General features: G+C 39.7%; 2 protein-coding genes and 1 pseudogene across 3 annotated transcripts; 2 read left to right on the top strand and 1 right to left on the bottom strand.

Moving 5' to 3' along the window:
* Positions 1-16,605: 16,605 nt before the first annotated feature.
* LOC147583370 (uncharacterized) lies at positions 16,606-46,428 on the bottom strand. 2 transcript variants are annotated; one of them, XM_086697062.1, is made up of 5 exons: positions 45,721-46,428; positions 42,388-42,475; positions 41,323-41,525; positions 20,393-20,427; positions 16,606-17,080 (listed from the first exon to the last, which is right to left on the bottom strand). In XM_086697062.1, the coding sequence occupies exon 1, from the start codon at positions 46,394-46,396 to the stop codon at positions 45,962-45,964; it is 435 nt and encodes a 144-aa protein (XP_086553188.1). In that variant the 5' UTR covers positions 46,397-46,428; the 3' UTR covers positions 16,606-17,080; positions 20,393-20,427; positions 41,323-41,525; positions 42,388-42,475; positions 45,721-45,961. The 2 variants fall into 2 exon arrangements, with proteins under 2 accessions (XP_086553188.1, XP_086553187.1); XM_086697061.1 differs by lacking the exons at positions 16,606-17,080; positions 20,393-20,427 and having other exon boundaries at positions 39,171-41,525.
* On the top strand, positions 42,022-42,666 carry LOC147583371 (CDGSH iron-sulfur domain-containing protein 1 pseudogene; annotated as a pseudogene).
* On the top strand, positions 46,222-104,901 carry LANCL2 (LanC like glutathione S-transferase 2). Its single transcript, XM_025922918.2, has 9 exons — positions 46,222-46,586; positions 72,146-72,263; positions 86,011-86,218; positions 87,270-87,417; positions 88,436-88,582; positions 92,102-92,284; positions 100,445-100,621; positions 100,900-100,972; positions 104,558-104,901. Exons 1-9 carry the CDS (start codon positions 46,383-46,385, stop codon positions 104,662-104,664), a joined length of 1,365 nt encoding a protein of 454 aa, XP_025778703.2. The 5' UTR covers positions 46,222-46,382; the 3' UTR covers positions 104,665-104,901.
* The last annotated feature ends 17,552 nt before the right edge of the window (positions 104,902-122,453 follow it).

Genomic DNA, 122,453 nt, shown 5'->3' with positions numbered 1-122,453 from the left:
GTCCAGAATAGATCACATACTGGGTCACAAATCAGGCCTCAACTACTACAAAAATATTGAGATCATACTATGCATATTTTAAGACCATAATGCTATGAAACAGGAAGTCAACCACAAGAAAAATTTGGAAAGACCACGAATACTTGGAGGTTAAAGAACCTTCTACTAAAGAATGAATGGGTTAACCAGGAATTTAAAAAAGGAATTAAAAATACATGGAAGCAAATGAATATGAGAACACGGTAGTCCACAACCTTTGGGATGCAGCAAAGGCAGTCCTAAGAAGGAAGGATATTGCAATATAGGACTATCTCAAGAAGCAATAAAAGTTTTAAATACACAATCTAACCTTACACCTAAAGGAGCTAGAAAAGGAACAGCCAATAAAACCTAAAGCCAGCAGTGGAAAGGAAATAACAAAGATTACAGCTGAAATAAATAACACAGAAATAAAAAAAAAAAAAAAGAGAAAAGATCAAGAAATTAAGAGGTGGTTTTTGAAGGAATTAATAAAATTGATAAATCCCTAGCCAGAGTTATCAAAAAGAAAAAAGAAAGGATGCAAATAAATAAAATCATAAATGGAAGAGAAGATATCACAACCAACACCACAGAAATACAAACATTTGTAAGAGAATATTATGAAAAATCATATACCAACAAACTGGGAAATCTGGAAGGAATGAATAAATGCCTAGAAACATACAAACTGCCAAACCGAAACAAGAAGGAATAGAAAATTTGAACAGACATATAACCAGTAAAGAAATTGAATCAGTCATCAAAAATCTCCCAACAAACAAGAGTCCTGGGCCAGATGGCTTCCCAGGGGAATTTTATCAGACATTTAAAGAAGAGTTAATCCCTATTCTTTTCAAATTGTTCCATAAAACAGAAATGGAAGGAAAACATCCAAGCTCCTTCTACAAGGCTAACATGATTTTAATTCCAAAACCAAAGACCCCATTAAAAAGGAGACTCACAGGCCAATATCCCTGATGAACATCAATGCAAAAATTCTCAACAAGATACTAGCAAATTGAACCCAACTATATATTGAAAGGATCATCCACCACAATCAAGTGGGACTTATTCCTGGGCTGCAAGGCTAGTTCAATATTCACAAATCAATCAACATGATACACCACATTAATAAAAGAAAGGATAAGAATCAAATGATCCTCTTAATAGATGCAGAAAAATCATCTGACAAAATACAGCGTCCATTCTTGATAAAAATTCTCAACAAAATAGGGGTGAATGGAACATAGCTCAACATCATAAAGGCCTATATGAAAGACCCACAGCTAATATCCTCAATGGGGAAAAATTGAGAACTTTTTCTCTACAGTCAGGAAACAGGCAAGAATGTCCACTCTCACCGTTACTACTTAGCATGGTACTGGAAGTCCTAGACTCAGCCATCAGGCAACGACAAAGAAAGAAAGGTATCCAAATCAGCAAGGAAGAAGTCAAACTTTCTCTATTTGCACATGACATGACACTGTATGTAGAAAATCTGAAAGACTCCACCAAAAAATTGCTAGAACTGATACATGAATTCAGCAAAACCACAAGATACAAAATCAACGTACAGGAATCTATTGCCTTTCTATACACCAATAATGAAGCAGCAGAAAAAGAAATCAAGGAATTGATCCATTTACAATTACACCAAAACCCATAAGATATCTAGGAATAAATCTAACCAAAGAAGTAAAAGATCTATACTCTGAAAACTATAGAAAGCTTACAAAGGAAATTGAAGAGGACACAAAGAAATGGAAAAACCAAAAAAACAAACAAACAAAAAGAAATGGAAAACATCTCATGCTCATGGAGTGGAAGAGCAAACGTTGTGAAAATGTCTACACTACTCAAAGCAATCTACACGTTAAATGCAATATCTATCAAAATACCACCAGCATTTTTCATAGAGCTAGAACAAACAACCCTAAAATTTGTATGGAACCACAGAAGACCCCAAATAGCCAAAACAATCCTGAAAAAGAAAACCAAAGCTGGAGGCATCACAATTCTGACTTCAAGCTATATTACAAAACTGTAGTCATCAAGACAGTATGGTACTGGGACAAAAACAGACACATAGATCAATGGAACAGAAGAGAAACCCAGAAATGGACACTCAACTGTATTGCCAACTAATCTTTGATAAACTAGAAAAGAATATCCAATGGGAAAAAACACAGTGTCTTTAACAAATGGTGTTGGGAAAGCTGGACAGTAACATGCAGAAAAATTAGGCTGGGCCACTCTTTTGCACCATACCCAAAAATAAATTCAAAATGAATGAAAAACCTAAATGTAGATACAGGAAGTCATCAAAATCCTAGAGAACACAGGCAGCAACCTCTTTGGCCAGAACAACTTCTTACTAGGCATGTTTCTAGAGGCAAGGGAAACAAAAGCAAACATGAACTATTAGGACTTCCTCAATATAAAAACCTCTGCACAGTGAAGGAAACAATCAACAATTTGATATTTGCAAATGATATATCTGATAAAAGGTTAGTATTCAAAATCTATAATGAACTTATCAAATTCAACATCCAAAAACCAAATAATCCAGTGAAGAAATGGGCAGAAGACATGAATAAATACTTTTCAAAGGAAGACATCTAGATGGTTAATAGACACATGAAAAGATGCTCAACATCACTTGTCATCAGGGAAATACGAATCAACCTGTCAGAATGGCTAAAATTAACAATACAAGAAACAATTGGTGTTGGCAAGGAGGCAGAGAAAAGGGAACCCTCTCACACTGTTGGTGGGAATGCCATGGGGCAGTCACTCTGGAAAACAGTATGGAGATTCCTCAAAAAGTTACAAATAGAACTACCCTATGATCCAGAAATTGCATTACTAGGTATTTACCCAAGGAATACAAAATCATAGGTTCAAAGGGTACATGTATCCCAATGTTATAGCAGCATTACTAACAATACCTTATAGAAAGAGCTCAAATGTCCATTGACTGATGAATGGATAAAGAAGATGTGGTATACACACACACACACACACACACACACACACACACACACACACACTGGAATATTACTTACTCATCAAGAAGAATGAAATTTTGGGGTGTGTCAGTTGTTTAAACACCCAACTCTTGATTTTAGCTCAGGTCACGATCTCATTGTTCATGGGTTCAAGCTCCTCCTCAGGCTCTGCCTGTCACTGAGGTGCCTGCTTGGGATTCTTTCTCTCCTCTCTCTCTATCTCACCATTCCCCCAACATAAATAAACAAACAAACAAAAAAGAATGAAATCTTGCCATTTGCAAGGACATGGATGGAAGTAGAAGGTATTATGCTAAGCTAAAGAAGTCAGTAAGAAAAAGACAAATACCCTATGACTTCACTCATATTTGGAATTTAACAAACCAACAGATGAACATAAGGGAAGGGGGGAAGAGCGAGAGAAACAAACCATAAGAGATTCTTTATGATAGAGAACAAACTGAGGGTTGATGGAAGGAATGGGTAGGGAATGGGCTAGATGGATGATGGGTACTAAGAAGGGCACTTGTTTTCATGAGCACTGGGTGGTATATGTAAGTGATGAATCACCGAATTCTGCTCATGAAACCAACATTGCACTGTATGTTAACTAACTAGAATTTAAATACAAATTTTGGGAGCAAAAGTCCATTGTTTAATTTGCACAATTGTGTGAATTTTTCAGTTCTTCTGTTGATTTCTATCTTGATATTGCTGTAATCAGAGCATACACTTTGTATAATACCTACTTTTTAAAAATATATTAAGGGGTGCCTGGGTGGCGCAGTCGGTTAAGCGTCAGACTTCAGCCAGGTCACGATCTCGCGGTCTGTTGAGTTCGAGCCCCGCGTCAGGCTCTGGGCTGATGGCTCAGAGCCTGGAGCCTGTTTCCGATTCTGTGTCTCCCTCTCTCTCTGCCCCTCCCCCGTTCATACTCTGTCTCTCTCTGTCCCAAAAATAATAAAAAAAAAAAAAAGTTGAAAAAAAAATAAATAGGGCGCCTGAGTGGCGCAGTCGGTTAAGCGTCCGACTTCAGCCAGGTCACGATCTCGCGGTCCGGGAGTTCGAGCGCCGCGTCAGGCTCTGGGCTGATGGCTCAGAGCCTGGAGCCTGTTTCCGATTCTGTGTCTCCCTCTCTCTCTGCCCCTCCCCCGTTCATGCTCTGTCTCTCTCTGTCCCAAAAATAAATAAAAAACGTTGAAAAAAAAAATTTAAAAAAAAATAAAAATAAAAAAAATAAATAAATAAATAAATAAAAATAAATAAATAAATAAAAATATATTAAGGCTTGGGGCACTTGGATATCTCAGTCAGTTGAGCTTCTGACTTTGGCCTAGGTCATGATCTCACAGTTCACGAGTTCAAGTCCCACATAAGGCTCTGTGCTGACAGCTCAGAGCCTGGACCCTGCTTCAGATTCTGTGTATTCCTCTCTCTCTGCCCCTCCCCAGCTCATTCTCTCTCTCTCAAAAATAAATAAAAACATTAATATATATGTATTAAGACTTCACTTGGGACCTGACATATGGTGGCTCCTGGAAAATATCCTATATGCCCTTGGGAAGAATGTTTATGCTATTGTTGTTGAGTCTGTGTTCTACTACAAACACTGGTTTATCGTGTTGTTCAAGTTCTCCATTTCCTCACTTATATCTCTATGGTTATTCTATTCATTATTGTAAGTAGAGTATTAAATCTTACACTATTATTGTAGAACTATTATTTTTTCCTTTTTATTCTGTCAGTTTTTGCTTCATATATTTTCATGGTCTGTCATTGAGCACATAACTGTTTATAATGGTTATATCCTCTTGCTGTATTAAACCTTTTATTAATATGTAATGCCTTTCTTTGTCTCATAAACTTCTAAAATTTAAATTCTATTTTGTCTGATATCAGCAGAACTACCCCTGCCTTCCTTTGGTTACTATTTATGTGGAATATTTCTTTTCATTCTTTCATTTTCAAACTGTTTATGCCTTTGGAGAAAAAGTAAATAAATCTCTTGTGGACAACTTGTAGTTGAATTGTGTTTCTACCCATTCTGTCACTGTCTTTTAATTAGAAAGTTTAGTCCATTTACATACAAAGAATTTCTGGTAGAGACGTACTTAATTTCTGTCATTTTGCTCATTGTTTTCTATGTGCCTTACAGCTTTTTTTGTCTCTCATTTCCTACCTTAGTATCTTCTTTTGTGTTCAGTTGATTTTTTTGTTGTGAAATGTTTAAATTTCTTTTTCACTTTCTTTTATGAATATTCTACAGCTATTTTCTTTGTGGTTACCATGGAAACTACATTTAATAGCCTAACATTACAGCACTGATTGAAATCATACCAGCTTAACTCCAAAAACAAAAAATCTGCTCCTTTACAGCTGTTTCCACTTATTTTGGTTGCTGATGTCACAAAATCATACCTTTATACCTTGTGTGCCCCAAAACATAAGCTAATAATTCTTTCAAATGCATCAGTCTCTTAAAGTATGTAGAAAACAAGATTAGTTGTTGTAAACAAATGTTACAGTAATGCTAGCTTTTATACTGTTTTTTTCTAATGTATGAGTCTCTTAAATCGTATAGAAAACAAAAAGTAAAGTTATAAACCGTTGTTACAATAATGTTAGCTTTATAATTGCCATGGCATTTACCTTTGTTGAGAGGTTTATTCCTCTATATGGCTTCAGGTTACTGTCTAGTGTGCTTTCATTTCACCTTGCAGGACTCCTTTGAGCACTTCCTGTAGGGCAGTTCTACTGGTGATGGACTCCTTCAGCTTCTGTTTATCTGGGAATGCCTTAATTTCTCCCTCACCTCTAAAGGATAGTTTTGTCAGATATAGGATTCGTGGTTAATATTTCTTCTCTTTTAGCGCTTTGAATATATTGGCCCACTGAGTTCTGGCCTCCGAAGTTTCTGATGAGAAATCTGCTTTTGATCTTTTTGAGGGACACTTGTATGTGATGACTCACTTTTCTCATGCTGTTTTCAAGATTTATCCCACAAAACTTTTAGACCTTATTTACCTTTTAAAAAATCTTTTTTAAATTATCTGTTCCTCAGTGTGAGAAGAGAGAGGATTCATTTTCAGAAATACCAAATAAAAGCTGTGCTGTCCCCTTAATAGTAGGTTTACAACCTACTGGAATATGTTTGAACCCTTCCCACAATGGAGTCCCAAACCCTTAGACACTTCACTTCCTGGTTCTTCTTCCTCGCTCTGTTTCATGGGCTTATTTTTGCAGACTTAGTTTCACAGGCTTAGTTTCATGGGCTTTGCAATAGGCATGCCCCATAGAATAAAGGGAGTGACTGAAAGTCTTGGTGTCACCTCAGGGAATGTATGTTTGCTCCATCCAGACTACTTTTTGCCTTATGTGGACTTAGGCGACATCTGGGTAAGGCTGTAACCTCGGTAGTACTTAGCCAATGAGGAACCAGGGGAGGAACTTGCATGCTAGGAGATAAATTGCCTGCTGTGACTGCCCTGGGCGTGCCTGTCCATCAGACACCTGCTCTTGAATGAACATCAATTAAAGCCTCTCTTCACTGTGCTCCAGTCTCCAAGTCCCTCCTTTGATTGGGTCAGTGGACTCATTTCTCACACTCAGACTAGATAATCTCCATTGTTTTATCTTCAAGTTTGCTGATCCTTTTTTCAAATGCTCAAATCTACCTTTGAATCCATGTAGTGAACTTTTCATTTCAGCTATTGTACTTCTCAGCTCCAGAATTCTTTTGTTTCCTTTAAAGCTTCCTAATCCTTGGGGCGCCTGGGTGGCGCAGTCGGTTAAGCGTCCGGCTTCAGCCAGGTCACGATCTCGCGGTCCGTGAGTTCGAGCCCCGCGTCAGGCTATGGGCTGATGGCTCAGAGCCTGGAGCCTGTTTCCGATTCTGTGTCTCCCTCTCTCTCTGCCCCTCCCCCGTTCATGCTCTGTCTCTCTCTGTCCCAAAAATAAATAAAAACGTTGAAAAAAAAATTAAAAAAATAAAATAAAATAAAGTTTCCTAATCCTTGGGGCGCCTGCGTGGCTCGGTCAGTTGCATGTCCAACGCTTGATTTCGGCTTGGGTCATGATCCCAGGGTTGTGGATTGAGCCTCAGCATGGAACCTGCTTAGGATTCTTTCTCTCTCTCCCTCTGCCCCTCCCTCACACAAGCTCCCTCTCTCTCTATCAAATAAAAAAAAATAATTAAAATTTTCCATTCCTTTATTGATATTTCCCATTTTTTCACACTGTTTTTTGTTTTTGTTTGTTTACTTTCCCCATTTTCTTTCTGTGAGCATGCTAAAGACAATTATTTTTATATCTTTGTCTAGTGTGTTCATCATTAGATATTTTTCAGGGACAATTTCTATGGATTTAGTTTTTCCTTTGAGTGGCCCATACATTCCTGTTTCTTCATATGTCTTGTGATATTTTTGTTGAACAATGGGTATTTTACTCTAACAACGTGGTAACTCTTAAAATCATATTCTTCCTATTCCCCTGGTTTGCTGTTTTTTGTTATCATTCATTGTTTTTGTTTATATATTTATTATAAGCTTTCTCTGTACCAACTATGGTCTTAAACATAAACTTAACATCTTCTCAGATCTTTTCTGAACTAATTAATTTTATCTACATTTCTTTTTGCCTTTGTTCTCCACATCATATCCCATTACATATCTGTTCTTAAGACAAATGATAGTCTTCAAGTAAGAGGACTTACAGAATCATTTGTCACACACAGTTCATCCTACTTTCACCTGGTAATTTGTGGTATCCACCTGTGTTTGCAAATTACTTTTATCCAAAGGAAAAATAACACTTCTCATATTTTTATGACAGGAGATAGGTTTTTAACTTGGAGCAGGTGCCCTCCCACAAAATCTTTCTTAATATTTAGGTTTCAAGGAGCTCCCAAGCCCTTGACAAAAACATCCCTGGGTTGTAAAACTGGCAAAAAGATTATTTAAATTTTGTTTACATATATCTTTAAGGGACAGAGAAAGAAATCACAAGTTTCCTAAAGTAAATGTTCTAAGGAAAGTGGAGGTAGGGGGAGTCTTCACTTCTTGCACAAAGAAAAATTCCTTTTTTTTTTTTTTTTTAAGATTTGTATTTATCCTTATGCCAGCATCCAAGTAGGCTCCCTCTGCCTCTGTTTTGGGGAGCCTATCACCACTCACTGCTTACATGTTTTGCTGCAAGGACTCAACTGACTCAGATATTCAGGGCTAAAGTTTATTATAGCAAAAGTCCCAGTGCAAGAAATCTAGAGGTCAGGCACAGGCTTCCCAATCCTCTCTTTGCTGCTTGACCAGCTGCAGACCACAGACACAGGACTCCTTTACTGCCCAGGCAACCTTACTTGAATTTTACAATCTGGAGTCCTTAACAGGAAGCTAGTCACATGGACACGTGCCTGCTACATGACCAACTGTGATAGAAACTGAGGGGCTCAGACCAGATACCAGAAGCTGTCAGGGAGGAAGATCTTCCTCTGCCCGTGGTCCTCCTAGCTGGACTTAGAATCAAATTGACAGGAGACAGACTAGCAGGAGAAAATCAAATTCAGTAGGTGTACCTACTGGGAATCCACACAGATATGAGATCCCAAACACAATGAGGCAACACAAAAGCTTATATGAGAGTAGAGGGGTAGATTTGAGGGTACAAAGGGGAGAACGTTCATTAGCAAGAAGGTGAAAGAAGATATTTGGAAAAACAAGGTTGCCCTATCATGCAGATGAATTCTTTAGGTAAAGGAGGGTCCCCATTAATGCTCTCCTCCTGTTACAGGATCTCCTTTCCAATGAGAATTTAGGCAGTTGTGAGGGAGGCAGAGAAATTTTCCTGCATCTGCTGGGTTTTCATTACTTTTAACTCAAAATCATCTTTTTGCCAAAGTGGTCCATCTTGGGGCAGCCTGCCCTGGGCCCCTACAGTGCACCCCATGAAACGTGGTGTTTATGTTACACACTGCTGACAGCTGGAACATTCTTCCCTCACTGCCTTCGGCATACAAGATGACATCACTAAGCAGTGATTGTTGTGACCATTCCAGAAGCTTGATTTTGGTCAAGGCCCATTATCAGGATTCAAGGTGTCCTCAGAGAGAAGAACTGAGTGCAGAAGACCTGCTGTGTCCCATCTCCTCACACTCTGACATACAGAAACCTCCAGAGGGAATTACTCCTCTAGCCTCTAGCAGAATTTCTTTGACTTATTTTGAAGTCATGTTTACCAGTATTTTATTTCTTCTTTCTGCTGAGTAGTGTTCTATTGTGTGTATAAACCACAACTTATTAACTCATTCTCCTGTTGATGGATATTTGGGTTGTTTCCAGTCTTGAGGTCATATGAATGCAGCTGCTATACACATTCTTGTGTTGGCACTGTAAGTCTGACTCCTAATTCCTGTTTAAGTGCTCTGGATAGCCATTCTTCAGCTTCCTGGTGTGAGAGGCAGTGGGACAACAGCAGCAGGAGGATGGGCTTCCTTATGGCATAGCCTTAGTGACAGTCTACGAAGTAACATCCTTCATAGTAGTAAGGACTCATATTTCCTGCCATCATTCCAGGAGGCCTTGAAACTGCTTCTTCCCAACAACCTTCCAAGTACCTAATTCCTGAATTAAATCTATGACTCATTAAAGTACTTGGAGTGATTTCTGTCTCCTGTTCCAAATCCTGAATGACACAAGCAGTAATTTCAAATTTGCCCTTCAATGGGCAAAATGTTCTGTTATTTAAATATTTCTAGTAATTAGCCCTGCTTCTTAGGACTGAAAGCTTCTGAGTCTGGTCTGAAAGCAGGAGGATGGTAGAAAGCACTGATAGTTTGCAAAACTGTGGGTGTGGATCTTTGCAGATTGTTTTGTATTTAGGAAATTATTATCTTCTCTAATATCAACAAAGTCTCTGAAAATTAATGTTTGTCCTCAGAAGATTATGTAACGTGTGTGTGTGTGTGTGTGTGTGTGTGTGTGTGTGTATTTAAGCAAATTGATGTGGGGATGTTGGGGTTCAGAGTGAACGGACAAGAAGGAATTTTTGAGAGGTCTTTGGTCCCAAAAGGTGTTTTTATTAAAGTACAGGGACAAGACCAGTGTACAGAAAGAGCTGCACGGGGGTTGTGACAGGTGACTGATTATATACTTTCAAGTTGGGAGGGGGTTAGGGATAGCATAAGTCTCTAAGGAATTTTGAAAGCAAAATTTCCAGGACCTCGAGAGGGCTAGCTCTTGTTAGGAAAGAGTCATTTACTACTGTCTAGTAAAACCTTAGTCATGAGACCCTTCAGATGTACATCAGTGGGCCATATGCTTGGAGGATGATTGCTAATATATATTTGGGGTGGGGAGATAAAGCAAGTTTCCAAAGGAATTTTTATATGTTAAAGAAGATTTACAGGATCTTGGAGTCTGGGATAATGTTAAGGTAAGATTGCCTTTTGCCCATAGTAAAGTATTAACATCGAGGTAGTTGAGTTCCTAGAAGAAGGTCACTCTACCTGTCTCAAGGAATTGTCAATAGGTTGTAAGTTGTAAGGAGATTTAGTATTTTTTTTCTTTTGCCTTTGTTCTCCACATCACACACCATTTTCTATTAGTTGACTGAGCATTGTTCTGCTGAAAGTTCCTCCCTTACAACTTGATATTGCTATAGTTTGATTAAATCAGATTTAGGAAACATACTGATGTGGTTATCACACTATAGGAATATACTTGTGGGTGAGGAAATAGATCCCAGGGTGACATTAATTCCTGGAGTAGATAACTTAGTCTGGATTCCCCCACATACATTAGATGCAGTTAGTTTATTTGGAAAGAGGATCTCAGGAAACAGAGCAGAAACAGGGAAGGGAGAAAAGTCAATAAAGGGTGTATTTTTGAGCTGTAATTACTGTAGGCAAGTGGGGCTCAACCCATCTGGCAGGCCTTTGAGAAACTAAGTAGTAGACATGTCTAAAAAAATGCCTCAGGATGACTGGGGCATGTGTCCATGGGTTTCCATCTTTCATGAGCTGAGGGCCACCCCCAGGGGCTTTAAACCTTTTGCTCTGGAGCATGGGCTGAGTGTCCTTCTAGGTCTTGGCAGAAAGCCTGTGAGACACTGCTGGTGGAAATCTGATGATCCCAAGACATCAGCAAATTGTAGAGTTAGGGATGGAGTTTCCCTAGAAGTGGAGATTCATGCTGAAGATGTTTTGGGGAAGGAAGCCAAGTCCTCAGGACAAGGAGCTAGGCTGGGAACTGGGAAGTATCCTAAGAGAATCTCTTATAAAAGTTTATCATATACTTTATTTTCCCAAGAAAAATGAGACTAATTGTATTTCCCAGTAGTGCTCAACATTTAAATATTCTCTAGATAGCATGAAACATCTACATAACAGTTATCTAAATTCATCTACTTGTTCATATTTTGTCACATTTTCATTAGCTGTATGTATTGTATCTATTTGTATGTGTTCAAAGTGTATGGTTTATATAACATAAATATATTAATAACAGAAATATATTTTGTATATAGTTTATATATAATTTTTATAATTTATATAATAAAATATATAGAGATATAAAACAGATGAATGACTTAAAAGTAAGCTATAGACATTATGTCATTTCACTCAGCATGCTTCTCTTAAGAATGACATTCTCCTACAAAACCGTTCTCATAGCTACAAAGATAATTCAAGAATATCATCTAAGAGAGAAACTATATTCAAATTACCCAATTGTCTCAAAAATGTCATTTAAAGCTTTTGTTTTCCTGGATCCAATTAAATTCACACATTGTAACTTATTAAATGTTAGTTTCTGGGGTGCCTGGGTGGCTCAGTAGGTCAAGCCTCCAACTCTTGATTTCAGCTCAGGTCATGATCTCAGATTTGTGAGTTCAAACGCCACGACATGTGGGGATTCTCTTGAGCTTAAGATTCTCTCTCTTTCCCTTTCCCTCTGTCCCTCCCCCACTCTTGCTCACTTTCTCTCTCAAAATAAATAATTTTTTTTTAAAAATGTTAGTTTCTTCTAGTCTAGAACTTTCCCCATGATTCTTCTTTTTTTTTTTTTTAAATGATAATTGACTGTTTTCAAAGAATTCAGGTCAGCTGTCAAGTAAATTTGTCTGACAGTTTCCTTATAAGGTTCAAGCTAAATACTTTGGAGAACAGTACTACCCAGAAGATATTATATATTTTTTATTACATCACATCATGAATTCCTCAAAGTTAGATTTTCCCACTATTGGTGGTATTAAATTGGATCATTTGGGTAAGGAACCAACCAATTCCTCAATTCTGAAATTACATTTTCCCTGTTATAATTAGTAATTAATTTATATATCTGTGGGATGATTTTTTGTGTATAATATCCTGTCCCCACAACATTTTTTCTTATAGTTTTATCATCTAGCTAATAATTATTGTTTAACTCAATTACCACTTTGCAGTGTTGCTTAAAATTCTATCATTCTTTTGCTGGTATTTGTTAATAAGAGTTTTCCCTCTTCTACTTTTTCTCCTTCTTTCTCTATTTGAATATTATGTGTATTCATGTAATATTGTATATTTGTTATAACTCATTATTGTCATTATTCTTTTTGACAAACTGACCAATTTTTGGACAGTGGGAGCCTCTTCCAGAGCATTTAAAAAAAATTTTAATGTTTATTTATTTTTGAGAGATAGAGACAGAGCCTGAGCAGAGAAGGGGCAGAGTGAGTGGAAGACACAGAATCCGAAGCAGGCTCCAGGCTCTGAGCCATCAGCACAGAGCCTGACGCAGGACTTGAACTCACAAAACGTGAGATCATGACCTGAGCCAAAGTAGGACGCTTAACCGACTGAGCCACCCAGGCGCCCTGACCAATTTTTTTTTTATTTATTAAAAAAAAAAATGTTTAACATTTATTTATTATTGAGAGACGGATAGAGACAGAGCATGAGCAGGGGAGGGGCGGAGAGATGGGGAGACACAGAATCCAAAGCAGGCTCCAGGCTCTGAGCTGTCAGCACAGCCCAAGGCGAGGCTCAAAACTCACAAACCGCGAGATCATGACCTGAGTCGAAGTTGGACGCTCAACCGACGGAGCCACCCAGGCACCCCCCCAACCATTTTTTTTAATTATTGTAAATGTTATTGAGAAATACAATAAAAACAGAAAAGTAAATCCTGTGTCCTTTTGGCCTGATCCATCCATCTTTGAAAATTTGCTTGATTTCTGATAAAACAAGATGATATCTAGGCTTCAGATCAGACTCCCTAGACCCACTGTCAGACATTTCTTCAAGGAGTCTTGCTTCCCTTTTGGGAGAAATGGGATTTAGGAACTAAGATCAGGGTCTTACATGTGCTCATTGCTTCTAGGCCATTTCATTGTATATACCTTAAAAAGGGAATATATAGTATTTTTAAATGGTGACATGGCATTAGAGAAAAAAATAAAATCAGAAAGAGAGGGGAAGGATAACAATTTTAAAAGAAAATAAAGGAATAGGGAATAGGGAATGAGAACAAATGGAAGAGTAGAGCATGAAGGTGAGCACAGTCTTCCCCATGGCCACCCTCCAGATGAGGCTGGAAAGAGGGCAGAGGTAGTCTTGAGTTTGGAGGAAACCAGCAGAATGGCAGGAAGTAGTGGGAGGAGCATGTTGCATGGAGAGGCCATGACAGCTGAGAGGACAACTCAGGAACAGACTCAGAACTAACCCTCTCTCCCAACCATACTGGAGAGAAGTGGGTACCTGTGCTGAAGGAGTGGGGTGAACAAGGTATGGCGTGAGAATCTGAAAGGATTACATAACCACGGCCATTTTGAAGAGGGATGATCATTTTGCATCACAGATACATTCATTTGTTCATCTAGAACATAGGCCAGTTGTTCACCAATATGCTACAACAAGGCAGACTTTTGGCATAGCTACTCACTTCACTGTTGAAAGTGTCTTAATCTTTGATCATTTCTTCAGGAAAATCTTTAGGAATAAAGTTATCTTAAGGGTTTTTTGATACATCTTGGGGCTTTGATTCTGTGAACAGGAATTGGTTATGGACTAAGTCACCCTGTTTCAAATTCTATTAAAGGACCTACACTTCTATTTTACTGAGAAATTCAAGGTATAAAGCAATGGTCTTCTGATAGATCATATAATTTTCTTTGATGAAAATCATATTTTTTTACATTTAATTCACACTAAAATGATTCTATACAATTGTTTTCTTGCCCATTTAAGTGCCAAGCTCATTAAGTTTGAGATTTTCTTCTATTTAAATGTGTATAATTTTCCTCTAAACATTGCTTTAGCTGCGTTTCACAAGTTTTTATATGTGGTATTTTCATTACCATTCAGGTCAAACTATCGTCTAATTTTCATTATGATTTTAGACCTACGAGATTTTGGAGTTATCTTTTTGTTATTAATTTATTGACTGTTTTTGACCACATTGTGGTCAGATAATGAAATCTGTTTTATTCCAATTGTTTGAAATCACACACACACGCGCGCGCACACACACACACACACACACACACACACACACACATAAACTTTATATATATATACTTTACACTAAGAGTGGAGGTATTGGAAGTCCAACATTGTGGGAAAGGATCAGGCTCTGGGCTTTCTTTTTTCCTTTCTATGATGTGACTGAAGTTGTATGGTGTGTGGATGAAAAACAAACCTCAAGTTCTCCAGGTTTGGCAAATACTCTTGCTACGTAAACAGGGTACAGTGATGCCTGTCCTTAATCTAGAAACTGGCCTGACAATGCCTACCTCTCCATCATGTCAAAAAAGTTTTTAAGGAGGGTAAACACAAATTTATACAGGAGTTTTCGTGGTTTTCAAGCAAATTGGTTCATGTGGGTATCTAGCTTATGATTTTACTAAAAATGGATGCCCTTGAAGCTGTGTTTTGCAGTGACCTTGAGGCTCTTAATTATATATAAATGAGCAGAGAAACCACGAGGTTCAGGGTTCAGTGGAGGACGAAGGAAAACTTGGTCGAGAAAGTAGTTTAAAGGAGTGGAAGGACTCTAAAATAAAGCCATTTTATGGAGAATGGCTCTGTTTGATGTAATGTTTACATTGGTTTTTATTTTAATGGTTCAATTGAGCCTTTCCTTGTACCAGCTGTAAACATTTTTCAGGGTACAAATATTGTATTACCTACTATTCTATGATGTACCAGATTCAATGTTTTTTACTTCTTTTCTCTGTGTTTGAGCAAAACCACAATCCAAATCATTTCTTGGAAAAAAATGTTTTGGGGAAAATAATTCAAGAGTTTTTAAATTTCTTAAAATTTCATTTCATCCACTGATTGTACTTCCAGGAATAGTTATGGTGAAATAATTCAATATATGAAGAGATACAAATAAAAGTATTTCCCAAGTGTTAGTAATAACATAGAGAAACTGAATATACATTAGAGTCCAAAAATAGGGGACTACCTAAAAAGTTAGGGTGTTTGGGGGCACCTGGTTAACTTAGTCACGTTAGCCTCTGAATTTATGGTTGGTGGGTCAAACCCTGCATCAGGATCCATGCTAACAGTGCAGAGCCTGCTTAGGATTCTCTCTCTCTCTCTCTCTCTCTCTCAATCTCTCTCTCTGCTCCTCCCTACTCTCTCTTTCTCAAAATAAATAAATAGACTTTAAAAAAATCAGGATATTTTCATTAGATGAAACATTACAAAACCACTAAGATTACATTTTGGCAAACTGCAGCATAGCTTGGGAAAATGCTAATGACAAAATGTTTATGGTAAAAGTCAGGATATATATCTATATGTAGCTATATATTTATTTGAAAAGTATATAAATATATTTATATATTTATATATTTATATGGCTCAGTCAGTAAAGCATCAGACTTTGGCTCAGGTCATGATCTCACACTTAATGAGTTCGAGGGTCATGATCTCACAGTTTGTGGGTTCGAGCCCTGCATGGGGCTCTGTGCTGACAGCTCGGAGCCTGGAGCCTGCTTCACATTCTGTGTCTCCCTCTTTCTCTGCCCCTTCCCCATGTGCGCGCGCGCGCTCTCTCTCTCTCTCTCAAAAGTAAACATTAAAAAAAAAGATAACAGCAGATAAATGATGGTGAAAGCTTTCACATAATTGCTAAACATTTGTTGATGGAACAAAAGATATATTTGATGAAACAGTTAAGCATTTAGGCCCCTGACATGTTTTTGGATGGATAATTAGAATATTACCAGAAAAGGGGAGGGATGAGAACATGTAAAAACTGAATTAGTAAAATATTAGACTAATCATCAAAAATATTGCAGTACTGAAATTCTTTTTTTTAATGTTTATTTTTGAGAGAGAGAGAGACAGCTCAAGTGCCCGCTCACAAGTGGGGGAGCGGCAGAGAAGGGGGACAGAGGATCTGAAATGGGCTCCATGCTGAGAGCAGCAAGTCTGATGTGGGGCTCAAAGTCACAAACCTTGAGATCATGACCTGAGTCAAGGTTGTACGCTCAACCAACTGAGCCACCCATGTGCCCCTGCAGTTCTGAAATTCTTGGGCAAAATTGTATATACTTTCTTACAGATTATTAAATAAATAAATGCAAAGTCTCAGTCTTTCATCCAAATTATAATTAATATCACCAGCAGAAATAATCGATACAAAATACTGGCAACAATATACTGCACACAGAAAAATGTTTGTTAGATATTTTATAAACCTGATAAAAGAATCATGTTAAAATCTAGAACTCTTGACTTGGTAGAATTAACAACAAAAAAATAAACTCTGAATTTCTAGATTTTTGTCATGAGAAATCAATTGCTTTAAAAGTGTAGTAAATAAATTTTCCATGATCAATTTTATTGAAAGTTTATTCCCAGACTAACTGAGAAGGATAGATAGTTTCATTTAATTTGTAGACCCTCAAATAGCAGGACTAGTCTTCCTGGAAAGTCAGCAGGAGATCAGAAAGGAGCAGTCATAGGATGAACGTGGGGAGAATGGAACGGGCGTCACTGTTGAGGTGGTCAAGAACCTATACGAGAACCCCATAGCACAGAATGAAGCAGAGGAAAGCCCCACCTGCAAGGAACCAAAAGACCTTGAACAAAGGGCAAATTGACAGTGACTAGTGTGATCTACAAAATGATGGGCTTTTCTTCAGTGATCTGGATCCTTTGTGCTATTCTTGTAGAAGAGACAACATCTGTGCTGGTTATATTCTGTTCTTCTCTGGCCGTAACCCCTTAATTCTACACCTTCTTCTATTCTGCTTTGTGCTTACCCTCTGGCTTTCTGAATGGTTTGGCCAATGAGAGGTGCTGACTAAAGTTCAGAAAGGGAGGAGAGAGAGAGGCCAAAGACACATTTTCTTTCTCCTTGCTTTGGCATGTTCCTGGCAGGGAATGCATCATTCTATGAATAGATTTTCTTCCAAAACTCTAGTTTTCATGCAGGCTCTCATAACACCATTCCCATTGCCACTTTGGATGTTGGCCTGATAGTTTCCCATTAGTATTAGTCTCTGGGTACCTCAGCACACGGTATGTGTCCCTTAATCCTGCTTAATCTCTATGTTTCCTCCATTCAAAAGTGTCTTCAAACATTCCAGCCAACTGTGAACTATTGCCATAAACTCCATATGCGTTCTATCTCAAAAGCATAAAACGATACCAAACCCAAGTGGACTAATCAGGACTGTTGGCACCACTACCATATTAGAAAGGAAGTCAAGGTCACTTGCTCAGGGCAGAGAACAAATTCTTCAAATCATAATCATTTTCTATATGCTTGGCTGTCATGTACCTGCCGTTTTTTGATTCAAAATTGAAGGAGGCTCTGGGTATCTGTGGGAACTGTAAATACAAGACAACTCGTTCTAAATTGCCACCCTCTTGTGCATTCTTTAGAAACCAGCACACACACCACCTCCCTTTTTCATCTAGAGGTAATAGAACTTCCCCATAACATAATGTGTTCTTCTCAACTGAAGAATAATGAAAATAATGTTCTCAAAAATAGGGCATTTTGAAAGGATTCTAGGAAGATGGTAGAATAGGAACCACCAGGAAATGCCTAGAATAGTCAAAAGTATAGAGACAGAAAGCAGAATTGTAGTTTCCAGCAGATAGGGAGGGGGGATGGAGAAAGGGAGGATTTATTGTTTAATGAGTTTCAGTTTTGTAAGATAAAGAGTTCTGGTGATGGGTGGTGGTGATTGATGGCTGCACATCGATATCAATGTACTTAATACCTCTGAACTGTACACTTAAGAATAGTTAAGATAGTAAACGTTGTTATATGTATTTTACAACCATAAAAGTTTGGGGAAAAAAGAAAAAGTGCCAGTTCAGTGACCACCTTTAGTCTTCTCAAAAGCTCAAGGAGGAAAACAGGGATGTGGCTGCCCAGAAACCTCACATTTCCAATCTTGTTTGCCAGTAGCAATGGCCAAGACCTGAAAAAAGGGGGGGGGGGGGGTCTCCACCAAATTTCCTTCCATCCAAATCTCATGCTACTGTATCACATTGGCATAATTCAATTCTTATCCAGAAGAGTTTGAAAAATGTAATTTTAGCTTTGCAATTATTTCAAATAGAAGGAAGATCCAACAGAGGTTGAGAAAATTAATCCAAGTATCTTCTGCAATGATTTTCTATATCTTAGGATAAATAACATTGTTAAGCAGCATGTTGAGTTGAGTGAATTCCAGCAAACCATAGAATTAGTGGATAATGATGGGGCATCATATACTTGATTAGAGAGAAGGAAGTTTTGGCATGAAAAAAGTCACTGGAAAAAATGGCAGAGCAGGAGGATCCTAAGTTCACCTCATGTTAGGGACACATCTAGATAATAGCCACATCAGTGCACCCAACCTGAAAAATGACCCAAAGACTAGCAGGCAATTATAGAAAGGAGGTCCCATCAAAAATGGCAAGAGTGGTGGAGATGTGATCTGGAATCAAACTGCCAATGAGACAAACCACAAACGGGAGTGACATCACAAGCACAAAGAAAGGGAGAAGCAGACCTCACACCAGACATCCCAGGCACAGGTGTTCTGCACTGGGAAGATGAATCCCCATAACATTAGGCTTTGAAAACCAGAGGGGTTTAACTTTGTGTGTTTTTATAACCAGCAGGGCTTATCTGCAAGTACTTTAAAAATCAGGAGGCTTGGCTCTGGAAGATGGGGACTTGGGTCCCCACCCTTTAAAGAGAAAGCATAACAACCCGCTGAGATACAGCATACACGCAGCAGTTTGAAAAGCGCGTGGAGTATACTTGAAGGAGATATATTTATTAATCTCAGAATAGGGGTTGGAGATACAAGGATCTTTAGGAGACTTCAAGAATAAAATATCTAGTGGGCACCACTTCCCTCCTCCTGTCCCCATCCTAGACAACAGGACACCTGTGGGGACCAGTGCAAACACTCTCCAGCTGTCTTGTTAACACATGTGGCCCAGTACTGCTTTGTCCTGTGGATCCACCCTATCCAACCAGCCCCACCAGCTCTGGAGTACCTCCAGAGCAGCTCCTTCCCTTCTCATCCCACAAGTAGTAATAGTAGGGACCAGCACCACTCCAAAGTGACTTCTTCTCTGGGGAGAGAGAAAGATAACTACACACACTAATTTGATTGCATCCCTTCAGGAAAACCTTACAACTGGCAGTACAGAGAGTGCCCTACTGATCAGTATGTCTGCAGCAGCAGACTGTAGGGGCAGGTATCTGATCTGACTGTCAGCCTTGCCCATCAACAAAAACCTCTCAGGGGTAGCACAGGGAGGGAACTCTGAAGTTCAGGGTCACTGCAGTCTGGGCAGATGGATTGGAGGCAATTATCTGGTTTGTGTGCAGACTTTAACCACCAACTAAAGCTTCTCAGGGGACCACACAGGGAGAGTGACCTCAGCAAAGGGACTGAGGACAGGAATCTGGTCTGACTGCTGAAAATGCTCAACTACAAGCCCATGATGGCTCCAGACTGGCCCCTTCACAGCATAGGAAGCAAAACTTTCCTACAACAGGCAAAATGGGTCATTGTAGCTGACTGAACTAAAAACAAATGAGGCCCAGCCACAACATTATGTAACCTACATAGGAGACACCCCTGAAATGTCTAGTTCTGGAGAACAGGGGACACTGTGCTACAGGGAACAAGCCTCTTCATAAAGTCGCTACTTTCAAGATTAGGAAACATAAGTGACTTTCTGAATACATAACAACAAACACAAAGAGTTGGACAAAATAAGGAGACAGAGGAGTAAGTCTCAAATGAAAGAAAAGGACAAGGCCCCAGCAAATGGGCTAAATGAAATGGAGAAAAGCAATATGCCTTATAGATCATAAATCTATCTGTGCCTTATAGTATAGATCCGTACTTACTGAACTTGAGAAAAAATGGAGAATCCCAGTGAGACCTTGAAAAGAGAGAGAGAAAATATTTTAAAAGAACCAATCAGAGATGAAGAACTCAACATCTGAAATTAAAAATACACTAGAAGGGTGGTGCCTGGGTGGTTCAGTCGGTTAAGTATCCGACCTCAGGTCAGGTCATGATCTCACAGTTTGTGAGTTCGAGCCCCGCATTGGGCTCTGTGCTGACAGCTCAGAGCCTGGAGCCTGCTTCCAATTCTGTGCCTCCCTCTTTCTCAGTCCCTCTCCCCCTCATGCTCTGTCTCTCTCTCTCAAAAGTAAAAATAAAATGTTAAAAAAAAACTTAAAAAAATATACTAGAAGGAATCATTAATAGACTAGAGAAGGCAAAAGAATGGATCAGAAAACTGGAAGACTGGGTAATGGGAAACAACCAAGACCTCCCCCCCCCCCCAAAAAAAAAAGAACAGCAAAAACAAAAAAAGAATAAAAATAATTGAGGATAGGTTAAGGAAACTCAGCAACATCATCAAGCATAATAACATTCACATCATAGGAATCCCAGAAGGAGAAGGAGGAGTAAAGGGAGAGAGAAAAATTATTTGAAGAAATAATAGCTGCAAACTTCCTTAATTTGGGCAAGAAAACAGACTTCTAGATCCAAGAGGCACAGAGAGTGTCCAACAAAATCAACCTAAGGAGGTCCACACCAACACACATAATAATTAAAATGGCAAAAGATAGTGATAAAAAGTAAAATTTTTAAGCAGCTAGAGAAAAGAAAACAGTTCCATACAAGGGAAAAAACCATAAAGCTATCTGCTGATATTTCAACAGAAACTTTGCAAGCCAGAGGGGAGTGGCATGACATATTCAAAGCTGAAAGACAAAAACCGGCAACCAAGAATACTCTATCCAGCAAAGTTATCATTAAGAATAGAAAGAGAGAAAAGCATTCCTAGGCAAACAAAAGTTAAAAGAGTTCATCTCTCCTAAACCAGCCTTACAAGGAAAGAAAAAAATTTCACAGGTAAATATGAATATAACAAAAGTAGTCGATTATTCACTTAAAACTAGTATGGAGGTTAAAGCACAGAAAGAGTAAAATCAATTTTATCTATAAATCAGCCAAGGGATTCACAAAATAAAAGGATTTAAAGTGTGACATTATATGCACACACACAAAAAAGGGATTAAGATTTAGTGCTTTTAGAATGGGTTCAAACTTATATGACCATCAATTTAATATAGACTGCTATGTGCATAAGATGTTATATACTAGCCTAATGGTAACTACAAATCAAAAACTTGTAACAGATATGCAATAAATACAGAGAAAGAAATTCAAGCATATTACTTAGGCAAGCCATAAAATCATAAAAGAAGTGAACAAGAGAAGAAAGAAACAAAGGCCTACAAAAGCACCATAGATAAAGTAACAAAATGTCAATAAGTACACACCAACAACAATTACTTCAAATGTAAGTAGACTAAATGGTCCATTCAAAAGACATAGAATGAATAAATGTATAAAAATAACAATGACAACAACAACATCCATCTACATGTTGCATACAGGAGACTCACTTCAGACATGCAGGTTAAAAGCAAAGGGATGGAGAAACATTTACTATGAAATGGAAGCAAAAAGAAAACTGGGATATCAATACTTAAATAGGACAAAATAGACTTTAAAACAAGACTGTAACAGAGACAAAGAAGGACATTACATAATCATAAAGGGAATAATTGAACAAGAAGATATAACAATTTAAATATTTATGCACCCAACATTGTAGGATCTAAATACATAAAGCAACTATTAACAGACATTAGGGAAGAAGCTGACAGTAATACAATAATAGTAGGGGACCTTAACAACCCACTTATATCAATGGCTAGATCATCCAAATAGAAAATCAACAAGGAAACCATGGCTTTGTATGACACATTGGACCAAATGAACCGAACACATATATTCAGAACACTCCATCCAAAAAGAGCAGAATATAAATTCTTTTTAAGTGTATGTGAAACATTATCAAAAACATATCATATTAGGCTGCAAAACAAGTCTCAATAAATGCAAAAGGATTGAAATCATGTCATGCATCTTTTATAACCACAATGGTATGAAACTAAAAATCAATCACAAGAAAAAATCTGGAAAGAACAAAAATCTGTGGAGGCCAAATAATATGCTACTAAACAATGAATGAGTCAACTAATAAATCAAAGAGGAAATTAAAAAATAGAGAGAGACAAATGAAAATTAAAACAACAACTCAAAATACTTGGGATGCAGCAAAACTATTCCGAGAAAAAAGATTATAGCAATATAGGCCTACTCAAGAAGCAGAAAAAGATCTTAAATAAACAACCTAAATTTACTGCTAAAGGAGCTAGAAAAAGAATAAACAAAGCCCAAAGCCAGTAGAAGGAAGAAAATAATATATAGTAGAAATAAATGAAACCAAAGACTAAAATAATAATAGAACAGATTGATGAAACCAGAAGCTGGTTTTTTGAAAAGATCAACAAAATGGATAAATGTTTAGTTAAACTCATCAAAAAAGAAGAGAGATGACTTAAATAAAATCAGAAACGAAGGAGGAGATATAACAACTTACACCACAGAAATACAAAGGATAATGAGAATATTATAAAAAATTGTATGCCCAAAAGTTGGACAACCAAGAAGAAATGGATAAATTCCTATAAACATATCACCTTCCAAGAATGAGTCAGAGGGCTTCCTGAGTGGTTCAGTTGGTTAAACTTCTGACTTTGGCTCAGTTCATGATCTTACAGCTCATTAATTCAAGCCCTGCATTGGGTTCTGTGCTGACACCTTGGAGCCCAATTTGGATTCTGTGTCCCCCTCTCTCTCTGCCCCTCCCTGCTTGCACTCTGTCTCTCTCTGTCCCTCAAAAATAAATATTTAAAAAATAAACAACAAAAAACAGAAAACAAAAAACAAAAAAAAATGAGTCAGAAATAAATAGAAAACTTGAAGAGACTGATTATTAGCAATGATACTGAGTGAGTAATCAAACTTCTAAAAAACAGAGATCCAGGGAAAAATGGCTTCATGGGTAAATTTTATGAAACATTTAAAGATGAGTTACAACCCATTATCTTCAAACAATTCCAGAAAATAGAAGAGGGAAGAAAACTTCCAAATTTATTCTACCAGGTCAGCATCATCTTGATGTCAAAACCAAATAAAGACACTCCAAAAAGAAAACTACAGGCCAATGTATTTTATGAACATAGATGCAAAAATCCTCAACAAAATATCAGCAAACAGAATCTACCAATATATTAAAAAATTATTCACCACAACCAAGCGAGATTTATTCCAGGGATGCAAAGGTGGTTCAATATTCACAACTCAATCAACATGATGCATTGCATCAATAAGAGAAAGGATAAAAACCATATGATCATCTCAATAGATGCATAAAAAGCAATGGACAAAGCACAACATCCATTTGCAATAAAAAATTCTCAACAAAGTAGGTTTATAGGGAATATACCTTAACATAATAAAAGCCATATATGAAAAACCAACAGTGAGCATCATATTCAGGTGGTGAAAAGCTGAGAACTTTTCTCATAAGATCAAGAACAAGAAAATGATGTCCACTCTCACCATTTTTATTCAACATAGTACTAGAAGTCCTAGCCAAAGTAATCAGACATGAAAAAGAAATCAGAAACAAGAAAACGATGTCCACTCTCACCATTTTTATTCAACATAGTACTAGAAGTCCTAGCCAAAGTAATCAGACATGAAAAAGAATAGAAAACCTTAAAGACTACCAAAAAATTAATAGAACTGATAAATTCTGTAAAGTTCCAGGATGCAAAATCAATATACAGAAATCTGTTGCATTTTCTATACATTGATAATGAAGTAGCAGAGAGAGAAATTAAGAAAGCAACCCCATTTATAATTGCACCCAAATAATAAAATATCCAGGAATAACATTAACCAAAGACCTATAGCCTAAAAATGGTAAAACATTAACAAAAGAAATTGTTGCACTATTAGTGGGAAAAAATTGAAGATGACGAACACAAATGGAAAGATATTTCATGTTCATGAATTAGAAGAACCAAGCAATTTACAAATTTAATGCAATCCTTATCCAAATACCAACAACAATTTTTACAGACCTAGAACAAATAATACTAAAATTTATATGAAGCCATGAAATACCGTGAATAGCAAAAGAAATCTTGAGAAATAAGAAAAAAGCTAGAGGTATCACTATTCCAGATTTCACGATATAGTACAAAGCTGAAGTGATCAAAGAAGGGTTGCACTGGCACTAAAATAGACACATAGATTAGTGGAACAGAACTGAAAGTCCAGAAATAAAACCAGGATAATATGGTCAGTTAGTCCATGCCAAAGGAGGCAAGAATGTGCAATGAGAAGAAGGCAGTCTCTTTAACAAAAGGTGTTGGGAAAACTGGACAGCTACATGTGAAAGAATGAAATTGGACCATTTGCTTACACCATACTCAAAAATAAACTCAAAATAAAGACCTAAATGTGAAACCTGAAACCATAAAATTCCTAGAATAAAACATAGGCAGTAATTCCTTTGACATCAGCTGTAGCAACATTTTCCTGGATACATCTCCTGAGGCAAGGTAATCAAAAGCAAAAATAAACAATTGGAACTCCATCTAATTAAAAAGTGTTTGCACAGTGCACAGTGCACGAAAAAGTAGTACACTGAGTGGGAGATGATATTTGTAGATGATAGACAAATGAGGGATTAATATCCAAAATATATAAAGAACTCATGCAATGCACACATACACATAATGATGATGATGATAATAATAATAATAATAATAACACTTTAAAATGGGAAGAGGACTTAAATAGACATTTTTCAAAGAGATATAAATGGCCAGCAAACACATGAAAAGATGCTTAGAATCACTAACCATCAGGAATATAAAAAGTAAATTTACAATCAGATATCATCTTATACCTGTCAGAATGGCTAATATCAAAAATACAAGAAATAAAAAAGATTGGTGAGGATGTGGAGATAAAGAAAACTTCACGTACTATTAGTGGGAATATGAATAGGTATAGTGACTGCAGAAAACAATATGGAGGTTCTTAAAATATTAAAGGTAGAATTACCATATGATCCAGTAATTCCACAACTGGGTATTTACCCAAAGAAAATGAAAACACTAATACAAAAAGATAAATGCATCACTATGTTTATTATAGCATGATTTACAATAACCAAAATATTGAAGCAACTCAAGTGCTCAATGATAGAGGAATAAACAAAGAAGATATGGTGTATATATAGTATGGATGTTACCCAGTAATAAAAAAGAATGAAATCTTGCCATTTGCAACAACATGGATGGACCTAGAAGGTATAAAGCTAAGTGAAATAAGTCAGCCACAGAAAGACAAATAGATAATGATTTCACTCAGGTGTGAAATTTAAGAGACAAAATAAATGAACAAAAACTAAAAAAAAAAAAAAGACAAACAAAAGACCACACTCTTAAATATAGAGAACAAACTGGTGGTTGCCAGAAAGGAGATAGGAAGGAGGATAGGGGAAATAGATAAAGCAGATTAAGGGTACACTTATCTTGAGGAGCACTGAGAAATGTATAGAATTGTTGAATCATTATATTGTATACATGAAACTAATACAAAGTTCTATGTTAATTATACTCGAATAAAAAAAGAAATGCAGATGGTACATAAGCATATGAAAAGATGCTCCACATTATATGTCATTCAGGAAATGCAAATTAAAACAACCAGTTACAATTACACACCCCCTGGTGGGAATGTAAAATGTGCAGCTACTTTGGGCAATTTCTTAAAAAACTAAATATACTCTTACCATATGATTCAGCAGTCACATTGCTTGGCATTTACCCAAAGAACTTGAAAACTATCTCCACACAAAACCTGCACGCAGATGTTTATAGCAGCTTTTTTCATAATGGTCAAACTTTGGAATCTAATCTACTTCAGTAGATTAATGGTTAAATAAACTGTGGTCCATCTAGACAATGAAATATTAGTAGTAAAGAAAAATTAGCTATCAAGCCATGAAAAGTCATGGAGGCATCTTAAATGTATATTGCTAAATAAAAAAGCCAATCTGAAAAGGTTACATACTGTATGATTCCAACTCTATAACATTCTGAAAAAGGCATGACCATGGAGACACTAACTAAATCAGTGGTTGCCAGGGTTCGGAAGGAGAGAGCAGAAGAGAGATGAAGACATGGCATAAAGAGGATTTTAGGGCAGTGCAACTATTATTCTGTATGATACCTTATGATGAATACACGTTATTACACTTTTTCAAAAACCATAGAATGTGCAACACCAAGAGTAATCCTAAAGTAAATTATGGATTTTGGTTAATAATAATGTACAACATTGGTTCATCAACTGCAACAAATGTACCACATTAGTGTGAGATGCTAGAAATACGGGAAATTGTAGGGCTGATGAGTTAAGGGATTATACAAGTATCCTGGGTACTTTTCATTTAATTTTTTCTGCAACCTAAAACTGCTAAAAATCCATTAATCAAAAAAAAAAATAAAGGTTTTATCTTCTTAGTGTAAGAATATAGATGAAGGCAGACAAAACCAGGGTTTTAAATTTTTTTTTTAATTTTCATTTGTAGTTGACATATAATATTAAATTTAGTTTCAGGTGTACAACACAGTGATTCAAAAGTTACATACATTACAAAATGTTCACCACAATAAGTGTATCACAATATGATTTACTATATTCCCTATGCTATACTTATCCCAGTGACTTATTTATTTTATAACTGAAAGGTTGTATCTTTTAACCCCCTTCACTCATTTTGTCCACCATCCCCAACCCACTCCACTTTGGCAACCATCAGTTTTTTCTCTATGAGTCTATTTCTCCTTTTTTGTTGTTGTTGTTTGTTTCTTTCTTTTATTTTCTAGATTCCAAGTATAGATTAAATCATATGGTAATTCATCTTTTTCTGTCTGGTTTATTTCACATAGCAAAATACTTTCCAGGTCCATCCATATTTTAAATGACAAGATTTCCTGCTTCTTATGGTTTAGTAATGTTACGTTATGTATATATACACATCTTTTTTTCCCCTTTGAGTATAGTTGGCACACAATATTACATTAGTTTAAGGTATACAACATAGTGATTTAACAACTTTATACGTTATGATATGCTTACTACAAGTGTAGCTACCATGTGTCACCATACAACACTATTACAGTATCATTGACTTTATTCCCTATGCTGTGCCTTTTATTCCCATGACTTAATTATTCCATAACTGGAAGCCTGGATCTCCTACTTCTCTTCACCTATTTTGCCCATCCCTCTCATCCCTCTTTTTCTCTCACAACCGCCACTTTTTTCCCTGTATTTACAGGTCTGATTCTGATTTTTGTTTATTTATTTATTCATTTTGTTTTTCTTAATTCCACATATAAGTGAAATCATATGGCATTTGTTATTCTTAGTCTGACTTATTTCATTTAGCAGAATATCCTCTAGGTCCATCCATGTTGTCGCAAATGGCATGACCTCATCCTTTTACATGGCTGACTAATATTGCAGTGTGTGTGTGTGTATGCGTGTGTGTGTGTGTGTGTGTACCATATCTTCTTTATCCATTCATCTATCAATGGACATTGGGGTTGCTTCCATATTTTGGCTATAGAAAATAATGCTGCAATGAACATAGGGGTGCATATATCTTTTTGAGTTAGTGTTTTCATTTTCTTTGGGTAAAAACCCAGAAGTAGAATTACAAGAACATATGGTATTTCTAGTTTTAATTTTTTGAGGAACCTCCCTACTATTTGCTATAGTGGCTGTACCAACTTATATTCCCACCAATAGTGAATAAGAGTTTCCTTTTCTCTACACCCTTACCAATAAATGCCATATATGACAAAAAGTCACAGCTAACATCATCATCAATGGTGAAAAATTGAGAGCTTTTCCTCTAAGATCAGGAATAAGACAAGGATGTCCACTCTCACTACTTTTGTTCAACATAGTACTGGAAGTCCTAGCCATAGCAAACAGACAAGAAAAAGAAATAAAGAGAATCCAAGTTAGTAAGGAAGAAGTAAAAGTCACTATTTGCAGATGACATACTATATATAGAAAACCCTAAAGTCTCCACCAAAAAAACTATTATATTTAATAGATGAATTCAGTAAAGTTGCAGGATACAAAATCAATATACAGAAATCTGTTGCATTTCTATACACTAATAACAAAAAAGCAGAAAGAGAAATAAAGAAAACAATCCTATTTACAATAGCATCAAAGAGAATATAATGCTTATGAATAATTTTTTTGTTATTTATTTCTAACTTATTTAAATTCAAGTTAGTAAACATACAGTGAAGTATTTGTTTCAGGAGTAGAACCCAGTGATTCATCACTTACATATAACACCCAATGCTCATCCCAAAAAGTTCCCTTCTTAATGCCCATCACCCCTTCCACCTCCCTTCCAGAAACCCTCAGTTTGTTCTATTTAAGAGTCTCTTATGGTTTGCCTCCCTCTCTGTTTTATCTTATTTTTCCTTTCCTTCCCATATGTTCATCTGTTTTGTTTCTTAAATTCCACATGAGTGAAATCATATGATATTTTTCTTTCTCTGACTGATTTATTTCATTTAGCATAAATACACTCTAGTTCCATCCACGTATTCTTTTTGATTGCCAAGTACACACACACACACACACACACACACACACACACACACACACACCACATCTTCTTTATCCATTCATCAGTTGATGGACATTTGGGCGTAGGAATGGTTTCAACCAAAGGGGTAAAGACTTGCACTCTGAGAACTAAGGCATTGTTAAAAGAAACTAAACATCCAAAGAAAAGGAATGGTATACAATGCTTACGGATTGGAAGAACCAATATTGTAACATGTCTATACTGCCCAAAGCATTCTACATACTCAGTGAAATCCCTATCATGTTACCAACAGCATTTTTCATAGAACTAGAACAAATAATCCTAAAATTTATATGAAACTACAAAAGATCCCAAAGAGCCAAAACAATCCTAACAAAAAAGAACAAAGCTGGAAGTATCACATTCCCAGATTTCAAGATATACTACAATGGTATAACAATCAAAACATCATGGTACCTGCACAAAAACAAACACAGAGATTAGTAGAACAGAACTGATAGCCCAGATATAAACCCATGCATATATGGTCAGTTAATTTATGATAAAGGAGGCAAAAGTATACAATGAGGTAAAACATTCTTCAATAAATGATACTGGGAAAACTAGACAGCTACCTGCAAAAAAACAAAAACTGGACCACTTTCTTAACACTATACACAAAAATAAACTTAAAATGGAAGAAAGACCTAAATATCAAACCTGAATCCATAAAATTCTTAGAAGAAAGCATAGGCAATAATTATTTTAATGAATTTATTTATTTTGAGAGAGAGAGAAAGAGAAAGCATGAGGAGGGGAGGAGCAGAGAGAGAGAGAGGGAGAGAGAGAACCCTAAACAGGCTCCACACTCTCAGCATGGAGCCCAATGCAGGGTTTGAACTCACGAACTGTGAGATCATGACCTGAGCTGAAACCAAGAGGGAGACGCTCAACTAACTGAGCCACCTAGGTGCCCGGCAATAATTTCTTTGACATCAGCTGTAGCAACATTTTCCAAGATACATTTCCTGAGATGAGGTAAGCAAAACAAAAATAAACAATTGGAACTACATCTAATTAAAAAGTGTTTGTACAGTGTAGAAAACCACCAAGAAGACGAAAAGGCAGTATACTGAGTGGGAGAAGATATTTGTAGATGATATATACGATAAAGGGTTAATATCTAAAATATATAAAGAATTCATATGACCCACATCAAAAAATACCCAAATAACATGATTTAAAAATGAACAGAGGACCTGAATAGACATTTTCCCAAAGACAACATACAGATGGCCCGGGGACACATGAAAAGATACTCAACATCTCCAATCATTAAGGAAATGCAACTTTAAAACTACAATGAAATATCACTTTGTAACAGTCATAAAGGCTAGAATCAAAAATACTACAATGAAAGTTTATTACTCTCAGTTACAAGTAAACTTCCAAGGATCAAGGAATATAAATGTAGCTTGTTTATCCAGTTACAACTATAGTTGGGGTCCAAGCAGACAAAAATATACGAGTTTATAAAAGTACAGGTTACCAAGGATTGGAGCCAATCTTCTAAGTATCCTTAGATCCTTCAGGAGGAAAAAATATTGCCTGAATTCTTTGCTTGGCTCTAGTTTTTGAGCTTGGCTCTAGTTTTTGAGCTTGGCTCTAGTTTCATATCTGCAAAGATTGGTAGAGTGGACCTTGGTATAACAAACCAAGTGGGACTTTTCTATTTGTCCCAGAATTAATGACTAAGGTTTAATGCCAAGGATAGGAAGATGCTGAGTATACCCACCACAGTCCAGCTCAGATATTGAACCCTGCCCCCAGGACTGAAAAAGGAGACTGTCTCTCAACTGCATCTCTCCACCAGCCTCACCCGAAGGAGTAGCCTCAGGAAGAGTTGGGGTGGATTGGTTAGTGAGTTACCTGAGTTCCAGCATTAATGGTGAGAGAACTTCTCCTTTCTCCTTCTACAGAAAAGAAGAAAGTGCTTCTCTTGCCAATCTATTCCCGTCCAAAGCCAAGAGAGGAGAGAAGTATTAGAAGAATCATTTATGGGAATTATAATCACCTGAAAAAATATTGGTCTCTCTCTCCCTGGTTGATGCTTTCTTTGGTATGAAGTTTGCCAAAGTAATCCAGGCCAACAAGGTGAGAAGGGCCCACTGTGGAATGCGCCTGAGAACAGGACAAAGTTACTTCTCCATCTATCCTGGATCTCTGAAGATCTTGGAGACAAAAAGGGAAGCTAAGGCATTCCATTGGATGCCAGAGGACAGCAGGAGCCCTAGAGTCACCCAGGCAAAGGGTCAAATAGGGCAAGTGCCACCCTGAACAGATGTTGTAGACCTGGACTTGTTGGTGTGACTATCAGAAGAACAGCAGCCCCCCTTTGAAGGAATACTCTGTGATAAAGGGTAGTCCTGAGTGAAGTTGAAGGCTGGCCCCTCCCAAGTAAAGTACACATCCCATTTATATAGAGAACAGCATAGCAGAGAAGCCACCAGAGTCAGATTGAAACAATCCAAAGCAGGGTAGGTCCAAAGGGAAGGGGCAGGTTAAGGTACAGATGCGGCCACACAGCCCCCCCCCCCCCCCCGAGCCCTTGAGCCACAGTCCCTGAGGAGATGACAGGGAAGGCTCATATCAGGTACAACTGGATCAGATTTCATTTAGGTGGGTTTTTTTTCTTAATAAATTTTTGTTTGAATGAAACACACATATAGAAAGTGCATAAGTGATAAGATTACAGCTTCATGAATCATCACAAGGTGTATACACCCCTACATATAAAAGGACTGAACATTTCCCAGACCCCAGAAACCCACTCCTGCTCCTCCCAGTTACTGTTCCCTCCACAAAGGCATTCTCCATCCTGACTTCTAACATCACAGATGAGTACTGACTACTTTCTAACTTTATGTAAGTGGAATCATAAGTATGTTGTCTTTCCTTCAGAATTACATTTTTGAGATTCATCCATGTTGGTGTGTGTAGAGAAGCTCATTTATTTCTCTTGCTTTATAGTATTTCATTTTATAGTGTATTCCTTTCCTCTGCTGCTGTAACGAATTACCAGAAAAAAGTGGCTTAAAATGCCAGAAATTTATTCTCTTATAGTTCTGGAGGCTAGGAATCCAAAGTCAATATCACTGAGCCTTAACCAAGGTGTCAGCAGAGATGCATTTCTTTCTGAGACTGAGGGAGTATCCATTCTTTGCCTCTCCCAACATTTGGTGGCTATAAGCATTTGTAGGCTTATGACCACATCACTCTGTCTCTGCTTCCTGGGTCACTCTGCATTCTCCTTTACGGTGTATATTAAATTTCTTTCTGTTTACCTCTTATAAGGTACTAGTCGCATTTACAACCTCCCTGAATAGTCTCCCCATCTCACGAGCTTCAGCTTAATCACAAGGTAACATTTACGGTTCCAGGGATTAAAACCTAATATCTTTGGGAGGCCATTTTTCAGCTGTATCACATACAACTATACCACAATTTATCCATTCTAAAATTGATGGCTATTTTGGTTGTTTTCAGTTTGGAGCTTTACAAATAATGCTAATAGGAACGCTCCTATATATGTCTTTCAGTTCGTGCCGGCATTTGTGTGGGCTAAGCCTACTAGTGGAATGGTGGATCATAGGATGCGTGCAAATTCAACTCTAGCTGTTACTGCCAAACAGTTTTCCAATGAAATACAACCCATGTTGCATGAGAGTTCCTTGTTACTTCACATTCTTGCCTACACTTAGTATGGAAATTCTTTTTAATTTTACCTTTCTGCTAGGTGTGCGATGGAATCTCATTGTGCAACTTTAATTTGCATTTGTGATGTTGAGCACTTGTCTATTAATTAGTCACTTCAATATCCTTTTTTTGTGAAGTGTCACTTTGGGATGCTTGAATATCTGGTCTACTGTATTGTCTTTTTCAAAAAGTAAAATTTCTTTATATATTCTAGATATAAGTTATTTGTCAGTTTAATGTACTACGAATATCTTCTCCTAGCCTATGGCTTAACCTTACACTCTTAGTGATGTCTTATAAGTTTTCATCACAAGGAAAAAAATTTGTAATATGTATAGTAACAGATGATAACTAGACTTCTTGTAATGATCATTTCACAATATATATAAATATTGAATCATTATGTTGTACACCAGAAACTAATATAATGTTGTATGTCAATTATACCTCAAAAAAATAAAAATCATATCATCAAAATTTAAAGCCTGGGAATAAATCCAATGAAATATATGTAAGATCTCTATACAGAAAGACATAGAGTAGTATTAAGAGAAAATTTAAAAGATCTAAATAAGCATATAGATGTATGTGAGGGATTTGAGACTCAGAATTATAAAAATGTCAGAATTCCAGAAGTTATTTTTTTTAATTGACAAGCAGATTCTGAAAGGTGTATGAAATTGCAAATCACCTAGAATACCAAGACAATCTTGAAGAAGAACCAAGTGGTAGAACTTTCCTACCTGACTTTAAGACTTAATACAAAGTAACAATAGTTAAAATAGTATTGGGAAAAGGATAGACAAATAGACCAAAGGAAACAAGAGAGACCAAGAACAGATTCACATATGCATGCATACTTGACTTCTGACAAAGTTGGCAGGATAGAATAATGAGTAAAGGCAATAATGCTGGGTCAGTTGGATATCCAATGGGGAAAAACTTAAAAATTGTCCCTACTGATGCTATACACATAAATAATTCCAGATGGGTTATATATATGAATATTAAAGGTTTAAGAAAAAGCTGCCAGATGATAACATGAAAATAGCCTCATGGCCTTGAGTTGGCAACAGTTTCTTAAACAGAGCCCAAACAGCAACATAATAGGACTACATTAACATCTGGATTGCTTTAACGTCTGAAGGTGATCAAAGAGTTTGAAAAAATAGGCTACCTAGTAATATATTAATAATACCAATAATTGCTATTTATTGAGCATTTACTGTGTATACAGTAAGCAGCCTACCAGGCTTCAAAAGCCTTATCTCATTTAACCCTTACTATTATTATCATTATTAATAGTAATTATTAATAATATGAGAACACTAAGGCACAGAAGGTTTAAGTATCTTGCTCAAAGTTATCTTCACTGCTAGTAAGGAACAGAGTTTCAGTGAGACTCTGGAGCCTACACGCTTAATGATTCACCTGGTGCCTATTTAAGTTATTGGATTTATATGTTGTAGGCATTTAACTGACATACTGATGCTGAACCTGAAGAGGACGTGTAGGATGCAAATATGTCAGGAGCCCCCAGATCCATCTGGATACATCTCAGTGTTACATACTAAAAGACGCTGAAAGATAACAAAAACATTATAAGCGTATGAGCTGAAGATTCTATAGATAAATATCTCAGAAATCAGGTCAAGATCATACTAGTAGGTTCAATTTTCCTGTCTTCCTAATCATGTTTCCACAAAGGTACATGTGGATTGTTATGTTGATGGGAAAATATTTTTAAGACTTAATGGAAACTAGTTTTTAGACTTAAATAAACCCTTGTCAGAATGTACAACTTTCAGCCAGCCTTGGGGCTTTGCACTGCCTGCTTTCATTATATCACCAGGTTATCATGTCACTATCCACGAATAAAATATCTGAAGGATCTGTGAACCCAAGAAAGCCATAGGTAGCCATGTATTGGTAGTGGTAACGACAAACTTTACATTAATGAGATCCATGATAGCCAATCTACAATTTTCCTTTTTCATTAATCTGGCTGTGGTGTATTGGGCTATCTATCTTTGTTAACCGGGTACTAGGAGATGGATGAATCCCACATTTGATGGGACACAGTATAGATGGAACCAATCTTAGTTAATACTCAATCGTTTTTAAGAACTGAAACCTCCTGATATGAATTCTGGGTATACACTGTTTACTAAAAATAATAATAAAAAAAAGAGCATAGGGAGACTTTCTACTCAAGCAGATAGAATGCCCATGATATTCATATTGCCAGGGAAATAATATAAGACTAGAAGAAGTTACCATCATGTGAGTCAGCCCTACCCTTGCCAATTCTTTTCCTGACAGATGGACAGATAAAAGATCCCAAACTGTGTCTGTAGATTAACATTCTAAAATTTAGTCACTTGTAGGAATATAATATTAACACTCATTTGAAAAGATTTGGCTTATGGGACCCCAACTGACTTCATCCAGAAGGAGCTTAGTCATTTGAGACACCCACACGAGGTACCTTCTTTCCATTCCTTCCCTCCGTCCTTTTTTTTTCTTCTTCAAGTTTTTATTTAAATTCCAGTTAGTTAACACACAGTGTAATATCAGTTTCAGGTGTAGAATTCAGTGATTTATCACCTACACACAACACCCAGTGCTCATCATTTCCTTTCATCTTTTTTTTGTCTTTTTCTCTTCTTCTTTCCCTCACTCTCTCACCCCTTCTTCCCTCTTTTCCTCCCTCCCTCATCCCTCTCTCCCATCCTCCCTCCCTTCTGTTCCTTCCTTTGCAATAGATGTTTTATTGTCTTACTTGTATAGCCTTATATATAAATTGTCAATCAAGATATTATTCTAGGAAGGAATAAAAGAAAAGTAAATGTAATTTTTAAACTCTTATTATATCCAAAGTTCTCTCAATCAAAATTAGAATCTTTAAAATACCCAGTTCAGCAAAGAAACTATAATTATGTCATTTTTCATGAAGATGTTTTCTCTTTTAAGCCAAGAACTATCCAGCAAGAGAGTTCTTAAATGTAAATCAGCAATAAAGAACATTCTCTTTGGGGTGCCTGTGTGACTCAGTCTGTTAAGCTCAGGTCATGATCTAAGGTTTGTGAGTTCAAGCCCTCCCCACCCCCCCCGCGTTGGGCTCTGTGCTGAGCACAGGGCCTGCTTGGGATACTCTCTCTCCCTCTGTCTCTGTCCCTGCCCTTCTTTCGTGAGAACGCTCTCTCTCAAAATAAATAAATAAACAAATAAATAAATAAATAGAAATAAATTTTAAAAACCAACAACATTCTCATCTCTTCTTTGTTACACAAGTCTTCGAACATGCCCTGTGGTCAAGGTGCCACTCTCTGCACTTACACAGATCTATGCTAATTCCTGGAGCTGATTATTGGGGACAACAAAGAAGGAATAGGCTGAAGGTTCAGAGAAGGTGAAAGAGATTCAGATAGACCAAAGAACCTAAGCACAAAGCAGGTATGAGTGTAAGAAAACATCCTGTGAATTTAATACCATATGCAATCCATGCTTTCCACAGCAACACAAGATGTAGACAGCCCAATAAGGGCATGCCTAGTAATTTCATGATTAACAACAAAGATGTTATTTAGTTCCAAGGCTTCAACTCATAATTTTACTGGCATCCTCAAGTGCTTCATACCCTCTTTTTCACTGACAGGACCCCAGGGGCTCCTAGACGTGGCCACAGCACAGCACAGCTCTTCAGGGTGCTAAACACATCCTCAATTCTGCTCCGGGGACGTTTCAAAGACAACAGTGTGAATGGCCCCACCCAAAGTTGGACAATGCAGTGCTACTGTCACATGATCGTGTTGGTGGCCATTAATATCTTCTTTTTTTATTTTTAAGTTTATTTATTTTGAGAGAGGGAGAGACAGAGAGAGAGAGAGAGAGAGAGAAAGTATGAGCAGGGGGAAAGACAGACAGACACACACACACACACACAGAGAGAGAGAGAGAGAGAGAGAGAGAGAGAGAGAGAGAGAATCCCAGGCAGGCTCTGCACTGCCAATGCGGGGCTCAAACTCCCGAACTGTGAGATCATGACTTGAGCCAAAACCAAGAGTCAGACGCTTAACCAACTGAGCCACATTAATATCTTCTTGTTATTTTTTTCTTCAAAAGCAAACAGAAACAACTAAATGTCTAATAGTGGACTGGTAAAATAAATTCTGTATAAAATCTTGCTATAGAATCATATTTAAGAGGAATTCTGGCTGCTACAAGGGAATGATTTTGCCAGACTGTAACTCTTTCACTATTATAAAATCTGAACAAAAAAACTTAAAAAGACAAAAGCGTACAGGCTCTGGAGTATGATGCAAAGCAGGCAGAAACTGGAGTGCAATCGTTCTTCGAAAATCAGAAAGCCCATTAAGCAAGAGATTTGCAGTTATGCAGCTTCTGGCCTGAAGGGTCTCCTCAGTCCGCAGGCAGTTCAAGGCAGCCAAAAGCCTCAGCCTTACTTACTTAAAATGTCAGATGACAAAATTCGGGGGCTGGCAGAGCCAGCAGATAGAAAGTTAAGGAAGAAATCCTAGACAAGATGGAGACATAGAGGGGATAAACCCCCAAATCTGATTGTAAATTCTGCCCATTTCTTGGCTGATTTGCTACGCTACACGTGCATGGGGAGACTCCAGGGAACCCGGCAAAAAAGTAACAGCTGAAAATGAAAATAATAGAGATTTCGGCTGCTGTTCCCAGCAGAGGAAAGAGTTTGATTTTTTTTCTAATTATATTTATTAATATTTTAAGACATACGTTAAAGATGAACACCGTATTGTGTTTATAACATATATAGATGATATAAACATGTTAACAATAACACAAATTATAGGGTGATGTAACTGAACCATATACCTTTTGTTTGTTTGTTGTTGTTTTATTTTATGGTGGAAAAAAAACACCTAACAAGATCTACCCTCTTGACCAAATTTTAAGTGCACAATATGTTACTGTTGACTATAGGTGCAAAGCGGTACAGCAGATCTCCAAAGCTTATTCATTTTGCTTGACTACAACGTTATGCCTGTTGGTTAGTAATTCCCATTTCCCTCTTCCCTCAGTCCCTGGCAACCACCATTCCACTTTTTGATTCTACAAAATTTGACTATTTTATTCAAGTTCTTAGTCCATTTTTTAATCAGGTTATTAGTTTTTTCCTACTGAGTTGTAGGAGTTCCTTGTATATTTTGGAGATTAACCCCTTATCAGATACACGATTTGCAAATATTTTCTCCCATTCCATAAACTGCCTTTTTTACTCTGCTGATTGTTTCTTTCGCTGTACAGAAGCTTTTTAGTTTGATATAGCCCTAGTTGCTTATGTTTGGTTTTGTTACCTTGGTTTTTGGTGTCACACTGGTGAAACCATTGCCAAGATCAATGTCATGAAGGTTTTTCCGTGTTTTAGGAGTTTCACAGTTTGGGGTCTTATGTTTAAGTCTTTGATCATTTTGAGTTGATTTTTGTGTGTGGTGGGAGACAAGGATCTAACTTTGTTCTTTTGCACGTAGATATCATTTTCCACCACCATTTCTGGAAGAGAAATTGTGTATTCTTGTGTATTCTTGGCACCCCTGTTGAAGATCAGTTAACTGCATGTATTGTCTGTGACAGAGTCACATGACATTCCTCCTCTACTAACCTTATTTCTGAGGTTGGAGAAGGCATACCTTAGCCCTGGGAAGATGACAGGGCCACTATTTACATAAATCACCCCAAATATATCAGCCTCATTCTTGTGGCCTGATCACTCTCCAGGCCACTCTCTTAGAATCTGGGTCAGGCATGGAGACCCTAGGAAAACCCCAGAGATACTACTCCTGGAGCTGCTGGTGTATCTGGTTTGTACCCTGCCGGGGCAAGTGCTCTGAAGGAAAGAGCTTTTTCAGGGCTTGGGGCTCCCTACCCTGATGGCACTGCCAGACTTCCCCAATCCTAGGATAAAAGAGGAACTTAGAAAATTCTGATGAAGGGCCTAGGGAGGTATTATGTTATCTCTGTCTTTTCTCTTTATCTTTTTCCCTCTCTTCCTCTGGTCACCTTGCCAGGTCTCATGGGGGCCATATCAGAGCCCATTTGAATGATGCCATGCAATACCCACTCCCAGAGCCCTCTTTCTGTACAATAACCAATAGTAAATCTGTGTCCCAACATGGAGCCCAGGTGTCTTGAGACTCTCTACCTCACATAGTGCAAGTTAGAACAGTCCTTTCTTTCACCTATATTTTTAGAGAGTAGAATCAGAGCTGCTCTCCAGCACTTGGCTATCAGTCTCTCCATTGTTTTTTTGTGTATAACAGCTTTATTGAGATGCAATTCATTTATCATATAATTACAATTTGCTGGGATTTAGTATATCACAAAGTTTTGCAACTATCACCACAACCAATTTTAGAACATTTTCAACACCACACAAAGAAACCTCATACCTCCTAATCATCACTTCCCAATCTCCATTCTCCTAAACCCCACACAACCACTAGTCTATTTTCTGTCTTTATAGATTAGTCTATTCTGGGCAGTTCAAATAAATGGAATCGTACAATGCATAGGGTAGGAGGGGAATCTTTCCATGTCATTATTTGCTTAGGAAGTCAGAGAGTTAACTAGTCAGTCAACTCTTTCTTCATAAATTAAGGGTAGTGGGGGGTGGGGGGTTAATGGGGGGACACTGTCCTAAATGAAGTTCAGCTTGCAATCAGGAGAGGCCTGTTTCTTGCATGGAGAAGAGCTCAGGAAATAATCAACTAGATGGAGGCAGAGCAGCCATCTGAGTATAGAAGATATCTTACAGTTTACTCATTTCCAAAAAATACCATATTTTTTCCCAGAAAGACCTTATCTCTGCAATTGCTCTGAGTACCATGGGGCAGATCCCCCTAGCTTATGAATAAGGTCACATGAATAGGTCACTGGCTCATTGATCCCCACCGGAACATATGGGAGTCTTCATGGTACATCTCCTATGTTTATGAATAATTCTGCTCCCTGGGTGCTGCCTCTATTTTGCACTTTCTCTGCTGTCTGACAGGCTGTGCCTGGTCTGTAGTAAGAAGGGGGAAATGCACAGGCTCCACAAAACCCATCTTTCCTTCCGTGTGCCTTTCTCTTTTCCTACCACCCATCGCAGGTTGAGCTGAGGACAAGCTCCAATCCCACATTGTTCTCAGAATCACACCATGCCTGCACACAACTGAGGCTTTGTTCCTGGGCCAGATGGTTATATCAGGCTCCCAGGACATAAAGAGAAGACCAACTCTTGTAAATAGCCTGGTTTGGGGGCTGCCCACAAGTCCCCAGACCTTCTCAGAGATATCTGAACCCCAGCAGTGAGATCCCTACTGTACCTTTAATTTCCTGAGTAAATACCTATGTCTCTTATATTCTCGGGTGCTCTAGATGAGCTTGTCCCTGAGCATGCTGCTCTCAGTGTGGCCTTTCTCCTAAGGCCAGGTTCCAGAAGCACAGCTGAGGAATGGTTTCAACAAGAGACTAGGGTGGAGACGGCAATGTTACCACAACCTTGGGTCTAAATCTCCCATATGAAGTCCAGTTACTAGCTTTTCATAAGCACAGTGTTGGTGTTGCTGTTGTTGTTTTAATTTTTTTAATGTGTAGTTATTTTTGAGAGAGACAGCGACAGAGCGCGAGCAGGGGTGGGGCAGAGAGGGAGGGAGACACGGAATCTGAAGCATGCTCCAAGCTCTGAGCTGCCAGCACAGAGCCTGATGCGGGGCTCAAACTCACAGGAAGTGAGTGAGATCATGACCTGAGCTGAAGTCAGATGCTTAACCGACTGAGCCACCCAGGTGCCCCCATAAGCACAGTGTTTTAAGTTCAGCTCCTGCTTCCACCTTAGGTCTTGACCTCATGTTCCTCAGGAGCCTGTGTGAGGTGTGGTACCCAGACTGAGTCCTGCAGTGATTCCTCAGCGATGCCTCTTGCTCCTTCCTAACCTTCCCTGTGATCTAACCAATTTCTGGGTTCCTTTTTGTCTTGCTGTCTATCCCTTAGTCTGGAACAAGTTAAGCCCTTAGGGCTTAGGTTCCTAAGCCTAGAAACCAAACTAGATATTTTGGACAGTCATGATAGATTTTGATCCTACCGAGGAAAGGAGTATGGAAGAGTATGGAACTGTCTGTTTTGACTCAGAGATTTCCGAGGATGACCACGCCCTCCTCTGGTAAGCACCTTTTCAACAGTCCCCACCAAGTCTGAGGAGAACAGTGGCCCTGTGCTTGGCCACCAGGGGCCGTGCCACAGATACCCCACGCTGACAGCTGTCACAGGGACAAAAACAGCAAAAGATGCTCTCCAATGTGCCATCTTTTCTTCCCGGGAATGCCTACAGAACCCAAACTTGGTAAAAATCAAAAATGCTTTTGGATTCTACAACGATAAGCATAAAAAGTGTAAACATAGCATCCCACTTACATTCTGAATTCCAGCAGAAGCCTTAAATCTCTTGAAATATCCATGACTAGGCACAACATTCGGGCATCTTCTAACTCTCCTTTGGCATGTTTGAAGAGATGCCTAGCCTTTCTTTGATCATCACCTTTCAGTCATAAATTGAGTCCCACAAAGCAAGAAAGTATATGGATGATGTCAACATATGGGAGCTGTCACAGGGAGGCCTAGTAAAAAAAGACAACAGGAAATAGGAAACATTAGCGGGTGATGTAAGTGCTCTCGGCCAGGCACACTTTGCAGCATTCATCTACGTGTTGGACTGCTATGAACTTTCCGTATCTCTGAAATGAAATATCCCTAATGGAACAGCTTGCTGAAGGCAGCAGCTCATACACTGTACTTCTCAGGGGGTGCCTGGGTGGCTCAGTTGGTTAAGTGTCTGACTTTGGCTCGGGCCATGATCTCACTGTTCGTGGGTTCGAGCCCCATGTCAGGCTCTGTGCTGGCAGCTCAGAGCCTGGGACCTGCTTTGGATTCTGTGTCTCCCTCTCTCGCTCATGCTCTCTCTTTCTCTCTCAAAAATAAATAATAAACATTTAAAAATTTGAAAAAAAAATTGTTGGTCTCAGAATCCCTTTACACTCTTAAAATTTATTGAGAATCCCAAAGAATTTTTGTATGGACAATATCTATTAATAGGTACCAATTTAGAAATTAATCCTGAACATTTTTAATTCTTTATTAGTTTGGCAACATAATAAATGACATACTATAGGTTAATGTAGGCAACATATTTTTATGAAAGGTAACTACTTTCAAAACCAAAATAATATACACGATGGAAGTGGCCTCATTTTACATTTTTACAAATTTCTTTACACCTGACTGAGAGAGATTAACTGAACTCTCATACTTGCTTCTCTATTAAATCTGCTATGACGTCTTATATCACGTTGCCTCTAGAAAACCCCATTGTACACTCAGGAGAAAATGGTAGTGAAAAAGGCAAATAATAGAAGAGAGTTCTTCTTGCTGGACTCCACTGTCTACCTGAGTGCTCAGGGCGCTCAGTGTCCGGTCACACACCTCGCAAGCGATGAGTCTGACTCGCAGAGTACCAGCTGGATGGGTTTCAGCAGTCCCCGTTGCTGCTCAGACAGCTGCCATGGTTTACCTAGTTTACAAAAGATTTTATGTTCAAGATCATCGCAGCAAAGCCACCGCACACCTTCACATCCAGAAAGACAAGCCCAATGGGTACTGCCATTGTTGGTGGTCCACGAATTTCCATCCTGTGAGGTACTGCACACAAAACACAACGAAGAAACTGGGGACAATATGAGACCTCTAATCAGGAAGAGATAAGACATTTAAATGGATAGTTTTGAGACTGAAAACCAATTTTTCATGATGTTACCTAATTGGTTTTTGGGTTTTGTGTGTGTGTGTGTGTGTTTTAGTTTTTATTATTTAAGTATAGCTGACACATGTTACATTGGTTGCAGGTGCACAACATAGTGATTTGACCATAGTATACGTTATGCAATGCTCACCATGATAAGTATAGTTACCATCTCTGGCCATACAAAGTTATTATGTTATCGACTGTGTTCTTTATGCTACAGGGGCCACCACCAGTTCTGTGCAATGCACCTGCCCTGGTCTAATACCCTCCCAGGGGTATATTGCAAACTGCAGCTTTCCTATTCATGACATTTACCTTATTTGCTACATCATGGTACAAAGTTGTTTAATTTTTTTAAAAAAGGAAAAACAACCTCATGGCTTGTGAATTATTTTAGTTCTGTGAGGATCTGTTTCTTTATATTTCAAATAATGGCATTAGAAGATAGTTGTAGGTTGAAGTTAACATGTTAAATTGCTCTCAAAATTTTAAAAAAGAGAAAAAAGAACATTTTTGGCCTCACAGCTGCCCCAAAAGATTCCTGATCATACTTTGAGAACCAGTTGCCGGCTTAAGGGATCAAATTTATCCTAAATTAGGGGTATAAAGCACATGTAGTGTCTGTATATGGCTTGCAGCTGGAAGGAACCATCTTATGTATCGAGAATGGGGGTAACAAACAAATCCCTCCTCTGTACCCCCTGGGCTAGCCTGTTTCTTCCCCAACAAGCCAACAACCCAGACCCTGATGGATGGACAGAGTGGAGGGCAATCTCAAGAGGGATTTGCAGGGTAGAAGAAGGGAATTTGGTGGCCTGCTTACTGGGACTTCCTCTTGTACCACCCAGAGGAAAGGCCTTCATCATGGAGGCCTGGGTGGCTCTGGCAGGGACTGGAGGACTCACTCAGGGGCTTAGGAACATGGACAAGTCTAAAAGCCTGTCATATGACATGCACATGAAGAATAAAATAAAAATATAAGTATTTAATAAATCAAAACACGAACAAACAAAACCTCAGGCCTTCACATGTATTCAGTAGATGCTCCTTCACCTGCTCCCCCAGCCCCCCGGCCAACATGCACGCTATTTAGAAGTTTCCATCATGTAGCCCCACTCACCGTCTCAGGGCAACCTATCTCCTGCAGGAGGAAGACTCACACCTTCTGCATTTAAAAGCCTTGAAGAGGGGCGCCTGGGTGGCGCAGTCGGTTAAGCGTCCGACTTCAGCCAGGTCACGATCTCGCGGTCCGTGAGTTCGAGCCCCGCGTCGGGCTCTGGGCTGATGGCTCGGAGCCTGGAGCCTGTTTCCGATTCTGTGTCTCCCTCTCTCTCTGCCCCTCCCCCGTTCATGCTCTGTCTCTCTCTGTCCCAAAAATAAATAAACGTTGAAAAAAAAAAAAAAAAAAATTTAAAAAAAAAAAAAGCCTTGAAGAACTGTTACTTCTCTGCAAAACAGTGTAAATGAAATTTCCACTTACAGCAAAGTTGCAGGTCAGACAGCGTTTAGAAAAAGATGCCAATTCCTTAAGCTGGGTGTAAATTTTTTAGTCTTTCAAAATATTGGTGGTCCTTCAGATACGTTTGTGTCCTTGGCAACAATTGTTCACAGGTTCCCACCAGCTTTTAAGAAGGAGAAAAACTACCTTCACCCCATAGCAGGTGGAAGAGAGACAGCAAGGTCACCAGATTTAATTAACAGCGCAAAGCCTGCAGTGGCTGTTTCGGCAACACCTGCCTGTGATGTCCTCGTCTAAACAACCCAGGCTTTGGTGAACATCTGTCTAGTGAAGATGCTATTTTGTCTAGTGAAGCCTCCTCTGAGGTGGGAGAAGGATGAGCATCAGTGGTTAGGGGATTAAATTTCCTTCAAGGGAAGGCATGAAAGTATGGGAGCAGTAAGAAAATTTCTTCTGCTGAGGGTGGGACCCCAGGACAGAGACGAAGCAGAAAGGGGAAGAGTCCCTCAAAGGATGCAGCTGTACAGTCATACTTTCATACCAGTTGTTTCCTTGAACTCTGAGGATAGTTATGCTGACTAATCCCTTTAAAATTATTTCCTCCTACATGTCATCGCCCATGGACATCCTATCAGTAGGGGGTGTTTCACATGTACAATCCTGTGCAGTTGGGGGAGACAATAGTACAGTCAGTAGTGAGAAGCCAGGCCACAGAGGCAGGAGGACTGGTCCTTTACTGTAGGGTTCTGTGTTTTCCTCTATGTCACTTTTCGTTATACTAAAGCGTAAGCATACTGCTTGGTTCCAGAAAAGAAAAAAAAAAAATTCTTACCTTTCTCACCCACTAACTTGGAGCTGGAAGGGCAGAAAGTATCTTTTTAATATCTGTCATCGCCTAGCATCATCTGGCATTCAATCAATGTTTAAATGCGGGGGGGGGGGGGGGGAGGACTGAAATAAGATATTTTCTTCAAGGAGAAATTATTAGATCTATATGGTCCCAAATAATGAAAGTAACAAGAACAATGAGAACCAACAGACTGTTTTTAATCATATTTGGATTATATAAAGGCAACATATATTCGCTTGTGTCCTTTTATTATATTCTGTTCCTGGGCAATTAATATTGGAGGAATCTTTCGGGCCAATTAAATATTTAGATGATTAAGTATGCTTCCACATTACTTCTTGTTACCAATGATATGTTTATTCAAAACAGTGGGACTGAAATAAAACGTGAAAATGAAAAAAAAAAAAAAAAAAAGGCCTGTGGCTCCTCCTCCAGACACCCCCCTCCCAACTGTGATGAATAGGAGGGACTGTTTCCCCCCCTGCCCCTGGGAGACACTATCCTTGCAGTGTTTTAGGCTGTTTTGAAATTCTTTTCTTTGGAACAATTTTTTCCCCCTTAATATCAAAGAGCTACTGCTGCTCGCGAGGCTGGCTGGCGCACCAGGGGCCGAGGACACGAGAGGCACCGCTCGGCTGGTGAAAATGCAGATTGATGATGGCGCGTCCAGGGACGCGCCTTCCCTGTTCTGCAACCCGCACACACCTTGAATGACAGCGAATTATTCTCTACAGGTTTTTCCTGCGGGAAAGTACCCCGCGCGGCCGTTCGGCTTTCTCTAGAAAATCGTGAGACGGGCTCGGCCGCAGAAGAGGAGCCGGAGCGGCGATCCCGGGAGCGCTTCCAGAGAGCCCGGGGGCTCCGGCCTCTGCCGCGAGCGTCTCCTCGGACCGGCTGCGCGGGCCGCGGGCTGGGAGCGGACGGCGGCGGCGAAGAGACCGCGCGGTCAGACGTGAGCGGACTCGGCCGCCCGGAGCAGCGGAGGGCCCGGCTTTAGTGCTCCCCGCCGGGCAATTTCACCGGAGCCCGCGCCGCCGGGGCTCGGCGGCCGGGTCGGCGTCCAGGCGGGGCTGGGGCACCACGTGGAGCACACCGGCTGCCGCCAGATGTGCCAGCCACCCGCTCTGAGGCAGGCCCCTCGGAGAGGCTCCAGCCCGCCCCGAAGCCCCGCCGGTGCTCGCAGCTGGCGGCCTTCGTAAAGAAAGCCCTCGCCTTCCGCCGCGCTAGGTCCCGGGGAGAGGCGGCGGCGCGAGCACTCCCGGCTCCCAGAGCGTGGCTCGAAGCGAAGCGCCTCGGCAGGAGGTTTGTCCCCGCCCGCACGCCGTGCCGCGCGGCCCCAGTGGTGGGGCACCGGGCGCGCGGCGGAGATGGGCGAGACCATGTCAAAGAGACTGAAGTTCCATCTGGGCGGGGAAGCGGAGATGGAGGAGCGGGCGTTCACCAACCCCTTCCCGGACTACGAGGCCGCGGCCTCGGCGGTGTTCGCCGCCGGAGCGGCCGAGGACGCAGGCTGCGCTCGCCCCCAGCCCACCACCGACGAGCTCGGCCTCCCTTTTCACAACGACGGAAAGGTGAGTCGGCAGCTGGCCTCGCCCGGGCCTTGGGCCGCGCCAGGTAGGGGGGGAATCCCGCCGATGGTAGAGTCCATCCGCCCCTCCCCGCCCCTCCCCGCCCCCGTGTAACGTCACCGGTCCGCGCCCGCGCGAGAGTCCCAACCTGGGAGGGCGCAGAGATCGGAGGCGACTGTCTCGTGGGCGCTTTCTGTGTTACGAAGCTGCGCTGCTTCCGGGAGGGAGGGCTGTGGGTTTTGTTTTGTTAGCCACGTTCCCTTTGATAGGCACCACTGTTGATATTAAGACTCATGGTTCAAAACTGAAAAGTCTTGCCAGCCTTAGCCAGCTTGCCCACACAGAAAACCAAGAATCCTTTTTCACAACTTTCTGTCCACTCAGCTTTTATCTCTTATTCTGGAACAACCAGTCCTTTTACTTGAGGACACAGTTGCACTTTTTTTTTTCTTTAACAAAAGACATGTTCTTCATATTTTTCCTTATCCAAAGAAATACATTGTGTTTTTTCTTAGCCCACTTTTAATACACTGTTGTTTCCTTTTAACCTTGTTATTTCTATTTGTTTTAAGGGCATGTATTGACTAGAATTCTTAATCCTTGGAAACCTTTATTTCTAGTAAAAACTAAGAAACAATTACAGATTGCCTGTTCCACAGGCATTCTGTAAATTGGCTATTCTATGAATTTCACGATTTCTAGAAGTGTATTCATCCTTACAGTAAATTTTTCAGTGTGGCACACCTGTTTACCAATGAACTTAAATAGCTTTAGTTCCTTTAATAAGAAGCCAAAAGTAGCTGAACGTATGTTCAGTAATCAGTGCCTCAGAATTTTATCTTATTTGGAAATGATCTAGACATGATGTGGGAAACAAAGGCAAAGGAACTGTAGATAAAATTAAATTTCCATTTAACCTGCAGCCCATTGACAGATACTTGAGAAAGGCAGAGTCTGACATTCTTCCAGGAACTCCCACCTGTCTTAATGCTAGGTAGAGGGAAAAACAACTTTAGCTTGACAATAGCTAGGCCTCCAGGATCCTGTGATTCTTCTTTAGCAGGTGAAAGTCCTTTCGGAAACTTCCTTTACCTCCCCCAACTCCCAAGCATATTATCAGTCACCCCTCACAAGCACAGTGCAGCTCTTTCTGCCCAAGGGTCCTGTCCCCGTGCTTCAGTAAAACCACCTTTTTGTACTGAAGGCATCTAAGGATTCTTTCTTAGCTGTCAGCTCCAAATCCCAACACTCCAAACCACATCAGAGATTTTAATTTACCTGTTGTTAATAATTATGTGTAACTTATTAATGAGAATTTCATGAGACATTAAATAGGTAGCCTTCATATGAAGTTGTTTTTCTGGCTGACAAATTTTATAAGAGATAACATGACCTTATGACTAGTGCACCCAGATAGAATAAAAGCTTTATATCTGCATTATATTTAATGCTGAGAATGTCGAGAACTGACCTCTGTGCTGTGGAGCCGTAATATGTAACATGAAGACAGAGTTGGAGAATAAAGAAGGAAAATAGTTTGTTACATTGCTGGGCAAATGAGGCTGCCACAGGCTAAGGCCTTTAAAAACTGCAAGTCCCCCACAGAAAAGGGCTGGGGTGGGGGAGGTTTATAGGAAAATACAGGATCTAGCAGGTTTTGACTGGAATTAGGTGCTGCCAGCCTCCTACCTCTTGCCTTTAGGGTGGTACCAGGTTCCGGAAACAAAAGTCCTTAAGAATGGAGGAAGGGAGCTTTGCAGAAGAGATGAAAAGGGTTACTTTAAAATCGAGCTTTACTGAAGCATGAGTGCAGCCATTTTGATTTTTGTTCAACTTTATGCTTTTAACTGGTTTCAGTAACCCTTAAGACATGCCTATTTTAATTGAACCAACAAAGTTTAACTGGCTTCTGTTTATCGAAGACTATCCTAGGTCATGTGAATTTGAAAACCATTTGGATTCGTTTCTGTGTTTCTGAAAGTATACTTAATTTATGTAAGCACTTATTTTTTGTTACGCTAATTAAATAAAGCTCTTTTCAAATTAGTTTTGGCTGTAACATTTGTAGCTTAAAAAAAAAAACACCCCATCGTTAACATACATGTATAGACATACATAAAAATACAGGAAGGCAAAACAGATCTTATGGTTCGGGGTTCCTAAAGCTCTTGTAGAACATTTGCATCTCAAAGGCACAGAGAAAGGATATAAATGTCTGCAAAGGGCATATGTTTCCTAAGTCCACATCTTTTACCGTATCTGCAAGACTTTTGAGATGAATAAGGTGAGTTCTGGGATTGGTAAAAAGGATAGATGGACTTTGAATGGGTTCGAGAGCTACATTGCTTTTCTGTAAAGCCTTATTTTGTAAGAGAAGTACAGTCGTTTTTAATTCCTCAAAGAATTGGATTGCAACCTGAATGATATCAAGAGGCTGACCTAGCCATCCAGCTATATTATCTTCAGTTTGCTTCTTCTGGTTCACTAGGTAGAGGGTAGAATCTGCATTTTTAACAAGCTTCCAGGGAATGCAGATGTTCGGGTTCACAGATCCCACTTTGAGGAGAAAAGCTCTAGAGCATACTCCCTCCCTAACCCCCACTTTAGTCCATTTAGAATCAAGAAAAAAAGCATTATATTTCTCTGGACAATTGAGAAGTGCTGATTTCCTTATTTTTCCCTAATACGCTATGAGGTTAAACAAATTTCGGAAGTAAAAAAGCATGCACTTTAAAACAAAATCAGAAAATTGTATAAAGAATTATAAAATAAAGCATTTTCAACAGCTCAAGATTATGTCAAATTATAGATACCATGTAAGAGTGTTCTTTATCTTCCTTTTTTCTCTGCTGAGAAAGCTTTCAAATTCTTAGGATCTGTCAAATCCTTCAGAATTGGCTCCAGTCTACCTCTTCAGCCTCATTACCACCCAGGGTTATTCAGGCTCCCTCCTCTCTAGTCATATTTTACTCCTCGCCAGTCTCTTAACGTAGTTTCTTGTAAGTCCCTGTGCATGCAGCTCTCTCCTTAATCTGTCAAATCTGTGCTGTTAAATTAATTAAACAAGGAGGCCATTACACACTGGGGTGGCTCTCATGCCCTGGTGGTCTACATAAGCAAACCAAGATCTAAGTCAGTAAATACCCCACGGTTACAAAATCAAAACGCTAAGGATAACCAATCACAGACAGCAAAGTAGGCTTAAGCTACAGCCAGTCGAATAATTTCCGTCCTTTGCTTCTGTCTCTCCCCTGGCTCCTGTCAGCAGAGAGCTCCTAACCACTTCTGGTTTGGTGCTGTCCAATTCAAACTGATTTGGCCTTAAATAAATTTTTAATATGCCTCAGTTTATCTTTTTATCAGTTCTGGTGTCAGAAGAGGGACCTAAAGGTCCCTCCCCCCCACCCATGGGTCCCAGGTGCTGTGAACGACCAACCAGGCAAAAGTACCTGTTGAGCCCCTGTGGCTGCTTTCTCATTGCCTCTGGAGGTCGCCGCTGAGTCCCTCCTTGGATCCTAGCTCTGCTGCTTTTGCATTATGAAGCTTCTGACTTTACTTAAACATTTCTTTTTCCAGACTCAATCCAATTCAACAACCAGACTGGGTCTGGGGTTGGGTGGGGTCTGACTTAAAACTGAAATGGGTCCCACGTGAGAGTTCAGATGAGTAAAATTTTGTTTTAAGGCTCAGGCTTAAAACCTTAACCTTATCAAAAACAATCTTGAATTACAGTGGCCACAATCGAGAACTTTTAACCATCCTAGATAAGCTTATCCATTTATAAGTTGCCATAGAGAAAAAGGGTGTCAGCCAAGCACATGCCTTAGAGGGTACAGGGAAAATTATTTCTCCTCCAAAGTTTGAGGACTAGGATGAGACCCACTAGGATATCCTCTCCAGAGCCTACAGATCCTGAGAAAACCGTCAGAAGCTGGCAAAGCGTGAGATTCTTACTAGTCAGCTCTCCCAGATCTCTACCTGTGGTTCCGGGTCCGGAGAGGAAGGTCAATTTTATGTTGTCCCTTCCTTTCCAAATTCAAGTTGGCAGGAAAAAACATTTGTCAAAATTATATCCCTGAATGTGAGTCATGAATTGGCTTTCAGGTACCCACTGGTTATTGATCCTTTCTCTCCAAGGGACAGCCATTGCCTTCTTATTTTTCTCTTTTTGTGTCCTGAGAACTTGGCTTGGGTATCTGCCTGCCTGGAGCACACATGTCCTTGTGTGTGTAGGCGGTTCAGCTGTCAGGTGGGGTGCTCCAAAAATACGGCTGCACAGAAATGTGTGCTGAACTCCATTTGTGGCTGGGGTCCCACCACGTGTTGCTGGCTTTCAGAGAAGTTGTCTGAGTTCTTCCTTGGGCTGTCTTTGGGAGTGGCTCCAGATCTTGGGAGGTTAGTGTCCTTTGCACCCAATTTGGGATGCTTCTTGCATCCAAGGGGTTTCTCAATACAATCAGAAATATTTACTTTCAGAATCCCGACTGAAACCTGACAAGATATCTGAAAGGATTTTTTTTTTTTTTTAAGTAGCTCTATGGTCAGCAGTTGGCCAGATGGAAGCTGATATTCAGAACCTGAAACTTTTTTTTTTTTTGAGACCTCCCCTAAGCTAAAATGAAACTATGTACCCAGAGGGAAGGAAAAATATGTTGGAGCCACTGTGGAAGAATTTACTAAACATTCCAAAGACACAGCTCTAAATCTAGAACATAAGACTCTTCTGATTTCCATCTTAGTTGAAAATCTCCCTGATATAAAGAAGCAAACTGAAGATAATATAGTTGGATGGCTAGGTCAGTCTCTTGATATCTATCATTCAGGTTGCCATCCAGTGATCCAGAAACTGCATGTAACAGGTCCCCAGGCTAGAGCATTAGTATGCCTTTTGCTTGGGAGGAGCACCGCTCTACAGTTTTGTTGAATTTTTTAAACTATGAACTTGGGGCACCTGGGTGGCTCAGTCAGTTAGGCATCTGACTTCTGCTCAGGTCATGATCTCATGGTTCCTGCTCTCAGCACAGAGCCCACTTTGGATCCTCTGTCCCACCCTCTCTCTCTACCCGTCCCCCGCTTGTGCTCTCTCTCTCTCTCAAAAATAAACAAACATTAAAAAAAAATTTAATAAAAAAAGTCGGATGCTTAGCCAACTGCCAGGCACCCCACTCCTGCTGTATTTAAAGCCTTATTCATATTCAGCAGTTTGGTTCATGCATAACTTGAAAGCTTACCTTATGTTTTTAGGATTCCTTTATATGTGCATGGTGTTTGTTTGTTTGTTTGTTTGTTTGTTTGTTTGTTTTAGAGAGAGAGAGCATGCAGAGCCGGAGAGAGGCAGAGAGAGAAGAGAATCTCAAGCAGATTCCAAGAGTTCAATCCGGAGCTCAATCCCAGGACCCTGGGATCATGATCTGATGTGAAATCAAGACATTTTACCAACTGAGCCACCCAAGTGCCCCATTTAAACACCTATTTACATTTCACTTTTCTATTTAAAGATCATGATTTCTTTACAGATTTCTGTTATTTCCTCAAACACAACTTTCATCAGAAAGTACAGAAAAGGGCCACGTGGGTGGCTCAGGCAGTTGAGTGTCTGACTTCCGCTCAGGTCATGATCTCGGGGTTCCTGGGTTCAAGCCCCACATTGGGCTCTGTGCTGACAGTGTGGAGACTGCTTGGGATTCTCTCTCTCCCCCTTTCTCTCCGCCCCTCCCTCGCTCTCAAAATAGATAAACTTTTATTAAAAATCTAGAAAAAACAAATATTTTAGAAAGAAAATTATTACATATTCCTTACTTTTCATACAGGACTACTTGTTTTTTTCGGAAAATACCGTGTCTTTCACCTAAACATCTTTTTTGTTTCCTCTTTGTACTGCAGCATAGAGTGCCTTCCCCTGTACTTTTCACATGGCAAACTCATCCTTCTAGAAGACTCATGGTAGATGCTACCTTCTCTGTGAAGCTTTATTTCATTTGTCATAGGAATCTTTGTTACTTGGCCACACCCAAGCCATTCAAAGGGTTAACTAAGTAAGTTGTGTTATTTCTCTATTGCTGCCATAAATTATTGCAAGTATAGCAGCTTAAAACACCACCTATTTATTTGCTCACAGTTGTGAGGCAGAACTGGGAACAGTGTGGCTCAGCTGGTTACCTGCTTCGAGTTTCACGAGGCCAAAATCAAGGTGTCAGCACGGCCCCCTCCCTTTCCGGCAGCTCTGGGGATGAAATGCTTCTGGTCTCATTCAGGCTGTGAGCCCAAACTTGAAGAACTTGTGGGGGTAGCACTCTGGTCCCTATTTCCCTGCTCTTGCCTTCCAGGGGCTGCTCTTTGCTCCTTGATACTGCCTGATTCTTTCTCATGCTCTCCTTGTGGCCCCTTGTCACCTCTCACATGTCAGGTCTCCCCTGTCTTCTTCACCTTCTCCCACATCCTTCCGACTCTACACAGAGAAAGTTCTTGCTTTTAAACGTTTATTTATTTTTGAGACAGAGAGAGACAGAGCATGAACGGGGGAGGGTCAGAGAGAGAGGGAGACATAGAATCTGAAACAGGCTCCAGGCTCTGAGCGGTCAGCACAGAGCCTGACGCGGGGCTCGAACTCACGGACCGCGAGATCACGACCTGAGCTGAAGTCGGCCGCTTAACCGACTGAGCCACCCAGTCGCCCCAAAAGTTCTTGCTTTTAGAGGTTTGTGTAATTAGACTGGCTCTACCTGGATTCTCTCCCTAAAGTCTTTGACTTGTTTCAGGTTCCAGGGATTGGGGCATAGATGTCTTTGGGGCTGTTTGGCCTATCATAAAAGTCCTTAGCATATTGGTTAAAAGTTTGGAATCTAGAGCTGGCTACCTGGGTTCAGATTCCAATTCTACCACTTATTGTTTGTATCACTTTTGACAAATTACTTTACCTCTCTCCCTGTGCCTCATATTTGTCATCTGCAAAATAGGGGTAATAATTATATCTTACCTGTAGGGTTGTGTCGATGACAGTGACAATGACTGATGAAAGGGTACTAATGGACTTAGAGGACATACATTCTTTTAATGGAGCTTAGGAAACTTTCTGCACACAGCTATGCAAAGGAGGCTCAGCAGTGGTTTTTGTTTTTGTTTTCCATGGGAGGAACAAGCTTTCATGGACTTCTACCCTACAAAGTGCCCCACTGATGATACCCCCTAACCAAAGAAAGGTCTCCTCCAGTCTCACAGGGGTTGTTAATGCCTTTCCATCTCCTCTTCACCCTTCTGAACACTCTGGCTATACACTTGTCCACCTTCAGAAGCAGGGATTTAAGAATAGCCATAGTGAATTCCTGAAGGGTGAGTTGAAGATGGTTTTCTAAGATGTATCATTTTCCTAGAAGCTCCAGGCTGTAACCATGTATGAAATCTCTCTTCCTCTCTCTCTCTGTCTCTGTCTCTCCACACACACATACACACACACACACACACACACACACACAGACATTTATTATGTAGCATCATAATTATCTTTATGTCTGTCTCATTAGACCAAGAGCTCTGGAGAGTAGGAACCCAGTCTTATTCACCTTTTGGCCCAGTAACAGTGCCTGGCACACGGAAAACAATGATTATTTATTTTTCAAAAAAATAACTGAATAATACTAAGCTCAACATTTGCTAATAATCCATATCGTGTTTCTGCTTCTTTTTCTCAACTTTACTTTTTGTTTAAATTTTAGTTAACAGGCATTGCAATATTGGTTTTAGGAGTAGAATTCTCATCACGCACACAGTGCTCATCACAAGTGCCCTCCTGAGTACCCATCCCCCATCAACCCCCCCATCTTCTACCCACCTCGCTCCGTCAACCCATAGTTTGTTCTCTATAGTTAAGAGTTTTTTGTGGTTTATTTCCCTCTCTTCTCTTTTGTTCCCCCTTCCCATATGTGTATCTGGTTCGTTTCTGAAATACCACATGTGAGTAAAATCATGGTATTGATCTTTCTCTTATTGACTTACTTCACTTAGCATAATATATTCCAGCTCCATCCACGTCATTACAAGTGGCAAGACTTCATTCTTTTTGATGGCTGAGTAATGTTCCATTGTGTATATATACCACATCTTCCTTATCCGTTCATTAGTCGATGGACATTAGGGCTCTCTCCATAGTTTGGCTATTGTTGATAATGCTGCTATGAACATTAGGGTGCATCTACCTCTTTGAATCTGTATTTTTGTATCCTTTGGTAAATACCTAATAGTGCAATTGCTGGATTGTAGGGGGATTTCTATTTTCTTATGGAACCTCTATAATGTTTCCTAGAGTGGCTACACCAGTTTGCATTCCCACCAACAGTGCAAAAAGGTTCCTCTTTCTCTGCATCCTTACCAACATCTGTTGTTTCTTGAGTTGTTATTTTAGCCATTCTGACAGGTGTGAGGTGGTATCTGATCATGGTTTTGATTTGTATTTCCTGGATGATGCGTGATGTTGAGTATCTTTTTATGTGTTTGTTGGCCATCTGGATGTCTTCTTTGGAAAAGTGTCTATTCATATCTTTTGCCTGTTTCTTCACCGGGTTATTTGGTTTTTGTGTGTTGAGTTTGATAAGTTCTTTATAGATTTTGGATACTGTCCTTTATCAGAATTGTCATTTGCAAATATCTTCTCCAATTCCATCAGTTGCCTTTTAGTTTTATTGATTGTTTCCTTTGCTGTGCAGAAGGTTTTTATCTTGATGAGGCCCCAATAGTTCATGTTTGCTTTGATTTCCCTTGCCTTTGGGGATGTGTCTAGTAAGAAGTTGCTCTGGCCAAAGTCAAAGAGGTTGCTGCCTGTGTTCTCCTCTAGGACTTTGATGGTTTCCTGTCTCACATTTAGGTCTTTCATCCATTTTGAATTTATTTTTGGGTATGGTGTAAGAAAGTGGTTCAGTTTCATTCTTCTGCATATTGCCGTCTAGTTTTCACAGCACCATTGTTGAAGTCTGCCTTTTTTCCATTGGATGCTCTTTCCTGCATCCAACTTGTTGAAGATTAGTTGGCCATACATTTGTGGGTCCATTCATCGAACTCTGTTGTGTTCCATTGATCTATGTGTCTGTTTTTGTGTCAGTATCATATATCTTGATGATTACAGCTTTGTAATATACCTTGAAGTCTGGCATTGTGAAGCTTTGAGTTTTGGTTTTCTTTTTCAAAATTACTTTGTCAATTTGGGGTCTTTTCTGGTTCCATACAAATTTTAGGATTGTTTTTGTAGCACCGTGAAGGATGCTGGTGTTATTTTGATGGTGATTGCATTGAGTGTGTCGATTGCTTTGGGTAGTATAGACATTTTAACAATGTTTGTTCTTCTAAACCATGAGCATGGAATGTTTTTCCATTTCTTTGTGTCCTCTTCAGTTTGCTTCATAAGCTTTCTGTAGTTTTCAGTGTGTAGATCGTTTACCTCTTTGGTTACTTTTATTCCTAGGTATCTTATGTTTTTGGTGCAATTGTGAATGGGATTGATTCCTTGATTACTCTTTCTGCTGCTTCATTATTGGTGTGTAGAAATGCAACCTAATTTTGTACGTTGATTTTATATCCTGCGACTTTGCTGAAGTCCTTGGTGGGGTCTTTGGGGTTTTCCATGTCGTCTGGGAATGGTGAAAGTTTGACTTTTCCTTGCTGATTTGTATGCCTTTTATTTCTTTTTTATTGTCTCATTGCTGAGGCTAGGATTTCCAGTAGTGTATTGAATCACAGTGCTGAGAGTGGACATCTCTATTGTGTTCCTCACCTTAGGGGAAAGCTCTCACTTACTCCCCATTGAAGATGACATTAGCTGTGGGCCTTTCATATATGGCTTTTATGATATTGAGGTACGTTACTTCTGTCCCTACTTTCTTGAGGGTTTTTATCAAGAAAGCATGCTGTATTTTGTCAAATGCTTTATCTGCATCTATTGAGAGGTTCATATGGTTCTTATCATTTCTTTTATTAAAGTGGTGTATCACCTTGATTGATTTGTGAATACTGAACCAGCCCTGCAGCCCAGGAATAAATCTCACTTGATTATGGTGAAGAATTCCTTTAAAGTACTGTTGAATTTTGTTTTCTAGTATCTTGTTGAGAATTTTTGCATCTAGGTTTATCATGGATATTTGCCTGTATTTCTCCATTTTAGTGGGGTCTTTGTCTGGTTTTGGAATCAAGGTAATAATGCTGGCTTCGTAGAATAAGTTTAGAAGTTTTCCTTCCATTTCTATTCTTTGGGACAGTTTGAGAAGTATAGGCATTAACTCTTCTTTAAATGTCTGGTGGAATCCCCCCCTGGGAAGCCATCTGGCCCAAGAGTCTTGTTTTTTGGGAGATTTTTGGTTATTGATTTAATTTCTATACTGGTTATGGGTCTGTTCAGATTTTGTTTTTCTTCCTGTTTGAGTTTTGGGAGTTAGGGAGTTTCTAGGAATTTGTCCATTTCTTCCAGATTTCCCAGTTTTTTGACATATACTTTTCATAGTATTCTCTAAGTGTTTGCATTTCTCTGGTATTAGTTGTGATCTCTCTTCTTTCATTTGTAATTTTATCCATTTGGGTCCTTTCTCTCGCTCTCTTTTTTTTTTTTTTTATAAGTCTGGCTGGGGGTTTATAGATTTTTTTAATTCTTTCAAAGAACCAGGTCTAGATTCTATGGTCTGTTCTAGCATTTTGTTGTTGTTGTTTCTTTATCATTTAATTCTGTATTCTTTATTATTTCCCCGCTTCTGCTGGCTTTAGTCTTTATTTGCTGCTCCTTTTCTAGATCCTTTAGCTTTAAGGTTAGGTTGCTTATTTGGGATGTATCTTGCTTCTTGAGATAGGCCCGAATTGCAATGTACTTTCCTCTTAGGACTGCCTTTGCTGCATCCCAAAGGTTTTGGACTGTCGTGTTTTCATTTCCTTTCCTTCATGTATTTTTTAATTTCTTCTTTAATTTCCTGCATAGCCCATTCATTCTTTAGTAGGTAGCGCTTTAACCTCCATGTATTTGAGGATTTCCAAAATTTTTCCTGTGGTTGACTTCAAGTTTCATAGCATTGTGGTCTGAAAATATGCATATTATGATCTGAATCTTTTTGTACTTGTTGATGGCTGATTTGTGACCCAGTATGTGATCAGTTGTGGAGAACGTTCCATGTACACTCAAGATGATGTGTATTCTGCTTTAAGATGAAATGTTCTGAATATATCTGTTAAGTCCATCTGGTCTACTGTGTCATTTAAAGCCATTGTTTCCTTGTTGTTCTTCTGTTCAGATGACCTTTCCATCGCTATAAGTGGGGTATTGAAGTGTCCTACTATTATGGTATTGTTATCAATGAATTTCTTTATGTTTGGGATTAATTGATATATATATTTGGGTGCTTCCAAGTTGGGTCATAAATGCTTACAATTTTTAGTTCTTCCCTTTGAATAGACCCCTTAATTATGATATAATGCCCTTCTTCATCTCTTATTTCAGTGTTTGTTTTAAAATCTAGTTTGTCTGGGGGCGCCTGGGTGGCTCAGTAGCTTAAGCGTCCAACTTTGGCTCAGGTCATAATCTCATGGTTTGTGGGTTCAAGCCCCATGTCGGTCTCTGTGCTGACAGCTCAGAGCCTGCCTGTAGCCTGCTTTGGATTCTGTGTCTGCCTCTCTCTCTGCCCCTCGCCCACTCACAGTCTGTCTCTCAAAAATGAATAAATGTTAAAAAAAATTAAAAATAAAATAAAATCTAGTTTGTCTGATGTAAGTATTGCCACCCCAGCTTTCTTTTGGTTTCCATTAGCATGATAGATGGTCTTCATCCCTTCATTTTCCATCTGTAGGTATATTTTGGTCTAAAATGAGTCTCTTGTAGGCAATATATAGATGGATCTTTTTTTTTTTTTTTTTTTTTTATCCTTTCTGATACCCAATGTCTTTTGATTGGAGCATTTAGTCCATTTACCTTCAGAGTGATTATTGAAAGATAGAAGTTTAGTGCCATTGTATTTTGTTACCTGTAGAGTTGGTGTCTCTGGTGGTGCTGCTCTCTGGTCCTTTCTCGCTTTTGTTACTGCTGGTTTTGTTTTTTTGTTTTTGCTTTTGTTTTTTCCTCTACTTAAGAGTCCCACTTAAAATTTCTTGCAGCGCTGGCTTAGTGGTCAGAAACTCTTTTAGTTTTTGTGTATGTGTGTGGGGGGAGGCGGGGGGAACTCTTTATGTCTCCTTCTGTTTTGAATGACAACATTGCTGGATAGAGTATTCTTTGCTGCATATTTTTCCCATTCAGCACTTTGAATATATGTTGCCACTCCTTTCTGGCCTGCCGAGTTTCTGTGGACAGACCTGCTGGGAACCTGATTGTTTTCCCTTATGGGTTAACAATGGGTTCTTGCAATGGGGAACTTTTGGGTTCCCTTTGCTGCTTTCATGATTCTTTTTGCATTTTGTGAATTTAACTACGATATATCTTCGTTATGGCCAATTTTTGTATAATTTAATGGGAGTTCTCTGTGCTTCTGGGATTTTGATGTCTGTGTCTTTCCCCATTTTCAGCTATAATTTGCTCACATAAACATTCTTCCCTTCTTTCTCTTTCTTCATACTTTGGGGCTTTAATGATATGAATATTAATACATTTTAATAATTGCCGAGTTCCCTAAGTCTGTCTTCATGATTCCTGACCTTTGTTTCTCTCTTCTCTTCAGCTTCATTACTTTCCATCATTTTATCTTCTCTGTCGCTAATTTGCTCCTCTGCCTTGTGCATTCTTATTTTTATGGACTCCATTTGGGTTTACATCTCATTTATAGCATTGTTAATTCTGCCCTGACTAGATTTTAGTTCTTTTTTTTAATCTGTGCAGAAAGGGATTCCCTGGTGTCTTCTATGCTTTTTTTCATGCCCAGCTAGTATCCTTATGATTGTTGTTTTAAATTCTAGTTCAGATGTCTTATTTATGAAATCCCTCACCACCATTTCTTCCTGTTCTTTCTTTTGAGGCAAATTCCTCTGTCTTGTCATTTTAGAAGAAGAAAAAACAAGAATAATAGTATTAATAATAGAATGAAATAAAAATTAAAATGTTGAAAAAAATCAAATAAAGGAAGCTAGATCCTAGGTGTGTTTTTGTCTGCTTGTTAATTAAGAGAAGCTTGATAGAAAATAGAAAAATTTAACAATTACGATATAAAAATAAAAAGCAATAAAATAATATAAAAACAAAATTAAGTAAAAAATCTTGCTCTTTCTGAATCCAAGAAACAAAAGAAAAACAACAAAAATAAAACCAGAGGCAACGACCACAAAAAAAAACGAACAAAGGAAAAGATCCAAATGAAGCTAGATCCAGTTTCTCCTAGAGCTGAAACTTTGCAGCAGTCTATTATCGGTAGACTGAGCACATGGAAGGGATTTGTGCTGATCTCTGGGAGAGGAGAGATTCTCTGGGAGAATCTGCTGCTCTGATTCTCAGACCAACTTGCCCTAGTGGAGGTGTGTTTTGAAGACACAGGGGGCAGGGCTTGGTGGAATGGTTCCATTCTCCACTTGATGGTGCTGTTTAGCTCCCTGGGGTTGATCAGTGTCAGTGGGCCTATGGTGAAAATGGTTTCAACCCACTGTGTAGTCTCCAGAGTGGGAAGTTCTTGCTGTCACAGGCACGTGACCAATTACTCCCCTTGTCCCTTACTTCCATCAGCTCCCTGCCTCTCCCTCTCTGTGAGCTATCTGCCTACCATGTGGCACCTCTCTCCAGAGTTTTATATCAGGCACAGCTGTGTTTCAAAACCCCACACTTCAGAGACCCCCCGAGGTAGTAATGCACACTGATCTTCTGGGGGGAGCATCTTGCCCTGGCCAGGGCCAGATTGTTCTCAAGAAAGGGTTGCGCCACCACGCAGTGGCAGCAGCTCAGAGTTTATGGGAAATCACAACACACAATTGGTGCCAGTGTTTGTTGCCTTCAGCTGGCATCTCTCTATTCCTATAGAGTTGAGTGTGGTGGCTTGATGGTGCCCACCAGGTCTTTTGCCCATGGAAAGGCTGGGTCACCTGTACCAACTGCACTCCGAATAGGTGAATCACTTCTTCCTGGCGACCCTGGGAATCCTTAGACCACGCTGTTCTGCCCAGGGGCTCTGCCCTCATTCCTCGATGGAGCACCACCAGGGGCTGACCTATGAAACTTCAGACTCTGCTCTCCGCTGTGTATAAAATGCTGGCAGGACTGAAACTCTCTCCTTTTTCCCCTATCCATAGTTTTGGGGAACAGTTTTCTTGTGCAGTCCCGTGTGTTTTCACTCTTTCTAGCTGCTTTCAGGGGGTGTGCTTTCTTGCACCAACCCAATGTGCTGCTCTCTCTCCCCCTCTGTCTTTCTCTTCTTTATGACAGCGACTCCCTTCCTTCTGTGGCACCTTGGCTCTTCTGTCCCCCAGTTTACCTCTCCACATCATGTACCTGCCATGTGCTCTCCCTCAAATTATGCAGATTGGTCTGTTAATCCTCAGATTGAATTCCTAGGTGTTCAAAATGGTTTGATGTTGATCTAGCTGTGTTCAAGGGACCAGACAAACCCAGGGACCCTTACTACTCCATTTTAACTGCTCCCTCAAATGTTTTATAGGTATCTGACAGTTACAGAAAGAGACACAATGTTAGGTATTTTATCATATGTTTAGTTAACACATCAATTATGCTTTATACCATGATTCAAGAAAATCTGGGCCTTTATCTTCAGTAAGAGGTTTTTTTTTTTTAATGTTAATCCATTCTAATCACCTATAATATTTGTAAAATTTATATCTACTTTTTTTTTTCCCCAAATGCAACACAGAACATAGCTTATGAACTTTCTGAACTGAACCCACAGGTTGTGTAAAATCTAGAGTAGAGACAGAGAGGTGCAGAATATGTGCATATGTTCATGTTTTAGGGAGTGACATAACAGAACAGAAATTATTCCCCTTAATTCTTGTGAGGTAATGTAGAAAATATCATGCCTAAAAAGGAGTTTAATTTCCTTAAACTTTTATCAAGCCTGTATCTGGGGTAATTTGCATGCTGAAATACCACACAGTGTCTTTATGTTTACCTGTCTTATTCTTTTCTTTCTCTGAATAGAGCTGTCTTATCCTAATTCCAAGATTTATTACCATGAAAAACATTGTGAAGAAGAAAAATAAATCTCATTATAACATGCATTGCACACGGGTGCAGTGACACCTGACAAGTTCTGTTATAGCCAGTGATTAATACCTCTTCCAATATAGTTTTGCTTTATAACATTTTGGAGCATTCTTGTTGGGGAACATTGCCTATTATGTAGGAAAAGAACATTTTCTTCTGATTGCAATGCAATTACTAAAAAGCAGTCTGGGGGCGCCTGGGTGGCGCAGTCGGTTAAGCGTCCGACTTCAGCCAGGTCACGATCTCGCGGTCCGTGAGTTCGAGCCCCGCGTCAGGCTCTGGGCTGATGGCTCAGAGCCTGGAGCCTGTTTCCGATTCTGTGTCTCCCTCTCTCTCTGCCCCTTCCCCGTTCATGCTCTGTCTCTCTCTGTCCCAAAAAAATAAATAAACGTTGAAAAAAAAAATTTTTTTTTAAAATAAAAAAATAAAAAAAGCAGTCTGTGATCAGAGGTAAAACCTCCAAAATTCTTTAATTACTCCTGCTTTTTCTATATTATGTGGCCGATATGTATTGTATTTATATGGTGTGTTTGAGGGAAGGCTGTTAAGTCTTTTGAAAATCTAATGGTAAACTATAAATATAGAATCAAAGATTTCACAATAATTACACAGCATGGGGAAGCCCAGGAACTTTGAAATTAGACCGTAGAGTCAGAGCCCCAAGAGTCTTGTGACTTTGGGTAAGCCTCAGTTTTCTCACCTAAAAACAGAAAAGCATTTGGTGATGTGAAGAGTAATTGAAATATCATGTAAAGCACTTAGTGCCAGTCATGTTATAAGTGCTCAGTAATTGTTAATTATCTTTATATAATACTGCTATTAACTGAGATGAGCCAGTTAAAAATTCTCCTGGTATGGTAATCTTTATCACATGCAAACAGAATTCTGGCATAATAAATTTTCTTCTTTGTTTATAAGAGTGTGGTTCTCATATAAACAAATTAGAAGTTTCTTTTATGAGGGAGAGAAAATAAAGAACTAGAAAAGCCACCTCAAAGCAGAGGCAGACAAATTTTTACAGTGAAATTTTGGCAAGTATTAGTAGGGATTAAATAATAATAAGTCTTAGAGCTACATTCCAGTGGCATTTATAAGGAATAAAGCATATACTTTGGGATAAGGTTATTATAGCAGAGCCAAGACTGTATATAAATATGGGTTCAGCCTGCATTCAGCTACAATAAACAGAAGTCTCAATTTTGGAAGTATCTTAATCAGCTTATTTTTCCCATATAGCAGGTCTGGAAGTACACAACTATTGATGTTGACTTATTTCGACAAGATCAGGGCCTGGATTTATGAGATCATTTTGGTGTTTCTCTCATCTTCTTTGTGTTTAGTAGAAGATGGCTGCTACAGCTCCAGACTGCATGTCTAATTTTATAGTAGGGAAAAGGGAAAAAAAAGAAGGGAGTGCCAGCTGTATCCTTCTCTTTCATCAGGAAAGAGAAGAACCTTCTAAGAGGTCCTAGAAGACTTATACTTATGCCTCATTGGTCAGAACTATGTCATATGTCTGCCCCTGGTCCTAAGGCAGCCTGGAAAAGCAAGTAGCTCTTCTGGGGCTGGATGCATTGCTGCCCTGAATATAATCAGAATTCTGATGGTAGGGAAGAAGAGTATGGGAAATAGACATGGACTGGGTACCATCTTATGGGTAGTGCCGTACCGGGTATCAAACAGGTGCTTCTCCAGTCTTTTTCTTGTCATGCAAATTATTCTGTATCCCTTTGATTCACAGTAAAAGCCAAAGCACAAGTCTCAGGAAGTTCAAGCTAATAACTTGTAGTCAAAAGGTCTTCAGACAGTTAGATGGAGAATCAGCCATTGTTGTTGGCATATTCATTAACAGTAGTAACATATTAATTCTTCTGGTTCATGAACACAGGATTTCTTTGCATTTGTTTGTCTTCGGTTTCTTTCATTTCAGAGTTATATAGTCTCATAGTCTTACAGTCCACCTCCTTGGCAAAATTTATTCCTAAGTATTTTATTATATTTGGTGCTATTGTGATAGAATTGTTTTCTTTGCTTCTTTTTAAGCTGTTTTGTTAGTATGTATAAGCACAGTTGATTTCTGTATGTTGGTTTTATATCCTGCAACTTTACCGAATTTGTTGATTACTTCCCTCAATTTTTTGGCTGTGTTTTTAGGATTTTCTGTATATAAGATGATGTCATCTGGAAATGTAGACAGTTTTACTTTCTCCTTTCTTATTTGGATGCCTTTTATTTTATTTTTTTTTTTTTAATTTTTTTTTTCAACGTTTATTTATTTTTGGGACAGAGAGAGACAGAGCATGAACGGGGGAGGGACAGAGAGAGAGGGAGACACAGAATCGGAAACAGGCTCCAGGCTCTGAGCCATCAGCCCAGAGCCCGACGCGGGGCTCGAACTCACGGAGCGCGAGATCGTGACCTGGCTGAAGTCGGACGCTTAACCGACTGTGCCACCCAGGCGCCCCATGGATGCCTTTTAATTCTTTATCTTGCCCTAACTGCCCTAGCTAGGACTTCCAGTACTATCTTGATTAAAAGTGGTTAGAGTGTGCACCGTTGTCTTGGTCCTGATCTTAGAGGAAAAGCTTTCAACCTTTCGTCTTTAAGTGTGATGTTAGCTATAGCCTTGTTGTATACACCTTTATTATGTTAAGGTGTGTTCCTTCTATTTCCAATTTGTTCAGAGTTTAATCATGAAATCAAGGAAGGGTCAATTGTATTTTTTTAAATCTGTTGAGGGGATCATATGATTTTTTATCTTTTGTTCTGTTAATGTGGTGTATCGCATTTATTGATGAATCATCCTTGCATCCCAGGAATAAAGTTCACCTGATCCTGGTATAGTGTCCTTTTAATGTGTTTTTGAATTCAGTTTGCTAATATTTTACTGAAAATTTTGCATCCATGTTCATCAGGGATATTGATGTGTAGTTTTCTTACAGTGTTCCTCATCTGGCTTTGGCAGTGTTGGTCTTGTACAATGCATTTGGAGTATTCCCTCCTCTTTCATTTTAGAAGATTTTGAAAAAAAAAAAAAGAATGGCTAATTTTGCTGGAAGTGTTTGGTAGAATTCATCATCTCATTTGAGGAATTCTTTTTGGGAAGGCTTTTGATTTCACATTGAATCTCCTTGCCCCTGTATTGCTCTGTTCATATTTCCATTTCTTTCTGATTTGGCCTTACCTGTATGTTTCTAGGAATTTACCCATTGCTTCTAGGTTATCCATTCTGTTGGCATATAACTGTTCATAGAAGTCTCCCATGATTCTTTACATTCTTTGGTATCACTTGTAATGTCTCATCTTTCATTCCTTTTTTTATTTTATTTTTTTTTAAGTTTACTTATTTTGAGAGAGAGAGAGAGAGGGAGCACACACGTGTGTGAGAGAGGGGCAGAGAGAGAGAGAGAATCCCAAGCAGGCTCTGCACTCTCGGCACAGATGCCAATGCATGGCTTGAACCCAGGAACTGTGAGATCATGACCTGAGACAAAATCAAGAGTTGGATGCTTAACCGACTGAACCACCCAGGTGCCCCTCATTTTGTTTTTATTTATTTGAGTCTTCCTTTTTTTTCAGACTGGCTAAAGGTTTGTCGATTTTTTCTTCTTTCTGCAATACCAAGTCTTAGTTTTGTTAATTTTTTTCTACTTTTCCTCTGGTCTCCATTTCGTGTACTTTTGCTTTGATATTTATTATTTTTCTCCTTCTGCTAATGTTGGGCTTGGTTTATTCTTTTTCTGATTCTTGAGATGTAGAGTTAGGTTATTTATTTAAGATCTTAATTTTTCCTGGGATGCCTGGGTGGCTCAGTCGGTAAAGTACTTGACTCTTGATTTAGGCTCAGGTCATGGCTCTCACAGTTGGTGAGTTCGAACACCCCACTGGGCTCCACACTGACATCGCGGAGTCTGCTTGGATCCTCTCTCTCTCTTCCCCTACCCTGCTCGTGCTCTTTCTCAAAATAAATAAACTTTCTAAAAAATCATTTTTTTCTTAATATAGAAATTATCTATGTAAATATTATCCATATAAACGTCCCTTTTAGAATTGCTTTTGCAGCATCCCATAATTTAAGTATGTGTGTTTCCATTTTCATTTGTTTCAGGATACTTGTTTAATGTCCTTTCGATTTCTTCTTCGACCTTTTGATTATTGAGGGGTGTGTTGTTTAATTTTCACATATATGTAGATTTTCCAGTTTCTTCTTATTGATTTCCACTTTTATAACTTTGCCAGTAAAGATAATTGGTATGATTTCAGTCATCTAGATTTGGTAACACTTGTTTGTGATTGTATGAAGATATGATCTATCCTTGAAGAATGATATGTGTGCACTTGAGAAGAATGTGTATTTGGTTATTGTCTAATGGAATGTCTTCTATATGTCTGTTAGGTCCATTTGGTTTAACATATTGTTTAAATCCAATGTTTACTTGTTGATTTTCTGTTGGGATGATCTATTCATTCTTAAAAAGTGTATATTAAAGTCCAGTTTTATTCTTGTATTGTTTACTTCTCCCTGCGGATCTGATTATATTTGCTTAACGTATTAGGTGCTCTCATGTTGAGTGTGTATATATTTTCAATTATTATGTCTCCTTGAAGAATTGGTCCCTTTATCTTTATACAATGACCTTTGTTTCATGTTACTGTTTTTTACTTAGTCTGTTCTTTCTATTTTTTTCTGATATAGCCACCCTTGTCCTTTGGTTTTCACTTGCATGGAATATCTTTTTCCATCCCTTCACTTTGAGCCTATGTGTGTCCTTAATGCTGAAGTGAGTCTCTTTCAGGTTTGGTCTTCTTGTTTGGGTTGTTTTTTTTTTTTACCCATCAAGATACTCTTTGCCTTTTGGTTTAAAAAGTTCAGTCCACTTACATGTACAGTAATTATTGACACATAAGGACTTACCGGCACCATCTTTTTAATAGCTTTCTGCCTGTTTTGTAGTTGCCTTTTTCCTTTTTGCCTCTCTTGCTGCATTCCTTTGTCGGTTTGTGATTTGTCACTGTTGTATGCTCTGATTCCTACGTCTTTAACTTTTGCGAATCCACTATAATTTTTTGTTTTGTGGTTACTATGAGACTTACCTAAAACATCTTATAGATCTAAGTCTCTTTTACACTAATAACAGCTTAACCTCAATCTCACATGAAATCACCACCCTTTTACTCTCCTCCTTTTATGCTTTTTAGCGATGATTTGTCTCTTTTTATATTGTATATTCATTAGCAAATTATAATAGTAATACTTACTTTTGCTACCCTTGTTCTGACCTTTATAGTAAAATGGGTAACACACTATCATATTATAGTATTAGAGTTTTCTGAATTTGACTGCATGTCTGCCTTTATCAGTGTGTTTTATATTTTCGTATTTTTTTTTATTTTTCGTTTTTAAATATTTAATTCTGAGAGAGAGCAAGTGGGGGAGGAGCAGAGAGAGAGGGAGACCGAGAATCCAAAGCAGGCTCCGTGAGGTCAGTGCAGAGTCTAACGTGGTGCCCGAATCACAAACTGTGAGATCATGACCTGAGCCAAAATCAAGAATTGGACACTTAACCGACTGAGCCACCCAGGCAGCCCTATATTTTCATGTTACTAGTTAGCTTCCCTTCATTCCAGCTGGAAGAACTCCTTTCAGCCCTTCTCATTAGGCAGGTCTAGTGGTGATGAATTCCCTCAGCTTTTGTTTGTTTGGGAAAGTCTTTATTTTCCTTCATTCTTGAAGGATAATTTTGCCAGAAAGGTTTTTTTGTTGTTTGTGGGTTTTTTTGTTTGTTTGTTTGTTTGTTTGGTTTTGGTTTGCAGTTATTTTTTCTTTTGGCACTTTGAATATATCATCCTAGTCTTAGTCTGTACGATTTCTGCTGAGAAATTCACTGATACCCCCATTGAAGTTCCTTTGTAGGTTATGTATAATCTCTACTCTTGCTACCTTTAGGTTTCTCTCTTTTTTTGTTGTTGTGTTAGAAGGTGGGAGAGGGACAATAAAGTATCCTCCAAATGGAGAAGGCACTTTGAGACTGAGAAACAAAGAAGGCAACTTGTTTTGGTTTACACAGTGTTTTATTCAGGGGAGCTTACTGATGGGGGGATCAGGCAGTAGATGATCCAGTTGCTTTGTAGTTATTCTGTGCAAAGTCAAGACATTAATCCACAGATTTTATAGAATGAGAGGACACACAGGAGGGCATTGTAGTGAGATCGAAGGGTTTACATGCATCTCAAAGGGGTTTGCATGTATCTAATTTGCAGATAATCTTTAATTAGATACTATGGCACCCCCTGTGCCACCAGGAAGGGGCAAAACTATGTTCTCTAACAGATACATGGGAGACCAAAGCAAGCCTCTTCTCATCCTGGCCTTGGTGGTCTTTTCTAAGACCATATTAATCTCCAAGGGGTCTAGATATGTAGCCCCCAAGAGAGGTCATCAAGTGAACATGAACAAGATGGAGGGCCAAAGATGGAGTCAGTGTTGTCAGCACTCTACAGTTTGATTTTTGATGTTTCTATCATGATGTGTCTTAGACAAGGACATTTTGAATGAAAATAATGGGGTGATCTATTTATTATGTCTAAATCTTTTCCCAGAATCTGGAAGTTATCTGCATTATTTCTTGAAGCTTTCTGTTCCCTCATCTCTTCTCTTTGTGGAACTGATTCAGAAATTTGTTTTTGTTTTGTTTTGTTTTATAAGTGTCCTATAGATCACATAGGCTTTCTTCACTCTCTAATTTGTTTTTCTTTTTTGTCTTCAGACTGGGTGTTTCAAAGTGCCTGTCCTCTAACTCATTCTGTCTTCTGTTTGGTCTACTCTGCTTTTGATTCTCTCTGTTGTGATTCTATTCCATTAAATTCTTCAACTCCAGAGTTTATCATTGATTCTTTTCTATGATTTCTATCTCTTTGTTAAATTTCTCATTTTGGTCATGTGTTCTTTTCCTGATTTCCTTAAATTTTCTTTCTGTATTTTCTTGTACTCATTGAGTTTCCTTAAAACAGCTTTTTTGAATTCTTTATTGGGTAAATCATACATTTTCATGTCTTTGTTTCGGTTTGGTTTTTGGAAGATGATTGTGATCTTTTGGGTATGTCCTCTTTCCTTGATTTTTCATGAACCTGATGGAGTCTGGAACACATACATCAGCAGGAACTATATCCCTTTTATGCCCTCTGAGAATCTTATATACTACAGCCCTGATTTGCCTCTTCTCCCCATTCATGGAGCTCTCCATGATGCTCTGGATGCCGTGAGCTCATGGAGCTCATCCAGTGATGCTCCGGATGCTGTGAGAGAAAAATGAGTCTCTTCAGCAAAGTCCTGCACAAATTTGAAAACTGGGCACTCATTCATGCCCAGGCTCTCCCTTTTCCCTGTGGGAGAAAATACAGGCCATCTATTTAGCCCTGTGCTATACCACCTTTGGGAAGCGGTGATGTTGATAAAGACAAGGTCTTACCCAATCTAGTGCCTACAAACTCGTTTTTTTTTTTCCTCTAGTGGATGTTGAAACTTTTCCTCTGGAAATCAGGACTTCCCCCAAAGGCTTTATGATCTGAAAGTGATTGCTTAACTCACTGTTCTGCATGCACTCCCAGATCACATCTGAGAGGGGCGGGAACCAATTCACAGTCTCTTGTAGGTTCTACAGCAAGTACTGATATCTGGTAGACCGGTGAGCTAAACCCACCGTGGGTCCCGTGGTGCAAGGCGCTGGGTTCCACAACTCACACAGAAGCGCTTATGTTTGTGGATTTATTTTTATTATTGCAGGACAAAAATAAGGTGTGCCCAATGCTGCAGTGATGCCGATCTCACCCTCATTTAGATTTTTACTATTTATCAATTAATTTTTTCCTCAATGTACATAAGAGGTTTCTGGATTAGAGATTTATTATTTTTCAGACAGACTATAGCCAGTGAGTGGTTCCACGTGTCTCAGGTCTTGCCTATGGAACAACACAATGAAGCCAGGTCAGATGTCTTCCACACACAGAATCTATGTATTGTAGGCAAATATTAAAAAAAGAAATAATTTTTCTCTGCTTTTTACAAATGGAATAGAGGAAACTTCTTCCCTTCTTCTGAGAGAGTTTCATTGCAAATATATAAGTCTTTGGGGGGGGGTGTAAATAAATCTCTCAATGAAAAGCCCATTGGTCTTCAGTTTTACTACTCAGAAATACATACAGCCCCCGGAAATGTAAACACATACCTCCGGGATTAAGTAAACCTCTCTGGAGTCCTCACAATGTATTCAATTGTAACTTAATTCCTAAAGTTTACTTTTAGTTCAGAACCCCAAATTTCAGTAAAATTTGCCCTGAAAGCCCTAACTGTGCAATAACACAAAAACATTTTCTCTATAGTCCCAGAGAGGGACATTTCACTAGGATAACAAGTCACTCTGTCAGGAGGACATGCAGTCATAAATTTGTCTATGTCTAACAACAGAACTACAAAAATACATGAAAGCAATAAATAATTAAAGGAATAAATAGAAAACCCCATGACCATAATCATGTATCTTAATATACCTCAGCAATTTATGTAGCAGTAGATTTTTCAAAAATCATCAGAGACATAAAAATCTGAACACTATCAGCTACCTATTTAAGAATATTGCTGAGGGGCGCCTGGGTGGCGCAGTCGGTTAAGCGTCCGACTTCAACCAGGTCACGATCTCACGGTCCGTGAGTTCGAGCCCCGCGTCGGGCTCTGGGCTGATGGCTCGGAGCCTGGAGCCTGTTTCCGATTCTGTGTCTCCCTCTCTCTCTGCCCCTCGCCCGTTCATGCTCTGTCTCTCTCTGTCCCAAAAATAAATAAACGTTGAAAAAAAAATTTAAAAAAAAAAAAAAAAAAAGAATATTGCTGGGGCTCCCGGGTGGCTTAGCCCATTGGGCATCAAACTTCGGCTCCAGTCATGATCTCTCAGTCATGATCTCTCAGTCCGTGGGTTCAGGCCCCATGTTGGGCTCTGTGTGAACAGCTCAGAGCCTGCAGCCTGCTTCAGATTCTGTGTCTCCCTCTCTCTCTCTCTCTCCTCCCCCACTCGTGCTCACTCTCTCAAAAATAAATGTTAAAAAAAAATTGAAAAAAAGAAGAATATTTCTGTTTCTCTTGAGAAAGACTACCAGCAGTGAAAAAGGATACTTGTTTCTGTAGCTCCTAGCAGCATGGGGACTTCATATTTTTCAATGTTATTATTTGTTAATCTGATAAGGCAAACCATGGTACTTGTATTTATTTTCTTTTCGATAATTTCTAAGTGATTGAATATTTTTGATTTTTCCTTTTTAAAAAGTACATCAATAATTTTATATCTATTTCTGTATTATTGTAGTCTTTTTGTATTATATTGTTTTCTATTACAGTTATTTCCCCCTGGTCATTAATTTTTGAATCATCTTTTTCTTATATTCTTTAACTTGTAGAAGTTAACATTTAGTTGAATCCATCTTTTTTTGTTTAGTCTAATCCATCTTTTTAAAAATTTTTATTTTAAATTTTTTTTTCAACGTTTTTTATTTATTTTGGGGACAGAGAGAGACAGAGCATGAACGGGGGAGGGGCAGAGAGAGAGGGAGACACAGAATCGGAAACAGGCTCCAGGCTCCGAGCCATCAGCCCAGAGCCCGACGCGGGGCTCGAACTCACGGACCGCGAGATCGCGACCTGGCTGAAGTCGGACGCTTAACCGACTGCGCCACCCAGGCGCCCCAAAAATTTTTATTTTAGAGAGACAGCGCAAGCAGGGGAGACGGGGGGAGAGAGAGAGAGAAAGAATCTTAAATAGGCTCCATGTTCAGTATGGACTGGATGCGGGACTTAATCCCACGACTCCGGGATCATGACCTGAGCCAAAATCAAGAGTTGGATGGTCAACCGACTGAGTCCCCCAGGTGCCCCAAATCCGTCTTTTTTTAAGAAATAGTTTTTCCTTTGGTTTCTTTTTTTTTTTTTTTAATTTTTTTTTTCAACGTTTTTATTTATTTTTGGGACAGAGAGAGACAGAGCATGAACGGGGGAGGGGCAGAGAGAGAGGGAGACACAGAATCGGAAACAGGCTCCAGGCTCTGAGCCATCAGCCCAGAGCCTGATGCGGGGCTCGAACTCACGGACCGCGAGATCGTGACCTGGCTGAAGTCGGACGCTTAACCGACTGCGCCACCCAGGCGCCCCAAGTTTTTCCTTTGGTTTCTACAACTTATTTTTTATAATTTTACCAATGACTTATAGTCCATATAGGGCATTATCTCTATAACCAATGAAGCATTGAAATGGGCCAAGTAATATGATTACTGTCTCGTGTTCTGACAAGTTAGACTACTAAAGTATTTATTACAATATTACCCTACTCTTATGCAATTTAAATTTAGTCTTCTTTTTGGTTCTCAGATCATTCATAATTTCACAAGGCGAATCCAGACCAAAATCAAAGATCTTCTACAGCAAATGGAAGAGGGGCTCAAGACAGCTGATCCACATGATTGCTCTGCTTATACTGGTTGGACAGGTGAGAATATAGGGTATAGTTAATTGATGTTCTGTTTGGGGATTACAATTGTAACATTTGAATTTAAAATTTGCTTCTTTTAAAGTGGTAAAGTTTTATACCCTTTAAACAAAATCTTGAACTTCTTCAGTGATGAGATACTTTGGAATTTTATTTCTAAAGAAATCTTTTCTGCCTGAAATTTGAACTTTGGTATGTAGTATGTCATATTTTTATAGCATTATTTATTTGACCTAATATATGGGTATCTATGAAAATGTATAATAAGAGATAACTTGCTGTAGGTTCAGTTTTTTATTTGCCTTTACACTTTGATCTTTGTGACAAGTTGTGGTATATGATTTCTCCATTGTACCTAAACTATTTAACCTATTGCTTGTACCCATTTGATTCATTTAGACACATAAAGATTCTGCTTTTGAATTTAGTGATAATAATTGAATAAGCAACCAGTAATACACTTTACATCCAAAAACTTAATTTCAAAATTAGCTTGCCTTAACTAATCTTTATATTCTTATTATTTTACCATGTAGCCAGAACATTATGATAACTATTTAGGGAGTATAAGGAAATAAAGACCTTCTTCTGAGGGATTAGACTACAGTATGATTAGTGCCAATAATAATTTTCATATTGATTTATAGCCTTTGCTAAACTTTTATAGTTTAGTCAATGAACAGCATAGACATAAGTATACATGTTAGAATACTGAGAACCGATACGATACCTGCTTTTGCAATACACAATCGAAAAGGCCCTAATTTTTTTTATTTGTGTTTATTTTTATATTTATTTCTGTGGTGCTTTATTTATATTTGCCTATTATGAATACAACATTTACATAAATTTCATTACAATTAAATTTTTCAAACTTTTAAACCCAGGAAGACATGGAGTTAGTTCAACTTATACAGCCAAAGAAATTTATCTTAATATAAATTTAGATAATTTTGGCTAACTTGAAGTAAATTCAAAGAAGGATATCTTGAAAGGAAAAACAACATAGTTACTCTTAGCACAGATTTTCCCTAAAACACCTTTTTCTTTTTTCTTTTCTTTTATTTCAAAGTTTTATTTAAATTTTACTTAGTTAACATATAGTGTAATAATGGTTTCAGAAGTATAATTTAGTGATTCATCACTTACATATAACACCCAGTGCTTATCACAAATGCTCTCCTTAATGCCCATCACCCATTTACCCTACCTACCCTCCCACCCCCCCGCCCCCCCCCCCCCCCGCCCATCAACAACCCTCAGTTTATTCTCTATAGTTAAGAGTCTCTTACGGTTTCCTTTACTCTCTCTTTTTTTTCCCCTTTCCCTTATGTTCATCTGTATTATTTCTTAAATCCCACATATGAGGGAAATCATACAGTATTTAATCTTTCTCTGACTGACTTATTTTGCTTAGCATAATACATGCTAGCTCCATCCATCTCATTGCAAATGGCAAGATTTCATTCTTTTTAGGCTAATGTCCCATTGTGTGTGTATATATGTGTGTGTGTGTGTGTGTGTGTGTGTGTGTGTGTGTGTGTGTGTGTGTATCACATCTTTTTTGTTTTAAACATATGTTTTGAAGTAGTTTTTGTTGTTTAGTTCAAAATTTTAGTTAAATTCTAGTTAGTTAACATATAGTATAATATTGGTTTTAAGAGTAGAATTTAGTGGTTCATCACTTACATATAACACCCAGTGCTCATCCCAACATGAGATGCCTTCCTTAATACCCATCACCCATTTAACCCATTTCCCCACCCACCTTCCCTCCAGCAAACCCTCAGTTTGTTCTTTATAGTTAAGAGTCCCTTATGGTTTGTTTCCCTCTCCCTTTTTATTTTCTCTTTTCCCTATGTTCATCTGTTTTGTTTCTTAAATTCCACATATAAGTAATAAGTCTTTTACTTAAAATATTTCCTCTTGTTGAAATAGGAGTTTTAATTTTATTAGGTCCTAAATGCTAATTTTAATATCCAATTTTAGGTCCTAATTTTATTAGGTCCTAAATGCTATGCATCAGAAACACTCAGAGGGCTTTATAATAAACAAAATATTATGAGCCTTCATCCCAAAATGACAAAATGAGGATCTTAGGTGGAGGAGTCCAAGAATCAATATTTCTTAAAAATCCTCTTTTATTGTCATCTTTTAGAATCACTGATAGAGCTATGATAGAGGTATTTGGTGTGAATGATTAAAAGTAATATTTAGGACTCTGGGATTCAGGTAGCACTATGGAATGTATTTACACGCATGCTTCTCCTATCTTGTCTCCTAAAACTGTATAATCAAGAAGAATGAATGAAGTACCCACAATTTAATTTTTAGGCAAAATTGTGAGATAGAGAATACACCAAATAATAATGGATGAAAAATAAATCGAACCCAAAATGACTGTGGAAAACCACAATGGTGTCCAGGTGAAGAAAGCCAAAGGACCCATGGGTGGCAAGTTGTATTCTGCAATTCCCCGTCTCCCAAATCAAGAAATAATTATTCTCAGAAGGATGAGACACCCAGAGAGGGAGTTTTTGCAGGCATATGAGTATGAAGTGGGCAAGGAAGAGAGGCAAAAAAAAAAAAAAAAGGTATGGAGAGTATATAGGGAACAGAGGTTATAGAATTTAAAATAATTTTTAACGTTTATTTATTTGTAAGAGAGAGACAGATTGGGGGGGGGGGGGGGCAGAGAGAGAAGGAGACACAGAATCTAAAGCAGGCTCCAGGCCCTGAGCTATCAGCACAGAGCCTGACGCAGGGCTCAAACCCATGAACCACAAGATCATGACCTGAGCTGAAGTTGGACGCTTAACCAACTGAGTCACCCAGGTGTCCTGAGGTTACAGAATTTTTTAAAAACCATTCCAAAAAGAGGGATTGTTTTATAAGGCAGGAACTGCATCCCTGGTGGCACTGCTAATTGTGTAGGTAAGGAAGGAAACATCAGTGATAGGAGCCCTTATGAAACCAGAATGGGTATGCGAATCAAAGGAAATCTGGTCACCCCAAGTCACCATATACGAATAAAGTTTGTCACTTAATAAGAAGAGGATGCCCTTGAGATGAAGGCTTTTTTAGCTGGGAAAGATATCCTCATCCTTTCCCTCATTTAGAGAATCTTCCTGTTAATAATAGTTGATTGAGAAAAATTCATCTAATTCAAACTTAAGGAAAAAATTCAATTGTATACATAATATTAGAAAAAGCAGGAATATCACATGTTGTTAATAGAAGAAAAAACATCAGGAAGATACCATTACAATGTGGAGAAAATTTGCAGCATTTTCAACAGTGATTTTGGAACCTACTTAAGCAATTGGGTCACAAAGCAGAACCAAGGGAACTCAAAAAAGAGATGGAAAGACAATAAAATAATGTGAAGCTGAATAGTGATACTACAGAAAGCACAGCAATACCATAAAAATGGAAAAAAAAAACCATAAAATGAAGAGAGAGTTCTAGTTTCTGGTCTGGGATGCAATGACTTTAGAAGTTGCCACTGCACCCTAACAAGTAAAAATCTGAACAAACTGAGAGAAACAGTTGTTACAGCCGTCAGTATGGTGAGGTCATAGAACAAATGGCTACACCAAAAATAGAAGAGATAAACAGGGAGAGATAGAAAAATCACAGTTTACCAGAGAACAGATCCACAAGAAGAAACCTCCATGGGAAGCTGTGTGGGGAAAAGAAATTTAAACTTTAACTGATGAATTTCTAGAGGTCGAGTCTGAACGAATACGAGAGTACAAAAGCCTCTAGGTAGACCCAGTTATGAGGAGGCTTCCACACTTTTTTGTGAGGTCAACTCCGGGAGATCTCTCAGGTCCTCACTGTGGATACTGGAGAACAATCCCTTTGTGCTTCTGGAAAGGGGAGGGAAAAGGAACCATTCTGAAATATGCCAGAGCAATCTTTTTCATAACAAGACCAGCCCTCAGGAGAAAAGTTTTTACCAGAGCCTTACCCACTGGAGTTTTATTGAACCCAGACTTCCCTGGGGAAAGGGAAATACCCAACTCCACCCCCCTTATAACTATCCTGTCCAGCCTACAGAGAAGAAAACACTGAGAAGCTCTAGTGAAGTTCATAGTCCAGGGGCATAGACTCACAAAAAGACTAAGACCTAATCATAGAACCATAGAAAGCTCCCACTCCCCTATTCCTTACTACCACATCACTAAAGGACTAGATACTGCAGTTTCTTTTACCCAGTACATTATATTTACCTTGCATAAAAAATGCAAGGAATGGGGCACTTGGGTGGCTCAGTGGTTAAGCATCAGACTCTTGAATTTGGCTCAGGTCGTGATCTCATGCTTTGTGAGTTAAAGCCCAACATCAGGCTCCATGCTGACAGTGTGGAACCTGCTTGGGATTCTCTCTCCCCGCCTCACTGCTCCTTCCCCACTTGTACACTCTCTCTCTCTATCAAAATAGAAGAATAAACTTAAAAAAAATTACCAGGAATACTAAAAGGCAAAAAAATAAAATAAAACATTTTGAAGTGAGTAAATAAACATCAGACCTAAAATCAGATATAGCAGGAATGTTAGCATTATCAAACCAGGAATTTTCAAATACTATGATTAATATGTTAAGGATTTTAGTGAAACAAGTAAACATGCAAGAATAATAATGTAAGTAGAGAGATGGAAATTCTTTTTTTTTTAAGTTCTTATGTAAATTCCTGTTACCAGAAGTCCTAACTAATGCAATGAAACAATAAAAGGAAATAAAAAAGTATACAGATTGGGAAGGAAGAAATAAATCTGCCCCTGCAGATGGCATTATCATTCTATGTAGAAAATCAGAAATAACCTAGGGGCTCCTGGGTGGCTCAGTTGGTCAACTCTTGATTTTGGCTCATGTTATGATCCCAGGCCCAGGGTCATGAGATCAAGCCCCACATCAGGCTCTGTGCTGGGCATGGAGCCTGCTTGAGTTGCTACTCTCTCTCCCTCTCTGTCTTTCCCTCACCTGCTTTCACTCTCTTGCTCTCTCTAAAAAAATAATAATAAAATAATAAAAAATCAATAAGCACTTATTGCAAAGTTGCAGGATATGAGGTTAATATACAAAAACGAGTTCACTTCACTATATAAAAACAATGAATAAGTGGAATTTGAAATTCAAGCCCAATATCATATATATTAACACCCCCCCCAATGAAATAGGTATAAATTTAACAAAGTATGTACAAAGCCTACATGAGGTAAACTACAAGTGTCCTATGAATGATATCAAAGGAGAACTAAATAAATAGAAAGATAGTCCATGTTCATGGATAGGAAGACTCAATATTGTCTTTTTTTTTTTTTCACCTTGATATATAGATTCAATGCAATGGCAGTTAAAATTGGAGCAAGTTATTTTGTGGATATTGACAAGCTAATTCTAATGTTTATATGGAAAGGCAAAATATCCAGAATAGCCAACTCAGTATTAAAAGAACAAAGTTGGAGGAGTGTTACTACCTGAAAGTAGGACTTGCTATAAAGCTACAATGATCAAAACAGTGTGGGACTGGTGCAAGAACAGACAAACGGGTGTCTGGGTGGCTCAGTCAGTTAAGCATCTGACTCTCGATTTTGACCTCAGGGTCGTGAAATCGAGCCCCACATGTAACAGTCTCCATGCTGAGTGTGGAGCCTGCTTGGGATTTTTTTTTCTCTCTCTCCCTCTGTCCCTGTACTCTGCTCATGCTCTTTCATAAAATAAACTTTTTTTTTTTTTTAAGAACAATAGACAAATAGATGGATAGAGTAGAATAGAGAGCCTAGAAATGGACTTGCTTAAATGTAGTTTAGCAAATATAGTCCACTGGTCTTTGACAAAGAGGTAAAAGTAATACAGTGGAGCAAAGATAGTCATTTTAACCAGTGATGCTGGCACAACTGGGCATGCACATGCAACAAATTACTTTAGACACCTTTCAAAAAACAGAATTCACTCAAAATGGATCATAAGCCTAGATGGAAAATGGAAAATGATAAAGCTAGATGATAACATAGATGAACACCTAGATGGCCTTTTTATATATGACACCAAAGGCATGATTCATGAAAGAAATAAATGATAAACTGGCCTTTGTTAGAATTAAAAACTGCTCTGAGAAAGATAATGTCAAGAGAATGGGAAGACAAGCCACAGACAAGGAGAAAGTATTTGCAAAAGACATTTTTGGATTTTTATGGAATATGTACAAAGACCTCTTACTACTCAATTAGAAACAAACAAAGAAACAACCCTATTACAAAATGTGCAAAAAAACTGAAAGGACCTCACCAAAGAAGATAATACAGATGGGAAATAAGTATATGAAAAGATGTTTAACATGTTATTAAGTGATTGTCAAAATCCAAAACGCTGACGATACCAATTCCTGGTCATAATGTGGAACAGAACTCTTATTGCTAGTATATATTTAGTTCCCCTTTCTCCACATCCTCACCAACATCTGTTGTTTCCTGAGTTAATCATAGGCATTCTGACAGGTATGAGGTGGTATCTCATTGTGGTTTTGATTTGTATTTCCCTGATGATGAGTGATGTTGAGCATCTTTTCATGTGTCTGTTGGCCATCTGGATGTCTTCTTTGGAAAAATGTTGTTCATGTCTTCTGCCCATTTCTTCACTGGGTTATTTGTTGAGTGTTGAGTTTGATAAATTCTTCATAGATTTTGGATACTAACCCTTTATCTGATATGTCGTTTGCACATATCTTCTCACATTCTGTCAGTTGCCTTTTAGTTTTGTTGATTGTTTCCTTCAGTGTGCAGAAGTTTTTTATCTTGATGAGGTCCCAATAGTTCATTTTTGCTTTTATTTTTCTTGCTTCCGGAGACATGCCAAGTAAGAAGTTGCTGCAGCTTGGTGGGAATGCAAACTGGTGCGGCCACCCTGGAAAACAGTATGGAGGTTCCTCAGAAAATTAAAAATAGAACTACCCTATTACCCAGCAATTACACTACTACATATTTACCCAAAGGATACAAAATGCTGATTTGAAGGGGCATATGCACCCCAATGTTTATAGTAGCACTATCAACAATAGCCAAATTATGGAAAGAGCCCAAGTGTCCATCGACTGATGAATGGATAAAGAAGATGTGTGTGTGTATATATATATATATATATATATACACACACACACAATGGAATACTACTTGGTGATGAAAAAGAATGAAATCTTGCCATTTGCAACAACATGAGTGGAACTAGAAAGTATTATGCTAAGCGAAATAAGTCAGTCAGAGAAAGAACAAACTGAGGGTTGCTGGAGGGATGGTTGGTGGGGGAATGGGTAAAACAGGTGATAGGCATTAAGGAGGGCACTCTTTGGGATGAGCACTGGGTGTCATGTATAAGAGATGAATCGCCGGGTTCTACTCCTAAAGCCAAGACTACACTTTATGTTAACTAATTTGAATTTGAATTAAAAAAAAAAAAGAAAAGAAAAAAAAGAATTTTGAAATAAACAGAAGAATATGCATCAGAGACTGAATAAGCAACTCTAAGCCTAACATAAAGTTGCTATCTGGCCATTTACAAAAAAAAAAAAAAAAAAAAAATAGGTCCCAACCCTATAGTGGAGAACTAGCTAAAATATTGAGGAAACACAGGCATAAGCTTATAGTAACGTTGATTACTTATAATCATAGACTTAAGATTCAAACAAGTTGCAGATAGGGAAAGAAGACACAGAAACATGATAAATGAAATGGGGAAACAATTGAAACCAAGGAAATTTTAGAAACCACGTTTCTTTTCACTGTGTATAAATTTATTTCACAATATGTGTGAAATGGATAATTCTCGTGAATATATAATCTACTAAATCTCAGCCTAGAAGAGGTAGAACATCTAAAAAGACAACTTCCAAACAAAAATTTGAGACACATTGCTTGCTTGATAAGGAATTCAAATTAATTGTTTTGAAGGTGCTCAATAAGCTGCCAGAAAACACAGAATGAAATCAGGTAAACAATACATAAAAAGTTTAACAGAGAGATAGAAACCATAAAAAAAAAAAAAATCAAAGAGGAATTGGGGAGCTGAAGAATACGATGAATGAAATGGAAAAATGCAGTTGAAAGCACCAACAGCAGAATGAGGCAAGTGGAACAAAAGAATCTGTGAACTTAAAGGCAGGATCATTTATACTTATCCAGTCAGAGGAGAAAAAAGTAAAAAGAATGAAAAAAGAGTGAGAAAGCCTCTGTGAATTATGGGATATCATCAGGTGAAACAGTGTATGCATTAGAGCAAGGAATTAGCAGCAAGGAATGAAGCCAGAGGTATCATTCTGATTTCATAATATATTGCAACGTTATAGTAATCAAAGCAATATAATACTGGCATGAAAACAGACACAATAGCTGAATGGGACAGAATCGAGAAGACAGAAATAAACCTATGCATAAATGGCTAATAATCCTTGACAAAGGCAACAAGAAAATCATCTCTTCAATAAATTGTATCGGGAAAACTGGAGAGCCACATTCAACATAATGAAACTGGACCCCTATCTTTCACCACTCTCAAAAATTAGCTCACAATGGATTAAAGGCTTTAAATATAATGCCTGAAAACTCCTAGAAAAATATGTAGGGGAAAAGCTCCTTGACATGGATCTTAACAGTGATTATTTGTATATGACACCAAAAGCATAGGCAACAAAAGAAAAAATAAACAGGTGGTACTACATCAAACAAAGGATTCTGCACAGCAAGGGAAGCAATCAATAAAAACGTAACTCACAGATAGGGAGAAAATATTTGCAAACCATGTTTATGCTAAGGTGTCAGTATCCAGAATATATAAGAAACTTATACAACTCAATAGCAAAAATTATAATGGTAATAAATAATAACAATAATAATGATGGTGATGATGATGATAATAGTAATGATTTAATTAAAATGGGCCAAGGACGTGGGTGGATAGTTTCTCAAAGAAGGCTTATACAACTGGCTGACACATACACAAAAAAGTATTCAACTTCACTAATTATCAGGAAATGCAAATCAAGACCATAATAAGATATCACCTCACACCTATTAAGATGGCTTTTATCAAAATTAGAAGAGATGACAAATGTTGCCAAGGACGTGGTGTAAGGGGAACCCTAGTACACTGTTGGTGAGAATGTAAATCAGTGCCACCATTATGGAAAACACAGGATGGAGGTTCCTCAAAAAATTAAAAATAGAACTACCAGATGATCCAGCAATTCCACTTCTGGGTATTTTCCAAAGGAAAAACTTAACTCAAAAAGATGTATGTACCCCTATAGTCATTGGAGCATTATTCACAATAGCCACGAGATGGAAACAACCTTAGTACATACCGATGGTTAAATGGGTAAAGAAGTTGTGATACCTACCGATATCTAAATCTACATCTACATCTATACCTACATCTGCATGGATGTAATGGAACATTATTAAGTCATGAGAAAGAACGAAATCCTGTCATTTGTGGCAACATGGGTGGTCCTAGAGGACATTATATGAAGTGAAATAAACGAGACAGAAAGGAAAAAATTCAGTGATCTCACATATATGTAAATTCTAAAAAAAAAGGAATTGAGCTCATAGAGACAGAGTTCAGTGGTGATTACCAGGGCTGGGGTGGGGAAAATGGGAGAGGTGGTGGTCAAAGACTACAAACCTTCAGTTATAAGACATGTCCGTTCTTCAGATGTAATGTACAGCATTGTAACTATAGTTCATAATACCGTATTATATAATTGTAATTTGCTAAGAGTAGATCATAAGTGTTCTCATCACACACTTTAAATAAATGGTATGCGAGGTGGTAGATGTGCTAACCTGGTTGGGGTAATATTTTCACAATGCATGAGTATATCAAATCACTCTGTTGTACACTTACATATACACAATTTTGTCAGTTTTATCTTAGTAAAACTAGGGGAAAACAAACAACAAACAAAAAAAGACCATTTCCTTAAAAGAACAGGAAATCCCAGTGCTACTTTTTTTGTGGCACTACATCAAAACAAAAAGCTTTTGCATAGCAAAGGAAACAGTCAACAAAACTAAAAGACAGCCTATTGTATGGGAGGAGATATTTGCAAATGACATATCTGATAAAGGGTTACTATCAGAAGTATATCAAGAACTTAAACAGCTCAACACCAAATAAACAAATAATCCAATTAAAAATGGGCAGAAGACATGAACAGACATTTCTCCAAAGAAGACATCCAGATGGTCAGATGATCAACAGACACATGAAAAAATGCTCAACATCACTAATTATCAGGGAAATGCAAATCTTAACAGCAAGGAGACATCACCTGACACCTGTCAGAATGGCTAAAATCAAAAACACAAGAAACTAGTGTTGGCAAAGATGTGGAGAAAAAGGAACCCTCTTGCACTGTTGATAGTACAAACTGGTGCAGCCACTCTGGAAATGGTATGAAGTTTCCTCAAAAAATTAAAAATAGAATTACCATATGATGCAATAATTTCACTACTTGAGTATTTATCCAAAGAAAACAAAACACTAATTTCAAAAGATAACATGCATGCCTATGTTTATTGCAGCACCATTTACAATAGCCAAATTATGAAGCAGCCCAAGTGTCCATCAATAGATGAGTGGATAAAGAAGATGTGGTATATACATATATATATGTATATATGTATATATACACACACATATATATGTGTGTGTGTATACACACATATATATTTGTATATATGTGTGTATATACACATATATATATATTTGTATATATATATGTACACATACGTACAATGGAATATTAGCCATAAAACAGAATGAGATCTTGCCATCTGCAACAACATGGATAGATCTAGAAGGTATAATGCTAAGTGAAATAAATCAGAGAAAGACAAATACCATATGATTTCATTCATATGTGCAATTTAAGAAACTAAACAAACAAAGGAAATCAAGACAAACCAAAAAAAAAAGAAGAAGAAGAAGAAGAAAAAGAACCAGACTCTTAACTACAGAGATGGAGATGGTTACCAGAGGGGAGGTGGTGGGGGAGGGGCGTGAAATAGGTAATGGAGATTAAGGAGTGCAGTTGTGATGAGCAGTGAATAATGTATGGAATTGTTGAATCACTATATTGTACACCTGAAACTAATATAACACTGTACCTTAACTGTACTGGAATTAAAAATAAAATAATAAAAAAAGAACAGGAAGTCTCAGTGTTCCTTTTTTTTTTCCTTTGCTCCTTTGAAATGTTTCAAAAGATAGGAAAATAAGGAATACTTCCTGTTATTTTATGAAGCAAGGATAATACTGGTACCAAAACTGACATAAATATTTACCAAAAAAAATAACCACAGCTCAGTCTCCCTTACTAATTATTAATTTGATAGTTATAATGCTACTTTGGCTTATAAAATAGGTTTATATATTTTAGATGTTTATACTGAAGTTTTCAAGGGCAGAAAGTTAGGATGTCTTTTAAAAAAAAATAGTTTGCCTGTCATTTACTTTAAAATGTTTAAACAGTGGAGTGCCTGGGTGTCTCAGTCAACTGAGTGGTCAACTCTTGATTTTGGCTCCGGTCACGATCTCAGGGTTGTGAGATTGAGCCCTGTGTCGGGCTCCGTGCTGAGCATGGAGCCTGCTTAAGATTCTCCCTCTCCTTCTCCCTCCCTCCCTCCCTCTCTCACTCTCCCTCTCTCCATCTGCCACATTCCCCTGCTTGCTTGTTCTTGCTCATAACTAACTAACGAAAGAAAGAAAGAAAAGAAAGAAAGAAAGAAAGAAAGAAAGAAAGAAAGAAAGAAAGAAAGAAAGAAAGAAAGAAAGAAAATATTTAAGCATTGAATACACATAACTATAGGTTTTTAGGGTCACAAGCTGACCACATCATCATTCTATTTTTACGGATTTCTCAGTCAATCATGAAGTACTTATTTGTAAACCTTCTATAGTGATTATGTTTGAAATTTGTAACTTTTAACTTGCTTTCTATGTTTATAATGTCAATTTTTTGAATACAAAAAAACCTTAACTCTAGGAGTTCATAAGCAATTCATATGGAAGGCTATTTTTTCTAGGCTTACAAATATGGTGCTTTTATAGCTGTTCGACTTAAAAGCTTTAAAGAAATGAGTAATAAGAAAAGGTCTTTTCAAATATATGTAGAGAGAGAGATGTTAAGAATTTGAAAGGGAAGTAGGATACCCTGAAATGGAGAGTTAAAGAAAAAAGAAACTACCTATTTAGAGAAATGTAAAAAGCAAAATGCATAGTGTGCCATACAGAGATGTTGAATGACCATGCTGTGTCGTGCACGTGAAACTGCTGTGACATTGTGTGCCAGCTATAGTCAAGTGAAAAAATTAAAGCAAAATAAAAAATAATAGAAATGAGAGTGGACATTAGACAAAGAACATAATATTAGAGAATCCCAGTTGAAACATGAATAAATATTTTGTGTGTCCTTTTCAGCATCATATCATTTCCATCAATACTTTTTCTGTAATATATTTCAGTAAGTATATATTTATACAGATTCATTTCTTTTACTTAGCTGTCATAGTGACTAGGGTCCAGGAATAATAGCAGGCTTTCAGAAGCCGAACAGGTCATCCTCTATAGGTTTCCAGAAAAAGGCTCCTCTCTGGTTCACTTGAGTGCCTGGATTTGTTCCTTAATCTAAAATAGGAAGGTTGTTGGGGCACCTGGGTGGCTCAGTTGGTTGAACGTCTGACCTCAGCACAGATCATGATCTCGTGGTTCGTGGGTTCAAGCCCCGCGTGGGGCTCTGTGCTGACAGCGCAGAGCCTGGAGCCTTCTTTGGATTCTGTGTTCCCTTCTCTCTCTGCCCCTCCCCCCGCTCACCTCTGTCTCTCTCAAAAATAAAAACATTAAAAAATATTTTTTTAAATAGGAAGGTTACATACGTGATAAACTCTGTCTTCTGTGTTCATTACCTTACTCTGCATCAGATAGCTAGTCTGTAAACAGTGAGTTGATCACTGGTTGGTTGGTCATTTGGATATGTTGGTCACTAAAGAAATTGAAAAATTGTGAGAAATAGGAAAATTGGAAAGAAGAGGGTATAAAATTTAGAAAGTGATAATTTAATTTAGGATGAGATAGGAGGAAACGATTATATGAGAAGTAAAAAGGATCCAAGTTAGCTTAAAATACAGAGGAGAAGGGATAAGATCTTAAAATGAATGTACAGAAAATGGGAATGCGTGGGAAGTCATACATTTTACCTTGTCTAGGAGGTATTGAATCACTATCAGAGCAATTAGTAGGATAATGGATTTAAACTTGGTTTAGCCTTTTCTACCCTGAGTTTTTTTTTTTTTTTCTGTTTTTATTTTCCTTTTTTTTTTTTTTTTTAACTTGAGAGACAGAACGGTAGAGAAAGCACGAGTGGAGGAGGGGCAGGTAGAGAGAGAAAGAAAGAGAGAGAGACTCCCAAGCAGGCTCCACTCTGTCAACGTAGAGCCCAATGTGGGGCTCGATCCCACGAACCATGAGATGATGGCCTGAGCTGAAATCCTGCATCAGACACACAACTGACTGAGCCACCCAGCACCCCATCTTTCTGTTTTTAAAAGATGTATCATGTGTAATTTGTTGGACGAGGCTCCTTCAGAAACAGGTTTTATGTAGTTTTTCGTGTAATCATAAAATAATATCCTGAAGGTGAAAAAGAAAGGTAATAATGCTTTTCTTTGGGGGTGGGGCATTATTCTAGGCATAGCCCTTTTATACCTGCAGCTGTACCGGGTCACATGTGACCAGACCTACCTGCTCCGATCCCTGGATTATGTAAAGAGAACACTTCGGAATCTAAATGGCCGCAGGGTCACTTTCCTGTGTGGAGATGCTGGACCCCTTGCAGTAGGAGCTGTGGTGTATCATAAACTCAAAAGTGATTGTGAGTCCCAGGAATGCATCACAAAGTGAGTTTTTAAAACTGGAAGTATTTTCTCTAAATTCTCAATTCAAGGTGTTGCTGTAGAAAGATATTCAAAAAGGAAATTATTTTTTAATTCATCTCTTGTTGCAAACAGGCCTTTCCAAGAAGTGAAGAGGTTATATATTAATTGGAACATAACGATAAGATCACATGTCTCCTTTCTATCCAAGCCTGTGTCTGCCTTCATTTGGGGAGCAATAAACATGTTACTTCATATTACTTTAATCTTTTCCTAAGTAATCTTGGTTGCCTTCATTGCATGAAAATTAGTGTCTATGCCTTAGGTTCGCTATCATAACTAAGTTATTTTTAGGTTCAATTGTTTTGGAACAATTAGTGTAAAACTTTTATTGTACCTAAAATAATTGGTTTATATTCTCTTTTGAAGAGGGAGAAATCAGGGCTCACGCCCGTGGTCTGGTGGAGTGTGTGGCACATGCTAGTTGGTTGATGTTTTTTGAAAGACAGAATGACTCAGGCTAGTTCCCAAGCATTGACTACATTTTAGTACTCTTTTCTTTTAAATTTTAAATCATTCTGGATTTTAAAATTGAATATCATCCCTTACATCATTTAGACTAGATGTAAAGGTAGACTTTTTTTTTTTTTATTCTGAGAGAGAGCAGGAGACGGGCAGAGAGAGAGGGGGAGAGAGAGTCCCAAGCATGGTCTGCAGGGTTAGCACAGAGCCTGATGCAGGGCTTGAACTCAGGAACTGTGATATCGTGACCTGGGCCAAAGTCGGGCGCTTAACTGACTGAGCCCCCCCAGGCATCCCTAAAGGTAGATATTTTGAACCGAAGGGTGTTTTGTTATTAATTTGATATCTGAGAGAGAAATTAGTGTAGTGGAAAAGTTTTGGTTGTTTGGGTGGGTGGGTTTGTTTTTTGTTTTTTTTTTTTTTTCAGTATGTTGTAAAATCGGTTTTAAATTTAAAGTAACAGGTAATTCCTAAAGTGATGGGGTTATTGACAGTTTCAGGAAGAGGTATCTCAGACACTGTCCGGGAAAACAGAATTTTTCTTGTTGGGTAGACTTCTGCAGCTCCAGAAGACGATTGTGTGCCGAGATTCGGACCTTCCCGATGAGCTGCTGTATGGACGGGCAGGTTATCTGTATGCCTTACTCTACCTGAACACAGAGATCGGCCCGGGCACCGTGTGTGAGTCAGCTATTAAAGAGGTACAGTGGGGTTGCCGGCAACGGTGGGTGCGCGCTCCTGTCTACCATCCCAGCCTGTCAGCACAGAGCAGCATTAGTGGCTGGACTCTGCTTCTGGGTAGCAGTAATTTCTTAAGGGATGTCATAAAATCACTGAATAGCTCCTCTTTTTCCTTTCTAGGTACGTTTTGTAAAAACCTGTCCTCTTAGGCCACTATTAATTCACCTGTTTTTACTAGAACCAAACAACAGCATCTCTCAAAAGATAGGATGTTTATTTCTGGTCATGAGGTATCTGAACTGGTTAGGCAGTCCTGGGAATATGGCTAAGGATCCAGGTTCTTCTGTCCTGTTCTGCCATGTCCTAGGGGCAGGCCCTTATATGCAAGACCCAAGCTACTTGAGCAGCAAAGCAGCTTGTTTTTTAAGGCCACAATCTAGAGGTTGTCTGCTTCACTCCTGCTCACACTTCACTGCCAGAACTTGTTCAGAGGACCATGTCTGTCTGTAGCTCAGAGCCCAGGTGCCCAGCGAAAACTTGGAGCACCGTTACCAAAAGTATGAGGGGAGAGAGGATACGAGGAAATGGTTTGTGTCTTTGCCATGTAGTCATTACAGGTATGATATTCTTTGGATTTAACTAAAACCCTGCATGCTGCGGGCATTTCATTAGCCGTTCATAAATAAGGCCAGTTCCTCCAGCCTTTCCTGGAAGATGTAGGGCCGGTCTTTTGGAGAAAACATTGAAGTTACAAGGCAGCTAAGCAGTCTGGGAAAGTTCTTTTAGGAAGTTTTTCTAGATTCCAGTGAACTGTTCACGCAAAGAACTTTTAATTTCTTGGTTTGACTCCCTGATGTCTTTTTCTACTCTGAGATTGTCTTCTGATTTCTCTCTGCCTCTATTTATTAATTTATAAAGTAAAGATAACAGTGGTGCTATTCACTGCTTACAGATTTTTGGATTAAGTAATCTATGTAAAGACATGTTGTTAATTAGACAAAAACAAGATACTTAACGCTGTCTTCGTAATCTCCGTAGGTAGTCAATGCCATTATTGAATCAGGCAAGACCCTGTCAAGGGAAGAAAGGAAGGCTGAGCGCTGTCCACTGTTGTATCAGTGGCACAGGAAGCAGTATGTTGGAGCAGCCCACGGCATGGCTGGAATCTACTACATGTTAATGCAGGTAAATAGGAATACTCTGGAATACCAATACAGTGACTACAGTATAAAATATTTGATCGGATGGGAAATGGGGCCTGAAATGTTAGTGTAAATCCAGCAGACTGAAATTAAATAAGGATCCTACACTGAATCATGGATATTTATGCTCTGCTTCATGAACCCCAAGCAGTGAAGTCCAAGAGTGTGCGTCCTGCATGCACTTTTGTACTGGGTTAGTGAGGTGCCTGCTGCCCGCATTTTTCTTCTATGTCTTTCTGCTCATTGTAGTAGGAACTCTTTGAATGGAGGGAAGCAGAAAGAGCTTCCAGCATCCAGACTGGGTAGAGACTTTCTCATGTTCAGATACCCCCAACTTGCTGTCAGTTGTGTTCTAAATTTTCAACTAGTTTACCGTTGTCGCGATGATCTGGTCTCTCAATCATCCGTGACATCTGCTGAATTAAATACTTCCATTAGGCAGGCAGAGACCCCACCCCAAATATTGCTTCAACCTGCTTCCAGCCCCATGGCCTGGACCTCCCTTCCCCACTGTAGACACAGCCTACTTTTTTTTCTTTAATTAAACCTTTCTTTATCTACCACACCCATAAAAGAGTAGTTAATTAATGCTGAAAATCGTGAAGCTGGTAAGTCAAGGAGCATGGATTATTAGAATTTAGATCTTTTTAACTAAAAATCTTTATACTTCTTTTTAAAAATTTTACTTCACATCCTTTTTGAAAGCCTACTCCATCATGGGGCACCTGGTGGCTCAGTCGGTTAAGCGTCCAACTTTGGCTCAGGTCATGATCACACAGTTTGTGAGTTCGAGCCCCATGTCGGGCTCTATGCTGACAGCTTGGAGCCTGGAGCCCTGCTTCAGATTCTATGTTTCCCACTCCCTTTGCCCCTCCCCTGCTGACACTATTCTTTTTCTCAAAAATTAAAAAATTTTTTTTCAAAAACTTTATCACTAAAGGAAATTCATATTTAAACAGGGCTAAACCCCCATTTTCTGGTAACTAGTTGTCGTTGTTTATTCTAGAAAAATAAAACATATACTCCAATTTGTGAATTTTCTTTATAGTGCAGACACGTGTTTCCAAAGTAACTAGAATTGCATTTCATTTAAAAATAGCACTGCTATTCTGGGAAGTTGGTGATTTGTGTGTGTTTTCTGTTTCCCCAGAAAAATGTTTTGACACTAGCTTTTGAAACTTTTCTTCTTAAGTGACACCCTTATGGGAATCATAACCATATGAAAACCACACCAATAAGACATCACTTAGTTTAGATTGAGGTGTCTAGGTTAATTTTGTTAGATAATAAGGGTTTCCTTGAGAGAAACACAGGTCACAAAATTGTCCCCTTGTCTGCTTTTAAAGTGAAGAACATGGCACCATTATTTACCCAGAATTCTGTATGGAAATCAGTGTCGGTTTTCTTGTAGCAATCTCTTAAGCAGCCGTGTGCCAAAGCTCGCTCACAAGGGCCAGGTACACGCAGCTCTTCCCCCACCACTCCTGCGTTTAGTGTCAGTCTACCGTGCAGCCGTGGGTCAGTGTGGCGGTGGAAGGTTCTCCCATGCAGTTTCATTTGGAAGGCTGTCACAACAGTACACACAAAAAACTTTTAAAACATGACTGAAACTCCACTTTCAAGATGGCAGAATAAACACATTTCTCCTCTTGAAAATCATCCCAAAACAGCAAGGACAACAATAAACCAGAAACCTAACTTCCTTGATGAGACTAGGATACATCTGGAGCCCCAGACTACAAATGTGTAGACTGAGAGTAGATGAAAGAATGGCAGGTGACCAGGCAGGACAGAGCAAGATCACACATAGGTGTCTGAAGAAGAGGATGCCAGCAAGAAGCAAGCTGGTTTGTCCCGTAAAACCCAGCACTCAGGAACTTAATGTGCTGTTACTATCAAAGACCGAGAGACCTGTGCGTGTGGGGCATGGTGTTTGGGCAGCGAGGGGGCTTCTTTGAAAACTTTATACAGTTGGACTTCTGCCGATAAGATCACCCTGCACAGTGACTGGCCCTCCCCTAACTCCTACTGGAGACAAAAGGAAATGGCCTGGAGAAACCGAACCAGATCTTTCAATTCAAGAAAGCCGGTGTAGAGGACAGTTGAAGTGAAGCGTAGAACTGAACACAGGAGGCTTGGCTGGATGTCTTCAGGGTGTGAGGGGAGACCTCCCTGTCCCCACGGCCAGCATCACGCACTACAGCCTCTCTTACCCGTTGTCATCACTGCCTTCACCTCACGAGGGGGGTTGAAGTGGGATGTTTTGGTTGTTTTTGGAGAAACCGCTCAGGTAAAGGTCTACAGATACAGGTGTTTCAAAGTTCCCACTAAAAATGTTAGCTAGCTGTCTCTGATGGTTAATACTGTGTTTCAGTTTGGCTGGGCCAAAGTGTCCAGGTATGTGGTCAGACATTCTTCTGGATGTTTCTATGAGGGTATTTGGGGTGAGATTTACATTTAAATGGTGTAGGGGCGCCTGGGTGGCTCAGTTGGTTAAGCATCGACTTCGGTTCGGGTCATGATCTCACCATTTATGAGTTCGAGCCCCACATCTGGCTCAAATTCTGTGTCTCCCTCTCTCTCTGCCCCTCTCTCACTCACTCACTCTCTCTCTCTCTCTGTCTCTCAAAAATAAATAAACATTAAAAAAAATTGAATGGTGTTAGAACGTAAGGGGAGGGATGGTAAAGTACCCCCCAACTGAGAAGGCAGAAAACAAAGTAGGCCACTCCATGGAGTTTACACAGACTTTTCTTCAGGGTACATTACTGACGAGGGTCGGGGTGGGTGGGGGGGAGTGTCAGTAGGGGATGATCCATGGCACCTGCATAATTATTTTCTGCAAAGTCCAGACCTTAGTCCGTAGATTTTGTGGAGGGAGGGGACATGCAGAAGAGTGTTGCAGTGAGATCAGAGGGTCTGCACACACCTCAAAGGGCTTGCACACACCTGATGGGCAGCTACCCTTTAGTGAGATCTCAGGGCCACACCTGTGCATCAGGAAGGGGAAAGACTGTGTTATCTCTGACAGACTCCTGGGAGGCCAAAACAGACTTCCCCCATCCTTGCGGCAGCAGTTATTTCTAAGGCATGTATATTAATCTCCAAGTGGCCCAGAATACACAGCCACAAGAGAGGTCCCTGAGCAAACGTGAACAAGATGGAGTCGGTGTTGTTGGCACTCTTACGAATGCATGGACTTCTTCTAGTAAAGAAGTTTGCCCTCCGCAGTGTGGGTGGGCCTCATTCAGTCAGGTGAAGGCCTACCCTGAGCGAGAGGGAATTCTCCAGCAGATGGCCTTCGGACTGTCTTCAACATCAAAAAATTTGAAACAAAAGGTCTATCCAAGTCTTAAATAACCAGATAATTGAATTAATTTTAATTTTAGATGCTCCTTAGTATTCCAGGTAATCGATGCTTTATTATACTAGCTACAGTACAAAGGCTTAAAAAACACATAAGGAAAAAGAAATTAAATGTTTTGTTTTTATTTGTTTAAAGCCAGCAGCAAAAGTGGACCAAGAGACCTTGACAGAAATGGTGAAACCTAGTATTGATTACGTGCGCCACAAGAGATTCCGATCTGGGAATTACCCTTCGTCGTTAAGCAATGAGACCGATCGCTTGGTCCACTGGTGCCACGGTGCCCCGGGCGTCATCCACATGCTTACGCAGGCTTACAAGGTCAGTACTGCCATGTGTACCACAAGCATTTACTGTTCAGAGCTTCAGTTTTTCCACCAGGTTCTCAGTTAGATTTTGGCCAGCACATTTGATTGCAAACTAAAAGCTTTTTAGAATTAATGTTTTTACAAAATGAAGTCTCCCTGTTTCACTTGGTCACTCCTATGGTCGGAGCTATAAGTGTGTGTGTATTGACAGTGATTATATTCACTTGTAAAAGAAAATCTAGCCAACGGCAGAGTAATGATTTTTATCCTGAGTGTGAATATCCAGTAAGGCAATAGGCACTATTATAACCAAATGCTTTTTTGTTTGACTTCCCATCATTTTATTTTCTTGCTTGAATAAGCCTTTATTGCTGGATGATGATGCTTATTCAGGGGCTTTTAAATTTGAGTTTAAAATTGTTATAAAATTATTCATAAGGGATGGGTGTGATGTTCAAAGTTTTACACATATGGAATATTATCTGAAAATAGGCAGTACCTTTACTGATTTCTTCTGGTACTGTCCAGATGCATTTGGGCACAATATTAAGAATACATTTGATTTCTCTCCTGGACTAAGAATTATCTTCTAAGTTGAAAGCAAACAGTGCTGCTTCTTTGTTTTCCAGTGTTTTTTAAATGTGTTTTCTTGGGCGCCTGGGTGGCGCAGTCGGTTAAGCGTCCGACTTCAGCCAGGTCACGATCTCGCGGTCCGTGAGTTCGAGCCCCGCGTCGGGCTCTGGGCTGATGGCTCAGAGCCTGGAGCCTGTTTCTGATTCTGTGTCTCCCTCTCTCTCTGCCCCTTGCCCGTTCATGCTCTGTCTCTCTCTGTCCCCAAAAAAATAAATAAACGTTGGAAAAAAAAAAAAGTGTTTTCTTAATATTTTATTACATAGAAGTTGAAATTACAAACAGCTTACTATATTCTATAACCCTTAAGTGTTTTGTCCTTTCTTGGAAAAAATAATGGATGTTCTCAGAGAAAAAATGTTTCCAAGCACGTTTTTTAGGAGACTTAACACATTTTATTATTTTTTTAATTTTTTATTTGAACATAGTCGACACACAATGTTGTATTCGTTTCAGGTGTACAACATAGTGATTCCACAAGTCTATATGTTCTCCCAGGCTCACCACAAGTGCGGCTAACATCTGTCACCATACAACACTTTTATAGTATCTTGGACTCTATTCCTTAGGCTGTGCCTTTTATTCCTGTGACTTACCCCCCAACTGGAAGCCCGTATCTCCTACTCTCTTTCACCCATGTTGCCCGTCGCCCCACCTCCTCCCCCTGGGCAACCATTAGTTCTCTGTATTTGCAGGTCTGATTCTGCTCTTTATTTTATTCATTTTCTGTTTGGAGTCCACATACAAGTGAAATCATATGGTATTTGCCTTTCTCAGTCTGACTTATTTCACTTATCACAATACGTTGTTGGTCCATCCATGTTGTCCCAGATGGCATGATTTCATCCTTTTATATGGCTGAGTAATATTCCATTATATATATTTTATATTTATATATATATATATATATATATATATATATATATATATATATATAAACACAAACATACCACATCTTTCTTATCCATTTGTGTATCACTGGGCACTTAGGCTGCTTCCATATCTTAGCTATTACAAATTTTTTTAAATGTTTTTATTTATTTTTGAGACAGAGACAGAGCATGAGCAGAGGCAGAGAGAGAGACACACACACACAGAATCTGAAACAGGCTCCAGGCTCTGAGCTGTCAGCACAGAGCCCAACGCGAGGCTCGAACTCACGGACCGCGAGATCATGACCTGAGCCGGAGTCGGACGCTTAACCGACTCAACCAGGCACCCCTAATCACTCTTTTTTTTTTTTTAATTTTTTTTTCTGTGTAACTTTAAGTTTCAGATGGATTTATCTTTTGTCTTAGATTCATGTTTGATTTTGTTTGTTTGAAGTAGGCTCCGTGCACACCCTCTTAGCTATTATAAATAACGCTGCAATAGACATAGAGTACACATACCTTTTTGAATTAATGTTTTTGTTTTCTTTGGGTAAATATTTAATAGTAGAATTATTGGCTCATATGGTATCTCTATTTTAAAATTTTTGAGGAACCACCATACTGTTTTCCATAGTGGCTAAACCAATTTACATTCCCATCAGTAGTGTACAAGGTTTTTTCTTCTCTACATCCTCTCCAACGTTTGTTATTTCTTGTCTTTTTTATTTTAGCCATTCTCACTGGTGTGAGGTGATATCTCGTTGTGGTTTTGATTTCTGTTTCCCTGATGATTTGTGATGTTGAGCATCTTTTCATTTGTGTGTTGGCAATCTGTATGTCTTCTTTGGAAGAATGTCTATTCAAATCCTCTGCCCTTTTTTTTTTATAAGTTTATTTGTTGATTTTGAGAGAGAGAGCACAAGCAAGGAAGAGGCAGAGACAGAGGGAGAGAAAGAATCCCAAGCAGACTCTGTACTGTCAGCAGCAGAGCCCAACGCAGGACTCAGTCTTACAAACCATGAGATCATAACTGACTGAGCCACCCAGTTACGCCCTCTGTGCGTTTTTTAATTGGATTGTAACCAATGCTTTTTTCATAATTTTATTTTTTAAATACATTTTTATTTATAATATTTGATGTTGGAGGTTGTTGCTCATATATCAAAGTATATGACAATAATCACAAAGATTGATTAGTGTTTTGGCAAAGTCCCTTAGTTTTGAGGAAGTAGATGGAATTAATGAAGCAGAATTCACATTTCTACCTGAATATAACAAGAGAACTGGTCTCTGAATCAGTTTTATTTTCCCCTTGTGACTAACTATGTATCTCTCATAATTTAGGCAAATTTTTCAGAATCTTTTAGTCTCCCTACAATAGTAATAGCTAAAGTATCCAAATAATATAAAATTCAGGTATGAGCATTCAAGAAAATAGAAAGTTAGGATATTTGGTAAGAGCAAGGCACAATGAAATACACTTTGGAAATCAGACGAATTTAATGATTCGTCTTCTTAACTATTAATACCTCAGCCTTTAAATTAAAACAGAATTTTGTTCAAGTCACTGCCTCCCTGTATTGGAGCTCTAGAGCAATCATTGGAACTTCAGTGACATCGAGATAAGTTTATAATATTATAAATATCCAACCATAATATCTAAGTATATTGTTGACAAACAAGGACACTCTGATATTCAAAACAGATGTAGGACTTTGTTAAAATATGAAAGCTTTTGTTTGCCAGACTCCCTTTTCTCTTTCACATTAAAGGGGATAAACTGTAGAGGGGGGCACTCCTGGTGGCCCATAGTCTTGGCTTCTGAGGGTCTCCTCCACCCCTACCCCTGAGCCAGTGTGAAGCAGTAATGAGGCGTCAGGGCTTCCAGCGGGGCCGTCATCCTGGGGAGGTCCATGTCTATTAGCCCTGCTGACCGTCACCACCATCTGTTTGCACCTATGCTGGTCTCACGTAGCAGAGCTCTGCTCCTGGTTGTGCCGCAGGTGGCACAGACCCCCTGCTGCCTGTGCGGCTTTCACTCAGAATATCATTTGAAACGCTTGTCCTTGCCCTGCTTATTCCAACACAGAAATTCCTGTCTTCTAGAAAGTGTGGAGCAAAACCCGTTAAGATCCCATTCTTCATCACTAAAACTTAATTTTGTCCATTTACATCGCCAGTCAAACATGAAGAGGGCAAGAAACACCAGAATCTTTTGGGGAAGAGGGCATCAATGGCAATTTGAAAAGGCTTCTAGAACATAGTTTTACAATTAGGGGTAAAAATATATTTTCAGAGTCAGAGAGTAGAGGGTGAGATTTTTGTTTGGCCGAGGCAGAGGGTGGTGTGAGCAGGAGCGGGGTTGGAAGTGCAAAGCTAGAGAAACACAGCTCTAGGCACCATTTTCTCTCAGGTTTTTGTTAACTCAAGAGGGTCTGCGTTCATTGAAGGGGTCTCAGAATTAGGAAGTGCTTACATTTTGTGTAATAAGTTTTCAACAGTTTCTCATGCTGGCATGTCAACTCGTAAGTTCTTCAAGAATGCTTATGAAAGCATAAGGCTTTCATGTATTTGAAAATTTATTAATATCCTTCACACATGAAACTATAGGAGCACCTGGGTGGCTCAGTTGGTTCTATGTCCAACTCTTGATTTCGGCTCAGGTCATGATCTCATAGTTTCTGAGTTCAAGCCCAGCATCAGTGTCAGCGCTGACAGTGAGATTCTCTCTCTTTCCCTCTCTCTCTCTGTCCCTGCCCTGCTCACCTTTTCTCTCTCTCTCTTTGTCCCCTCCCTCCCTACCCACCCCTCAAAATAAATAAATAAACTTAAAAAAAACTATAAATTGAGTGGAGGCTCACTTAATTTGTTTTCCCTTCCTATAGATGCTAATTAAGTTGCAGTGGGTATTGAGTGTACTCCACTTTGTATGAACATGTATTATTTGTTAATTTAAAATTCTATAGTAGTTTAGATGATCCTTGAAAAAAATGTCAGGGTCTTAACAATATGCTGTGTTAGGAATTTTATTAATTGCAAATGACTTTCTAACAAATTATGTTTGTAGACCCTATAGCTGGAAGCTATTTTGCTGAATAGTTATAATCAGTTCTTGATTATCTGACAGTAAATTACAGGTAATGATAACAAATTCTACCTTCTTCTAACTACACATATGGACCCTCTGGTATTAGCAGTTTGTATGGATTCAGCCACTATAAACAAATGCCAACATTGGTCAGATGAAAATTATATTTGGAAAGGTATTTACAAATATGATGCCCACAAAAACCATGTAAATCATACCAATGTGGTATCAGCATAATGTTTCGATTTCACGCTCAAGTGTGAAACCACTGTGCCTTCCCTGCTCCTGCACCTAAGTGCTGGCACCGAAAACCCCAGAATAGAATTCTAGCAGAAATGCTCCCCGATGGTCAGCTGTTGACCATGCATCAGAAAATGTTTTCATATAAACTGTGTTCCAGAGGCTCCTTTGTAAGTCGATTATTTGAAAAATGGAATACTTAGGGGTGCATATCAGACTCACCTGGAGAGATTCTTTCAAACTCTACTTTCTTTCCTCCTTCCTCAAGATCATGATACCTTCCTAAGTTTAAAAATCACTTCCATAAACATAGCACAGTTTATTAATTTGTTTTCCTGTTTCACTTATTTTAATGAATAAGCTGCTATGAACACTTGTACAGGTCTTTGGGGCCAATACCTGGGAGTAGAATTGCTGATCAGAAAGTAGCTGCAATTTTTGTAAGAAACTGCCAAAGCTTTGCACAGAGTAATAGTTGTGCCTTTTATAGTCCCATCAGCAGTGGAAGAGGGTTCTCCTCATCTTTGGCAACAGTTGGTATTCTAAGTCATTTTGATTTTATTCTGGTGGCTATTTCATTGTAGTTGTAATTTGCATCTTCCTAAAGATTAATGATGAGCAGATTTGCCTGTTCATGGGTCATTTGTATATCTTCCTTTGTTAAATTATCTCTTCATTTCTTTTTCCCATGTTGTTTTATTCTTTTATCTTTTTATTATTGGGCTGTAAGAATTCTCCGTATCTTCTGTTACAAGTCTTTGTCAGGTTATATGGTTTGGAAATAATTTTATAGTTGACCTAATCATCATCTTTATGGTATCTCTTGATGAAGAGAGTTTTCGATTCTGATAAAGTCTGTGTTTTATCAAGTGTTTTTAATGGTAATTTCTTTTTGTGTCTTGTCTAAGAATTGTTAAGCTAAAAAATAAAACAGCCAGTTATTTTACCAGCAAAATGGGCTTATTCAAGAACAGCAGAGAATTACATCCTGGCATGTGCAGGCTATGGCAAAACCACAGGCAAGTCCAACAAAGGACAGAACCGTATTATGGAGAAGGAGGAAGGGGGAGGACTTGTTTTGAATGTAAGTCCATTAGGAAAAAGCAAGAGTTCAGAGTGATGACAGTTTCTCATTGGCTGCGTTGCAGGGGTAGTCGATTTCTTGTAGAACATGCAATGAACCTTATTCCCTGTTGGGGCCTGTAATTGATGATTCTTTTCTGTTTCCTCTTCTGGTGGGATCTGGAATTGACAAGCCTTCCTGGAAGGGACTCTAGTGCTGAGGCTTTCCCTTCTAACCTCCCAACTCCACTTTAGTGAGATTTCCCATTATCAGTTGTCACAAAATTTTACTTACCCCCAGATTATACAGAGAATATTCTCCTACAAACTGTGCAGATTTAGATTTTACATTTAGAACTATGAACTATCTCCAATTAACTTTTGTATGTTACGTGTATATTTTGTATATTAGGATTGTGCATGTGAGGTAAGAAGAGTGTGTCTTTGCTTTTGCTTTTAATTTTTTTAATGTTTATTTTTGAGAGAGAGACAGAGACAGTGTGAGCGAGGGAAAGGCAGAGAGAGAGGGAGACACAGAATCTGAAGCAGGCTCCAGGCTCTGAACTGTCAGCACAGAGCCCGATGCGGGGCTTGAACTCACGAACCCAAGATCATGACCTGAGCCGAATGAGCCGAATGCAGATGCTTAAGTGACTGACCCACCCAGGCAGCCCAAAAGAGGTTCTTTGTTTGTTAAGCATCAGGAAATCTGATTCTTTCTACACTGTTTATTGAAAAGACTTTTTCCCCCCCATCTGATTGACTTGGTGTCATTAATACGCATAAGAAGCCACTGAGGTGAGGAAATAGTATCCTTTTATAGTTGAGAAAACAGACCTAAGAAGTTCAGTGATTTGTCCAAGGCCACACAGAGCTGAGATTCCAACTCAGGCAGTCTGACCCCAGAGCCCACATCTCAAATGGCTTTCATGGGTTAGTCTTGCATCTGACTCTGGTGAACAGACTCTTGATCAGGAATAGTGAGTAACATGCAAATGACCCTCTCTTTTCCCTCCTCCTACCCTCTACAGACCCTGATTCACACAGTTCACCCTTTTTTTTTTTTTTGAGGTCACTACTAATCACTGACAAGTAGATGAATCCTATTTGCTACCCCTAAAAAGATCAGCTCTAATGACCCCCTTGCCTCTAATTCATTGCCCAAAACTCATTTGCAGTAGAATGGAATGAGGTGATAAGCAAGTGGAGATTACAGACAGCAGATTCCGGGGGAAGGACTATACAAACAAAATTAATGAAATGTGAGGAGAAAGAGAAGACAGTTTAAAAGGGAATATGAGGAGGCAAAAAAAACCCAGCTTCCTCCTACCAGGCATTTGTCTTTGCTGAGCTCGTTTGTGTCTGTCCATATAAACCACTAAGTGGAATCAGTGCCATTAAGTTCTGCAACCCAGGCATGTCTGCTCCAGCAGGAAGCTGTGTGCGGGTTTCCCTGTGATAGATCATGACAGATCTCGCCCGCCCTGATAGTGCCAGGCCATCAGGGTCTTACTGATAATGTGGCTGACCCAGGATGTTGAGTATTCGTCAAAACATCTTACCAAAGAGTTTCTGGTAGCTTTTTTTTTTTTAAGTTTATTTATTTTGAGAGAGAGACAGAGAGAGTGGGGAAGGGGCAGAGAGAGGGAGAGAGAGAATCCTAAGCAAACTCCACATGGTCCGCACAGAGCCCGATATGGGGCTCAAACCCACAAACCACGAGACCGTGACCTGAGCTGAGATCAAGAGCCAGGCGCTTAACCAACTGAAACACCCAGGTGCCCCATTTTTTTTTCTGACATCTTTTATTCTGATTTTTTAAACTAAATCTTAGAATTACTTTTGCAGAAGCCTGAACTAGGAGGACAAGGGGAAGAGATGGGTAGATTGTGAGGTGCTGCACCATGGTGTTGCTGGAGGTGCTCATTTTACCCCAGGAGCCACTTCAGGTTTCCTAATGTTGTGTAATTTACTAACCAGAAAGGGAAACTATTTTACTAACTTACCATTCAAAACATCTTTTTTTTTTAATTTTTTTAATGTTTGTTTATTTTTGAGAGAGAGAAAGAGAGCACAAGCGGGGGAGGGGCAGAGAGGGACGGAGACACAGAATCCAAAGCAGGCTCCAAGCTTGGAGCTATCAGCACAGAACCCAACACAGGGCTCAAACCCACAGACTGCGAGATCATGACCTGAGCCAAAGTCAAACGCTTAACCCACTGAGCTACCCAGGCGCCCCTCAAAACATCTTTTTAACACTGCTTTACTTTTCATTGCCCAGGTCTTTAAGGAGGAGAAATACCTGAAAGAAGCCATGGAGTGTAGTGATGTGATTTGGCAGCGAGGTTTGCTTCGCAAGGGCTATGGTATCTGCCATGGGACGGCTGGGAACGGCTATTCTTTCCTGTCCCTGTACCATCTCACACAGGACAAAAAGTATCTCTACCGAGCTTGCAAAGTAAGGAGTCTTTATGTAAACAACATTTGAACACTCGGGAAAGCGTACGCAAAATCCAAAAATACAGTTCCTCTCCTTTCTTAACCTGTTTCTCCCAACTCCACGGTCTCCCCTGCTTCTCCTGGCATAGCCATGCCCTAGCCTGTCTGTGCCCTGTTGACCCCTCTCTGGTTGCCTGGGAATCTTCTTTATTAGATTCCTGGCGAATTCATTGCAATGTCTGGTTTGTTGCCTGTTCACCAAGTGAAATCTCTGCTCTTAAATATGCTTCCTCTTAGTTTGCAGAGTGGTGTCTAGAATATGGAGCACATGGGTGCCGCATTCCTGACAGACCTTATTCTCTCTTTGAAGGTAAGAGCGAGCAAAAAAGCTAGGTTTAAATATGGGGTGGGTGAATTTGGTCCCCCTGTCTCTGTGCACTGGTTCTAGTCCATTTATTCTTACTTGAATAATACCTCCGCAACCATAAAATAACCTGAACCAAGTAGTTTGTTGCTGAAAATTATGAGTCTCTTTGCCTTACTTATTTTGTGTACCTGCGAACGTCCTTCAAATATTTCTTGATCTTTTGTCAAGACTACATGCAGACAGAACATGGGATGTTTGCTAGTCAGTAATAGAAGAAATAATAAGTTTGCTCCTCTGCATTTCATCTGTTATATTGTGTACGTATAATATTGATCTATTCACAGGAAACATATCTAGTTATTTAAATACATTTAACTATTTTAGATATATAAATAAGTATGAATAATTGATATTAGTAACTCGACAGTATTAGCAGTTAGAAGTAGTTGTAGTTGGTAAAAATAATAGCGTACAGAAGAAAGTTCTGAAGAATGAGCAATGACAGGAAATCAAATACAATAATTCTGCTACAAGCTAGAGAATAAATTCAGGAAAACAAAATAGAAATCCTACGAAGAGGACTCCTACATTTTTTACATTTATATTGTGTGTGTGTGTGTGTGTGTGTGTGTGTGTGTGTGTGTGTGTGTGTGAATTGGGTAATTTATCATTTAAGCCACAGAAATCAAAGGGCAAAGGATAAATTGATGATAACTTTTAATAACTTCTTGCTCTAAAAGGTACATCTTATATTAATTCCAAAGTAAACTTCAGAAGGTATAAATGATTGAATATTTTTTTAAATCAAATAATTGGTGTTGAATTTTGTCAAATGCTTTTTCTGCATCAGTTGATACGATTATGTGATTTTTTTTTCCTTCTTTAGCTTATTAACATCATGGATTATTAAATATTAAGCTAGCTTTGCATCTCTGGGATAAACCTCACTTGGTCTTTTTATATATTGCGGAATTTCATTTGCTAATATTTTGTTGAGGATTTTCACATCTATATTCGTGAGAGATATTGGCTTAGACTTTTCCTTTTTTGCACCATCTTTGTCTGGTTTTGGTATCAGAGTTAATTCCTACTAAACTGGTTTGAGAAATATTCTGTTTTCTGGAAAAGACAGTGTATTAATTCGTGGAAGAATTGGTGTTAATTCTAACTTAAATTATGGCGTAAAGATTTTTTGTTTGGGGAGTTTTTAAACTCTAAGTCCAGTTTATTCAGTAGTTTATAGGGCTGTTCAAGTTATCAATTTCATATTTGGTAAGTTTCAGCAGTTTGTGCTTTTGAGACACTGCTCCACTTTACCTAGGGCATTAAGTTTATGTGTGTAAAGCTGTGATAGTACTTCTTTATTATCCTCTTACGTCTGAATTGTCTGTAGTGAAATGCCCTGTTCTATTTCTGCTATTGGTAGTATTTTTTAATCACATGTTAGAAATATGAGCAGAAAGTAGAGCATTTGCTCTTATCTTTCACAGGATAATATCCTTTTAATATTCAAAGAAATCATAATAAAAAAATAATTCTCAGAGGGGCGCCTGGGTGGCGCAGTCGGTTAAGCGTCCGACTTCAGCCAGGTCACGATCTCGCGGTCTGTGAGTTCGAGCCCCGCGTCAGGCTCTGGGCTGATGGCTCAGAGCCTGGAGCCTGTTTCCGATTCTGTGTCTCCCTCTCTCTCTGCCCCTCCCCCGTTCATGCTCTGTCTCTCTCTGTCCCAAAAATAAGTAAATGTTGAAAAAAAAAAAAATTAAAAAATAATTCTCAGAAAAAAATTTTAGTCTTTTACATCATAAAACGGCAGTGTATTTGCATCAGATACAACAGAGTTGATACCTGAACTCTAAATGGAGTTCATTCAAGTTTATTAATGGCAGCTAAAACCCCAGGAGGTCAAAGTCTGAGTGTACAATTCCGTAAAGGCTGGGAAGGTCTCCGATTCATCTGTTCCCCTGTGTCTCACAAGTGCCTGGCTGTAGGCTCTCCATAGATTCTTGTTGGATGGGTGGTAAGTAGTAACAGTGAATACGTGTGTGGAGACTACTAGGCTGAAAGGGATGCTGACATCCATGACCCCTTCTGGAACTTTCTCCGTCCCAAGTGCTCCATCTAGGTGAATCCGCTGCTCCCCCTCACCAAAACAAGAGAACAAAGGTCATCTCAGCCTGGCCACTCTAGGACCCCTCCTGAGGGTTCTAATAAGTCAGTGGTTTCCTAGAACCCTTCCTTCAAACAAAAACTTACAGGGAAGTCTGGGAACAACCGAAATGTAGGAAAACAGCCAATGACACACACAAAGCATGAATGAATTGCAAAATCATTGAGGCAAGAAGCCAGACACATGGAGTACTATGTGACTCCATTCACAGGACGTTCTGAAACAGGCCAAACCAGTCCACATCAGGGTTGATGGTAGGGACAGGCACTTCTAAGGGTGGTAATGGAAATTTCCACATCTCTTGATAGGAGTTTAGTTTACACGAGTGTATGCACATTTGTCAAAATTCAGAGTGAGTCCACTGAAGATTTGTGTGTTTCGTTGCATGTACATTTTACATCAAAAGAAGAACTATAAGCAAACAATAATCCAATTAAGGGAGGAATTTTTCTATTGAAAAGGGACCTGAGGGGTCTGGAGACTGGAGCCAGCTAGCAGGCTTCCTCACCCACCCTCCATAGGTCAGTTGAAAGCCCATTGCTGGTGCAGACTGCAGTGATGATTTGGAGTGTGGATTTTGATGAAAATAAAGTTCATTTTCAGGTAGCATACATTTGAAAGTAGTACACACACACACATACACACACACACACACACGGACATTACTCAGCCATCAAAAAGAATGAAATCTTTTCAATGACATGGATGGAGCTAGAGAGTATTATGCTAAGCAAAATAAGTCTGAGAAAGGCAAATACTGTATGATTTCATATGTGGAATTTAAGAAACAAAACAAAAGAAAAAGAAACCAAGAAAGAAATCTTCAACTATAGAGAATAAACAGATGGTTACCAGAGCGGAGCTGAGTCCGTGGCAGGGGGGTGAAGTCGGTGAAAGGGTTAAGAATACACTTTACTTTGATGAACACAGAAATGTGTAGAGTTGTTGAATCACTGTATTGTACACCTAAAACTAATATAACACTGTATGTTAACTACACGGAATTAAAATTAAAAACTTAAAAAAATTAACATTCTTAAAACTTTAAGAAGATATGAAATGCAGCCTTCTGTGAGAGAGGGAGTTTTATGGTTAAAACAGCACACCAGCAGCACCCATAACTTTTTTGATTTGTTCTGTGCGCTCATCGTAAAGTTTCAAGATACAGGATTAAAACCCAGAACCCAATTTTTAGGAAAGGTAAGGCAGGGAAGAAAACTGGTATCATTGCCTGCTGGGTGCTGATATAAGGATTTTTGAGGTAAACTGTTTTCTGGTTTTTTTATGAAGTCATCTGTAAAATCCTCAGCACCTTTTCCGACATCCCTCCAGCCCTTGGTAAAGGAAATGATTAAGGGCCACTTTCTTTCAGACTCTACCCTCATGCCCTTTCCTAAAAGGATCTACATTTTACATTGCAGGCATGGCTGGGGCGATTCACTTTCTCTCCGACATCCTGGTACCAGAGACATCACGGTTTCCAGCATTTGAACTTGCCCCTTCGCAGAGGGATAAAAAGATGCAGTGAGACCGCTAAGACACCTACCTGTTTGGACCAAAAGCCAGATTGCTTAGTGCCTGACACAGAGCCAACTGTGAATCCTGAAGAAGGCAAAACAAAAAAAAAAGAGAAGCAAACACCTTCACAGGCACCCCCTTCGTTGCAGAGACCCTCAAGTTAGAGCATGAACGACAGAAACCATCCCTTTGGCGTTTTGTAACAGTGTTCCCCTCACTGGTGTCAAATATGAATTCTTCGCGTCCAGCCTTGTGTAGCATTTGCATGTTTCTGGTGTTTGTTGTCTGCAAATGTAAGTTGTTCTAAACAGAAAGCCCTTCTCTTTCCGTGAGCCCAGAGCTGACCGTACACGAGGGTACGGCAGCGGCCACTTCTCTGTATATAATATTTAAAGTGAGGTGTCTTGTGTACTGACAGGGAATAGTCAGGTAGTATGTCTCTCATCTATCAGAAACAATCTCTAAGGTGACATCCTAGTGCTACTTCTTCAGCATTTTCCATGAGAACCTTTCAGACAAGCATGAAGGAAAGACCACTCCAAAAATTGAAAAGCAACCAAATTAAAGGAGTTTTGCTGGAATGGTTGGGGGCAGGGGTTGAGCCTTTGCGCAAGGTGCTTGAACGCTCCCTCTTTGTGTTTTGTGTTCACCCTTTGTGCTTTTAAGAGGCCAGAGGGCATGCATTGCTGGCCAGCTGGGGCTCCCTATTCCCAGCAGGGGTTTCCGGCTCCCACGTGAAGTTCCAGAGGCTCCTTACAATCCCAAGCAGTGGACACCTGGGGAGTGGACTTCATGATAATCAGAACATTCAAGGGAAGCCTTTTCATGACCATGTTGTAAATCAAACAGCAATGACTAAGCATTGGCAATTCTAGATTTGGTTTATATTAAAACAGACTGCACCTCAATTTTATCAGCATTATAACTTATTATAAGTTCCGTGGATACAGCTCCAGATGGTGATAAGTGGAAAGATACTCAGCTGTTCCCATGTCCCTGCAATTAAACTTATTTCAAAATTCAGTAACTTATCACAGTGTAAATTTGGGAGGAGTAGTCACTTTTTGCACACTTTTGGGTGATTGAAATCTCATATTTGATGAAATATATTAACCATAAAAGGCCTAGTCTGCATTTATGCATATAGGAAACATAGTGTTCTAACCAAGAAAATGACGGTGTTTGTCTGACATGTTTTATCTAAAAAAAAAAAAAAAAAATGGACATTCATTTCGATTACTGTACCCTCAATAATTCTGTCATGTGGATTTCAGTTTTTAGAAGACTTTTGTCATCACAATACGAGTAGCCTAGGACTTCTACATACTTCTCGTCTTGTGAGCTGAGGCATGGATTGTAAAAGACTAAAAGCAGGTTTCTCTGGTCATCTGGTCCCGGTCTGTAAGGGACCGTCCAATCATTTATCAGCCCTCATGTCCACTCCTTTCATAAAGGAGCATGAATATCCATGTAGAAGACAAATCTCCTTCATGCATATGCAATTCTCGGAATGTTGCTGAGCCTTGTTTGTGGGGCCGGCACCCTAACATGACCTTCAGTTTCTAGATGATGCCTCATGGGTCCCTTCATTGCAGATACTTGTTTCTAACCCATGACTATTTTCTCTCAAACTAGGTGGATAGCTTCCATGAGTATAAACCCTCATGGTTCTATTTTCACCAACTCCCTGGGCCTGCTCAGGAACTTCTCAGGCACAGTATGCTGTCCTGAATGAGTTGAGGGGGAGTATCTGGTAGGAGAGCTCACCACCGGGTGTCACAGCCCAGCCAAACAACCCTCCCTCCCACCCACCTCACCCAAACCGCACACACACAGCTTACGAGATCTGGCCTGCCTCGTTCATGGCGGCACTCAGGGCTTCGGCTGTAAGCTCTGTCAGGGGAGGCCAGCGGGACCGCACAGGGGCTGTGCCTGTCTCAGCCAGAGGGAGCGCATGGAAGTCCTGGTTCTGGCCACGTGTCTCCAGACCAGAAACAGCAAGGGTGACTCACCTGGGCATCCCACCAGGTCTGAAAAATAAGCACGAGGCTTCTTTCTGACTAATGTACTGAGGGAAAGATAAAATACTTGTGGAATAAACGGAGATTTTATTTACGGTTTTTTCTTTTTTAACCCAGCTGGGTTGACACCTTCCTACTTACCCACTAGATGTTCACAGATGTGCAGCTCTGTGACTCCACGTCAGCCCGCTTCCTGGCGTCTGGCACGTAGCTGCTGCCTGAGGACAGTTCCAGCTCTTGGTCCCTGAAGGCGGAAGAGTGATGGCATCCACGCCAAGGAGCAGAGGACTCACAGAAGTCAGTTTAATAGATGTAGGTCTGAATTTAGATCTCAAAACATCTCACAATGATTTCTTGATTTCGTTGTGTCCTCCAAAATGTGTCTGAGTTGAAACAACTACGTGTGTGCACAATACCATTTTAAAATTTGGAAGAAAAAATAGTTGATGTCGGAAAAAGTGTGTGGGGTTCTTTGGTTTTGTTAGTAAAGACAGTTTTGTGATGATGACTGGTGGGATCTTCATTTGTTTTCACCTCTTCTCTGCATTTAAGGGTGAAGGTTACGAGCATTGGTCACCAGTCTGAAGATTTCATTGTTCACTTAAAAATGTGGCAGGTGCCCACCTTACGATGTGCTGAATAATTCACTGGTATGATTGCTGAAGGTCTCTACACATGCGTTCTTTTCCTATCCCAAGGCCCTCTGAAACCTGGGCAGTGATGGTAAGAGCAGCATCTATGTGGCTGGCATAGTGTGACAGGCCTTAGCACTCACGTCCTTAATGGTGACAACACTGCAGGAGGGGGGCACTATTACTATGACTGTTTCACAGGTGAGAAAGCCGACAGCCTTGCCCAGGTTAACAGAATGGGGGACGCGCAGATGGTTGTCACCAGTGGTCACACTCTGACTTGCACTCAATGTCCCTTCCCCTAAGTGCCCCAGGCAGAAAGGAGGAAATTGACACCTGGGGGGAGAGGCCTTGGTCAGGAGCACGTGACTGGGAAATGGAGCAGCCAGGCCTCCTCCGTCCTCATCATCTGCTCCTCCCTCACCGCCTTCTGGGCCGCGTGGGGGACTCTGACCCTGTCTCCTGCGTACTGCTTTTAACGTCTGTTACTTCATTTGCCGAATTCATAAAAGCAGTGATCCAGGTTTAAAGCCCAGGTTCCCTAAACATTTTTACGGACTGTCCTTAGGCCCTCCCAGGCTCTTTGCTGCAGTTTGGAGAGGCCCTTCCTTCCAAGGTCCTCAAGTCAGGCATGAGGCCAGGCTTGTTGTGGGGATGGGACTGTGGTGGTTTTGAGGTATCTAGGGGCCCATTAAATTGTGTGCAGAATTTCCTGTGCATACGCCTATGAATATCTGGAGAGGCAGCTGCTAGTTTTCACCAGGCTTTCAAAGCGGTCTTTGACCCCAAAAGGTAATTGTGTCAGGTTCTGGATTAAAGAATGCGTGCTAGCAAGCTGGGCTTCAAGTAGGGAGCAGGGATGCTGTGGAAGACTGGTGTGGCAGGGGTGTCTAGAATCAGGAGCCACCCCATCCAGTTAGGAAGACCCCTGTCACAGCGGGTGACGCCACCTCCAGTCTCAATTTTTCCATATGTCATAAGGAGAGCTGGATGTCAATTTTCGAAATGGCTGTCACCTCCTGATGCCTGTCAGCCTGCTGTTGAACTGGACCATGGCCCTGGAAGGCTGTGTTGAATCATTGCCTCCTGATCAGTGTGAAGTTACAGCCTCCTTCAAGGACCCATTTTACCAAGACTGGCTTCCTAGAGTTAGATCGCTAGAAGCACCAGTGATCCCAGATGGCTTGGGCTATAATGAGGTCCAGTCTGCTTCACAAATATTACCGCACCCATTTCCTTATCCACTTGGGAGACGGGAGGCTTGAGTCCTTCTTTCAGCACGTGTTTATTATACACCCGCAGTGTGCCAGGCGTTGTGCTAAGTGCTGAGCGTGAACTGACAAACAGTCATGGGTCCTGTCCTCATGAGGTTCACAGTCCTGGTTGATGAACACCTGTTGGGAGGGAGTAGCCTTGAGCTCAGACTCGGGAGGCCCTCCCTTAGCAGATGTCAGAGAGTTCCTCTGCAGTGTGGGGGGTGGGGGCAATAAGCCTCCTGGGTGAAGAATCCCGTCTGCATTTTCCAGGAAATTGCAGGAGGGGACCACAGGTAGATGAGCAACCCAGCCTTGCAATGTGACACCCTCTGGCATGAAGATGAGGCTGATCTCTGCCATCAAGGGGCATATATAGTGGAGATTAAGAATCTGAATGTCTGTTTAGCTCTGAGCTCAACCACTTGTGAACTTGAACAAGAACTTGCCTGAGGCTCAAGGGTTTTTTGTTTCTTTGTTTTGTTTTCCCAGAAATCCAGGACAATAATCAGGACAGCCTCATTTTGTTGGTGGGAGGATTAAAATGAAATAACAAGTGGAGAAGGTGTCTAGCTCATGTATGTGCTCTGTTGGGGAAAGTGAAGGTATTGGTGCAGTGCTGTTATGTGAGGACATAGGCTCACCTCCTAAGTAACAGAATGAAAACCCAGATCTGTCCAGTTCCAAAAATCCGTGCCTCATGACAGCTCAGTGTCACTGCTGTGCCTGGCAATGTGGAGCTTCCAGCCAGCTGTATGTGTGCGTGTGTGTGTGTGCATGTGTGTGTGTGTGTGTGCGCGTGCACAAACCTCACTGCCCAAGGTCTATCAAGGGGAGGAAGAACCATAGGAGCAAGAAGGAATGAAGCCACAATTTCAGACTTATGAAAAATCTGAACGTTTAGAGAGGTTGTGTTCTCCATGTCTCTGGTCTGTTCTTTATTTAGTGACCCACAGAGATCTTCCGGATCTATACTAGGTAGACTCTTGTGGCCTTCCTAGGATCATCCACCAGAAGCAGTGCCAGTCACATGTCAGTAGGGACCTCACCCCACTCTTTCAAGTATTGCCCAGGAATAAAACATGTACCAAGTAACATAATCACACTTCCTCCCATAATCATGTAAATACTCCCAACAGTTCCAAGAACTGATGAGGCCAGCTTTGCAAACCATTTCTTTACAGGGGCCATAAGAGAAGTTATCAGTGCCCTATCAGCTATTGGGAACTAACAGGGGGTAAGGGCCCAAGGAGCCCTGAGTCTCTCCAGTAGCAGGAAGGAGGGCCACATTCCCTTTTGGCAATTGGGCTAAATGTTCTGGGACCTTACGTGCCTGAAAGTTGCCTTTGTTCTGCACTGACACTTAAATTCCAGATTCTTACGGGGCCCCCGGGTGGCTCAGTCGGGTAAGCTTCCGACTTCGCTCAGGTCATGATCTCACAGTTTGTGAGTTCAAGCCCCACGTCGGGCTCTGTGCTGACAGCTCAGAGCCTGGAGCCTGTTTCAGATTCTGTGTCTCCCTCTCTCTCTGACCCTCCCCCATTCATGCTCTGTCTCTCTCTGTCTCAAAAATAAATAAAAATAAACGTTAAAAAAGTTAAAAAAAAATTACAGATTCTTACAGAATTCTGGACTAAAAATCACTTCCCTGCTGAAATTTCAAGGCATGGCTGCACTGTCTTCTAGCTTCCAGTGTTGTGTCTGAGAATTTTGTAGCCATTGTGATCCGTGTTCCTTTATACTTAATTTTGTGTTTTGTATGTAATAATTTTTCAAGTTACAGGTTTTTTTTGTTTTTTGTGTTTGTTTGTTTTTTTTCCTCTCTGGCATGATGAGCCAGTCCTGGGTTCTTGATGGGCCCTTCCGGTCTGGAAACTCATGTCTTTCAATTCTAGGAACTTTTCTTGAGTTATTTCTTAATGTTTTTCCCCCTCTCATGTACTTGTCTTTTTCTTGAATACCTGTTATTTGGGTATTAAACCTCCGATGATGATCCCTAACTTTTTTTCTATTTCATACCCCTTCGTATTATTGTCTTACTTCCCAAGAGATTTCAACTCTGTTTTCCAATTCTTCTATTGAGTCTTTCATTTCTTTATGTCCATGAGTTTGTCTCATTCTTACGGTATCTTTTATATATATTGTCTTCTTATTTCTTGGCCACAATATCTTATCTCTCTGAGGATATTAATTTATTCCACAAATAGTCATTAAGAGCTTCTTCAACACCACACACACTATTCTAGGCACCTGGAATCCAACAGTGAACAAAGATGCTTACCTTCTAGGGTTTGCAGTTCAGCAGAGAGAGAGAAGCAATGAACATAAATGGGCAAATCATCTCACATATGAAGGTAATAATACAGAAAAAAGAAAACAGAATAAGAGGGACTGACGGTGGCTGAGAGAAGACAGATTACTATTTTAAACAGGATGATCAGAGTAAGACTGGAGACAGTGACATGTAAGCCAATACATGAAGAAAGTAAGGAAGTTGGCCAGATGACTGTGGGAGAGCACCCAGACAGAAGTCCTACTGGTGCAAAGGCCCTCACATGGGTGCATGCCACTCACATTCATAGAGAGGCAGAAAAGCCTGGTTGGAATGGAGTGAATGAGAGGACAGAGGAAGGCTAGGCCTGGAAGAGCATTCTTAGGAGTTCAGCTCTCATTCTGGTTGATGTAGAGAGCCATTGGAGAGTTTTGAGCAAAAGAAGGACATTATCTGGTTTGTGTTTTAAAGGGATCATTCTGGGAGAATGCAGCATAGCACGGAAACCAGAAGACTAGTCCAGGAAAGAAATGATGTACCAGGTAGCTCACCCTGGTACAGTTAAGAGCAGTGGGGTTGGTAAGAAGTGGTCAGAATCTAAATGTACCTTGAAGGGTCAATAGAATTCCCTATCATCAGGAGCGCCTGGGTGGCTCAGTCGGTTGAGCGTCTGACTTCAGCTCAGGTCATGATCTCACGGTTCATGAGTTCGAGCCCCTCATTGGGCTCCCTGCTATCAGTGCAGAGCCCACTTTGGGTCCTCTGTCTCCCTCTTTCTGTGCTCCTTTCCTACTCACGCTCTCTCTCCCTCTTTCAAAAATAAACATTAAAAAAAATTCCTATAATCGGGTGAAGAGTAGAAAAGACTAGACAAAGATAGCTCCAAAGTGTTTGTCCCAAGCAACCGGAAGGGGGGGAGTTGCTAGAAGCTGAAATGTGGAGGATGTCAGGCAGGAAGATGAGGGCTCAGTCCTATTGAGTTTGAGATGACAAGCATGGAACATCTGGAGTTGAGAGAGAAATCTAGGGTGGAACTGTCACTTTGAGACATATCAATGTTACTGAAAGTCATGGGGCTGGATGAGCTCACCCAAGAAGTGAGGATAAAGAGAAGAGAGAAGCAGCCAAAGACAGAGCTTTGAGCCACACCAGCACTAAGAAGTTGGGAGAAGAGAAAGAACCAGCCAAAGAGGGAGAGAAGCAGTCACTGGGGTAGGGAGCATGTTTTCCGGGAAGCTGGAGAGGAGAACGGATATGTATGCAGAAGGATGTGAATAGCTGACCCAGATACTTCTGATAAGTAAGAGAAAGACCAAGAATTGACCATTAGATTCAGTAGCTGAGAGGTCATTGGTGAATATGTCAAGAATATAGGCAATCCTTTAAAGCAGTTTTGTTGCAAAAGAGAGGAAAGAAATGGAGCCATAGTTAATGAGACAGAGAAGATCAAGAAAAAACTTTTTATTTATTTTTTTATGTTTTTGAGAGAAAGTCCACACTGGCAGGGGAGTGGGGCAGAAGGAGAGAAAGAGACTCTTAAGCAGGCTCCATGCTCAGCATGGAACCTGATGCGGGGCTCACTCCCATGATCCTGAGATCATGACCTGAGCCAAAAATAGGAGTCAGACGCTCAACCAACTGAGCCACTGAGGTGTCCCTAAAACTTTTTTTTTAAGTTCAAAAAGATAATAGCATGTTTGTAAATTGATGGGTGTGAACCTGTGGACAGGTAAAAACACACACACACACACACACACACACACACACACTAAAAAGAGACATACAACAGACAAGAGGCAGCACTAGAGTGATGTCCTTAAGAGGCAGAGGAGGTGGGAGGCAGTGCCTGAGTGTGGGTCAGCTGTGGACAATGGCTCAGACCCTGCGCTGTGGTCAACAGCACAGACGCTGGTGGGCGAATGGGGGGTGGTGGCAGCTGTGCAAATTCTCTTCTGATTTCTTCAGTTTTCTCGGTGAAGTAGGAAGCCGGGCAACATCTGCTTAGTGAATATGGAGGAGGCGGCAGTGTTGGGATTTGAGGAGAGAAAAGAAAAGGAATTATTTCCCCGGAGGGTGGCAGAAGGAATGAGTGGTTCCCAAACTTCGACATACTCAGAAAACGCTTGGAGGACCGGTTCAGACACAGACTGCTGGGCTACTGTCTGATTCACTAGGTCTGGGGAGGGGCCTGAGAGTTTGTTTTCTGACAAGTCCCAGGGCGACACCGATGCTACTGCTCTGGGGACCCCACACTTCAAGACACATCCTCTGGCTCCTTCTGCTGGTTCCTCAGGTCCTGACTCACCGTGTGCAAATATGCCCTGATGGCATCACCAGTCCACAGGCTCATGAACATAGGTGAGTCCGGTCAGTGGGCTGGGAATTTTTCTCTAGCCCTGTTCAGCTGGCTTTTTAGTTTAGTCTGTCTGAATTGCTTTTTCCTATTTGTTGGCTTTAGTTTTACCTTTCCTATTTTAGGGTTCCCTGGTGTGTGCTGCAAAAAAACTGCCCAGAGTTGTCGGGAGATTTTTGATTACTGATTCAGTTTCTTTGCTGGTTACGGTCTGTTGAAATTTTCTATTTCTTCCTGTTTCAGTTTTGGTGGTTTATATGTTTCAAGGAATTTATCCATTTCTTCCAGATTGCCCAATATTTTGCCGTAGAATTTTTTCATCATATTCTGTTTGTATTTCTTTGGTGTTGGTTGAATGATTGATTGATTCATTCTCATTATGATTTTATTTATTTGGGCCCTTTCTATTTTCTTTTTGATAAGTCTGACCAAGGGTTTATCAATTTTATTAATTCTTTCAAAGAACCAACTCCTAGTTTCATTGACTTGTTCTACTGGGGTTTTGTTTATTTGTTTCTGTATCATTTACTTCTGCCTTAATTTTTATCATTTCCCTTCTTCTGGCTTTAGGTTTCATTTGTTGTTCTTTTTCTAGCTCCTTTAGGTGTATGGTTAGGTTCCATTTTTGAGATTTTTCTTGCCCCTTGAAGTAGACCTATATTGCAATATACTTCTCTCTCATGACTGCATTTTCTGCATCCCAAAGGGTTTGGACTGTCACGTTTTTGTTTTTCTTTCCTTCCTTGTATTTTTTTTTTTTTTACTTCTTCCTTACTTTCCTGGTTAACCCATTCATTCTTTAGTAGGATGTTCTTTAACCCCCATGTATTTGTGGTCTTTCCAAATTTTTTCTTGTGGTTGACTTCCTGTATTATAGCATTGTGGTCTTAAAATATGCATAGTATGATCCCAGTCTTTTTGCTGAGGCCTGATTTGTGACCCAGTATGTGATCTATTCTGGAGAATGTTCAATGTGCACTCCAGAATGTGTATTCTGCTGCTTTAGGATGAAATGTTCTGAATATATCCGTTAAGTCCATTCTAGTCCAGTGTGTCATTCAAAGCCATTGTTTACTTGTTGATTTTCTGCTTAGGTGATCTGTCCATTCATGTATGTGGGGTGTTAAAGTCCCCTATTATTATTGTATTATTATCAATGAGTTTCTTTAAGCTTGTTATTAATTTATATATTTGGCTATTCCCAAGTTGAGGCATAAATATTTACAATTATTAGATCTTGTTGAGTAGACCCCTTATTATGGCACAGTGCCCTTCTTCAACTCTTGTTACAGCCTCTGTTTTAAAGTCTAGTTTGTCTAATATTAAGTGTGGCTACTCCAGCTGTCTTTTGATGTCCATTAGCATGATAAATGGTTCAGGTGTCTTTAGGTCTGAAATGAGTCTCATGAAGGCAGTATATAGATGGGTATTGTTTTTCTAACATTAAAAAAAAATTTATAATGTTTATTTTTGAGAGAGAGAGAGAGAGAGAGAGAGAGAGAGAGAGAGAGAGTGAGGGGCAGAGAGAGAGGGAAACACAGTATCCAAAGCAAGCTTCAGGCTCCAAGCTGTCAGCACAGAGCCCACTGTGGGGCTCAAAATCATGAACTGTGAGATCATGACCTGAGCTGAAGTCTGAAGCTTAACTGACTAAGCCACCCAGATGCCCCGGGTATTGTTTTTTTTATTCATTATGATACTCTATATCTCTTGATTAGCATTTAGTCCATTTATGTTCAGAATGATTATTGATAGATATGAATTTAGTGTCATTGTATTACCTGTAAAGTCATGTTTCTGGAGATTTTCTCTGTTTCTTTCTAGTCTTTGTCACTTTTGGTCTATCTTTCCTACTCAAAGAGTCCCCTTTAATATTTTTTGTAGGGCTGGTTTAGTGTTCACAAACTCCTTCAGTTTTTGTTTGCCTGGGAAACTCTATCTCTCCTATTCTGAATGACAGCCTTGCTGGATAGAGTAATCTTGGCTGCATATTTTTCTCATTCAGCACATTGAATATATCATGCCACTCCTTTCTGGCCTGCCAAGTTTTTGTGGAGATTTCTACTGCTAACCTTAGTTGTCTTTTCTTGTAAATTAGGAATTTCCTTTTCCTTGGTGCTTTTAGGATTTTTCTCTTATCTCTATATTTTGCAAATTTTACTACAACATGTCTTGGTGTTGGCCTGTTTTTGTTTATTTTGATGGAAGTTCTCTGTACCTCCTGGATTTGGATGTCTATTTCCTTCCCCAGATTAGGGAAGTTTTCAGCTATAATTTGCTCAAATAAGCCTTCTGCCCCTTTTCCCCTCTCTTCTTCTTCTGGCACTCTTATGATATGAATGTTATTACACTTTATGAAGTCATTGAGTTCCCCAAGTCTGAATTCGTGACCCAAGATTTTTCTTTCACTCTTCTTTTCAAGTTCACTGTTTTCCATAATTTTATCTTCTATATCACTTATTCGCTCCTCTGCTTCTTCCCTCCTTGTGGCCATTACATCCATCAGGTTTGTGCCTCAGTTGTACCATTTATTTTTATTTTGGCCCGACTAGTTTTTAGTCCTTTTATCCCTGTGGTAAGGGACTCTCTGGCGTCTTCTGTGCTTTTCTCGAGCCCAGATAGTATCCTTATGATTGTTGTTTTAAATTCTGGATCAGGCATATTACTTATATCTGTTTTGATTAGATCCCTGGCCATGACCTTTACTTGTTCTTTTGGGATGAATTCCTCCATCTTGGCATTTTGACTAGGTTTCTGTATTCTTCCATGTGTTAGGAAAGCCTGTTGTGTTTCTTACTTCTCAGAGTAATGGCTTTATGAAGAAGAGGTCATATACTGTCCAAGGCCTGTTGCTTCAGGAAGTGTTCTGGTATATACTGTGTGCACTCTGGTGTTGCATTTTGGCTGCTCTTTCCCACAAGTCAGTCCTCTGTAGAATTTCTTCTTGCCTGCAATGGGGATTTTTTGGGCCTTATCCCATGTGTGGTGAATTTTTCACTAGTCGTGCTTTGGTCTGCTTATTAAAAGAGGCCAGATCCTACTTCCACTAGAGCAGAACTATGAGCACATATGAGAACATAGTGCACTCTATGATCAGTAGACTTGTGGGGGGGTTGGGGGGTTGTGCTGGTCTTCTTGGGAAGGGGCCCACTGCTCTGGTTTTCGGGCATACTTTCCCTAGTAAAGAAGCACCTGCAGAGTGCGGGGCAGGGGAGGAGGGCTTGTCGTAAGAGGCTCAAGCCTCCACTGTGGGTGCTGTGCTGCTCACTAAAGTTGGTCTGTGCTGGTGGGTAGAGGTAACTATGGCTTCATTCAGCTCCCTCATCCCTGGAGAGGGGAGTTCACGTGCACCACTTTCCAGGAAGCCCTAACAGAAGAGCAAACAATCTCCCGTCATGTATCCCAGGCATCCCTCAGAGCCTTGCCTTCACCGTGTTTTATCTCAGGTACACCAGCTGAGTTTCAAAACTCCAAATTTTAGGGACCTGGAATGGTACCAACCCACACTGATCCTCTGGGTAGGATCTCACCATGCTGGTGCTGGTGCCAGTTTGTCTCAGAAGGGCAGTTGCACCGATGTGCAGGGACTTGGAATTTAAGGTGCAGCAAAAAGCCAGTGTCCAGGTTAACTGCCCTCAGCAGGTGTCTCAGTTCCTATGTTAATGAATGTAATTGTGTCCACCAGCTCTTTTGTCCCTGGAGGGGCAGCGTTACCTTTCCCAAATGCACTCCAAGAACTGAAACTGTCTTTCTCAGTATGACCCAAGGGCTCCTCAGCCCACCCTCTCTACTCCCGGGCCTCTGCCCTCCTTCTCCATAGGAGCCCTGCTACACACACTGGGCTCCATTCTGGCTCCACTTGTAAAACTTTAGTCTTCGAGCTCCACTGGTTATTAAAAACTCATGATAATCAGCCCCTCTCCTTCCTAGCCAATGGTTTTTCTTGTACAATCCCCTGCACATTGCTCTCTCACTCTCCCTCCCTCTCTCCTTCCCTCTCTCTCTCTGTCTCTCCTCTCTCTCCTCTGTCTCTAATGAGGTCTCCCTCCCCTCCACAGCATCCGTGATTCTTTTCTCCACAAATCTTTTCTCTGCACCTCCTACCTTCCACAATGTGGCCCTTTTTTTTCTCCCTCTAGTTGTGCAATTTGTCCTCTCAGCATTCAGATTGACTTCTTGGGTGTTCATAATGATTTGAAACTCATCTAGCTGTGTTCAAGGGACAAGGCAGGCAGAGGGTCTCCCTACTAGTACTCAAGAACTGCCCAGAATTATGTTGAGGGACTGAAGCTGATAGAAATTCTGGTCCATGTGGTATGATCTCATTTGATCCCTCTGTTGGCGCACTGGTGGAGTCAGTTTCTGGGGCCCCTCAGTCCCTGCTAGGCTGACCCCCAGCCTTCTGCCTGCAGGTGGCAGAAGGAAGTGGGGGCAGTGAGCTGGGTGGCTACCTTCACCAGATGGCACTTCAACCTTCAATTAGATCTGTGTCTTCTGGGCCAAAGACTAGAACTCTTTTCAGAAAAGAAACTTCCAGTGTTTTGCTGGGGTTGGGGAGATGGTCATGATGCTATTAGATAGGTAAGGGGACATCTGGAGAACTGACTGGTATATAAATCAAACAGACTCAAGCTCCTTTCTGACACCCAGAGGCTCTGGAGCTGTCAGTCCCACAACTTTGGGTGGGGTCTGAGTAACTGGCCGGGTGGCTCTTGCTCTCCTTGCTGGGGACTCTGGGCTCACTTTGCTCTACGTTCCTCCTGCTGGGGTGCTGCCTTCTTCTGTTCAGTCCTTAATCACCTATCCACCCGTGTTTTGGCTTCCCCAGAAGTGTGGGTATTTCCTACCCTTTGGAGGTCATGCTCTTTGTGGGAATATACCTGGGAGGGGGATGGCAAGGCTGCACTCCAGCAGACCTTGAGAGTGTGCTCCCCAACCCTGCAGTTTCACTCTCCTGAGGCTCCCAATATTTTAGAGCCCATGAAGGTTTTTATCTCCACAATATTCTTGGGACTCTTCCTAAACTGTACTAAGCTACCAGCCACCATAATCACCACAGACTGAAAAGAGTTCAAACATCCCTTTACTCAATTGTCATCATCACTGGTGTGTGTTCAAACAGGGACTAGTGAAGGATGGGCGCTGTTTGCCACACTGAACACCCCAAAACACTCCGGTTTTCTGAAGTTTTCCTACATTGAATTGTCTTGCTAACATCTTAATTTTCTGATTTTATCCCATATGGAAACCCTGCTATTTTTGTCAAATGGGAAAATTTGTAAATGAAATATGTCAAGAGTTTGCAAAACACCATAGTTTCTCTGTTGTTGGCTGGAGCAGGGGGAAAGGGAAGGGAATTGGGAACCACAGTGGGCCTGCAGGGCAGCTGCAAAGCAAGCCACTCTCCTGTCCCACTTAACCTCCCCTGCCTCGAAAAGCATTCAGCATATGCTGACACCTGAAATCCCTGCATTCCACATCCAGAGGGTTGTAAAATTAAAGTGCTTTGGGGAGATGAAGGTACATTTTATACAGTAGCTCGTCAACATTTATAGACACTGAGACAAGAATGGTCTCTGACATCAGACTCTCTGGGTTCCAGTCTGGGCTCTACCACATTCAGTACTTCCTTATGGGGTTGTTAGCGGGGGATTAAATAAACCAATCTCAGCAAAGCACCTACCACAGTACGAATGTTCACAAAATCAATGTCACCTTTACAGTGAAATTAAGGATGATTCTCTAGGGAACGGACTTTGTACTAATAGAACTTTGTGGCTTCTGAGCTGGCCCTCTCTCAGAGGCAAGCCAGGTAAGGCAGCTTTTATCAGCCTTTTCCCATTCCAGCTGCTTCTGCTTCTTCTGGTTATTCCATGGCCTTCCTTCAGGGAGCTGCTTGCTCCTCCCACTTAGATGCGGCAGCTTCAGCAAACACACACCCCACATATGGCGAGCTCTTGCAGAGATGTGGTATTTAATTTAAAACTAGCACATTCTGAATCATTGGTAATGTTCCCAGTGGCCCACTCAAGGGTAAAGCAATAGGGATTCTTTATTCTGGGCCCTCGTACATTTAATGGGTTTAATCGCTTGAGTGCATTTCATTTCTAATGCACAGTGATAATATTGACCATTTATGGAGCCGGGCACTGTGTGAAGCATTTGATAAGCATCATTGCATTCGTTTATCCCATTCAGGCCTTACAAAAGTCTCTGAAGAGGCTTCTCAGCCACACTTTACTAGCTCGAGGCAACTCTGGATCGGGAGAGCTGCCCAATATAATACAGCTACTGAGTTGTGGGGCAGAGATTCAACCAGACCCAAATTTATGGGGGTAGCATCAGACATTTCAAGGTCAAGGATAAAAATGGAACTAATTTCCATTCTTGTTGAAGGAGTGAGCATAGTGAAGGAAGATAAACCATTAGTATGAGCGGTACAGTGACAGCTTAACGTCTAAAGCTTAGTGGACAGAGGCAGCCAAAAAATGTGCTCAAAGTATAAGCATTAAAATCAGCACCTGGGTGCATGACAGGCACCTGGGTGGCTCAGTAGTTTAAGCATCTGACTCCGGCTCAAGTCATGATCTCACGGTTTGTGAGTTTGAGCCCCGCATCGGGCTCTTTGCTGTCAGCGCAGAGCCCACTTCAGATCCTCTGCCCTCCCTCTCTCACTGCCCCTACCTCCCTCGCTCTCTCTCAAAATTCGACGTTAAAAAAAAAATCAGGCACATGAGCTTCATATTCTTGTTTTATACCCTCTTCAAACAAGCATGGTTTTCACTGCTTTACCCTATTAGACATTTGAAGGAAAAATAGAATGTAAATGTTACTACTTTGCTTCTTAATTAATTAAAGTCTGGGCAATTATCCTCAGTGGCTATCTGGAGACAAGTTGTGTACCTTCTGCTAGAAATATACACCACCACCTCTCAAGTAGATCTTTACAACAAAACAAAAATCTGAATCTGATCAAGCTTCTCTATTTAACTATCAGTTTAAGAAATACAAATACATGGAAATGCAATTAACAAATTCCAGACTGTGGATATACCTGCAAGATAAACAATCTGGTTTCTTTTACAAAAAGAAAAGAAAGATAAAAAAGAGAGAAGAGAGGGAAGGGAAACCTATATAAGTAAAGAGCTACAGAAATCAGATTCATGGTATGACTTTATTTGGATCTTGATACAAATAAATTACTTTTAAAACTTGCAAGACAGTCAAAAAAATGTAAATATTGATTGGATCTTTAAAGATATTAAAGAATTATTGTTGATTTTAAGTGTGATAATGCTACATGCTTAAATCAATTACAGATGAAATGTCTGGTATTTGCTTCAAAATAATCTAGGGAAGGGCCACAAGTAATATAGATGGATGAAACAGATGGTCATGAACTTATAATTGTTTATGCTTAATGATGGGTACATAAAAGTTCATTATCCTAATATTTCTTTTGATGTATTTTTAAAAATTTCCTCTAATTGGGGTCTAATTGAGATTGGAACCATGGGGATACAATAATTTGGAAAAAGGTGGTGGGAAACCAGGACTCTGAAACAGAAGACTAGTGGTTGATCAAGAAGGGATAAGATAGGGAAGAGAGGAAGAGCCATGTCTCTTGGAAAGAACTGGAAGAAAAAGCAGTGTTCAGAGGAAACTGAAGAGGTATGAACAGGATTTACTGCCCTGTGGAATGGAATTATGGTTTTTCAACCACTCTTTTTTTTTTTAATGTTTATTTATTTTGAGAGAGAGAGAAAGAGAGAAAATCCCAAGCAGGCTCCATACTGCCAGCGCAGAGCCCGATGTAGGGCTCCATCTCATGAACTGTGAGATCATCACCTGAGCCAAAATCAGGACTTGGACGCTTAACCAACTGAGCCACCCAGGTACCACTTGTCTTTAAACCACTCTTAAGGCTATGCCATTTTCCCAAACCACTGTTTCAGTCTGATAATCTCTAATTTCAGTTGATTACTCAGGACAAGTGTCCAAACCATCATCAAAGCTCTGGACCAGAGTACATAATTTATCAAATATATAAGTGAATTTATTCATTTATCCATTCAAAGGAATGGCCTTCCCCCAACATCCTTGCAGTATCACTGATCTATTGCTGTGTAATTAGTTACCTCAAAGTTTATGGGTTAAAATAACAATAAACATATCTGTATCCATGGGACAGAAATTCAAGATCAACTTAGCTGAGCAATTCTGGCTCAGGGCCTCTCATGAGGTTGCAGTTAGATGTTGCCTGGAGCTGGAAGAACATTTCCAAGATGGCTCACCCACTTGGCTGGCAGTTTGGTGCTGTTGATGGCAGACAGCCTCAGCCTCAGTTACCGTCTGTATTCATTTCCTGGGTATGCCACAATCTAGGTGGCTTGAAATAATAGATTTGTTCTCTCACAGTTCTGAGGCTAGAAATCTGAGGTCAGGATGTCTGTAGGGCCATCCTCCCTCCGAAGGGTCTAGAGGATCTGGTCCCTGCCTTTCTCCTGGCTTCTGCTCTTCCCAGCCATCCTTTGCACTCTTGGCCTGGCAGATACATCACTCCAATCTCTGCCTCTGTCTTCCATGTGTTCTACCCTGTGTGTCTGTTCCCCTGTTTTACTCCTATAAGGATACCAGTCATATTGGATCATGGGCCTGTCCTGCTCCAGTATGACATTATCTTAACTAATGACATTTGCAATGATCCTATTTCCAAATAAGGTCACATCTGGGTCTAGAAAGGACATAAATTTGTGGGGGGGCGGGGGGACACTATCTAACACAGTGCACTGCCCATGTCGGCCCTCACAGAGGTGCTTGAGACTCCAAATGAATGGCAATTGGATCTCTCAGACAAGGTTCTACGTAAAAGAGCCAATGCCATTCGTTTATGGCCACACATCAGAAGTCACAGACCACCTCTACTGTGTTGTATTCAGTGGAGGGATTATACTAGGGCACAAATATCAGGAGACTGGGATCACTGAGGGCCATCTTGGAGGCTGGACACATGATACACATTTCTCCACTTGACAAATACACTCATCCTCTCCCCAGGCCTCCCAAATGCTCATCCCATTACATCAGCTTCTGTTTGGTTGCTCAACACAATGACCTTCAGGTTCTTAGGAGCTCTTTTGTTGAGCTGAACAATTGTCTGAAGTTTGGCACTAGAAGCTTCTTTTAAAACAAATTTTAAAAGATTTTGCAGCTACACTCTTGCCTTCCATTTTATATCATATTTTTTTAATGTTTATTCATTTTTTGA

The sequence above is a fragment of the Puma concolor genome, chromosome A2 (genome assembly GCF_028749965.1).
Source record: "Puma concolor isolate L17-30 chromosome A2, mPumCon1.1.hap2, whole genome shotgun sequence".
NCBI classification, from domain to species: Eukaryota; Metazoa; Chordata; class Mammalia; order Carnivora; family Felidae; genus Puma; species Puma concolor.
This window is presented reverse-complemented; position numbering and strand designations above follow the sequence as displayed.

What these genes read in the sequence shown, in the direction of transcription:
- LOC147583370 (XM_086697062.1), bottom strand. Translation starts at nt 46,396, where the DNA reads ATGGTCTCGCCCATCTCCGCCGCGCGCCCGGTGCCCCACCACTGGGGC.
- LANCL2 (XM_025922918.2), top strand. Translation starts at nt 46,383, where the DNA reads ATGGGCGAGACCATGTCAAAGAGACTGAAGTTCCATCTGGGCGGGGAA. An exon ending in CTTTTCACAACGACGGAAAG is followed by an intron (nt 46,587 to 72,145) that starts GTGAGTCGGCAG and finishes TTTGGTTCTCAG; the next exon opens with ATCATTCATAATTTCACAAG. An exon ending in TGCTTACGCAGGCTTACAAG is followed by an intron (nt 92,285 to 100,444) that starts GTCAGTACTGCC and finishes TTCATTGCCCAG; the next exon opens with GTCTTTAAGGAGGAGAAATA.